General features: G+C 38.8%; 9 protein-coding genes and 1 long non-coding RNA gene across 29 annotated transcripts; 3 read left to right on the forward strand and 7 right to left on the reverse strand.

The window, feature by feature from the left end:
- Positions 1-960: 960 nt before the first annotated feature.
- Positions 961-4,707, reverse strand: LOC132839060 (uncharacterized). Its single transcript, XR_009647695.1, has 2 exons — positions 4,399-4,707; positions 961-1,385 (listed from the first exon to the last, which is right to left on the reverse strand). It is a non-coding gene; the product is annotated as an uncharacterized LOC132839060 (long non-coding RNA).
- A 4,370-nt stretch (positions 4,708-9,077) lies between these two features.
- LOC132839052 (uncharacterized) lies at positions 9,078-23,524 on the forward strand. Of its 3 annotated transcripts, none has more exons than XM_060859799.1 (7): positions 9,078-9,225; positions 16,968-17,410; positions 21,453-21,634; positions 21,766-22,116; positions 22,235-22,375; positions 22,817-22,905; positions 23,206-23,524. In XM_060859799.1, exons 3-7 carry the CDS (start codon positions 21,610-21,612, stop codon positions 23,278-23,280), a joined length of 681 nt encoding a protein of 226 aa, XP_060715782.1. In that variant the 5' UTR covers positions 9,078-9,225; positions 16,968-17,410; positions 21,453-21,609; the 3' UTR covers positions 23,281-23,524. The 3 variants fall into 3 exon arrangements, with proteins under 3 accessions (XP_060715782.1, XP_060715784.1, XP_060715783.1); XM_060859801.1 differs by having other exon boundaries at positions 22,244-22,375; XM_060859800.1 differs by having other exon boundaries at positions 16,968-17,247.
- Positions 23,212-53,446, reverse strand: LOC132839053 (myelin-oligodendrocyte glycoprotein-like). Of its 11 annotated transcripts, none has more exons than XR_009647690.1 (12): positions 45,746-45,933; positions 39,921-39,961; positions 39,475-39,792; positions 38,325-38,366; positions 38,087-38,194; positions 32,595-37,633; positions 32,038-32,151; positions 30,678-30,769; positions 29,909-30,055; positions 28,359-28,454; positions 24,080-24,130; positions 23,212-23,330 (listed from the first exon to the last, which is right to left on the reverse strand). XR_009647690.1 is itself a non-coding variant. In XM_060859805.1 (6 exons), the coding sequence occupies exons 2-6, from the start codon at positions 46,216-46,218 to the stop codon at positions 38,112-38,114; spliced, it is 519 nt and encodes a 172-aa protein (XP_060715788.1). In that variant the 5' UTR covers positions 46,219-46,301; positions 53,290-53,446; the 3' UTR covers positions 38,087-38,111. The 11 variants fall into 11 exon arrangements, 8 of the variants coding, with proteins under 8 accessions (XP_060715788.1, XP_060715787.1, XP_060715785.1 ...); XR_009647691.1 differs by having other exon boundaries at positions 23,258-23,301; XR_009647689.1 differs by lacking the exons at positions 23,212-23,330; positions 24,080-24,130; positions 28,359-28,454 and having other exon boundaries at positions 29,558-30,055.
- Positions 53,447-58,470: 5,024 nt separating this feature from the next.
- Positions 58,471-61,798, reverse strand: LOC132839039 (uncharacterized). The gene is made up of 5 exons (XM_060859783.1): positions 61,227-61,798; positions 60,745-61,095; positions 60,105-60,236; positions 59,581-59,669; positions 58,471-59,184 (listed from the first exon to the last, which is right to left on the reverse strand). Exons 1-5 carry the CDS (start codon positions 61,249-61,251, stop codon positions 59,092-59,094), a joined length of 690 nt encoding a protein of 229 aa, XP_060715766.1. The 5' UTR covers positions 61,252-61,798; the 3' UTR covers positions 58,471-59,091.
- A 2,678-nt stretch (positions 61,799-64,476) lies between these two features.
- Positions 64,477-67,436, reverse strand: LOC132838761 (uncharacterized). The gene is made up of 5 exons (XM_060859330.1): positions 67,210-67,436; positions 66,728-67,078; positions 66,076-66,210; positions 65,575-65,663; positions 64,477-65,172 (listed from the first exon to the last, which is right to left on the reverse strand). The coding sequence occupies exons 1-5, from the start codon at positions 67,232-67,234 to the stop codon at positions 65,080-65,082; spliced, it is 693 nt and encodes a 230-aa protein (XP_060715313.1). The 5' UTR covers positions 67,235-67,436; the 3' UTR covers positions 64,477-65,079.
- Positions 67,437-68,157: 721 nt separating this feature from the next.
- LOC132839046 (uncharacterized) lies at positions 68,158-73,168 on the reverse strand. Of its 2 annotated transcripts, none has more exons than XM_060859793.1 (5): positions 73,065-73,168; positions 72,583-72,933; positions 72,039-72,173; positions 68,692-68,780; positions 68,158-68,391 (listed from the first exon to the last, which is right to left on the reverse strand). In XM_060859793.1, the coding sequence occupies exons 1-5, from the start codon at positions 73,087-73,089 to the stop codon at positions 68,317-68,319; spliced, it is 675 nt and encodes a 224-aa protein (XP_060715776.1). In that variant the 5' UTR covers positions 73,090-73,168; the 3' UTR covers positions 68,158-68,316. The 2 variants fall into 2 exon arrangements, with proteins under 2 accessions (XP_060715776.1, XP_060715775.1); XM_060859792.1 differs by lacking the exons at positions 68,158-68,391; positions 68,692-68,780 and adding exons at positions 70,442-71,137; positions 71,540-71,628.
- A 2,703-nt stretch (positions 73,169-75,871) lies between these two features.
- Positions 75,872-89,078, forward strand: LOC132838529 (uncharacterized). 5 transcript variants are annotated; one of them, XM_060858901.1, is made up of 5 exons: positions 77,691-77,819; positions 78,425-78,537; positions 78,674-78,887; positions 87,711-88,401; positions 88,577-89,078. In XM_060858901.1, exons 3-5 carry the CDS (start codon positions 78,873-78,875, stop codon positions 88,696-88,698), a joined length of 828 nt encoding a protein of 275 aa, XP_060714884.1. In that variant the 5' UTR covers positions 77,691-77,819; positions 78,425-78,537; positions 78,674-78,872; the 3' UTR covers positions 88,699-89,078. The 5 variants fall into 5 exon arrangements, with proteins under 5 accessions (XP_060714886.1, XP_060714884.1, XP_060714885.1 ...); XM_060858903.1 differs by lacking the exons at positions 78,425-78,537; positions 78,674-78,887 and adding an exon at positions 75,872-76,344; XM_060858902.1 differs by lacking the exon at positions 77,691-77,819 and having other exon boundaries at positions 78,433-78,572.
- LOC132838530 (butyrophilin-like protein 10) lies at positions 77,108-82,045 on the reverse strand. Of its 3 annotated transcripts, XM_060858907.1 has the most exons (5): positions 81,919-82,045; positions 80,401-80,441; positions 79,483-79,800; positions 78,499-78,637; positions 77,108-77,775 (listed from the first exon to the last, which is right to left on the reverse strand). In XM_060858907.1, the coding sequence occupies exons 1-4, from the start codon at positions 81,990-81,992 to the stop codon at positions 78,507-78,509; spliced, it is 564 nt and encodes a 187-aa protein (XP_060714890.1). In that variant the 5' UTR covers positions 81,993-82,045; the 3' UTR covers positions 77,108-77,775; positions 78,499-78,506. The 3 variants fall into 3 exon arrangements, with proteins under 3 accessions (XP_060714890.1, XP_060714891.1, XP_060714889.1); XM_060858908.1 differs by lacking the exon at positions 78,499-78,637; XM_060858906.1 differs by having other exon boundaries at positions 77,108-78,637.
- On the reverse strand, positions 83,831-90,255 carry LOC132838531 (CD276 antigen homolog). The gene is made up of 4 exons (XM_060858910.1): positions 90,219-90,255; positions 89,734-89,777; positions 85,857-86,171; positions 83,831-84,033 (listed from the first exon to the last, which is right to left on the reverse strand). The coding sequence occupies exons 1-4, from the start codon at positions 90,242-90,244 to the stop codon at positions 83,924-83,926; spliced, it is 495 nt and encodes a 164-aa protein (XP_060714893.1). The 5' UTR covers positions 90,245-90,255; the 3' UTR covers positions 83,831-83,923.
- Positions 90,256-106,810: 16,555 nt separating this feature from the next.
- On the forward strand, positions 106,811-111,223 carry LOC132838795 (uncharacterized protein K02A2.6-like). The gene has a single exon (XM_060859387.1). It carries the CDS (start codon positions 106,992-106,994, stop codon positions 111,015-111,017), a length of 4,026 nt encoding a protein of 1,341 aa, XP_060715370.1. The 5' UTR covers positions 106,811-106,991; the 3' UTR covers positions 111,018-111,223.
- The last annotated feature ends 14,939 nt before the right edge of the window (positions 111,224-126,162 follow it).

Raw genomic sequence — 126,162 nt, forward strand, 5'->3', positions numbered from 1 at the left:
GTGCGCTTATCCCTATTGCTTGTACACTTATTTCTATCACATCTTTTCTGTCTGTTCATCTGAACACTGTCACCTCCTCCAGTCTCACCATCAGCACTGGGGTCCCTCAGGGATGTGTATTGTCTCCTCTACTGTACTCCCTTTTCACCCATGACTGCATACCCGTCCATACCTCAAACAGCATTATAAAGTTTGCAGACGACACCACAGTGGTAGGCCTGATTGAAGGCACACACATAGTCTAAAACAAGTCTAATAGTCTAAAAACACTGGTCCTAGATACAAGTCTTGTTCCAGTTTACCCACACTAGAAGATGACAAATTATTGGTAACTTTATTTATATATAATCACCACTGCACTACTGAATAGTAAATTAAAAAGTGACTCCAGACATCAATCTGTGATGATTCTATTGGTCTGTTTTGTGGCTCCACCCACATTTCTCTGCTCAGCAGTGCGACCAATAAGTTTGCTTGGTGGAGACAGTTGGCACTGTCTCACACAGACTGTCTCACACTTTTTCTTTTACTATGCATGTTACTTAGTTCCTTGCCTTGAACAATCCTCTTCAAATCTGGCTTGTATTCCGTTGTTCATATGCATGCAAACTTGATGGTGTGGTTTGAGCTGGACATTGAGTCAGAAATGTGAACAGCAGTGGACTAGTCACACAGCCTTGAGGGGCTCCAGTGCTCAGAATGGTGGTGTTCCCGAGTTGGAAGAGTTGTTCAAACCCAGCTTTTCATACGGGTGCTGAGGGATGCTTTTGAAGAATGCTGAGAGAATGCAGGGGGATACATGTGTAAACAAGATCCAACACGTTTGCTCCTCTCCTTGTAAAGTAAATAAATCACATGAAGATAGGAGAATCTCTGGTCATTTTGAAGATGAGAAAAGTGGAAGAATTAACAAAAGGCACTGCAAAAGTATTGGGCATGAACAATAAAACAATTAAAAGGAAAAGAAAGAAACCACTGATGTACTGAGCAACAGACACCAAACAGATCGGCTAAGAAAAACAACAGCAGCTGATGACAGAACGTACTTTGGCTCAACAAACCCAACAACAGTCAGTAACATCAACTTCTAGAGGACAGGGGTGACTGTCTGAACTTAAAGATCACAAATATAGAGGTCATATTGCAAGGAACAACAGTCACTAACATCCTATCAGTCCACATTGTTGGTAACGTGAAAGCTGGAAAACAGAAAAGGTTTGTATGAATGTTTGCCTAATAACCTCCTCACACAGCGTTTACATACATGTTGAGCTTCATGTTGTCTTCAAAAGTCCAAACTGTACAGCAGACTGAACCCCAGCAGGAACAAGCTGCTTGCTCTTATTGTGATGTCACCATTTCTTGTAGTGATTGTTTTTCTGCTTCTGTATGTGTAAGTGAAAGAGAAAAGCAGAAGTAAGTAAAGGTTTTATTAACATACTTGTCTATTGACCCTGCAGTGTGAGAGACTGGGTTATTAAACCTGGTGGGAAAAACTTTTGTAAAACATTCATCCTGAACACGAAGAAATATTTGACAGGAGATTAGACTGAATGGAATGTGGCACTGAGACAAGGGCAAGAGACGACAAGTCAAACAAGGAAGTAAGAGAGTCTTATTTACAGCAGTTAAAGGAGTCGTGACTTTAGCTTTAACTGAACAGGTCATTTATTTATTCTGTAACTGATGACCAGGTAAATGGTATAATATACATCTTTGTTGTGGGACATGATGCCCATATTTAAATTAGATTAGCATGTTTTGTGCGTTCATTAGTATTTTTTATACTTCAAACTCTGTACTATCAGATGACAGTGAGATGAGTTCATTGTGCAAGTGATTTTAACTTTAAGGTGAATTGTTAAACCAAATACAAGGATTTACTCTTACACACCACTTTTATTTGTTTAAACAGAAATGTCTCCATCTTTCTGAGACTCGAAGATGGAGACATTTCTGGTTAAACAAATAAAAGCAGTGTGGAGACAATGTGTCTTGTCACTAACTGAAATCTGGACTAGCTAAATTAAGTTTTTTTAAACGTTTAATCATCTGTCCATTCGCTGATCTTCAGTATGGGATATTTTGTATCTGTATGACAATTAAGACACATAGGCTGGTTAATACATAAATAAATGAATAACTAAATAAATAAATAAAAATAAACAAACTATTGCTGTTCCAAACTATTGCCATCTTCATTTTCATTAATTTTGTACACACTTGCATACAGTCTGTTTACCTTCTCTGCCTTAAAGGCGAGGTGCATGTTGTTTGAGAAATACTTCAGAAAAGTGAGTTGGGCCGGCAAACAAAACAAACCTGTAGCCAATGAGCAGAAAGGGGCGTGTCTTGTCAATATGGGTGGAGAGTGTTCAGTGCACATGTGTGACATTAGCAACTGAAACATTGACATGGTGGATAAAAACATTAAGTGAAGAAAGGCTTACGATAAGGCAAGAAGTAGGACCCGTGTTAATATAGGATCAGCTTTCCAGCGCTGGAGAGAACTGAAGGAGCAGGAAGGAATGGCATATATTCACAGATTGAAGTTTCCTGAGTCAATAACTCCTGAGCTAAACGCTGTTACTACACAAATAACACCTCTTTTCTATCGTAGTAATGTAGAGAGGCAGCTAATATGGTTATGCAAAATGTGCACCTGTGAGGGCGGTCTAAACCTCACGCACGTTTCCATAGCTACGTGCCTAAGTGTTCTTTAGGAAACAGGAACAAAATGAACTAGGCGAATATTTCTGATTCTGGTTCTGATTTTAATACAGACTACGTCAAGGTCGGAAGACTGGTTGTGTTTAACGCGCATGCGCAGAACCGCACACGCAAGAGGACGCATAAAGAGAAAGTTCACTAACAATTTTAATTGTTAACGAAATATGTTTATTTTCGCTCGTGGATTTCTAATGATTGTTTCTAATTACTTAAACGAAGGCGGAGAGCGACAGACCTAAAGACATGACCTCATATATGTCGTACAATCGAACCCATGTTAACCTGGTGAGGGCGCTACTGCTCAGGGTTCACTGCCCTCCTACCCCTCAGCCCACTGCCCTCCTGCCCTTCTGACTCCTTCCCCCCTGCTTTCCTACCCCACTGCCCCTGCACAAAAACATTCTTCCGTCAGCAGCTACTTTGGTGGCTGTCAGAAAACAGGAAATTCATAGCATAGACAAATTTACGTACAATCACAGGTCAAATTTAAGTACTTTTTAACATTTATTCCCCTGTTGACACCATGATTTTATTCCATCTCTGAATTCACAAAGCCTGTGCATTTTTCCCATTTTTGTAAATGAGTAAAATCACTCGGAGGCATGGTGGCTTAGTGGTTAGCACGTTCGCCTCACACCTCCACGGTTGGGGGTTCAATTCCCACCTCCATCTTGTGTGTGTGGAGTTTGCATGTTCTCCCCATCCCTCGGGGGTTTCCTCCAGGTACTCCGGTTTCCTCCCCCGGTCCAAAGACATGCATGGTAGGCTGATTGGCATCTCTGGAAAAATTGTCCGTAGTGTGTGATTGCGAGAGTGAATGAGAGAGTGTGTGTGCCCTGTGATGGGTTGGCACTCCGTACAGGGTGTATCCTGCCTTGATGCCCGATGACGGATGCAAAAATTGTGGGATGACAGATGCAAAAATTTCCTCCTTGCTTTACTTTGCCTGGATGGTTGATCAATACTTACTATGATTGTTAGAAATAACAAATTGTTTATAAAATATAAATTAAACAAAAGTGAAAGAGGATGTTTTACATGACTTTCCCACGTCCATGTCAGTTTAGCTTCTCATTGACCTTCTCAAATCCTGTATAATGGTTTAAGGTGCTGCCTCTTAAACACAAAAATCCTGGTTTTATAATACTTTATTTTATTTCTGGTTCTAACACAATGACTTGTTGATTAACCTATTTCAACTCACACCAGTCTGTCCTCTCTGATCAACAGGGAAATGTACGGAAGCGTATTGCATTCACTTGAGGAAAAAAATTCTACTCTGTTTTTCTGAATTAACGCTCTGTTTTTCTGAATTAACGACTTAATTATCTCAGAATTATGAGATAATTTTTCATGAATAAACATTTTTTTGTAAAGTTTTTTATTTAAAGTAAAATAAAACCGGATTAAACTTGAAAGGCGGGACATGTTTACTTCCATGCAATCCACATTAAGTCGCTAATTCAGAAAAACAGAGCAAAAATTTTTTTCCTGAAAAATTATCTCATAATTTTGAGATAATTAAGTCGTTAATTCAGAGAAAGAGTAGATTTTTTTCCTCAAGTGAACGCAATAAGTAGAAATGTCTGGATTTCAGCAGTCTGAAAAACTCAAACCAGCCAATCTGCCTAAAAATCAGTATTTTGTCATAAAAAAAAAATTTCTTACCTTAATTCACCATTTGAATGGATTTCTCCTATTTCTACTATTTAGAGTTGAATGCAGGATTTTTACATCTATAAGCCCATTTCTGTCTTACATGCAATTTTCCTGTCCAATGCAGAACTAATCATGTTCCCCTCGGCATTCACTAAATTCCAGGGGTTTCGTTACCACGACGTAAAGTGGGCGTGTTTCCGGGGGTCCAATAAAAGGGCCGGCCGGCCAATTTGCTGCCCTAGGCAAGATTTCACCTGGTGCCCCTGGAATCACAGACAATTGTGTTCCGATCATTTTGTTCATAAACGTACACAGAAACAAACTGCACAGCTTTGTCCTGTTTTTCTTTATTTTGAAAATATTTTGGAAACACACTAACTATATAAAAACATTATATTACGGAGACCTTGCTTTCCATGCCTTTCTTACAGCAATAAAATATATATAATAAATATATAAATAAAATACTTCTCAGGTAATAAAATATATATACATATATATTAATAAAATAGGTGAGGACACGGTGAGGACACGGTGACTGAGGTGAGACATCTAGTGTCGGCATGCGGTACTGCAACAACAACACTTTACCCTGTTTATTACTGTTAATAGTTTTCCACTTTCATCAACTAAAAGAAAAAAAAACATGATTTATTGCAGTATATATAATATAATATTATAAACTGTATTGTATAGATCAAGCTACACAAATCTATATGAATGATTAAAGCACAACACTATACAAACTTTTCTCATTTATTATATGGAAACAGATTCAAAAATAATGCTTTACTGAATCAGAAGATTTTCTAGAAATATTCCCTATTACACTACAAATTTTAGTCATTCACAACATATTTAAAACAGACAAAGGGCCCTTTATGTTTTATTTAAGATGTACTTTGAGAATGTATTGAGATCTGTTATTCTGATCTCTCTAATAGTCTACTGACATGATTACTGACTGTCTCAGAAATGTTCTCAGTGTCTGTGGAGCTGCATTCAGTATGAGGATTATACAACTTCAGCTTTCAGTTTTTACTCTTATGTTTTTACACATTTTGTTCCTGTCTGCGCAGATGATTATCTGATTATCAGCAATACACACGTGTGTGTTTGTGTGGGGTTTTATTTTATTTTATTTTCTATTTTTCTAGATCTACTTGTGTGCTGTGGAGCTGCTGAATGTTTCACAGAGAAGTCTGTAAATTTGGGACAAAATGTGACTCTAGAGCATAGGTCACTAACAGGCGGACCGCGGTCCGGGTCCGGACCCAGAAGCTGTCCAATCCAGACCCGGACCTACAGCCAAAACAAAAGGTTCTGATATAAAACTTGACGAAGCGCTTCTATTTTAACCGGCGCAGCTGTTGCAGTCTTTACGGTAAAGGTAATGGAAACGCACATACCAATCAAGTCTGTGCATTCCTGAAGTAAACAGTGCGACTCAACAGTGCAAGACACTCACTCTCACTCACTCATTTTCTACCACTTATCCGAACTATCTCGGGTCACGGGGAGCCTGTGCCGATCTCAGGCGTCATCGAGCATCAAGGCAGGATACACCCTGGACGGAGTGCCAACCCATCACAGGGCACACACACACACTCTCATTCACTCACACAATCACACACTACGGACAATTTTCCAGAGATGCCAATCAACCTACCATGCATGTCTTTGGACCGGGAGAGGAAACCGGAGTACCCGGAGGAAACCCCAGAGGCACGGGGAGAACATGCAAACTCCACACACACAAGGCGGAGGCGGGAATCAAACCCCCAACCCTGGAGGTGTGAGGCGAACGTGCTAACCACTAAGCCACCGTGCTCCCCAGTGCAAGACAGATGAGAAAGAATTAGAGTAAAGTTACACGTGAAAGAAAGATAGTGATACATGTAGAAAGCAAAAGGAGAGAAACAGACGAGTGAGACGGAGAAAGGGAGAGAAACAGACGAGTGAGAAGGAGAAAGGGAGAGAAACAGACGAGTGAGACGGAGAAAGGGAGAGAAACAGACGAGTGAGACGGAGAAAGGGAGAGAAACAGACGAGTGAAACGGAGAAAGGGAGAGAAACAGATGAGTGAAACGGAGAAAGGGAGAGAAACACATGAGTGAGACGGAGAAAGGGAGAGAAACAGACGAGTGAGACGGAGAAAGGGAGAGAAACAGACGAGTGAGACGGAGAAAGGGAGAGAAACAGACGAGTAGGACGGAGAAAGGGAGAGAAACAGACGAGTGAGACGGAGACTGAACTCTGTTCACACTTCCCACTTCACACTAAACCAGTGTGTCTCATATGTACAGAAACTGTGGCACTTATTAAAAGTGACAATGTGAAACGCCATTATGAGACAAAATATAAAGGTTTTGAACAAACATATCCACTCTAATCTGAAGACAGCGTCCCTGAGACAGCTTTCCCAGGTCTGAGGGAAGTCGCCCTATACATCCTGACCATGTTTGGCTCTACATACAATTGCGAGGCAGCTTTCTCTACAATGTACATAATCCAAACTAAATATGGTTCCAGGGTCACTAATGAGCACCTCCACATGTGTATGAGAGCGGCCCTGAGTCCATTCAAGCCCAGGTTTAAAGTCCTGCCAAGCTAGAGCTCAGTTCTCTCACTGAGATATAAAAGGGAAAGTTAAGCACTTTATTTAAACATACACAATTTTCACATTTTATTTATTTTCTCTTATTTTGAAATGTAGCCTTACTTTTATTTATTTAATGAGAGAACGTTATACATATATACAATCATACATATGTTCAGTTCTATGTTACGTGACAATAAATATTATCAAAAAGTTTTTGAATTGTACTGAATTTATTTGATTTGACAGTCAGGTATTGATTGCTTGCAGATGTTGATACAAATACTAGGCTACTTAAATATATATCACACTAACTACTAGAGATGAGCCGGATACTCGGCTGAAACGAGTATCCGGTACGGATAAAGCATTTCTGCCGAGTACGAGTGTTATACGAGTAATACGAGTCAATATCTGTGCTCGGATTGAATGAAAATCATCATTGTGTATCTGATTGTGTCAGCGTTCTGTGATAGGCTAGTCAAAGCGCCCCTCCCCTACACACATACAGATGTATTGTGTTGCTGTGTCTCGCTCTGCTCACTCACAGTCACACACAGAACAGCTCTCTGTCTCTCCCTCAGTCACTCGGGTTCGCGGGTCTTTTCTGTTAACGTTTAGGGTTTCTTCAGCTTTTTACTTCGGGTTGTAACGTTAATAATATCTACTTACTAACCAGTAGAGTTTAGTGTGAAGTGGGAAATGTGAACAGAGTTCAGTCTCCGTCTCACTCGTCTGTTTCTCTCCCTTTCTCCGTCTCACTCGTCTGTTTCTCTCCCTTTCTCCGTCTCACTCGTCTGTTTCTCTCCCTTTCTCCGTCTCACTCGTCTGTTTCTCTCCCTTTCTCCGTCTCACTCGTCTGTTTCTCTCCCTTTCTCCGTTTCACTCATCTGTTTCTCTCGCTTTCTCCGTCTCACTCGTCTGTTTCTCTCCCTTTCTCCGTCTCACTCGTCTGTTTCTCTCCCTTTCTCCTTCTCACTCGTCTGTTTCTCTCTCTTTCTCCGTCTCACTCGTCTGTTTCTCTCCTTTTGCTTTCTACATGTATCACTATCTTTCTTTCACGTGTAACTTTACTCTAATTCTTTATATATATATATGTGTGTGTGTGTGTGTGTGTGTGTGTGTGTGTGTGTGTGTGGCTTTGGTTTCAGGAATTATTTATTGATCAGTTTATAAGGTTTTTCCAAAATAATCAACACCTCTTGACCAATCAGAATCCAAAATCCGGACACACACACACACACACACATATATATACACATATATATATATATATATATATATATATATATATATACATATATATATATATGTATACATATATATATATATGTATATATATATATATATATATATATATATATATATATATATATATATATATATATATATATGTATATATATGTGTGTGTGTGTGTGTGTGTGTGTGTGTGTGTGTGTGTGTGTTTGTGTATCCGGATTTTGGATTCTGATTGGTCAAGAGGTGTTGATTATTTTACATAACAGCAACTCTAACAACAATAAATTTGAAATTTGAATTTTTTTACATTTTTATTTTAACAGAAGGGGGCGCCAATGCAATCGTTTGTGTGATTTATAGTTTAATAAACATTATTTATGTAATTTTCATTCATTTTTCCCATTTATTTAATTTATTAAATTATTATTTATTTTATTCGTTTAATTTATTCGTTAATTTATGAGTGTTGATTTTCCTTTGTTTCCACTGGGAAGGAATTAAATGGCGCACTTTGATGAACTTTTTTTTTTATCACAATTTAACTAAGAACACGTGAAGTCGAAGGATTTTAGTTTATTAACATATTATTAAGAATTTTTGAAAAGTTTTTGGACCAATCAGATTGCAGAATCCCTACATGTCCAAATAAAGTTTTTTTTTTGTTTGTTTGTTTTTTATAAAGGATTTTTCTTTTAGTTTCCTCAAGTGGACTCATTTCACTTTCCACAGTTTTGTTTGTTTACGTTTATATTCCATTTATTATATCATATTTAATACGTAGATCATGTCTTCTACATTGCACGTGTTTATTTTGTACTTTGTCTGCATGAGAACAGAGCAGTGAATGAGGTGAGGTGTGACACAGAACACGTGATACACGTCACACTAGTTCTGCATTGGAAAGGAAAAATGCATGTAAGACAGAAATGGGCTTATAGATGTAAAAATCCTGCATTCAACTCTAAATAGGAGAAATCCATTCAAATGGTGAATTAAGGTAAGAAAGTAAAATGTTTTTTAATGACAAAATACTGATTTTTAGGCAGATGAGATTTTTAGGCTGGTTTGAGTATTTCAGACACTGACATTTCCCTGTTGATGAGAGAGGACAGACTGGTGTGAGCTGGAAAGAAGTTAATCAACAAGTCATGAAGTGTTAGAACCAGAAATAAAATAAAGTAAAATTAAAGCAGGATTTTTGTGTTTAAGAGGCAGGAGACTGCGATTCAGCACATTTTTATTTATTGGAAATTCTCTCTGCACACCACAGAAACCATTATACAGGATTTGAGAAGGTCAATGAGAAGCAAAACTGACATGGACGTGGGAAAATCATGTAAAACATCCTCTTTAACTTCTGTTTAAATTATATTTTATAAACAATTTATTAGTTCTAACAATCATAGCAGGTATTGATCAACCATCCAAAAAAAAGTAAAGCAAGGAGGAAATGTTTGGATCTGACATAACGAGAATTAAAGTTACATTCACAAGGACATTTCCTTTTCATTAGATGCTCCTCTTATATCCATTCCATAACTGCACAAAAGGCAAACTTTAAATACGGTGTTTAAGCTGTGGGACATTCTGAAGTAATCATACGCAAACTTTCTGTGAAGGCAAGTTGGAATGATTCCTCATTGAAGTAACATTCAGCTGGAATTCATGTCAGCAAAGTTTCAGCAGAATCTAGAGTGATTTTACTCATTTACAAAAATAGGACAAATGCACAGGTTTGTGAATTCACTCACTCACTCATTTTCTACCGCTTATCCGAACTACCTCGGGTCACGGGGAGCCTGTGCCTATCTCAGGCGTCATCGGGCATCAAGGCAGGATACACCCTGGACGGAGTGGGCTTTGTGAATTCAGAGATGGAATAAAATCATAGTGTCAACAGGGGAATAAATGCTAAAAGTACTTAAATTTGACCTGTGATTGTACGTAAATTTGTGTATGCTATGTATTTCCTGTTTTCTGACAGCTACCAAAATGTCCTTGTGAATAAAAAACTTCCTTTTTAATACAATTTAATTAAATGAGAGATTTTAATCATTTTATTGGCTAAAGTGACTAAACTGAGTTCAGGTGGATCCTGTTTGCTTTAACGAACCTGCGAAGACTTTAGAACTTAACTGGTGTTCACCTGTAAAATTCAACTCACTGAACATCACCTGGTTGAGAGACTCTAACAGGTAGATTAGGAGAAACTGATAGAATTCACATGTGCAAAGCTTGTAGAGAAATACACAAGAGCACTTGAAGCTCTCACTGCTGCTGTCATGAATGATGCACCTGCCGCATCCCCCGAGCGGCACCAGAGGGAACGTTTGCCTGAATACTAACTACTTCCGCACTACACTTCCCATAACCACCCGGGACTGATGCCGCCACCTGGTTCCAATCACTCACTTACTCACTATTTAAAGGAACTTGAACTTGACCTCGGCGCGAAGTCTCGACTTGCTCCAGACTGTCATTCTGAGCGTTTTCTGTCCATTTATGATTCCCTGTGTTTTGATCTGTTTCTGTACCTTTGTTTCCAATTGTTTGCTGCCTGCCTTGACCTTCTGCCTGTTATTCTCGACCCTGTCTTTGCTTTGCCTACGTTATTGTCTCTGCCATTGTTTGACCCTGCCTGTTGTGATTACGAGAGTGTATAATAAAACTGCAAATGGTCCTCAGCCTCACAACCCAGCCCAGCGGCACGCGAGACAACACCCCCGGCGTCTGCACTTGCTCCCCCGTGCGCTGCTCTCCCGGACGCTAATCCGTGGCTGGCTTTCCTGGAGGAGTTCAACGGTGACCCAGCGAAATGTCGTGGCTTCCTGATGCAGTGCTCACTCTTCATGATGCAACAATCTTTCCTCTACCCCTCTGACGCCAGCCAAATAGCGTTTGTCTGCACCCTTCTCACAGGGAGAGCGCTAGAGTGGGCTACTGCGATATGGGGAGAGGATGGCACCACGCTCCCCTCCTTCCAGCACTTCCTGACTCAATTCCGCAGCGTGTTCGAGCATCCCGCCGGAAGAGAGAGCGCAGAGGAGCGCCTCTTGAGCATGGCTCAAGGAGACCGTACTGCCTCGGATTACGCTCTCGAGTTTCGTACCCTCGTGGCACAAGCGGGCTGGGAGGAGAGACCACTCAAGCTTCTCTACCGCAGGGGATTGAACCATGAGCTGCAGGCTGAACTCGCCTGCCGCAATGAGGGGAGAGATTTGTCGGCTTTTGTGGAGCTGTCAATCCAGGTGGACAACCTGATGAGAACCCGACGGCCGCCCTCGCGCATCCCGTCATGTGAGAATGCCGCATCCATGCAGCTCGGAGATACGCACCTCACACCCAAGGAGAGAGCGCACTGCGTCCGTCAGCAGCTCTGACTGTACTGTGGGAGGCCCGGACACCTGCTACCATCCTGTCCCACCAGACCACGCAGTAGACGAGACACCCTGGTGATTTTGAAAGTGTTCACTCCCTGATCGCAGAACTGTGCTCAATTTGATGTACAATTAAAGGTTCAGGGAGAGGAGTTGAGTCTGGTGGCACTCATCAACTCCGGCGCTTCAGGAAATTTCATCTCGGAGGAGTTCGCGAAAGCTAATGCCATCCCACTGACTAGGTGCACCTCACCCTTGGCAGTGGAGGCGATAGACGGGCGACCGCTTGGAAAGGGACGAATTCAGTTCACCACTGAGGAGATAGAGCTGCGAGTGGGCCTGTCTCATAGTGAAACCATTCGCTTTCTCGTGCTCACCTCTCCACATCACCCACTGATTTTGGGTCTGCCGTGGCTGCAGCTCCACAACCCTGGAATCTCCTGGAGGGATCATCAGATTATCTCCTGGGACAAAACCTGCACTCAGCATCTCCAACCCTCCAAGGCACCGTTCCAGATTAACTCTGCCATCGCCACGCCTGACTCTCCGGCCATTTCCGGCCTGCCAGCCAAGTATAACGATCTCGCAGAGGCCTTTAACAAGGTCAAAGCCACAGAGTTACCGCCTCATCGACCCAGTGATTGTTGCATTGAGCTCCTGCCCAAAGCCACTCCACCCAAGGGCAGGATCTTCCCGCTATCACAACCCGAAACCGAAGCCATGAATAAATTCATTGAGGAGTTAAAGAAGGGATTTATTCGGCACTCAGTATCACCTGCATCGTCAGGCTTCTTCTTTGTGAAGAAAAAGGACGTAGGGCTCCATCCTTGCATTGATTATCGGGCTCTTAATGAACTGACCGTTACGTTTCGTTATCCACTCCCACTCATTCCGTCAGCTCTCAAACAACTGCACAAGGCCTGATACTTTACTAAACTGGACCTGTGCAACGCTTACAACCTTATTCGCATTAGAGAGGGAGACGAGTGGAAAACTGCTTTCTCCACCCAGTCAGGCCACTACGAATATTTGGTCATGCCGTTCGGCCTTGCGAACAATCCATCAGTATTCCAATCATTCATCAACGATGTGTTCCGGGACATGATGGATCGCTGGGTGATCGTGTATATTGACGTTGGAAGAACACATACAGCACGTATGAGCTGTACTTAAGTGGCTGATCCAACATCGACTCTATGCTAAAGCAGAGAAGTGCGAGTTCCACAAGACATCCACGTCTTTCCTGGGCTACATTATCTCCGCGGGAGGTGTCGCCATGGACGATGCCAAGGTGCAAGCGGTGCTAAAATGGTCATGACCCCAGACCATCAAAGAGCTACAGCGGTTCCTCGGGTTCGTGAACTTCTACGCAACGGGCAATGTTCATTACGCGCTTTTGCTTCACAGTAACCTACAGACTTGGGTCTTAGAACACTAAGGCCGACACACTCTCCCGCCTAAACAATGAGCCCGACCAAGATCCACCTGCTGGACCCATCATCCCCGGGACTCAGATAGTTGCTCCCATTCAATGGGATATTATGACTGAGATCTCTCAAGACAATGCGGTGGCCCCGCCTCCTGTCGACTGTCTGCCCACCGAGATCTATGTGCCCGAGAACTTCCGCTCTGCTCTCGTAGACCTCATGCACGCCTCTCGAAGCTCCGGCCACCCGGCATCTCAGCCACAACTCGGCTCGCGCAAAATAAGTTCTGGTGGCCCTCACTATTCGATAAAGTAAGGGATTTCGTGAGAAACTGCGCTGTGTGTAACACCTCCAAAGCTTAGCGTCAGCTCCCAGACGGTTTTCTACAGCCTTTACCTGTCCCATTACATCCCTGGTCCCACATAGTGATTGATTTCATCACCGATCTGCAGAAGTCCAATAACTACACCGTAATCCTCACTGTAGTGGACCGATTTTCAAAGGCATGTCGCCTAATACCTCTGCCCAAACTGCCCACCGCGTTCGAAATGGCGGAGACTCTTTGTAACTACGTGTTCCGCTTCAACGGCCTCCCTGAAGACATCGTCTCCGACAGAAGCCCACAGTTCACACCCCGAGTTTGGGCCGTCTTCTTTAAGCAACTAAACGTCAACGTTAGTCTCACTTCCGGATAGCACCCACAAGCCAAAGGCCAGACCGAATGCATGAATCGGAGCTCATCCTCTTCCTCCGCGCATATTGTTCAAACAATCAAGCTGACTGGAGCAGGTACCTCATGTGGGCGGAATACACGCAGAACTCCCTCACTAAGCCTGCCACCGGCATTACGCCGTTTCAATGCGTCCTAGGGTATCAACCACCTCTCTTCCTGTGGCCCGCAAGCCCTCGGATCTGCCAGCCGTGGATGATTGGTTCCGCAGGAGCGAGGAGATCTGGAGCGATGCTCATCACCAGCTTCGGAGGGCCATCAGAAAGCAAAAGCTCCAGGCCGACAAGCACCGCAGACCACATCCAGATTATCAGCTGGGGCAGTGGGTGTGGCTCTCGACTCGTGACATCCGTTTGCGCCTGCCCTGCAGAAAACTCAGCTCCAGGTACATGGGCCCGTTCAGGATCATAAAATGGATAAACCCGGTGTCCTACCACTTGGCATTGCCCGCGTCGTACTGCATCTCTCCGACGTTCCATGTCTCGCTCCGTAAACCCGCCAGTGGTCCGAGAGGAGAACGAGAGGGGCCTGCCAAACCATCTGTGCCACCGCCCCTGTTGGCCCTCCTGGGTAGGGGCGAGGGACATCCTGGATCCGTCGCTCACCGCCGAGTTCCCCCAACAGCATCCGGATAAACCGGCCCCCCTCCCTCGGGGAAGACCCTGGCGCCGTTCGCATCCTCGCTTCGGGAGCCGCTCCCGGAGGGGCTCTGTCATGAATGACACACACTACTTCCGCACTACACTTCTCATAACCACCCGGGACTGATTACGCCACCACCTGGTTCCAATCACTCACTTCCTATTTAAAGGAACTTGAACTTGACCTTGGCGTGAAGTCTTGACTTGCACCGGCCTGTCATTCTGAGCGTTTTCTGTCCGTTTATGATTCCCTGTGTTTGGATCTGTTTCTGTACCTTTGTTTCCGATTGTTTGCCACCTGCCCTGACCTTCTGCCTGTTATTCTCGACCCTGTCTTTGCTTTGCCTACGTTATTGTCTCTGCCGTTGTTTGACCCGGCCTGTTGTGATTACGAGAGTGTGTAATAAAACTGCAAATGGATCCTCAGCCTCACAACGCCTCATTATAGCTACTGAAAGTGTTTCTGTACAGCAGGGGTGGTTCTAGGCCTTTTTTAGGGTGTCTCCAGCCCCACTGTCTGTGAGCTCAGCCACCCTAAAACTAAAAGAATAATTTTTACTTTCATAAATAAACAATAAAAATTACGTTAAATGTAGGACATGTCGTCGATAGGAAAGAAAATTATTTATTAGGCAGGGTCAATCCAAGAGCGATTTTTTTTTACTTTGCTTTTACGCGTGTGCGTTGTAGTCTTTCAAAAGTGCATCATCAGCTGTCTGCTTTATTTGAACGGAGAAGCTCAGGCACGCACAGCCAGAGCTGGAGACGTTTATCTATAACGTTAATCGGCTGAAAGCTGCAAAGACGGCAACCAAAAGCAGTGAAATTTCACTATTCTTATTTCGAGTTGATAGCACAAACGAAATATTAATGCAAACAATCCATTCAATACATTTATTGATTATCTTCGTCTTGTGAATATTTTTTTTATTAATGACTGCATTCATTGGACACACTGTTTGTAGAAAATGCACACATGCATGAACTGATTTGATTCAAGACTGCCATCATTACATCATGCATAAAATTTTGGTGTCCCCTTTTGCCATTATAAATAATACCATAACTTTTTGGCTTACATATAATATATAATATAAAACTCTTCTTGTTTTAAATTCTCACTGAGGGCTAAAACCCCCTAAAGATGAAATCCTAGAACCGCCCCTGCTATACAGTATTACATAAAGTGTGTGAACAGTAAAGGAGACACTCTAGGGCACCCCCACTGCTCCCCGGGCGCCGCAGCATAAGTGGCTGCCCACTGCTCCAGGTGTGTGTTCACTGCTGTGTGTGTGTTCACTGCTGTGTGTGTGCACTTTGGATAGGTTAAATGCAGAGAATGAAGTCTGAGTATGGGTCACCGTACTTAGCTGTATGTCACGTCACTTCTAGCCCTTGTCTCAGTGCCATATTCCATTCAGTCTATAGTAATGTATGCTGTGTGTCGTATGTGTACAAATCTGTTAATCCTTCTTCATGTTCAGGATCACTGTTTTTCCCACCATATATATATATATACAGTATAGTGATGGTACAAGATGCTGAGAAAATTGTCCTGTCTCATCCCCCGATCTTATATTCACCACATCAGGTAAAACAGGTCCTTCAGAACTTACAAACTCAACACATGATGGCACAAAGGAGGTCAGGTTATGAAACTATCTTATGTTCAACCAGTAATCTAGAAATCAAAGCCACCTCCTCATTAGATACGTTAGGTCACGCTCTTGCACATCTACATAGAACTCAGGATGCCACACTGCATGACACTCCGCAATTTTATGTCTGCACAGGCAGCTGAACCTTTCACTCTAACTCGTGTGCGAGTTTCACGGTGTTACACATTGTGCCCGAAGAGGGGTATGGGAAGATATGAATAAACTGAATAAACTGATAATTAGCGTAGCTAATTTAAATGGTACAATAGACTCAATCTTATCTAGATGTCTGACCTGCGCTCAAAATAATCCTACTAAAAGCGCAGCTAAACATGAAAATCTTCCAATACCAACAGCACCATTTTCTGAATGGCAAATTGATTTTACACACATGCCACCACAAGGGCCTTTCAAATATCTCCTGGTAATGGTAAATAAGTTCTCAAGGTGGGTAGGGGCTTTCCCCTGCCAGCTAGAAAATTCCAAAATCCATTTATCGCCACACAAAATTTTTTTTTGGTTGCCCGTTTCCCACGCCTTGGAAGAAGGGTAAGCCAGCTATAGGTACAACTAATCTGGATGTGCACATCGCTGAGTATTCTGCTGCCCTGACAGACACATTGTCAAAACATTATGAACAAATTTCAGCAGCTATATAGTACCTGTCATTTCTAAGGCACCGACCCACCCCTTGTAAGTGGGAGATACGGTAAACCTAAACCACTGGGTGAATGTAAATATGATGGGCCAGTGGAAATAGTCGCGATTACGCGCACAGGTTTATTAAGTGATCTTTTTCCACAGTGGATCCATGCTATCAGAATTAAGAGATGTCCTCCTGGAGTTGATTCTGCTGTGAATGTATAAAAGTGTACTCTGTGTGTCATCATTTTCTTTGTGTTACAGAGATACAGCCCTCTAAATTCCCCATGGGTTTTCTAGAAGGTGCCTTCAAACTCTCGGCTCTTCGGACATCATCCACGCTGTAGAAGGTGCCAGGAAAGGCTAAAGAGAACTGAACAACAACCTCTCATTGAGCACAGGACACAGAACCAGTGACCAGTATGGTTGTCATCGTCCTCATCTTGATCATCTGCCTTGGGACAGGGTTACCCATCCAAGCGCATCCTCATGACAACACCTTCTGGCAATTCGCCAACTGGACGGCCAGGCAACATACTAATGGGTCCCGTCTATCTCTATGCTGATTCCTGTACTCTGTATTTTGGTTTTACTGTGTCTCTGTGGCCCTTGTATTCTTCAGTGTCTTCAATCAATGTTACATCGTATGATTTCTGGGTATCAACCTGCCCCCAGAGCACCAGATTATTATCCTATTCCTACGCAAGGTAGATAAGCGATGTATGTATTTAGTATCTGAGAAGTGACTGAGGGCCAATAAGACTTTTATCTTATATCTCAAAGTTCATAAGACCGCTGCTTATGACTATGGGCAGACATTTGTAACCATTCCGGGACAATTTGTGTTTTCGTCGTAGAGGGACGTGTACACCAAGTACTCACTTTTATCACTGCTACATCAAAGTGTGCAACTCAGTTTATCATGGATAAAAGAGGGGAATACACACACACTCTCTCTCTCTTTCATACACACATACACATACAGATACCTTGACCTTAGCATAACCTCCTCTCCCTGGTACTGGATCTGCTACAATACACTTTGTATGAAAGCAGTTATGGAAAAAAATGATACTGAGGGAAATAATAACACCTCCTGCACTGCTTGCTCATCCGGACATCTTATATCTGCCAAGACGGAAATACATTCATCGTGGCTCTCGGCGGAACTTCTGGTATAATAAATCCAGTGAAATAAAGTCGCTATGGTCAGCTGTTCGACGCCCACGAAGGAACGCCGGTCGCCGCGCCGGTCAGCGTGTGCTGGCAAACCCGGCTAACTCGGCTAACTGCAGACCAAGCAACAACAACACTGTGAGTTTCGGTCTTCTTAACATCCGCTCACTTACGAGTAAGGGGCATCTTGTGCAGGATCTCCTTGCAAATCGCAAGATTGATTTTCTCTTTTTAACCGAAACATGGCAGCAACAAAATGACTTTATTGCACTCAATGACGCCATTCCGCCAGGGTTTGTTTACATCTCTCAACCACGTGACTCTGGTCGAGGAGGCGGTCTGGCGATAATCTACCGTGAGAAGTGGAGACTGATGTCTTTGAATGTTTCTGCCTCCCACTCATTTGAGGCTGCTGTTTGTCAGCTCTCTGGATCTACTCCAACTATTATCAGTACTGTATATCGACCACCAAAGTTCAACAAGGATTTTATCCCTGACTTTGCTGCTTTTTTGAATCAAATAACTACACTCTCACCAAATATAATTCTTGTGGGGGATTTCAATATTCACATGGATGATGTTCACAACAATCTTACTAAAGAATTTACATCTTGTCTGGATAGCTTCGGACTGCAGCAGCATGTGAATTTTCCCACGCATTCTAAAGGACATACTTTGGATTTAATCTGTTGTTCAGGTGTCTCTCCAGACAACCTTAATGCAGACTTTTTTCCATGTACTGATCATCTGTTACTGTCTTTTAATGTTAATCTTCCACTTTTCAAATCGAAATCTGTATGCATGATATCATTTCGAAAAATCAAGGACATTAATTTGGACAGCTTGTCTTTAAGCATTGCAAGTCTTCCTAAGGCTGACAGCTGTTCCACTCCAGATAACTTGGTCTCTCATTATAATGATAGTCTCCATAATTTGCTTAATATTTTTGCCCCACTTAAGACTAGGACTGTTTCATTTGCTGTTACTGCACCCTGGTTCACTCCTTTTCTCAGGCAATTAAAAGCAAAAGGACGACGGCTTGAGAGACTTTTTAGAAGAACTGGCCTTACTGTGCACAAGGAAATGTATTCAGAACATATGTCTTACTATAAAGAAACTATTGCCAAAGCTAAATCTACATACTATTCTGGCTTAATTGGTTCTAATGAAGGGAATTCAAGGGTTCTTTTTTCTTTATTGAAAAATTTTACAACACCCCCCGATTCACTTCCCTCTCATTTGTATTCATCTGATTTTTGCAATACTTTAGCTTCATTCTTTACTTCAAAAATTGAAGACATTCATCATCAACTTATGGCCACTCCTGTTTCTACTCCATGTGTCTCAGTTTTACCTGTTCCTACACAACTGTTCTCTGAGTTTATTCTACCCTCAATTGATGACATCTTAAAACTTATTCATCAATCTAAATCTTCAACTTGTGTTCTTGATCCTATACCAACTGTCCTTGTTAAGGCTACTGCTTCCTCTCTGTCCCCTTTTATCATGGGTATTATTTATTCTTCCCTTACCACTGGAGTTGTTCCTTCTATTTTCAAAACAGCTGCTGTAACTCCAATTCTAAAGAAACCAGGATTGGATACCAACAACCTTAATAATTTTCGTCCTATTTCTAATCTTCCTTTTATTTCTAAAATTTTGGAAAAAGTTGTTGCTGCTCAACTTCATATTCATTTGTCTGGCAACAATCTATATGAACAATTTCAATCTGGTTTTCGCCCATTTCATAGCACTGAAACGGCTCTATTGAAAATTACAAATGATTTGCTTATAGCAGCTGATTCTGGCTTACTATCCATCCTCCTACTCCTTGATCTGAGTGCAGCTTTTGATACAATTTCCCACAATATTCTTTTAGACAGGCTTTCCACTATTGGCATCACCAACACACCTCTGAAATGGTTTCATTCATATCTCTCTGATCGCACACAGTTAGTTCAACTAAAATCATTCACCTCTTCGACAGTTTCCGTTACCTCTGGTGTACCCCAGGGCTCCGTCCTGGGCCCTTTGCTATTTATTACTTACCTTTTACCCCTTGGACATATTTTTCATAAGCATCAGGTCAAGTTTCATTGCTATGCCGATGACACCCAGCTCTACCTTTCCACAAAACCACATTCCAAACTCCCTCCATCTGCTCTTACTGATTGTCTCATTGACATAAAATATGGTTTTCAGCAAATTTTCTTAAACTAAATAGTAATAAAACAGAATTTCTCATTATAGGCACAAAATCTGTGCTTAACAAATTCTCAAATTTTCTTATTTCCATTGATGAATCTCTCATAGCTCCCTCATCTCAGGTTAAGAGTCTTGGTGTCATCTTTGATAGTACCCTTTCTTTCACCTCTCATGTAAATAATGTTACTCGGGCTGCATACTTTCACCTTCGAAATATCAATAGGCTCCGCTCCTTTCTCACGATCCAATCAACCACCACTCTTGTTCACAGTCTAGTAACCTCCCGGCTTGACTACTGTAATTCCCTTCTTATTGGGCTTCCTCACAAAACCCTTCATAAGCTGCAAAATTCTTCTGCCCGCATTATCACTCGTACTTCCTCTATCCATCATATTACACCTGTTCTGGAACAGCTTCATTGGCTTCCCATTATTTTTCGTATTAAGTATAAAATTCTTCTTCTAACATTTAAAGCTATCCACAATCTTGCACCTTCATATCTTCTTGATCTTCTTCATACTCCAAAACAAACTCGTACTCTTAGATCTTCTTCTTCCACTCATTTCATTGTTCCCTCTGTCCGTCTTGTAACTATGGGGAATAGAGCTTTCAGTTACTCTGCACCTCAGCTCTGGAACTCACTTCCATCTGAACTCCGTAATATTGTTTCTCTTTCATTATTCAAATCTCAGCTTAAAACTCATCTGCTTACAGTTTTGAATCCTGTCCAGGCGGCAGACGGTAGAGAAATAATTCCTTACAATAATGATGATTTAAGACGCACAGGAAATGGAGTGAATTTAAAAAGAATACTCACAATAATCATTGAGATTCATGAGACGATATAAATAAAGGGGTTTTCTGTGGTCTTGAACATCATCTATTGTTATAACACTGGGTTACCACTAGAGGAGCTGAGGGATTATTAGTGTGTGAGTGTGTGTGTGTGTGTGTGTGTGTGTGTGTGTGTGTGTGTGTGTGATAAACCTGCTTCCATTTCCAAAATGATAAAGCCACAGATTAGATAGAATCAGCTCTGATTACTGACTGTCTCTCAGAGATGTTCTCAGTGTCTGTGGAGCTCCACATGTTCTATTCATTTCCACATGGACTTCCCTTGGATTCCTCTCACCTAATAAAACATAACAGTGTGTGGACTGTTGTCATAAAAATAACCCCTATTATGAATGTATGTGCAAATGATGCACTGATAGGGACATGTCCACAAATGGAAGGTCAATTCCAGTTTATACTTCATACTGGATCCATTATAGTCCCTTCAGATCCCTGACCAGATAAGACATGTTTTACAAATGACTGAAAAATGTAACAAATAACTTCTGTAAAATCTCCTATTTTTGTACACAGATTAAATAAACATTCTTTCTAAAGTGTGGAGGAGATTTTAGAAAAAAACAAAGAATGCGGTCTGAGGACGTCCTCTCTCTCTGTCCTGTCCTAACAAAAAGCGTTTCCTGACGAAGCAGAGCGACAGAGTGTCGAGAGATTGTGTCGAGCGTTCAGCATGAGGATCATACAACTTCTGCTCTGTAAGCTAAGTTTTTACTCTATGTTTTTCCACATTTTGTTCCTGTCTGCGCAGATGATTGTCTGATTATCAGCAATACACAGGTGTGTGTTTGTGTGGGGGTTTATTTTATTTTATTTTTTATTTTTACAGATCTACTTGTGTGCTGTGGAGCTGCTGAATGTTTCACAGAGAAGTTTATAGATTTGGGACAAAATGTGACTCTAAAGTGTGAAGTGGCTGTGAAAGACGTGAACTGGTTCCTGATGAAGGCGTCAGAACCTCCAGTGTTTATATTACGCTCTTTCTCCAGTTTTTGCCTGACAGCACAATGCATTAACACAACCGTCAACAAGAGATTCTCACTGCAGTATAACAACAGTTTATTTATACACAATATCAGTACTAAGGAATTAGGAGTCTATCGTTGTATTCATACTCCTACTGATTCACCTCCAAACATCAGCCGTGGAATCAGACTTTACATCCAGAGTCACTCAGCTGGTGAGTTTATTAAAAAATAATTTACTGCAATTTCATTAAAGTGACTTTAATCAGACAATGTCCAATGTTACACAATATGTTGTAGATAAACAGTTTGTTTAATCTGTTATTTTAAAAGTGATTCCAGGAAATCAGACCACGATCAGAGAAGATGAACAGATGCAGAATCAGATGGACAAGGAACCTAAAGTGATCTGTTTCTCACAACCTCTCTTTGTATCAGTAATAATGAACTGCGCTCTGGCTCTTGTGGTTACAGGTGGGTTTTATTTACAGTATATTCTGCTAATAACTGAGAATGTATTGAGATCTGTTATTCTGATCCCTCTAATAGTCTACTGACCTTAACTGAGACGACTAAAATGTACATACTCTAATAGACTCCATTATGGATGAAGCCATATTTTATTAATTGCAATTTTGTGATGTTTTTATTTAGTTATAACACAGTTACAGTGTTAGTTAAAATAAACCTTTTAGATGGAGTAATATTTGATTACTTTTGTGCCTAAATAAAGTTAAAAACAAGGTTATATTATTCTGTTAAATAAGTTTTAAACTACAGACTACATACACTGTACATGACATTCAAAACTAGTCATGCATTACGTCATCGATGATATCATCTATATCATTCATTTTTAATAGTTATTGACACACAGACTTCATTTAATGTGTTAATTCTGTATTTTTCTGTTAGTTTTTACGGTTGTGTGCTGCAGAAGATCTCCAAAAACCCAAACACAACCTCCTGGTTTACATCAGCAACAGGACAACATCAACCCTGTGGTATGTGTCTTTGTTTGTTTTTTAAAACAACACACAAAATATCTCAAAATTTGATTCTCAAAACTTAATAATCCTTGATCAGAAGCCAGTGTAAAAGAACAAATTCACGGCAGCTCAGTGATTCACAGGTAAAGTTCTACTACTGTCTCTGATCTCTCTGTTCTTCCTCTTTAAACTTCTCCCATTTAGTGTCGTGTTTATGAGGATAAATACATATAAAGTGCAGGTTTTTTCCCTGAGCTCTTGATGCATTTACGATTTAAATGATGACATCCTGATGTCTTTTGTGTGCTTCTGTAGAAAAGTTTCACACAGGTGCTGAAGGACGACATTTTCACTGTGGTAGAGTTTACACAGTTTCCTCTTAAGGCCTAAACACAGGGCTGTGGTCAAGACCTGCACACACACCATCAGCATCAGGCAGCCTGTGAGAGATACACGTTCTGCTTACGTGCTTGTCTTCTGCGGTGAAATTGCCTCTGATGTGCTTTTTTTAGACAAACTGAACTCAAAGTTAATATTCAGTTATTCAGGCTGATTTAACACATTGTGAACCATTAGTATGGAAGATTGATTTAATGTCTAAAGCTGTAATAAAATACTCTTGTCTCCCCATGAATTGTATTCCTTCTGCTCAAAGATGATGATGATGATTTAAGAATCACAATAATCATTGAGATTCATGAGACGATATAAACAAAGGGGTTTTCTGTGGTCTTGAACATCATCTATTGTTATAACACTGGGATACCACTAGAGGAGCTGAGGGATTATTAGTGTGTGTGTGTGTGTGTGTGTGTGTGTGTGTGTGTGTGTGTGTGTGTGTGTGAGATAAACCTGCTTCCATTTCCAAAATAATAAAGCCACAGATTAGAATCAGCTCTGATTACTGACTGTCTCTCAGAGATGTTCTTAGTGTCTGTTGAGCTGCACATGTTCTCCTCATGTCCACATTCAAGATTCAAAGCGTTTTTTTGTCATATACCCAGTGAGGAAAACAGGTTTCCCTGAGCAATGAAATTCTTACTTTGCCGTCCACAAAGAATGCCAGGATTGTACATACATACACAAACTGTACATGCATACATACATACAATGTATGAAACATAATAGAAGAAAAAAGAATACATATATATATATATAGGGTTTAGATTATCAAATAGGCCACGCCTACCTGATGACGCAATATCTGTTACGCTGTTATGAAATCCCTGGAAATAAGTGCCTGCCAAAAATATAGTTCATCAAAGTGCTGCATTTAATTCCTTCCCAGTGGAAACAAAGGAAAATCAATACTCAGAAATTAACGAATATATTAAACAATATATCCGGGCAAAATAAATTAAAATGACATAAATCATTTTTCAAAAATTTAAATCAATTTGTTAAACTATTAATCACACACGTTTGCATTTGCGCCCCCTTCTGTTAAAATAAAATTATAAAACAAATCAAATTTCAAATTTATTGTTGTTAGAGCTTCTGTTATGGAAAATAATCAACACCTTTTGACCAATCAGAATCTATCTATCTATCTATCTATCTATCTATCTATCTATCTATCTATCTATCTATCTATCTATCTATACATACATACATACACATACACATACTTATATAAGTATATAGGTGTTGATTATTTTCCATAACAGCAACTCTAACAACAATAATTTTGAAATTTGAATTTTTTTTACATATTTATTTTAACAGAAGGGGGCGTGAGTGTATATATATTATTTATTTCACTAATTCCATTCAAAAAGTGAAACTTTTTGTATTTTATATTATATTCATTCATTACACACATACTGATATATTTCAAATGTTTATTTCTTTTAATTTTGATGATTATAACTGACAACTAAGGAAAATCAGAATTGGAATATTACTTAAGACCAATACAAAGAAAGGATTTTTAGAAATCTGGGCCAACTGAAAAGTATGAAGATGAAAAGTATGAGCATGTCCAGCACTCAATACTTAGTTGGGGCTCCTTTCGCCTGAATTACTGCAGCAATGCTGCGTGGCATGGAGTCGATCAGTCTGTGGCACTGATCAGGTGTTATGAGAGCCCAGGTTGCTCTGATGGTGGCCTTCAGCTCTTCTGCATTGTTCTGCCAATTAAGAACAGGGATCCCATGGTCCTTAAACCAGGTACTGGTAGCTTTGGCACTGTGTGCAGGTGCCAAGTCCTGTTGGTAAATTAAATCTGCATCTCAAAGTTGGTCAGCAGCAGGAAGCATGAAGTGCTCTAAAACATCCTGGTAAATACGGCTGCGTTGACTTTGGACCTCAGAAAACACAGTGGACCAACACCAGCAGGTGACATGGCACCCCAAACCATCATTGACTGTGGAAACTTTACACTGGACCTCAAACAACGTGGATTGTCTGCCTCTCCTCTGGGACCCTGATTTCCAAAGGAAATGCAAAATTTACTTTCATCAGAGAACATAACTTTGGACCACTCAGCAGCAGTCCAGTCCTTTTTGTCTTTAGCCCAGGTGAGACGCTTCTGATGCGGTCTGTTATTCAAGAGTGGCTTGACACAAGGAATGCGACAGCTGAAACCCATGTCTTGTTTGTGAAACCCATGTTTGTGTCTTGTCCTCCTTGTGCAAGGTGTCAATGGGTGTCTTTTGGACAACTATCAAGTCAGCAGTCTTCCCCATGATCGTGTAGCCTACAGAACTAGACTGAGAAACCATTTAAAGGCCTTTGCAGGTGTTTTGAGTCAATTAGCTGATTAGAGTTTGGCACCAGGTGTCTTCAGTATTGAACCTTTTCACAATATTCTAATTTTCTGAGATACTGAATTTGGGATTTTTCTTAGTTGTCAGTTATAATCATCAAAATGTAAAGAAATAAACATTTGAAATACATCAGTCTGTGTGTAATGAATGAATATAATATACAAGTTTCACTTTTTGAATGGAATTAGTGAAATAAATCAACTTTTTGATGATATTCTAATTATATGACCAGCACCTGTAGTTAAAAAATAACAAACCTGTTTAAAAAAAACCTAAAACGAACATTTAAATCAGGGGTCACCAACCTTTTTAAGACTGAGGGCTACTTCAAGGGAACGGAGTAGTACGAAGGGCTACCTGTTTGATGCAAACTACCTCAAGAGCAAAATTGCACAGATCACTTTTTAATAATAATAATAATAATAATAATAATAATATGGTGAAGAGACTGCTCACATGTCAATGTTAATTATTCTCCACAATTATTAACAATGATTTATACAACAATGATGGAAGGAATATTCACAAGTAATTTAGTCTTTTTCAAAAAATGTTCACATTTCTGTGCACCATTTTTAGTTTAATGTTATGGTGTTTTCAATGAACACGTTATCTCTTCTTTGTCTGTAAATGTCTGTTAGTGGGAAGCCTGGCACTGCATTCTGCACACCAGTGTACTGTAATCTGGTGAATAATTTGACACTGCAAGTCTGAGTGAGTCTTGTAAATGTGCATCAGTAAGGCGTGTTCTGTTTGTTCTTGATAAAGTTCATGTTAGAAAAGGCTGATTCACAGAGATAGGTTGAACCAAAAAGGCATGCAAATTTCATAGCTGCTGTGCACCACTACTGTACACCACTGTACTTTTGTGTGTCCACAAGGCACCAAAAGTTTGATGCAGACTGATGGGCTTTGAGGTGGAGGTCATTTTGCAACGTTAGGATTTCTATCTCTACCTGTCCAGCATCCAATTTGAACAGAGCACTTAGTTGCTCAGCAGTGCATGTCATGTCCACTTGCATGAAAGGATTTGTAACGGCTTTTTCTGTCCTTAATGCGCTGCCGGGTGGGTAGTTAGCATTGAAACTTTCGTGACGCAGACTGAAGTGTCTCGCCACATTGTGCCGCTTTGCCGTCGCAACAGTCGTCCCGCAAATGAGACACACACACTTTTCTTTGACTGACTTCAGAAAAGGCCAGAGTTCGTTATATACATTAAACATTTTTGTTTTAATTTTTTTTAATTAAATAAAATGAAATTAAATATCGTCATTTTAAAATCTATGTTAATGCAAGCGGTTTTTATTCAAAAACTACAGCAAGAAATTTTTTTTAGGTGGAGCTATATTTTGACCAGTGCTATTTTAGAACGTGCCTCGCGGGCACCTTAAGTGCTCCTTGCGGGCGACCAGGTGCCTGTGGGCACCGCGTTGGTGACCCCTGATTTAAATTGTTATCAAAAATTTAATTATAGAATTAATCTCGCTTTAGATTTGAAAAGTACAAATCAAAACCACAAAACACCTCGGTAATCTTTTCTGTTATGAACAATAACCAATGTGACTCATTTGTATAGCAAATTTCTTTTTGCTCCACTCTGTCGAGACCAGTCAGACTCATACGCACACACACACACAGTCTAAAACAAGTCTAATAGTCTAAAAACACTGGTTCTAGATACAGGTCTTGTTCCAGTTTATATCTAAACTGCAGCTCTACACAGTTCTGTTGAACAATACAGAAATCTGTGTGAACTCTACAGTCATTTTTATCCCTGTGTAAGTCATCTGTGCAAGTGTTTGTAAATCTTTGCTTCTTAGGCCTTTAATTTCTTAGCTTGCTTATATGAACCGGGGGTTTGTGCTTAAATGCACCAGATACAAAGACTTTAAACTCAAACTCACTCTGATTGTCACGTGACTAGTGTTTGTGACTCGCCAGACTTTTAGCTTATGTCTGAAAGTTCATAAGACCGCCGCTCACCACTATGGGCAGACTTTTGTAACCATTTCGGAACCGTTTGTGTTTCCGTCGTAGAGGGACGTGTACACCAAGTACTCACTTTTATCACTGCTACAGTACATCAAAGTGTGCAACTTTATCATGGATAAAAGAGGGGAATTGTGAGAATAATTGTATAAGATACTTTTATGATAATGTTGCAGACTTTCTGTACAGAGCACAATGTTCTATCACTTCTATCGCTGCTACACTAACTGTGCACCTCAATGACAAACCCGACCCCAGGACGTTGAAATTAAGCAGGTCAAGTAAACCTACATGTATCGAGGGTTCTCAAACCGTGTAGAGCGTGCCAATACTTTTTACTCCACATTGAAAATATGGTTTGATACAAATACACACGGGTGTTGCTGTGGCTGAATCACACATATCTTTGTACAAGGCACAAGGTCACTATGTAGGGTGTTCATGTTTTGTACCTTATGTACAGTGCAGATGAACTTAACTGGAAGATATCTAGGATTTACCCACACTAGAAGATGACAAAGTATATATATATATATACAAACAATCACCACTGCACTACTGAATAGTAAATTAAAAAAAGTGACTCTAGACATCAATCTGTGATGATTCTATTGGTCTGCTTTGTGGCTCCGCCCACATTTCCCTGCTCAGCAGTGCGACCAATAAGTTTGGTGGATTTTCAGACACATGGTGTTAGTGTTGGTGATTTACCCGGTCAAGGTGCGTGCGGAGAAACGCAGGTGACATCTCAGGTGGTTCAGGGCTTGGAAACGGTTACAGGTTTCAGACAGTTAAGTAGATGGTTAGCTGTAAAAAGAAACACATGGTCAGCGCTTGCTAACCCACAGCGTGTGGTTCACATCATGTACAAACAAGTGTGCTGAAGGTCCTTTTTGTTTCTCTAAACTTTCCCCACATTAAAGTTGACCTCATTTCCGTTTTATGTTAAGTTGCAGAAGCTTGCATGCTGAGACGGATCTTCTGATTCGTGTGTGTGCGCGTGTGTGTGTGCGCAGGTTTCTCAATTCCATACATTCAGAGTTTGTGTATATAGCTCAAAAATGTTGCTTTGTGAATATGTAGCAAGGATGATGAATATTTATTGATGCTTGTTGTTTTGTCGGAAAATCTAAACTAATATATATGTATATAAACTGTGGGTGAACGAACGAACGAAAGGGAACCTGTGTGTTTATCGGCGAGCGAGTGCGAAATCGTCACGTCAGCGTTGTGATCACGTGCGGTGCTGTGTGTCATGATCCTGATTGAGCTTCATGTTGAATCTTCTGTATTTATTGTTGTGTTGTTTTTAGTTTATAAAGAATAACTTTATATGAGACTCTATGTGTTTTACCCACAAAAACATAGACGAAAAGCTCTTGCTGCTGTTTCCTGTGTACCTTTGTGTCACTCGGTTCTCACCTAATGCTCGAGGTGCAAAACCACAGACAAGAAAAACTGTGTGTGTTTTTTTCTTTCATGACAGCACTAACATCTGTATCACAAACTCCTGATGACTCAGGGACGATGAACAGTCTTGTATTTATCCAGGTGCTTCTATTAGGTACTATGGTACATTAGGTAGTTTGAAATACTAATACGTTATCTATATCACAGTTTTCTGCTGCAGTTCACTGTTCAGACTTCAGGGGATCGGAAGCGTGTTATAAAACTCCGCCTCTTCAGTTGCTTGGAACGAAAACAGTCTGACTTCCAAGATGGCCGCTCATATAACGTTGCACTCTTCAGACACTGAATGTCTGAATATCTGTATGTAGCTCCATCAAACACCAAAGGAAAAGTTTTTTGAGGAACTTTAGTCAGATTTTTAAAGCATGTGTTTTTTGATCAATAATGATAAGAGGGTGATGTTTGTAAAAACTGAACACAAACAGCTCAGCTGAGCTATATATATTTATAACAGTTTATTGCACTTAAAGTTACATAAATGTGGCATTGAACTAAAGGTCATAACGTGTCATTTCTAATATCTCACTATGAAAAAAAAAACAAAGAGCCTCAGGATTTCGTCTCCGTCTCCTCGAGACAGAGATCAGCTCAGAACTTCACCAGTTAATGCAACAAAAAAAAAATCATATGTTTAAATGAGTTCCACTACATTTACTTGTTAAATCTATGACACTGACTCTGCAGGTTGTAGATAGATGCACAGGGCTCATGGTGGTTAGATGGTATAGAGAAGTTTCCAACCACTTGGTAGCTCGAGTGCACCGATGTCAGAAATGATAAGAACATCTCACTTCCTACAGTGTGATGAAACGTGTAGTCTGTGGGGTCACGCCGGGTCACTCCAGGTCATGTGTTCGGGGTTTTACAAGAGCGTACGTGCAGTTCTGGTCAGACGTCCTGGTAGGTCTGGTTGTCGTAAGGAACTGCACCTCAGAGTACTGCACAGTGTAAAAAAAAGAAAACATAAAAGTGAGGTATTATGTACACATTGGTACAGTCACCCTGCTCTGTACACAACCGCACAACAATACTACATCCATATTGATCATTCAGCAGACATTTTTATCCAAAATTGCTTATAAACACAATAAGCATAGTGACAGGTCAAGCAGAGGACATTATATGTGGTGTTTATGGCACAGTGTAAAATGTTTCATTTGTCTAGAAAGAGCTAGAGGGTCAAAGTGCAGAACAGATCAGTTTGTTTAGCCTGTTTATTGAAAATAATTGTATTTTAAATCACAAATACACTTTATTGTGTGTTTTGCCTAAAATGTATACAGTATAAAGATACATTTGCTTTTTGAGTGAAAATTCCTCGGGGTTATTGAAGAGCCGTGGTGTTGAAGATCTGTGGCGTTTAACACGTTTTAACTTTAACACACTCACACATATGAACAGGTCTGTGGCACGATGCAACTTTGGCATGTGGGACTTTCCAACGGCAACTGACATCATGCCTCACATCCACACTGACTCAAATACTACATTTATCTGTGAATAAACACCACCAGTGTGATGAAACGTGTAGTCTGTGGAGTTAAAAAGCAATAATCCTACCACGAGGTTGCCGTTGTTTTGTTGCTGCTGTGATGAACCAGGAGGTTGTGTCTGAGTTTTTGGAGATCTTCTGCAGCGCTGAACTGTAAAAACTAACACAGAAAAATACAGAATGAACCCAGAGACAATCGGCACCTCATTAACGAGGCCTGTGTTTCAATAACAATAATAAAAGATAGAAAATATAACACTGATTAAACAGTGTACCACGCTTCATTTTATACTGGTCCCCACACAGATGTTGCTGCTGGAAAGCGCGCGTGTCATTTCGTGCACGATTGCACGCGCATATGAACGCATGTTCACGTGCGGCACGGTTATCGAGCTGCCGTTTATAAACACCATTGCCCTTGGGCGTTTATTCATGTGAATGTTCACGCAATAAATTGTTGTGTGACAGACAGGCCAAGAGATGCACTGTCAGCACTGCACAGCTAATTTAATGTAGCTAGTCACATAGAGACTAGAGACAGAATCACATCAACTTAACTTTACTGTTATTTGCTCTTGCTGACATCAAACTTGAAGAGAACACAAGTTTACCTGATTCCTGTTCTCGCATTGCACTCTCATTTTGTTTCTTTTTTCTCTTTTCATGGCCAGATGTATAGCTCCGCTTCATATTGTCATCTACACAGTAAACATTAACACGCGCTGTTAAATGAGGCAGGGGGAGGCGGGGCCTTGGGTAATTTGTGGGACCATAATTCGTAGTGAGCGTATATAGGGCCGATCGGCTCTGAGTGTGTGTTAGTGCTGCTTGTGCGGTGTTGCAGCTACAGATGTTGTTGGTTGAATACGGCTGTGCCAAAGGGTGAGCGCAGCTAAGGTGGTAAAACAAGTTTGTGGTATTACCAGGTCTTGGCAGACGACATTGTGACTACGGTCAGACTTATAATATCCAAAAAAACATATTAGCGTGCCGACTTTTCCTCTTTTATTTACAATTTCCTCGCTCGCTGCGGCTCATTTTCTGCTTATCAGTCGCCGGTTACTGAAGAGAAATCCAGCAGACCGGCACGAGACAACGATATGGCGCAACCAAACGTGATACTGTAACATGATTGCCTGTTAGCGTGTCACTCCCTACTTTGCTAGGTTACCAGAGACTGAGTGCCTTTGTTAATGTAACCAGACTTGCTTCGCAACCTTGGTTTTCTTCCGATGAAGAATAAAAAATATTGAACGTTTTATCGAACACATTTTTTATTGATATCGATCACGTGTCTATCGCGATACATATCGTTATCGTTTTATTGCCCAGCCCTAGATCAGAATAACAGATCTGGTATTTTCGGATTAAACTCATAATATATTGTCAGTTAGTATGTCACCAGAACACACTGTAAATAAAACCCACCTGTGACACCTGTAATGACCAGAACACAGTTCATTATTACTGAGATGATGAGACTCGTCTGGAACCCGGTTCCTGTCTGATCCTGCAGAAGCTCAGTGTTACGTGTCTGATTCTCTGAAAAGGACAGAGTTTAATAATTAAACAAACGACTCACTTTATTATCCACAACATGTTTTATATCAGACATGGTTGAAGGTTTAGGCTTTTTACACACACATCTACCACTTTAGAAGTAAATGTTTAGATTGAAGGAAACAGCTGATTCAAGTGAGCAGTAATAATCAATATAACAACTTAGAGAATACGGAGTTATTTACAGTGTAAAGAAAGAAAAATCACATTTTGAGTGCCATTGATCTAAAAATATATACTAGCATTTTAGATCTACATGGTGATAGAATAAATTCAAGTTCTTGGCAGGTCTCAAAAGAAATGTGTAACACAAACGGACCATTTATACATTAGAATTAAAATAAAACAACAGTCACTTCAAACCAAATCCTGTTCAACATAGTTATTAGAGAATATTCAGAGAATTTTACTTTAAATAAACTCACCAGCTGAGTGACTGTGGATGTAAAGTCTGATTCCACGGCTGATGTTTGGAGGTGAATCAGTATGAGTTTGAATACAACAATAGACTCCTAATTCATTAGTACTGATATTGTGTATAAATAAACTGCTGTTATACTGCAGTGAGAATCTCTTGTTGAAGGTTGTGTTACTGTAATCTGCCCTCACGGATTTGCTGTTGAAAGAGCGTAATATTAACACTGGAGGTTCTGACGCCTTCATCAGGAACCAGTACACATTACTTAAAGACACATCACACTTTAAAGTCACATTTTGTCCCAAATCTACAAACTTCTGTGTGAAACATTCAGCAGCTCCACAGAACACAAGTAGATCTGATCAGGAAACACAAACACACAAGAAGTTAGATTAGAATAATTTACAGAAAATCAGTAGGACAAAGTTATGCAGTGAAAAGTTACACAATTTAATCACAAACTTGTGAATCTACTCACAAAACTGAAGCACTAAGATCCTCATGCTGACAGTCAAATGCTGTCCAGACGCTCGAGACACACTGCAGTAAGTGTGTTTAAGTCAGGAAACACTTCTGTTCAAGTTCAGATGCAGAAGTGTGCGGAAGTCTACAATGTAGTTATAACCACAGCTGCTCTTTTCCTCCCTCATCCCCACTTCAAAACTCACTCTAACATCAGTCACATTAATGTCAGATTAATTCATGTATGACATCACAGTTAGATTCCCAGACCAGAAGGTGTACAGTCATGTTCTCTAACAGCAGCAGATCAGACAGAAGTCCTCACTGTAATATAAATCACTCCTACAGTAACGGCTCATTCACAGGGACTAGTATAGTAAACGCTTCACACTAATAATAGTAGAAGGATCCGGGTACTGAAGTGGCCAGCCTGCAGTCCAGATCTTTCACCCATAGAAAACATTTGATGCATCATAAAGAGGAAGATGCGACAAAGAAGACCTAAGGCAGTTGAGCAACTAGAAGCCTGTATTAGACATGAATGGGACAACATTCCTATTCCTAAACTTGAGCAGCTTGTCTCCTCAGTCCCCAGACGTTTGCAGACTGTTATAAAAAGAAGACGGGATGCCACCCAGTGGTAAACATGGCCTTGTCCCAACTTTTTTGAGATGAGTTGATGCCAAATCAACTTAGTTTTCATAAGTTGATACATTTTCTTAGTTTAAACATTTGATATGTCATCTATATTGTGTTCTGAATAAAATATTGAAATTTGAAACTTCCACATCATTGCATTCTGTTTTTATTCACAATTAATTTGTACAGTGTTCCAACTTTTTTGGAAACGGGTTTGGTGTGTGTGTATATAAATAAATGATTCCTGTTATAATAAAGACCGCTTTTACCAACTACTTTTATCAATATTCCCAATACGTTGCACTAAACTTGCATATCACTACAATTTGCAAATGGCAGTAGTGTTAATTTCGTCACCTATTTTTAATTTAGTCTTAGTCTTGTGCCAAATGTCCTTGTTAGTTTTAGTCATATTTAGTCATTCACATATCTTTTTTGTTAGTCTTAGTTTTAGTCGACTAAAAGTCTCGTCATTTTAGTCTAGTTTTAGTCAAAAGAAAACTCAAGGTATCTTAGTCAAGTTTTAGTCGACTAAAAGTCTTTTAATTTTAGTCTAGTTTTAGTCAAAAATTGTAGCTTGACCACATCTGGAATCTATTGTAAGAATAAATACAACGAGGCCTCATTAAATGCAATAATATCAGGAACACAAGTGTTAAAGTGGAAATAAATAACTTAATGAAAAGCCTAAGATCAAAACTGTAGGGGTGTGTATATATAAACACTCTAAAAACTGCTGGGTTAAAAACAACCCAAAAACACCTCTTTTCTATCGTAGTAATGTAGAGACGCAGCTACAACCGTGTTTTGTGTAGTAACAGTGTTTAGCTCAGGAGTTATTGACTCGGGAAACTCCAATCTGTGAATGTGACCAACTTTACTTAAGTCTAACAAAATACGTTACCATCAAGTAAACGCCGTATCAAAACCGTATCTAACACAAAATCATTTATAATAAAGTAGATTTAACACGTACACAAGTAATATATAAAAGCATTTACCCTATTTCCTTCCAAGCTCCGATGAAGATGCCACGCACGCTCTCCTGTTCACTGTTCTGGGATCTGTCATGAGTTGGAGCACGGCTGTCACGGCCGCGAGATAGTCTCACTGAAAGCCTGACTGAAAGCCTAAATTGTGCTTATAACATTAGTGTATACAGTAAAGCAGATTTTTTTTATGGCTATGAACATCGTTAAATACATATTGAATAACATACGTTTCAGACAGAATTTCACTCGCTTTTATCTGAAGACGCAAAGAAGATGGCGGCTTCGCGCACTGGTGTCGTCCGATTTTAACGTTGACGTGCATGCTCTCTTTAACGTCTGTGTTCCCGACCCAAACCCACAATTTTCAACCCAAACTTGGTTTAAAACAGCCCAAAGTCCTACCAAACGGCCTGTGTTGTATGTATGTATGTATGTATGTATGTATGTATTGCACACACCATTATTGATGATATTTGGAGCAATATTACATGTAATCGTTAAACTTGATTCCCTTACATATACATTTGCTTTTAAGCCTAATTATTCATTTTGATTATGATGTGATTGTGACAGGGGCTTGGGAAGAGGTTTCAGGTTGGGGGGTGCTGAGTTTTTTCTGTCACCACTTTTGAATAAGAAACAATATCGAGGCTATAAAACTTGTCAAAACTCCGCGAATCACAAAAGAATCAGTGAGAAGTTGAGAACACGTTTAAACAGTGCACACACTCGAACTTGACCACACATCACATTTTTTACTTTATTCATACTGCTTTTAATCGTAATGCAAAGACCGGTCATCGGGACATAAGCTGTCATGTACAATAAAAGAGCCTGCGCAGCGACAGGAAATATAATTTAACACAAAAAGCTGCCTAGACCAGGGGTGGAGTTGTGCTCAGTTTTTATTTTTATTTTATTTATTTATTTTGAGCGGCATGTGGACGAATTCTTTTCATTCTATTTTATTTCTTGATAACAGACCGCTGCGAACTATAACACACCGTTGCCATGAAAAACGGAGCGTTGCCATGGACACCCAGCATTCTAACCGTAGAGACGGAGCGCACTATTTTCTTTAGCGGAAACAATACAGTTGTTTTTAAATCAATAAACTCCTTTTTAAATCATTCTTTAACATTTTTGGCTATATATTTTTAACTATTATATTCTATTATTTTTTAATATACTTATAATATATACACTGTATATTCTCACCTGTACTCAACCTCTCAGAATGTCACTATGCATTGTACCCTGTATAACTGTGCATGACAAATTAAACGTTCCATAGTAAATCAGCAATAATTTTCCCACTAGATGGCAGTACACATCACTATGTAGTTTTTTCAGTACACTCCAATAGTGTTATTACTGCAAAATAAACAAATGTTCTAATATAAAATGTACAGGCAATTCTTATGACCAAAAAAATGTATCTGTAAAGGTCACAAATCATGTGTGACTTGGCCACAAAATAAATGTCTCTTGCTATAAATGAGAGCAAAGAAAAACGTATACCTGCTAAATGACTAAACTAGTTTTTTTTTTATGTATAGTTTATAAACGTAATGTATAACTCACGTAAAAACAGTCCTGGTTTCTAGAAACAGAAAATAGTTACTCCAGCAGTGTTAACATCATTGGGGTACATCACATGGCGGCCAATACATTACTCATGAACTTGCGAAAATGAAGGCTTGTCAGCTGAAGATAAAAATTGACAAGAGAAATCAGTTTCAGCAGATGCACATTTAATGGACACGCACAAAACTCTCTGAGACTGCTATCCAGCTAGTCCAATGGGCTGTCAGTGAGTGTGGCTTCTTTGTGACCCAATTCTGTTCAAGTATGAGATGCTGCTCAGTCACATAGCAACATTTTCAAGATTGTTGGTGACTTTATGAAGGTTAAAATTTGTTGTATATTGTTTAAATATACACTAAATATGGGTAATGGTGTTATATGCTAAAGCATTTAACCTAAGTTTGTTTCATTTCAGCATGCACTAGGTACCTTTTTACACAAGGAAGGCAAAAAGCATGTTTAATGAATAGTGAAGGTGAAGCAGGAATGCATTATAGTATTGTATCAGGAGGTATGGTTCGCATTTTTCGCAGCGTTGATGACACAGCGTACCAGTGTCTTGGTTGTGAAAGTACAAGGGCTGGGCGATATGGCCTAAAATAAAAATCCCTGCTTTTTTCACAAAAAATTCAATTTTACGATTTAAATCAAATTTTCCTGTATATTTATATAAACATACACCTGAGACAGATTCCAAGGGACCGTCTGCAAAGTGCAAAACCCGAAAAGCGAATACTATAAAAACAGTCAATAACTTCACTGTAATACACTGTACTGTCACCAGCTCACACACATCACTGTAATACACTGTACTGTCACCAGTTCACACACGTCACTGTAATACACTGTACTGTCACCAGCTCACACACATCACTGTAATACACTGTACTGTCACCAGCTCACACATCACTGTAATACACTGTACTGTCACCAGCTCACACATCACTGTAATACACTGTACTGTCACCAGCTCACACACACCACTGTAATACACTGTACTGTCACCAGCTCACACATCACTGTAATACACTGTACTGTCACCAGCTCACACACACATCACTGTAATACACTGTACTGTCACCAGCTCACACACACATCACTGTAATACACTGTACTGTCACCAGCTCACACACATCACTGTAATACACTGTACTGTCACCAGCTCACACACCACTGTAATACACTGTGTACTGTGTACTAGGCCAATCTCATATTGTGGCTGAAGCTGAGCATTGCTGAGCTGTTGTAAATCAGCAAAGTGAACAGCAGTGGACTGAGCACACAGCCATGAATGTGGGGTTGTTGGTGATGCTATTCCTGAGCCGGACTGACGGTCTTCTCCCTCCTCCTGCAATATTTTTTATTTCTGTAAAAAGAAACAAATGTCCTAATAAACAAAGGTATCAGTAATTCTCATAAAAACTGGTAAAGACTACATTTGTTGTTAAAAGATAAAAACCAACATGAAGATCAGAGAGATGACTGAACAAGCATTGGCATTGAGCAAGCATTGGTTATAGACAATATTTAAAAAATAAAAGCGAAACCACTGTTTTATTGAGCAACAGACACCAAACAATAGCAGCTGGTAAAGATTTTTTCTGTGAAGAAAACCCAACAACAATCAGTGACCTCACCAACAAATCATAGAAGGCAGGGGTGACTGTCTCAAAATCTACCTTTTGAAGAAGCCTTAAAGAGCAAAAGGTACAACAGCCTGTCTATTTAGATTGTTGTTTGGAAAGCTGGAAATCAGGTAAGTAAAGGTTTGTATAAAGGTTTGCCTCATATCCTCCCGTTTTTCTGACACAGCACTTACATACATCTTGAACTTCATGTTGTCTTCAAAGGTCCAAACTGTACAGCAGACTGAACCCCAGAAGGAACATGCTGCTTGCTCTTATTGTCATGTCACCACTTTGTTGGTCTGGATGTAAAAACAAACAAGGAAAGAAACCAATTACTTTGTTTGACTGAAGCACACACACAATACTCTTACTTTTGAATGTGTAAGTGAAAGAGAAAATCAGAAGTGAGTAAAGGTTTTAGTAACATACTTGTATACTGACCCTGCAGTGTGAGAGACTGGGTTATTAAACCTGGTGGGAAAAACTTTTGTAAAACATTCATCCTGAACATGAAGAGGGATTAACAGGAGATTTGTACACACACGACACACAGCATACACTACTATAGACTGGAGGGAACGTGGCACTGAAACAAGGGCAAGAGACGACAAGTCAAACAAGGAAGTAACAGAGTCTTATTTAAAGCAGTTAAAGGAGCCATGACTTTAGCTGTAACTGAACAGGTCATTTATTTATTCTGTAACTGACAATCTAGACAATCTTACATAGTATATTATACAGCTTTGTGGAATATGTAGCCATTTCTGTCATTTTAGGTGACAGAGTTGAAAATACACTGCTTGTTTGGTGTGTGTATATTTCACAGTGTACATTAGTAGAACAGTTAAATTAATGTTTATACATATGTGCAGTTATATGGCAAGAATACAGGATTCTTGGTGCAAATGATTTTGAACTTTTAGGTGGATTGTTAAACCAATTAGTTACACTGTTCTTTTCACTTTTTGAGCTGGAAGACATTTCTAGTTGTCCATTTCTAACGTGCCTTGGCAGTGTTCTGTCTTACTAAAAGAAATGCTGGATAGCTAAAATAAAAGATACTTGCTCTTTCTATTTGAGGAAACTGAACAGAGGAGCTTTAGTGCACTACTCTACTGTTTGAGCAACAATAATGCTATGCTATGATGCTAATGATGGTGTAATGATGCACTTGTCCTGTTCATTAAAATAGTGCTTAGCGAACTAACAGGAAGTTTGACATAATACTACTATAGACATACATACAAGAATTTCTAAGCATATCAATTAAATTTCTATAATTCCTAGTATTTTGTCTTTTTATTTTTTAACTTTTTTGTTATTTTTTAAATTTTGTATTTAATTCTATGTTTCACAAATATTTTCTTACAACCACTATAAAAAATTATGGCATGAAATTGACAATAAAGCCTCTGCCTCAAACAGATTCACATGTTTTTACACTTACAATAGACTTAATATAGAACCAAATTAATCATAATAATCATTAACTTTAAAAGGTCTGGTTAAATTAACACCACCATCTATAAGAAACAAAACACTGTACATATCTGTGTGCTTTTAAAAACATGATACTAACCTTTAACACTTAACTGTACTTTCTGAATAGATGTTGGGGTGTTGCAGGTGTAATTTCTCGAGTCAGAGAGCGTCACATTACTCAGCTTGATGGAGAAGTTTCCGTTTGTAATATCAGTTTGAAAAGTTTGAACTCTGTCTCTGTATTCTGGGCTCTGCTCAGAAAAATCTTCTTTACTCTTGATGATATCAACCAAAACTTTTTCTTCATTATCTCGCCAAAATACATCCACACTAACTACAGTGCGGTTGATGGAACATGGTAAGATGACTGTATCACCTACGAAGGCTTCACGAGTCTCAATGCTCTGCACCAACACTGAAAGTACAACACAAACACACAAGAAATCAAATGTAGGTGAAATCTACCAGTTCCCTCCACTTCCTGCTGGATTGTGTATCATCAATGAAGTCAGACAGATTTTCAGAGGTGTGTTAATCTCTCACCATTGTGTATCAGCAGATGGACCATGAAGAATAATAAACATCTGTGGAAAAGGAAAAGACCTACTGTTAAAGCTGTTTCCATACAGTGGTTCATATTATTCAGTTTGAGAAACTAATATGAAAATCACCAATTTTCAAAGAGACAAAGAATGCAAATAAAGTTTCTAAAGACCCAATGAAATGTGCTCAAACATTTGCATACCCTGAAGGAAATTGTTAAACATTGCCATTTATCTGAAAAATAAGACGGGTTAAAATAATGATTTCTTATTTAAGGATTGTGGTCACGTGAAGTCATTAATGATCACATAGTTGTTTGACTCCTTTTTAAACCCTAAAGATAAAAATCCCTGAAATCACCTAAACAACCCTGATGAAAAGTTTGCATAGGCTTGAAGGTTTGGCTACATTATAAACACACAGGTCGACACACAGAGGTTTAAATGGCTATTAAAGGGAAGTTTCCACACCAGTGACTCATTGTAATTAGTGTCTGTACATTTTAAGAAGAAATAAATGTTATATTTAAGCAATGTCTTATAATTTAAATTATACTACTTAAATGAGACTTTATAGATTAATTTAATAAGAAATTAAACAATAACACCATTTCATTTTTTTATTGTTGACAAAAAACAGGTAACACTACAATATACTCAAGTTCACAATGTTAACAATACAGTGTTTAGAGGAAAATACATTATTCAACAATAAAGCATTAAACTGGATAAAAATAAAGGAAAAAGGAGCACATGAACACACTCCTTTTGAGTTGATAACTGTTAACTCATATCAGTAGAGCAACAATAATGCAGTTTTAACATACAGTACACTATAAGCGCAGAACACTGGTAAATGTTAAGAGCACTTACTGCACTGACTGGACAATCAGAACAAGAATCTGTTCAAAGATTCACACTGTGCATCTTGAGAACATACAGGCATGGCTTCTGAAGCTAGCTTAGCCCTGATGGTAGTTAACTATAATGTTTTAATAGGTAACCTCGTTTGTCACATATAAATTCACAAAACTTCAACTGCATCTTCAAAAGAACCTGTGAAAACAGAGCATAAGAAAACGTTTAGATTAGCAAATCACTTTCTCTGTAAAACGTTAATGAACATCTGCTAATGAATACATCTTTTAAACAGTTTAAGTTGCTACTAGAAACAAACAAAAAATAATAAGTTTCAAAAGAAACTTTAAGAAACACGTTTTTGAACGGTTATTTTAATACACCAGAGACATATGTTACCGTTAGCGACAAGCATGTGTACATGCATACACGCTTATATGAACCAAAGGAAAAAACTTATGCCAGCGAAATACAAACGTTGTAACTGGGAACATATAACACTGGCTAACATTATTAAATGTGACCTGACAGAAATAGCTCGTTACTATGAACGGACAGAAAATGAGAAAAAAAAACTAGCATCAATCGTCGCATTTACATTAAGTTAACTTATTAACGTTTAACTAACATCAGTTTTAGGGTAATCATTTATTGTCAGAAAGATTTCTATATATTAGACTATTTACACTCACCGTTTCAAAGTGCTTTCAAAAAACCACGGTTTGAGTGCCGAGGACCAGACAGCGCATTGTCACATTGACCTGTTTCAGGCCCCGTCCCTCCCCTCCCTTACAGAAGCGTAACATACCAAGTTGTCTCTGCTTAACATGATCACTGCACTCAATATTTCATCTGAATAGTGCAAACAACTAATTTAAATTAGTAGTGACAACGTTTTTTAAAAAAACAACAAAGAATAAGTACGGACCACTTAAAATGTTTCATTAACACAAAATCTGGGTTTAGAGTGTAAAAGGTCAGAGAGTTTCTCAGCTCATGAGGTGATGCACTGACTTGGCTCAATACTGCACCATGGGGAAGACAAATGAACTGCAAATGAACCTGCATAATAAGGTAGAGGAACTTTATAAAGCAGGAAATGGATTTAAAAACGTCTCAACACTTGAAAATGCCATTGAAAATGCTGTTCAGACTCTGATAAAGAGATGTAAAATAAGAGGTTCTGTTGATAGTATGCTATGGTCAGATAGCGCAAGAAGGTTGGTAGAATTGTTCAGGAAAAAACAAAGAAAAACTGATGTTTTGAGGCTATGTGTGCTCCAGAGGCACAGGGAAGTGAGATGAATTGAAGGTAAGATGAAAGCAGCATGTAATCAGAAATTACTGGCAGACAATTTGCATTCTACAGCACGAAAGCTGCACATGGTACCAGCTTAGATGTTCCAACATGACAGTGATCCAAAGACAAGGTTGTCCCTCCAATGGCTACAGCAGACAAAGGTGAAGGTTCTGGAGGCCATCACAGTCTCCTGACCTCAATATCATTCAGCCACTTTGGGGAGATCTCAAAAGTGCAGTTGTGCAAGACGACCAAAAAATGTACAGGAACCGGAGGCATTTTGCCAAGATTTTGCAGCTCAACCACCTGATAGAATTTAGGAGCTCACGCACAATTATTACAAAATATTGCATGCTATCATTGATGCTAAAGGGGGAAATACACCATATTAAAAACTAAAGGCATGCAACTTTTGAACAGGGATCATTTCCTTTTTATTTTTTGCTTGATTCTATCATTCTGTTATGCCTTACATATTAACTTGAGTCCTATAAGAAATAAAATACATTTTTGTCTTCTCCCAAAGTAGACAAACCTTTGAGCACAATTTATTCACACAATAGCCAAGAGCATGTGAGACAACACTACTCCACCCACACTAAACAAATCTGACAGAGCTAACTATATACAGAACTGTGACTAATTTATAACAAGATTTTTTTTTCTTTTTTTTCTTCCCCAGCTGTGGAGGATTCTCACCACTGCCTTCCAGTGGTCACACAGAGCCATCAAATCGTCACTGGGAATCGTCTCTGGGTAGGCATTTGGAGAAACATTACAAACATTTATCTACACCATCATTTATGTTCTTATACAGCTTTAGATCAGACCATAACTCGGCACATTGTTCCAGGTGTTTCTTTTATTGTATTGGGTTAATGACTACAACACAAATTTCAAAATCTTTTGTGAAACTTACCACAAAATTAATTGTATTTCTATTAAATAAATGTTACACATATGATAAAGTTTAATTAATTGGTCAAGGACAAAACTAGTCGAGGGAACATTTCACTTTCTTAGAAGCGAGAAATCCTGAAATTTAATAACAAGAACATCTCCAAAAATCTGTACAACATTAATAGTGATTTCAGGCACACATTAAAGGTGGGGTGCACGATGTTTGAAAAATGCTTCAGAAAACTGAGTCGGGCCGACAAACAAAACAAACGTGTAGCCAATGAGCAGAAAGGGGCGTGTCTTATCGATATCTGGTGGAGAGAATGTTCAGTGCGCGTGTGTGACATTAGCATAAAGAGACTGAAATATTGACATGGTGGATACCTGCCATTACCTCTGCCTCGAGTCCTAGGTGTCGAACGTTGTGCTCCGTGTGAAATGGAGCTAAACCTTTCACGGTACAACACACAGTACTACAAAAACACATTTGTATTACCATAGCATTACTCATTGAGTTCATTTATTAATAAAATAAGCTTCCCCAGCAGGTTCCGCAATAATAGTTGCCTGGGTTATGTGTGTATGTGTGGGGCGGAGCTATCAAAACAGGGGTGACACCCATTTGGGTTAGGAGCGTGTTTGTTTTGGTGATTTCAAATGTCAACATTGGCTTTCAAACATCGTGCACCCCACCTTTAAACTCTGTGCACTTCATAACATGTTCTTCCTTACAGACTGTTAATATTTTAGCCTCTCAGTTAGCTTTCCCATGTGACAATAGCACAATGTGCCACACCTTAAACAACTTTAAGTCGTTTTTTATTAACTGAGCTCCTGGAAACTGCTCCATGATAATGATAACATGCTGCCTTTCCCATAGTCCATGAAAGAAAAAAGAAAAGTTGAAGGATCTGTTTGGACTCGTTCTGCAGATAAGGTTTTTGTTTTATGTGGGCGGTTCGATGTTGAGGTTGAATAAAAACCGGAACCTGAGTAACTCCACCTGTGAGGCAGGGGCCTGTTTCAGAAAGGAGGTTCAACCAACTCTGAGTTTAAACTTGAACACTGAGTTGACAAACCCTGAGATGGGAAACTGAGTTTTTGGTTACAGAACAGCTGAAGAGAGTTTTATCAACTCTAAATTGACTGACAGATATAGCAAGTCACCATCGCAACAGAGTCAGACAAAAAATAAAAGTCTGCATATTTCTCACCAGCAGAACTGAAAGTGCTTATGCAAGCATATGGAGAATTTGAACATGTATTAATAAACAACACTGCTGTATAAAACAATAGTGGATTTAGTGGATCAAATATTAATGTGGTGCATTTAAAAAAAAAAAAAAATACATACATACATACATACACACACACACACACACACACACACACACATATATATATATATATATACACATACACCTTTAAAAGGTATATTTTTCAATTCAAGGATAATTCATGCAATTGTATATTGTTTATGTTTAAGTGCAGTTTTTTGTCTCTCCTTATTGTTCAAGTGGTTGATGTTGATTTACGATTTAGAAAGTAATTAATAAGTAAATAGACCAAATTAGTAAGTAGACCAATACTTTTTAGAGATAGTAATTATTACATTAATCTAATTAGTCTAAAATTACTAATTAATCTAAAATGACTTGTTTAAGATGTAATTTGTAGTTAGTAATTAAGAACTATTTTAGAGTAAATTCCAAACTGTTATAATATCGGAGGTGAAACCGGAAGAACAGTATTTTATTTTATCAGGAAACACAAAAATTGTCAGAAAGCGGAAAGCACTTAAGAGCGAGGCACACTTTCCTGGCCTCTCTGCAAACAGTAGCCTTATTAATATGTTCTGCATCCCCCGATGTTGTACACAAAACTACCATTTGCAAAGAAACGTAAGGCAACGCAAAGCATCTGCTCGGTAAGAGCACGGCCGCGATGGCTGATGTTTCTGATGTAAGGATGGATGAGATTATGGATGTATCTTATTGACTGTAAAGAAAAACTGTACCGCTCAAATAAAAATGCATAGGGATGTGACACAAAATCCACTCTGGGCCTCAAAATCCTCTCCCGATGTAAATGTAACTCCCTATGAATACAGACTCTTCATCAACAGGATCGTCCATAAAAGGACATTTTATTCCCTTTGATGCTCTCTGTGTAACTGAAATGTGTGCAATGAATGAGATGTTTAAACATCGCTTCCTCTTTAAAAAAGGGGAGGAGACCGAAAGAAACTCTGGGTTTACTGAAGAAAACCTGCTCCCGACCAGGTTAGGTTCACAGAGTAAGTTACTATGGTAACTGACTCTGGGTATGTTACCTCTCTTTCAGAAACGGACTTAACCTGCTTTCTCGGGTTTAAACAGGCCCCAGGTCTAATCCTCCCACCTGTGAGGCAGGTCTAATCCTCCCGCACGTTTCCATAGCTACGTGCTTGACGCGGTGACTACTTATTTATTCCGTTTGTTTTGTGCAAGTCTGTAAAACACCACGGACTGAACCCCAGGACATCAGTTTCATTAATTTACTCTATTTTATACAACCAAGAAACGTTTAACAGACAGAACGCGTCAATTCGCTGACAGAAAAGGCCATTTTAAGGAGATAATTTTGATAATAAACGGCCACATCTTTTAGCTAGCATAAAACTAGCACTTAGCCAGCTGCTAGCTAGCTTCATTCCGGTTCCGAAAAAGGCCTTATAATTGTTTAACTAAATGAGCGCCTTAAATCGGTCACTTGTATTCTATACATACCTCCAGTTCATGATGTAGAACATTATTAAAAAGGTTCTTTAGGAAACAGGAACAAAATCAACTAGGCGAATATTTTAGATTACGTCACGGCGGAAGACTGGTTGTGTTTAACGCGCATGCGCAGAACCACATACGCAAGAGGATAATAATGGGAAATTTCACTAACAATTTTAATTGAATTTAGACGTGAATTGTTTATTTTCGATCGTGGATTTCTAATGATTGTTTCTAATTACTTAAACGAAGGCGGAGAACGACAGACCTAAAGACATGACCTCATATGTCGTACAATCGAACCCATGTTAACCTGGTGAGGGCGCTACTGCTCAGGGTTCACTGCCCTCCTGCTCCCCTGCCCCACTGCACAAAAACATTCTTCCGTTAACAGCTACTTTGGCTCAAACCGAGTATAAAAAGTACAATGGAAGCTCCGCCCACTTTACTTCTGCTGTTGAGACGAGAGCAAACGTCATCTCACACGACCATGTCGAATTCTTGATCCTGATTGGTCAGGAGGTGTTGATTAATTCTCCGTATTCCCCAGCATGGTTTACTTCTGGAAAAAGATGACAACCAGGTCAAAATGTGTGTGTTAAAGACTCGGGCAGCTAATAATAAAATGTATAAAAAAAGAAAACGGGTTGTATAAAAGGGAATAAAGCAAAATTGTTGACGTAGTGAAGTATTCTGTAAGATGACAGATAATTAACATTTATGGAAGGAGTCCCAGTGCATTGTGTTTCCTGACACAGAAAGTCTAAAGACGGTGGAATTCTTTCTTTCTCTCTCTCTCTCTCTCTCTCTCTCTCTCTCTCTCTCTCTCTCTCTCTCTCTCTGGTGGAGAGGGTGATGTGTGGACATTTCTAGCTATTATAACATAAAAACATTACTTTTTCTGCACATATCACAACATTAAATGTACCAGTAACCACTTAGAATGTGTGATGTCTCATTCATTAATAGATCATTACTCTCAGTCATTAGAAACTATTATATAAGTGGTATAAGAGTAATAAAAAATTCCAGACCACGCTGCTGACAAGTCAGAACAGACAGATATTTAACATTAAATGTTGTAAATGTAAACGGCTGTACAGCGTGTCGAAACACGTCCAGACACATCAGGAACGTGAAAACTGATGCTCGGTGTAAATACTGGTGCTCACAGATGGATAAGTAGATAAATTTTGGTAGTAACTACATGTGATCCTGATCAAACAAGTGAAAATGGAAGACTCAGGACTTCTGTCTTTCCCCCAATGGGTTTGTTTCACTTCCGCTAATCTCATATTCATTATTTAATTTCAAATCAGTCTGTCAGAGTCCCGATATTTATACACAAGTAACACGAGTGCAACTTTTAATTAAAGCTGCAAGCAGCATTTCCCGGGTTCAAGCGTTTAAGGCCTTTAGGGAGTTTAAGGCCTTAAAGGATTTTCACATACACAAAGTGACCCGCAAGTTACAGAGGGTGGCACCCGCTCCTAACCTAGTGTCTCTAATACAGAAAAGCTTACCAACGTGTTGCACAATATATGTCATGTGAAGTACTCACCTGTCCAGTTTTCCCTAAAATAAACAAAGTCATATCCATAAAGCGAAGAAACACAAGCATCCAGATGCAGAACGAGTGACCTGCAAGTCACATACACAAAGTGACCGGCAAGTCACATACACAAAGTGACCGGCAAGTCACATAAACAAAGTGACCGGCAAGTCACATACACAAAGTGACCGGCAAGTCACATACACAAAGTGACCGGCAAGTCACATAAACAAAGTGACCCGCAAGTCACATACACAAAGTGACCCTCAAGTCACATACACAAAGTGACCCTCAAGTCACATACACAAAGTGACCCTCAAGTCACATACACAAAGTGACCGGCAAGTCACATACACAAAGTGACCCGCAAGTAGTGTTAATTTCGTCACCTATTTTTAATTTAGTCTTAGTCTTAGTCTTGTGCCAAAGGTCCTTGTTAGTTTTAGTCATATTTAGTCATTCACATCTTTTTTGTTAGTCTTAGTTTTAGTCGACTAAAAGTCACATCATTTTAGTCTAGTTTTAGTCAAAAGAAAACTCAAGGTATCTTAGTCAAGTTTTAGTCAAAAAATTATACCTTGACCACATCTGGAAACTATTGTAAGAATAAATACAACGAGGCCTCATTAAATGCAATTATATCAGGAACACAAGTGTTATAGTGGAAATAAATAACTTAATGAAAAGCCTAAGATCAAAACTGTAGGTGTATACAGTATATATGGTATTGCACACACCATTATTGATGATATTTGGAGCAATATTACATGTAATTGTTAAACTTGATTCCCTTACATATACATTTGCTTTTAAGCCTAATTATTCATTTTGATTATGATGTGATTGTGACAGGGGGGTGGGAAGAGGTTTCAGGTTGGGGGTGCTGAGTTTTTTCTGTCACCACTTTTGAATAAGAAACAATATCAAGGCTATAAAACTTGTCAAAACTCCGCGAATCACAAAAGTATCAGTGAGAAGTTGAGAACACTCGTTTTAACAGTGCATACACTCGAGCTTGACCGCACATTACAATTTTACTTTATTGATACTGCTTTATTAAGCTTGACTAGACGGTGGACTTGCGCTCAGGAGTTTTTATTTATATATTTGAGCGGCGTGTGGACGAATTGTTTCTACACACACTATTTTATTACTTGATAAAGACCGCTGCGAACTATAACACACCGTTGCCATGAAAAACAGCGTTGCCATGGACACACAGGATTCTAACCGTAGAGACGGAACGCACTATTTTCTTTAGAGGAAACAATACAATTGTTTTTAAATCAATAAACTCCTTTTTAAATCATCATTTTGAGTCAAATTATCGATTTATTTGGTAGGTAACAATATAATAAGCGGGATCCGCTTCACGGACCTGTAACTTGAGCAACAGCGAAGCCGCGAACTCATTGTGAATATTTTAAAGGCGTAACAGCTGATGAAAAAGCAGAGACAATTGTAGACGAAAATGAAGAGAGATTTTATCTTATTTTTTATTTTATACAAAACATTTTCGTCTCGTCTTTTCTCGTCAACAATAATGCATGTTAATTTAGTCTTAGTCAGCGTTTTTGGACAGTGGTGCAGTCTCGTCATCGTCTCGTCTTAGTCATGAAAAAAAAGGTCGTTGACGAACATATTTCGTCTCGTCTCGTCTGACGAAATTAACACTACCCGCAAGTCATGTACACAAAGTGACCCGCAAGTCACATACACAAAATAACTAAGAAATTGGGATACATGAATAGTCTGACATACTAAAACTGAATGAACAACAATAGAGCCCTCTAATTGAAGCTGAATGTGCTTGGTGAGCTGAGCACTAACTCAGGGCTCAGAGATTCTAGAATCAGAAGAATCCGTGATTCTAGAACTGTGTTCGGACTGTGATGTCACACAGGATAATGAAGATTGACAGGAGATGTCCAATGGTAGGGATCTGAAAAGATAGATAGTGGAGCAAAGAGAGAGAGAGAACAAGAACAAACAATCGCCGCGGTTTTTGAACTGTGACCTCAGTTTGACCTCTTTCACATGTGTCCCAGGTTTGGTGTTGATAGCTCATTTAGTTCTTGAGTTATTGACATTTTAGTAAAACTGGCTCCTCACAGTCCAAACGTTTTGGGGCCCCTTAAGGACCCTGAATCAAAATTTCGACTTTTTTTCGAAGATTATTTACATTGAGACTCCAGAGAATATTACTGCATTGGATTGGTCTCGACCAGGCGAAAAACCTAGGACTAGCTTGCAAAAGTAGGTTTCGGACAAAATGCGCTATAGCGAAAAAATTTAATGGCGGAGATGAAATCGGAGATATACGTTTTTTAAGTCATGAGCCAAGTCTTTTAAGTCATGATATAAAGAACTTGAGATTTGGACATAGGGGTTTTAGGGGTTTAGGGGTTATGGGGACAAATGCGTTGAGGGGCGCAGAAGCGCCCCAAATTGTCCGATTCCGCTGAGACCTTGGCCCTGAGTAACTGTGACCAGTACTACCATCTGACCAAGTTTGAGCTCTCTAGGCCTTTCGGTTTGGGCTGCACGATCGTTTCTAGGGCGGAATAATAATAATAATAATAATAATAATAATAATAATAATAATAATAATAAAAATCCTAACAAAAACAATAGGTTTCCAGCACTTCGCGCTTGAACCCTAATAATAAGAATAATTAAAGCTGCAAGCAGCATTTCCCGGGTTCAAGCGTTTAAGGCCTTTGAATTGACATGACAATATATGTCATGTCATGCTACATATGTCATGCTACAGAGGGTGCCACAATATATGTCATGTGAAGTACTCACCCGTCCGGTTTTCCCTAAAATAAACAAAGTCATATCCATTATAGATGAGCCGGATACTCGGCTGAAACGAGTATCCGGTACGGATAAAGCACTTCTGCCGAGTACGAGTATTATACGAGTAATACGAGTCAATATCTGTGCTCGGATTGAATGAAAATCATCATTGGGTATCTGGTTGTGTCAGCGTTCTGTGATAGGCTAGTCACAGCTCACCTCCCCTACACACATACAGATGTATGTGTTGCTGTGTCTCGCTCTGCTCACTCACAGTCACACACAGAACAGCTCTCTGTCTCTCCCTCAGTCACTCGGGGTCGCGGGTCTTTTCCGTTAACGTTTAGGGTTTCTTCAGCTTTTTACTTCGGGTTGTAACGTTAATAATACGTACTTACTAACCAGTAGAGTTCTGGTAAACGTGGGTTCGTTCAGACGTGGTGCTTGCTTGGTAGAATGCGACTCGCATTGCGTCTCTGCCTGTCAGAGAATTTTTTCTTTTTTAAACCTTCAGCTGTCTCTAACCAGTAACCAGACACCGAGTGTCTGACACGTTTTTGCTGTATTTCATAAAAACATAAAGGTAGTAAGCTAGTGTTATAAATATTACAAATTAATTCTTACCGGTTAAAGCCCCGCCCATTTCAATACAATAACCACGCCTACTTCCGGGTTAGGCCCCACCCACTCCGAGAATCAGAATCTTTGCCTTACGAGTAAGCACAAAATTGGGTTTTTGGACTGTTTTTTTTTTTTTTAAAAATGGCTGTTTTTAGTGATTTTTCTGTTATAGCACCACCAAATGGCCAATCGCCGCGGTTTTTGAACTGTGACCTCAGTTTGACCTCTTTCACATGTCTCCCAGGTTTGGTGTTGATAGCTCATTTAGTTTTTGAGTTATTGACATTTTAGTAAAACTGGCTCCTCACAGTCCAAACGTTTTGGGGCCCCTTAAGGACCCTGAATCAAAATTACGACTTTTTTTAAAAATTATTGTCATTGAGACTCCAGAGAATATTACTGCACTGGAGTGGTCTTGATCAGGCAAAAAACCTAGGACTAGTTAGCAAAAGTATGTTTCGGGTTAAAATGCGCTATAGCAAAAAAATTTAATGGCGTAGATGAAATCGGAGATATAAGTTTTTTAAGTCATGAGCCAAGGATTCCAATGATATAAAGCACTTGAGATTTGGACATAGGGGTTTTAGGGGTTTAGGGGTTATGGGGACAAACGCGTTTTGGGGCGCTGAAGCGTAATAATAATAATCCTAACAAAAACAATAGGTTTCCAGCGCTTCGCGCTTGAACCCTAATAATAATAATTAACGCTGCAAGCAGCATTTCCCGGGTTCAAGCGTTTAAGGCCTTTAGGGAGTTTAAGGCCTTAAAGGATTTTCACATACACAAAGTGACCCGCAAGTTACAGAGGGTGCCACAATATATGTAATGTCATGCTACATATGTCATGCTACAGATGGTGCCACAATGTATGTCATGTGAAGTACTCATCTGTCCAGTTTTCCCTAAAATAAACAAAGTCATATCCATAAAGCGAAGAAAAACAAGCACCCAGCTGCAGAACGAGTGACCCGCAAGTCATTTCCTGAAGAAAATGGGAATGTGCTTGCACGTGGCAAATTCCCCTCATCGTGCTGAGTGTTTTGATATGTCACATGTCCATGTTGTGCTAACTTTTTGATTTCACTAATTTTGGGGGCAATGATGACGTCATTGAACCCTAATAATAATAAAAATCCTAACGAAAACAATAGATTTCCAGCGCTTCGCGCTTGAACCCTAATAACAGGAAAGAAACTGCTAGCTATTTAGTCCAAAAATATGGACAGTAGCTAACGACAGAACCGACTGTTCAAGTGTCGTTATGTGCAGTTTTGTACTACTAAAGGTCTTGTGTTCTGTCACAAGTTTCTCATAAAAAAAATTTTTTAGCCAAATTTATAAAAAAAAAAATCTAAACCTAGAGTGTCTCGAGTACTGTTCACACACTTTATGTAATACTGTGTAGAAACACTTTTGGCAGCTGTGAGAGCGTCAAGTTTCTCCTATTCTTCCTGTTAGAGTCTCTCAGCCAGGTGATGTTCAGTGAGTTCGATTTTACAGGTGAACACCAGTTAAGTTCCAAAGATATCGCAGGATCGTTAAAGCAAACAGGATCCACCTGAACTCAGTTTAGTCACTTTAGCCAATAAAAGGATTAAAATCTCTCTTTTTATTAAATTGTATTAATAATGCTATTTATTAATAATAATAATTAATTTTGTTAAAAACTAAGTATCTTTGTTTCACAATGACATTTTGGTGGCTGTCAGAAAACAGGAAATACATAGCATACACGAATTTACTTACAATTACAGATCAAATTTAAGTACTTTTAGCATTTCTTCCCCTGTTGACACCATGATTTTATTCCATCTCTGAATTCACAAACCTGTGCATTTGTCCTATTTTTGTAAATGAGTAAAATCACTCTAGATTCTGCTGAAACTTTGCTGACATGAATTCCAGCTAAATGTTACTTAAATGAGGAATTATTCCAACTTGCCTTCACAGAAAGTTTGTGTATGATTACTTCAGAATGTCCCACAGCTTAAACACCGTATTTAAAGTTTACCTTTTGTGCAGTTATGAAATGGATATAAGAGGAGCATCTAATGAAAAGAAAATGTCCTTGTGAATGTAACTTTATTTCTCTTTACGTCACACAAACATTTCCTCCTTGCTTTACTTTGCTTGGATGGTTGATCTTACTATGATTGTTAGAAATAACAAATTGTTTATAAAATATAAATTAAACAGAAATGAAAGAGGATGTTTTACATGACTTTCCATATCAGATCCATATTAGTTTTGCTTCTCATTGACCTTCTCAAATCCTGTATAATGGTTTCTGTGGTGCGCAGAGAGAATTTCCAATGAAGAAAAATGTGCTGAATCGCCGTCTCCTGCCTCTTAAACACAAAAATCCTAGTTTTATTTTACTTTATTTTATTTCTGGTTCTAACACAATGACTTGTTGATTAACTTATTTCCAGATCACACCAGTCTGTCTGTCCTCTCTCATCAACAGGGAAATGTCAGGAGGTCAGCAGTGTCTGAAAAAGTCAAACCAGCCCATCTGCCTAAAAATCAGTATTTTGTCATTAAAAAAACAAACAAACAAAAAGAAAATTCTTACCTTAATTCACCATTTGAATGAATTTCTCCTATTTAGAGTTGAATGCAGGAATTTTACATCTATAAGCCCATTTCTGTCTTATATGCACTTTTCCTGTCCAATGCAGAACTAATCATGTTCACCACAACATGACCAGCAGTAAACCGGGACGTGTATCACGTGTTCTGTGTCACACCTCACCTCATTCACTGCTCTGTTCACATGCAGACAAAGTACAAAATAAACACGTGCAATGTAGAAGACATGATCTACATATTAAATATGATATAATAAACTGAATATAAACGTAAACAAACAAAACTGTGGAAAGTGAAATGAGTCCACTTGAGGAAACTAAAAGAAAAAAACTTTATTAAAAAAACAAAACTTTATTTTTGGATATATATGGATTCTGCATTCTGATTGGTCCAAACATTCTTAATAATATGTTAATAAACTATAATCCTTTGACTTCACGTGTTCTTAGTTAAAATACGATAAAAAAAAATCATCAAAGTGCGGCATTTAATTCCTTCCCAGTGGAAACAAAGGGAACTACTAAGTAAGGAAAACTAAAGGTAAACTATTAATCACACACGTTTGCATTTGCGCCCCCTTCTGTTAAAAAAGTAAATAAAATTCTTCAAATGTATTATATTATATATATTCATTCATTCATCCATCTTCTACCGCTTATCCGAACTACCTCGGGTCACGGGGAGCCTGTGCCTATCTCAGGCGTCATCGGGCATCAAGGCAGGATACACCCTGGACGGAGTGCCAACCCATCGCAGGGCACACACACACACACACACACACACTCATTCACTCACGCAATCACACACTAGGGACATTTTTTTCCTTATTATATATATATATATATATATATATATATATATATATATATATATATATATATATATATATATATATATATATATATATATACGTATATATATATATATATATATATATATATATATATATATATATATATATATATACACACACACATACATACATATATATGTATATACATATTTTTGTATGTATGTATATATATATATATATATATATATATATATATATATATATATATATATATATATATATATATATACATATATATATATGGAGTCTGCATTGTGATCGGTCAAAAGAACATGACCTGTGTGTGTGTATATATAAATTATTTATATATTATGAATTTATATATAAATTCTTAATAATATGTTAATAAACTATAATCCTTTGACTTCACGTGTTATTAGTTAAAATACGATAAAAAAAAAAAAATCATCAAAGTGCGGCATTTAATCCCTTCCCAGTGGAAACAAAGGGAACTACTAAGTAAGGAAAACTAAAGGTAAACTATTAATCACACACGTTTGCATTTGCGCCCCCTTCTGTTAAAAAAGTAAATAAAATTCTTCAAATTTATTATATTTTATATATATATGGAGTCTGCATTATGATCGGTCAAAAGAACATGACCTGTGTGTGTGTGTGTATATATATATATCCTAACGTTAACTAAATAAAAAATTGGCTGCTGGTTGATCATTTGTTAGAAGGATTCAAAAAGTCGCTGTTGAATTGATCCCACATCTTTTGAAATAGCTAAAGAATCTGCTATAAAGTTAGTGAATAATGTTGTAGTGAATAATGTTCACCGCTGGAGGGCAGTATTTAGCGCCATTGTAAATCCAAACCTATGACTATAAAAGATTGGACCAAATATCTCAAGCCGTGTGTTAGCTGGTTTTTAGTACACTTTACTCCGCTCATTCCCATAATAAAATTTCCCACAAATAAATTTTTGGGATTATTTTTCTGTTATTAAAAATATAAAGTTCAGTTCCTATTGATAATTCTAACAGTTTTTCCTTGCAGTGTTCCCTTAGGGTGTTTGCTACTGTAATCTCTAGAGCTTTAAGTACGTGTTGGAAAATACAGAACAATAAGAAGAACGTTATGTGTAACTTAAAATGGATTTTTGGTTTGTTCCATTCTGTAACATGGGAATGAGTTTAGATGTTGTACTGCAGCCATCCACTAGAGGGCCTCAGTGAAATGTTATAGTCTCTAAACGCCAGACGTTTCATCCCAAACATTAGAATTTCATTCCTTGACCCAAACCCAAACCCTTAACCACTGAGCTCACATACCTGCTAATTCTCCTGATAGTTTGTATGACCCCGATTATTATCTCATATAGAAAGAGATTGAATATTTATTTATGCTTCAATCAAATATAACACTTTGCAAAATCCAACACCCTAAAAAGTATTGAAAGCAATCAGATTCATCTGGATGACAAACGACAGATTTCAGCCAGAAGTTTACAATATTTCTAAAATTAAAAGACATCAGTGCACTTCCCTGAATTTTGAATACAGTACATTTTCCTATTAGAGATTGTTTATTAATGATTCTGTGTTTTGCAGATGTATATCCAGGAGCAATTGGACTCTTACTGGACTCTGAAATGCCCCTGTCTTGTCACTTGACACTTCAGAGCATTTCACTGGTTAAATTTTGACACATCAATCCCACAGGGCTGTGCGCTTCATCCACTGATGTTTTCCTCTGCTGACTCATGACTATGTTGCAATACATACCTCGAGCCACCACACCATCAAGTTCGCCGATGACACGACTGTTTTCTGTCTCATTGTCAAGAAAGATACAGAGAGGAGGTGCAGCAGCTGACAGCCTGGTCTCTAGCTAGCACCCTGCCTCTGAATACTACAAAACAAATGAGATGATTGTCATCCAGAGAGAACAGAGCGACCACTTTATGCTGAACATCTGTGGAGATCATCAAGAGCATCAAATTAATTGCTTTCTCAATTAATTAAGAGAACCTCACCTGGTCCCTCAACACCAAGTCTCTAATTTCTGCAGGAGTAAAAACCCTGCTTCAAAGACAGCGAGAACAGATAATATGGTCCTCAGAGTCTCTCTTCCCTCAATCACAGATATTTACTCCGAGTCCACAGAAAAAACTGGGCACTAACTGCATGCCTTAGCATATTAACAAGAAGCTTGAGGTTTACAGCATCAGTTACAAAACCAGATGAGTTTCAGGTTGAACTGTACTTTGATAAACTGGCACGAAAGACTTGAGTCGACTGAAGCAGGGGAATTAGATGTGTTGTTCCTGTAGACTTTACTGAAGAGTGGAAAAAAACCTTTCTGTTGTGGTTAAAAGTTCATAAGTCTAACCACCAAGGGGCTGTTTGTAACCATCATAAAAACCTTTTTTTTTGTGGTTTTGTCACAGTGGAACATTTACACCTAGCTGGCTTAGGACTGCTTCAACATCCCGTATCCCAGAAATAATGCTTCTTTCTTTCCCATCCTAGCTTTAGGAAGGATATTTTTATCACGGGTAATTTGTAAAGTGGAGTTGGACCATCATATGAAACATGCTTTCTAAGCAGGTGAAAGTTCAGACAGCTTCACTTACAGTAGGAGCTCAGAACATTCACATTTCTTAGTAACCCCCAGAGACAGGAAGTGTTTACATAAACACAGAAGCAGACCATGATAACCCACAGTGAGAAAATCAATCTACAGACAAACACTCTCTTGCACTCATGTTTCTGTATATCGTATTCTTCTATAAATGTAAACGGACAAAACTCACAGCAAAGCTGACCTCATTTTGGTTTTAAATTAAGAAGCGAAAGCTTGCATGCTCTCAGAGAAGAAGCCGCTTTCACACGCTCAGTGCAGCTTATGAGACCTTCAGTCTTCACTTTTATCACTTAACATATTTGTCAGTAACATTATTTATTATTATTAATAGGTTCCACCCAGTACAAAGACCTTTAAGATGAACGCTCATAAATCAATGCATCTATTTGATATAATTTCAGGTGATAAAAGCACTCGAGACCTCAAGAGCTTTGTAATGTATCACACGTCTCGATGTCCTTGTCACCACGTATTTATTCCTTATACGCTGGACCATAACGGACGTGGAGCGACGTAAAACCTTAGGCATGTTTTTTCTACCCTTCACCCAGAATTTGATTTGAGAAATATGTTTAACTGTGAAAGTGCGTCAGAGCAAAGGTCAGTTGTTGCTGTCACACAGAGTTTATTGTAAAAAAAAAGGAACTTGGGTGTATGAATACTGCGTGACTCTGCATGCAGCCAAACAGATCATATGGTTTTTCCCACACTGCTGGTGTTGAAATGAAGACCAGAGGGCAACACTTTCCAGCCAGTCGTCACTTCTAAGGATTTGATCTTTGTCCGTTAGTGAAAATGGAGAATTCTTCCTGAGATCTGAGACGTACTGAGCCATGTCTTCTTACTGACTAAGCTCTGAAACACACACAACCACACACACACCCACAACCACACACACACACACACTGTATGGTTGAATCACATGACTGTGATGTTTTTCACAAGTGTCACAAAGCTCCTTTCTGGGTTCTAGGTCATGGTAGACATGAAACAGTAATAAAATGAACTAGAAAGATTATTCAGATCTTTGCAAAAAAAATAAAATAAAAGTAAACTTCATGCAGTTCAGCCACAAATCACACATAACAAAGCGTTTCCTGCCGCTTGTACTGAGACCAACAGGCCTTCATTTTATAATCAAACCCAATGCTAAAGGTGCAAAACCACAGAGAAGGAAACAAAGTTGTGCATGTTGCAATGTGTGACATTTTTTTCACAACGCTCATATCACAGACTTGTTATACAGGAGAGAAAGGTCATTGGTGTTTATTTATTTGTAAAGGTTATACTATGTGGGGCTTGATGTATATTTTGTTAGCAGAACATTTGACATCATAACTGCTTCTTTGTTTTAATCTAAAAATTAAAGCTCTATATTGTCACTTTTAAACAAAAGGTCTTGTAAACTAAGAACATTCTGCTGCTGAAGTGACAGTATAGGTGACATTCAGCACCAGTCTGTATATCATAAACTACTGTAAGTGTGTAAACACATCATCAATTAATCATTGATTCTGTCTGAACCATCACAAATTGTATGGACAGGAAGTCCCAATGTCTGTCTGTAGCTACATTTGACTCACAGCATTGTTTTTTTTGCCACACAGTTGCATTAAATGTTCGTGCATCTTGTGATAGATGACGAAAGTCGAGCACGATCACTTTAAACATCTTGTCAAAACTCTTGTTAATGTGTTAATCAGTGTAACAATGAGAACATTCAGGCTAAAGATACTTTATTTCATTGCACATCGTCATATTTAAGACACACAAACCAACTGTAAACACTGAATCTGAAACCCGTTCAGCACATTATGGGAATCTCTCGACCAGCGAGACGGCAAATAACGACAAAAAGTCTTGTCAGTACAAACTGAATGTTTTTTTTCTTATTATTTTTAAATGCTTGTTAAAGTGGCTGACTTTCTAGCCAGAACACTGACTAGACATGACTCACTTCAGCCCACTGAGTCACCTCAGTGATTTGATTCTTTCACATAATCTCTTTACACAACTCTAACACTGTCAAGGTTTCATTTGTAACTAGATCCATATAAAAAATCACATTTTAAATATAAATATATACATTTATATTATAAAGATTAAGCTTTAAAAAATGAAGAAGATGAAGATTTGTTTGTGCTTGTGAGTTGATTCATCTGATTGCACAAATGAATCTTTAGTGAATTGTCCATCACAAATCAGTAGCTTAAAAAAAGTGGAATATGAAGAAATAAAAAAATTCTTGAATATGAAGAAATAGCATATACAGTCCATGTGATGTGGACCAGCTGTGGGAGGTCTGGGTGAGGTCACTGTTCTGGGTGAGATCTTGCCGGGTCACGGGTTTGGTGCCTGCAGTAGAGCGTATGTGCTGTTGGGGCCAGTCGTGGTGACACATCTGTTTCTCGCGTTGTACTGCACCTCAGCATACTGAAAGAATAATGTGATGTGACCGGATTAATAAACACAACTTTAACACCTTGACTCTTTAGTCTAAGACGCAGCACAGTGGTGAAATTGTTGTAAATGTATGAACATTTCTACAACTAACAATGTTTCTCTTTTTATGTTATACACTGAAGACATTTCCTGATATTTACATCTGAAGGTGTTAAACATGACACGGACTGACTGATATTTCTTGTTGCACAGATTGATTGCTTAAACAATTAACAGCTTAGATCCAGATCTTTCCTCTTAACACTGTTTTTTTTTGTTTAAAATGTCTATGGAAGAATCATAGACAATCTCAGCAGAATGTCTGCAGTATGATGTTTAAAAAGTGATATTTTGAGATATTTTGTGTGTTGTTTTAAAAAAACGTACCACAGGGTTGATGTTGTCCTGTTGCTGATGTAAACCAGGAGGTTGTGTTTGGGTTTTTGGAGATCTTCTGCAGCGCTCAACCGTAAAAACTAACAGAAAAATACAGAATTAACACATTAAACGAAGCCTGTGTGTCAATAACTATTAAAAATTAATGATATAGATTATATCATCGATGACGTAATGCATGACTAGTTTTGAATGTCATGTACAGTGTATGTAGTCTGTAGTTTAAAACTTATTTAACAGAATAATATAACCTTGTTTTTAACTTTAGGCACAAAAGTAATCAAATATTACTCCATCTAAAAGGTTTATTTTAACTAACACTGTAACTGTGTTATAACTAAATAAAAACACCACAAAACTGCAAGTACAAATATGGCTTCATCCGTAATGGAGTCTATTAGAGTATGTACATTTTAGTCGTCTCAGTTAAGGTCAGTAGACTATTAGAGGGATCAGAATAACAGATCTCAATACATTCTCAGTTATTAGCAGAATATACTGTAAATAAAACCCACCTGAAACCACAAGAGCCAGAGCGCAGTTCATTATTACTGATACAAAGAGAGGTTGTGAGGAATAGATCACTTTAGGTTCCTTGTCCGTCTGATTCTGCATCTGTTCATCTTCTCTGATCGTGGTCTGATTTCCTGGAAACATTTTTAAAAAGAACAGATTACACAAACTGTTTATCTACAACATATTGTGTAACATTGGACATTTGTCACGGACCAAAAATACATTTCCGCAGAGCCCTTTAAAATAGTTCAGCTTTATTTAATGCTATAGTCTGTCTTTATAGACCAGCGGTTGTTAAAGTGGTGTCCTGGTCACTTGCATCAAACCTCAACAACACAATAATGCCGCAATAAATCTAAAATATTCTCCACTATAATTCCATATAATGGAAAATATCCAATTATTTCAACTATTTTAAACTGTTGTTTATTCATTTTTAGAGCTTTGTCTTCTAAAAGAATAAATTCTAGATTTGATGCAACATTATTGTGTTGTTGAGGTTTGATACAAGTGAACAGGACACCACTTTAACAACCGCTGGTCTATAAAGACAGACTATAGCATTAAATAAAGTTTTCAGAGAGTCTGATTAAAGTCACTTTAATGAAATTGCAGTAAATAATTTTTTAATAAACTCACCAGCTGAGTGACTCTGGATGTAAAGTCTGATTCCACGGCTGATGATTGGAGGTGAAACAGTAGGAGTATGAATACAACAATAGACTCCTAATTCATTAGTACTGATATTGTGTATAAATAAACTGTTGTTATACTGCAGTGAGAAGCTCTTGTTGAAGGTTGTGTTACTGTAATGTGCATCCAAAGATTTTCTTGAAAATGAGCGTAATATAAACACTGGAGGTTCTGACGCCTTCATCAGGAACCAGTACACGTCTTTCACAGCCACTTCACACTTTAGAGTCACATTTTGTCCCAAATCTACAGACTTCTCTGTGAAACATTCAGCAGCTCCACAGCACACAAGCAGATCTAGAAAAATAAAAAATAAAATAAAATAAACCCCCACACAAACACACACGTGTGTATTGCTGATAATCAGACAATCATCTGCGCAGACAGGAACACAATGTGGAAAAACATAGAGTAAAAACTTAGCTTACAGAGCAGAAGTTGTATGATCCTCATGCTGAACGCTCGACACAATCTCTCGACACTCGGTCGCTCTGCTTCAAGTCAGGAAACGCTTTTTGTTAGGCGTGAAACACAGGACAGCGAGAGGAAGTGCTCAGACCGCATTCTTTGTTTTTTTCTAAAATCTCCTCCACACTTTAGAAAGAATGTTTATTTAATCTGTGTACAAAAATAGGAGATTTTACAGAAGTTATTTGTTACATTTTTCAGTTATTTGTAAAACATGTCTTATCTGGTCAGGGATCTGAAGGGACTATAATGGATCCAGTATGAAGTATAAACTGGACTTGACCTTCCATTTGTGGACATGTCCCTATCAGTGCATAATTTGCACATACATTCATAATAGAGGTTATTTTGAGACACCAGTCCACACACTGGTATGTTTTATTAGGTGAGAGGAATCCAAGGGAAGTCCATGTGGACATGAGGAGAACATGTGGAGCTCCACAGACACTGAGAACATCTCTGAGAGACAGTCAGTAATCAGAGCTGATTCTATCTAATCTGTGGCTTTATTATTTCGGAAATGGAAGCAGGTTTATCACACACACACACACACACACACACACACACACACACACACACACACACACACACACACACACACACACACAAATAATCCCTCAGCTCCTCTAGTGGTAACCCAGTGTTATAACAATAGATGATGTTCAAGACCACAGAAAACCCCTTTGTTTATATCGTCTCATGAATCTCAATGATTATTGTGAGTATTCTTTTTAAATTCACTCCATTTCCTGTGCGTCTTAAATCATCATCATCTTCGAGCAGAAGGAAGACAATTCAAGCTGAGACCCATGTTTTTTTAAATAAAGGTTTTATTTACAAGAGTATTTTATTACAGCTTTAGACATTAAATCAATCTTCTATACTAATGGTTCACAATGTGTTAAGTCGGCCTGAATAACTGAATATTAACTTTGAGTTCAGTTTGTCTAAAAAAAGCACATCAGAGGCAATTTCACCGCAGAAGACAAGCACGTAAGCAGAACGTGTTTATCTCACAGGCTGCCTGATGCTGATGGTGTGTGTGCAGGTCTTGACCACAGCCCTGTGTTTAGGCCTTAAGAGGAAACTGTGTAAACTCTACCACAGTGAAAACGTCATCCTTCTGCACCTGTGTGAAACTTTTCTACAGAAGCACACAAAAGACATCAGGATGTCGTCATTTGGATCGTAAATGCATCAAGAGCTCAGGGAAAAAACCTGCACTTTATATGTATTTATCTTCATAAACACGACACTAAATGGGAGACGTTTAAAGAGGAAGAACAGAGAGATCAGAGACAGTAGTAGAACTTTACCTGTGAATCACTGAGCTGCCGTGAATTTGTTCTTTTACACTGGCTTCTGATCAAGGATTATTAAGTTTTGAGAATCAAATTTTGAGATATTTTGTGTGTTGTTTTAAAAAACAAACAAAGACACATACCACAGGGTTGATGTTGTCCTGTTGCTGATGTAAACCAGGAGGTTGTGTTTGGGTTTTTGGAGATCTTCTGCAGCACACAACCGTAAAAACTAACAGAAAAATACAGAATTAACACATTAAACGAAGTCTGTGTGTCAATAATTATTAAAAATGAATGATATAGATGATATCATCGATGATGTAATGCATGACTAGTTTTGAATATCATGTACAGTGTATGTAGTCTGTAGTTTACGGTCATTAGACTATTAGAGGGATCAGAATAACAGATCTCAATACATTCTCAAAATACATCTTAAATAAAACATAAAGGGCCTGTTTGTGTTTGTTTTAAATATTTTGTGAATGACTAAAAGTTGTAGTGTAAAAGGGAATATTTCTAGAAAATCTTCTGTTTCTGTAAAACATTATTTTTGATTCTGTTTCCATATAATAAATGACAAAAGTTTGTATAGTGTTGTGCTTTACTCATTCATCAAGATATGTGTAGCTTGATCTATACAATACAGTTTATTATATTATATTATATTATATTATAGATACTGCAATAATTAATGGCTTTTTTTTTTCTATTAGTTGATCAAAGTGGAAAACTATAACAGGAATAAACAGGGTAAAGTGTTGCTGTTGCAGTACCGCATGCCGACACTAGATGTCTCTCCTCAGTCACCGTGTTCTCGCCTGCGGCAGGTACCGCAGCGCTAGGCTCAAGGCTAATCAAGTCATACCGGCCATAATACCCAATACTTTATCCAGTCTTTACTCCATCGACAACCAACTGAACTGCATTTCTTTACAACGGAACACACATGAAGAAATGAGGAATTGTGGCTCAACAACAGCACACCTGAGTCTGCTATCCTGGGAGAAACCAGAGGACCTGTCAGATGATCTCTAAAGCAGGAGAAGCATTGTAAAGACATTCTGGACATATTAGTATAAAGAAAGTTAGTCCAATGGTTGAATCATATGACTGTGATGTTTTTCACAAGTGTCACAAAAATCCTTTCTGGGTTCTTGGTCACGGTAGAAATGAAACAGTAATAAAATGAACTAGAGAGATTATTTAGATCTTTGCAAAAAAATAAATAAATAAAAAATAAACTTCATGCAGTTCAGCCACAAATCACACATAATAAAGTGTTTCCTGCCGCTTGTACTGAGACCAACAGGCTTTCACTTTATAATCAAACCCAATGCTAAAGGTGCAAAACCACAGAGAAGGAAATGAAGTTGTGCATGTTGCAATGTGTGATTTTTTTTTCCACAACGCTCATATCACAGACTTGTTATATAGGAGAGAAAGGTCATAAAGTTTTTATTTATTAGTAAAGGTTACAGTATACTATGTGGCAATTGACTGCTTCTTTGTTATAACAAGCTAATGTATTTAATCTAAAAATTAAAGCTCTATACTGTCACTTTTAAACAAAAGGTCTTGTAAACTATGAACATTCTGCTGCTGAAGTGACAGTATAGGTGACATTCAGCACCAGTCTGTATATCATAAACTACTGTAAATGTGTAAACACATCATCAATTAATCACTGATTCTGTCTGAACAATCACAAATTGTATGGACAGGAAGTCCCAATATCTGTCTGTAGCTACATTTGACTCACAGCATTGTTTTTTTTTTTTTTTTGCCACACAGCTACATTAAATGTTCATGCATCTTGTGATAGATGACGAAAGTCGAGCACGATCACTTTAAACATCTTGTCAAAACTCTTGGTAATGTGTTAATCAGCATAACAATGAGAAAATTCAGGCTAAAGATACTGTATTTAATTGCACGGTCATATTTAAGACACATAAACCGAATGTAAACACTGAATCTGAAACCCGTTCAGCACATTATGGGAATCTCTCGACCAGCGAGAGGGCAAATAACGACAAAAAGTCTTGTCAGTACAAACTGAATGTTTTTTTTCTTATTATTTTTAAATGCTTGTTAAAGTGGCTGACTTTCTAGCCAGAACACTGACTAGACATGACTCACTTCAGCCCACTGAGTCACCTCAGTGATTTGATTCTTTCACATAATCTCTTTACACAACTCTAACACTGTCAAGGTTTCATTTGTAACTACTACATCCATATAAAAAAATCCCATTTCAAATATAAATATATAGATTTATATTATAAAGATTAAGCTTTAAAAATTAAGAAGATGAAGATTTGTTTGTGCTTGTGAGTTGATTCATCTGACTGCACAAATGAATCTTTAGTGAATTGTCCATCACAAATCAGTAGCTTAAAAAAAGGGAATTCTTGAATAAGAAGAAATAGCATATAAAGTCCATGTGATGTGGACCAGCTGTGGGAGGTCTGGGTGAGGTCACTGTTCTGGGTGAGATCTTGCCGGGTCACGGGTTTGGTGCCTGCAGTAGAGCGTATGTGCTGTTGGGGCCAGTCGTGGTGACACATCTGTTTCTCGCGTTGTACTGCACCTCAGCATACTGAAAGAATAATGTGATGTGACCGGATTAATAAACACAACTTTAACACCTTGACTCTTTAGTCTAAGACGCAGCACAGTGGTGAAATTGTTGTAAATGTATGAACATTTCTACAACTAACAATGTTTCTCTTTTTATGTTATACACTGAAGACATTTCCTGATATTTACATCTGAAGGTGTTAAACATGACACGGACTGACTGATATTTCTTGTTGCACAGATTGATTGCTTAAACAATTAACAGCTTAGATCCAGATCCAGATTTTTCCTCTTAACACTGCTTTTTTTTGTTTAAAATGTCTATGGAAGCATCATAGACAATCTCGGAAGAATGTCTGCAGTATGATGTTTAAAAAGTGATATTTTGAGATATTTTGTGTGTTGTTCTAAAACAAGGTACCACAGGGTTGATGTTGTCCTGTTGCTGATGTAAACCAGGAGGTTGTGTTTGGGTTTTTGGAGATCTTCTGCAGCGCTCAACCGTAAAAACTAACAGAAAAATACAGAATTAACACATTAAACGAAGGCTGTGTGTCAATAATCATCGATGATGTAATGCATGACTAGTTTTGAATGTCATGTACAGTGTGTGTAGTCTGTAGTTTAAAACTTATTTAACAGAATAATATAACCTTGTTTTTAACTTTATTTAGGCACAAAAGTAATCAAATATTACTCCATCTAAAAGGTTTATTTTAACTAACACTGTAACTGTGTTATAACTAAATAAAAACACCACAAAACTGCAATTAATAAAAATGGCTTCATCCGTAATGGAGTCTATTAGAGTATGTACATTTTAGTCGTCATAGTTAAGGTCAGTAGACTATTAGAGGGATCAGAATAACAGATCTCAATACATTCTCAGTTATTAGCAGAATATACTGTAAATAAAACCCACCTGAAACCACAAGAGCCAGAGTGCAGTTCATTATTACTGATACAATGAAAGGTTGAAGTAAGGAATAGATCACTTTAGGTTCCTTGTCCGTCTGATTCTGCATCTGTTCATCTTCTCTAATCGTGGTCTGATTTCCTGGAAACATTTTTAAAAATAACAGATTAAACAAACTGTTTATCTACAACATATTGTGTAACATTGGACATTTGTCACGGACCAAAAATACATTTCCGCAGAGCCCTTTAAAATAGTTCAGCTTTATTTAATGCTATAGTCTGTCTTTATAGACCAGCGGTTGTTAAAGTGGTGTCCTGGTCACTTGCATCAAACCTCAACAACACAATAATGTCGCAATAAATCTAAAATATTCTCCACTATAATTCCATATAATGGAAAATATCCAATTATTTCAACTATTTTAAACTGTTGTTTATTCATTTTTAGAGCTTTGTCTTCTAAAAGATTAAATTCTAGATTTAATGTGATATTATTGTGTTGTTGAGGTTTGATACAAGTGACCAGGACACCACTTTAACAACCGCTGGTCTATAAAGACAGACTATAGCATAAAATAAAGTTTTCAGAGGGTCTGATTAAAGTCACTTTAATGAAATTAAAATTAATTAATAAAATAATTTTTTAATAAACTCACCAGCTGAGTGACTCTGGATGTAAAGTCTGATTCCACGGCTGATGATTAGAGGTGAACTACTAGGAGTATGAATACAACAATATACTCCTAATTCATTAGTACTGATATTGTGTATAAATAAACTGCTGTTATACAAAAGTGAGAATGTCTTGTTGAAGGTTGTGTTACTGTATTGTGCATCCAAAGGTTTTATTTTAAAAGAGCGTAATATAAACACTGGAGGTTCTGACGCCTTCATCAGGAACCAGTACACGTCTTTCACAGCCACTTCACACTTTAGAGTCACATTTTGTCCCAAATCTACAGACTTCTCTGTGAAACATTCAGCAGCTCCACAGCACACAAGTAGATCTAGAAAAATAAAAAATAAAATAAAATAAACCCCCACACAAACACACACGTGTGTATTGCTGATAATCAGACAATCATCTGCGCAGACAGGAACACAATGTGGAAAAACATAGAGTAAAAACTTAGCTTACAGAGCAGAAGTTGTATGATCCTCATGCTGAACGCTCGACACAATCTCTCGACACTCGGTCGCTCTGCTTCAAGTCAGGAAACACTTTTTGTTAGGCGTGAAACACAGGACAGCGAGAGGAAGTGCTCAGACCGCATTCTTTGTTTTTTTCTAAAATCTCCTCCACACTTTAGAAAGAATGTTTATTTAATCTGTGTACAAAAATAGGAGATTTTACAGAAGTTATGCATTACATTTTTCAGTTATTTCTTAAACATGTCTTATCTGGTCAGGGATCTGAAGGGACTATAATGGATCCAGTATGAAATATAAACTGGACTTGACCTTCCATTTGTGGACATGTCCCTATCAGTGCATAATTTGCACATACATTCATAATAGGGGTTATTTTGAGACACCAGTCCACAAACTGGTATGTTTTATTAGGTGAGAGGAATCCAAGGGAAGTCCATGTGGACATGAGGAGAACATGTGCAGCTCCACAGACACTGAGAACATCTCTGAGAGACAGTCAGTAATCAGAGCTGATTCTATCTAATCTGTGGCTTTATTATTTCGGAAATGGAAGCAGGTTTATCACACACACACACACACACACACACACACACACACACACACACACACACACACACACACACACACACACAAATAATCCCTCAGCTCCTCTAGTGGTAACCCAGTGTTATAACAATAGATGATGTTCAAGACCACAGAAAACCCCTTTGTTTATATCGTCTCATGAATCTCAATGATTATTGTGAGTATTCTTTTTAAATTCACTCCATTTCCTGTGCGTCTTAAATCATCATCATCTTCGAGCAGAAGGAAGACAATTCAAGCTGAGACCCATGTTTTTTTAAATAAAGGTTTTATTTACAAGAGTATTTTATTACAGCTTTAGACATTAAATCAATCTTCTATACTAATGGTTCACAATGTGTTAAGTCGGCCTGAATAACTGAATCTTCACTTTGAGTTCAGTTTGTCTAAAAAAAGCACATCAGAGGCAATTTCACCACAGAAGACAAGCACGTAAGCAGAACGTGTTTATCTCACAGGCTGCCTGATGCTGATGGTGTGTGTGCAGGTCTTGACCACAGCCCTGTGTTTAGGCCTTAAGAGGAAACTGTGTAAACTCTACCACAGTGAAAACGTCGTCCTTCTGCACCTGTGTGAAACTTTTCTACAGAAGCACACAAAAAACATCAGGATGTCGTCATTTGGATCATAAATGCATCAAGAGCTCAGGGAAAAAACCTGCACTTTATATGTATTTATCTTCATAAACACGACACTAAATGGGAGAAGTTTAAAGAGGAAGAACAGAGAGATCAGAGACAGTAGTAGAACTTTGCCTGTGAACCACTGAGCTGCTGTGAATTTGTTCTTTTACACTGGCTTCTGATCAAGGATTATTAAGTTTTGAGAATCAAATTTTGAGATATTTTGTGTGTTGTTTTAAAAAACAAACAAAGACACATACCACAGGGTTGATGTTGTCCTGTTGCTGATGTAAACCAGGAGGTTGTGTTTGGGTTTTTGGAGATCTTCTGCAGCACACAACCGTAAAAACTAACAGAAAAATACAGAATTAACACATTAAACGAAGGCTGTGTGTCAATAACTATTAAAAATGAATGATATAGATGATATCATCGATGATGTAATGCATGACTAGTTTTGAATGTCATGTACAGTGTATGTAGTCTGTAGTTTACGGTCATTAGACTATTAGAGGGATCAGAATAACAGATCTCAATACATTCTCAAAATACATCTTAAATAAAACATAAAGGGCCTGTTTGTGTTTGTTTTAAATATTTTGTGAATGACTAAAAGTTGTAGTGTAAAAGGGAATATTTCTAGAAAATCTTCTGTTTCTGTAAAACATTATTTTTGATTCTGTTTCCATATAATAAATGACAAAAGTTTGTATAGTGTTGTGCTTTACTCATTCATCAAGATATGTGTAGCTTGATCTATACAATACAGTTTATTATATTATATTATATTATATTATATTATATTATATTATATTATATTATATTATATTATATTATATTATATTATATTATATTATATTATAGATACTGCAATAATTAATGGGTTTTTTTTTCATTAGTTGATCAAAGGTGAAAACTATAACAGGAATAAACAGTGTAAAGTGTTGTTGTTGCAGTACCGCATGCCGACACTAGATGTCTCTCCTCAGTCACCGTGTTCTCGCCTGCGGCAGGTACCGCAGCGCTAGGCTCAAGGCTAATCAAGTCATACCGGCCATAATACCCAATACTTTATCCAGTCTTTACTCCATCGACAACCAACTGAACTGCATTTCTTTACAACGGAACACACATGAAGAAATGAGGAATTGTGGCTCAACAACAGCACACCTGAGTCTGCTATCCTGGGAGAAACCAGAGGACCTGTCAGATGATCTCTAAAGCAGGAGAAGCATTGTAAAGACATTCTGGACATATTAGTATAAAGAAAGTTAGTCCAGTGGTTGAATCATATGACTGTGATGTTTTTCACAAGTGTCACAAAAATCCTTTCTGGGTTCTTGGTCACGGTAGAAATGAAACAGTAATAAAATGAACTAGAGAGATTATTTAGATCTTTGCAAAAAAAAAATAAAAATAAAAAATAAACTTCATGCAGTTCAGCCACAAATCACACATAATAAAGTGTTTCCTTCCGCTTGTACTGAGACCAACAGGCTTTCACTTTATAATCAAACCCAATGCTAAAGGTGCAAAACCACAGAGAAGGAAATGAAGTTTTATTAATTAGTAAAGGTTACAGTATACTATGTGGCACTTGACTGCTTCTTTGTTATAACAAGCTAATGTATTTAATCTAAAAATTAAAGCTCTATACTGTCACTTTTAAACAAAAGGTCTTGTAAACTATGAACATTCTGCTGCTGAAGTGACAGTATAGGTGACATTCAGCACCAGTCTGTATATCATAAACTACTGTAAATGTGTAAACACATCATCAATTAATCACTGATTCTGTCTGAACAATCACAAATTGTATGGACAGGAAGTCCCAATATCTGTCTGTAGCTACATTTGACTCACAGCATTGTTTTTTTTTTTTTTTTTTTGCCACACAGCTACATTAAATGTTCATGCATCTTGTGATAGATGACGAAAGTCGAGCACGATCACTTTAAACATCTTGTCAAAACTCTTGGTAATGTGTTAATCAGCATAACAATGAGAAAATTCAGGCTAAAGATACTGTATTTAATTGCACGGTCATATTTAAGACACATAAACCGAATGTAAACACTGAATCTGAAACCCGTTCAGCACATTATGGGAATCTCTCGACCAGCGAGAGGGCAAATAACGACAAAAAGTCTTGTCAGTACAAACTGAATGTTTTTTTTCTTATTATTTTTAAATGCTTGTTAAAGTGGCTGACTTTCTAGCCAGAACACTGACTAGACATGACTCACTTCAGCCCACTGAGTCACCTCAGTGATTTGATTCTTTCACATAATCTCTTTACACAACTCTAACACTGTCAAGGTTTCATTTGTAACTACTACATCCATATAAAAAAATCCCATTTCAAATATAAATATATAGATTTATATTATAAAGATTAAGCTTTAAAAATTAAGAAGATGAAGATTTGTTTGTGCTTGTGAGTTGATTCATCTGACTGCACAAATGAATCTTTAGTGAATTGTCCATCACAAATCAGTAGCTTAAAAAAAGGGAATTCTTGAATAAGAAGAAATAGCATATAAAGTCCATGTGATGTGGACCAGCTGTGGGAGGTCTGGGTGAGGTCACTGTTCTGGGTGAGATCTTGCCGGGTCACGGGTTTGGTGCCTGCAGTAGAGCGTATGTGCTGTTGGGGCCAGTCGTGGTGACACATCTGTTTCTCGCGTTGTACTGCACCTCAGCATACTGAAAGAATAATGTGATGTGACCGGATTAATAAACACAACTTTAACACCTTGACTCTTTAGTCTAAGACGCAGCACAGTGGTGAAATTGTTGTAAATGTATGAACATTTCTACAACTAACAATGTTTCTCTTTTTATGTTATACACTGAAGACATTTCCTGATATTTACATCTGAAGGTGTTAAACATGACATGGACTGACTGATATTTCTTGTTGCACAGATTGATTGCTTAAACAATTAACAGCTTAGATCCAGATCCAGATTTTTCCTCTTAACACTGCTTTTTTTTGTTTAAAATGTCTATGGAAGCATCATAGACAATCTCGGAAGAATGTCTGCAGTATGATGTTTAAAAAGTGATATTTTGAGATATTTTGTGTGTTGTTCTAAAAAAAGGTACCACAGGGTTGATGTTGTCCTGTTGCTGATGTAAACCAGGAGGTTGTGTTTGGGTTTTTGGAGATCTTCTGCAGCGCTCAACCGTAAAAACTAACAGAAAAATACAGAATTAACACATTAAACGAAGGCTGTGTGTCAATAATCATCGATGATGTAATGCATGACGTTTTGAATGTCATGTACAGTGTATGTAGTCTGTAGTTTAAAACTTATTTAACAGAATAATATAACCTTGTTTTTAACTTTATTTAGGCACAAAAGTAATCAAATATTACTCCATCTAAAAGGTTTATTTTAACTAACACTGTAACTGTGTTATAACTAAATAAAAACACCACAAAACTGCAATTAATAAAAATGGCTTCATCCGTAATGGAGTCTATTAGAGTATGTACATTTTAGTCGTCATAGTTAAGGTCAGTAGACTATTAGAGGGATCAGAATAACAGATCTCAATACATTCTCAGTTATTAGCAGAATATACTGTAAATAAAACCCACCTGAAACCACAAGAGCCAGAGCGCAGTTCATTAATACTGATACAATGAAAGGTTGAAGTAAGGAATAGATCACTTTAGGTTCCTTGTCCGTCTGATTCTGCATCTGTTCATCTTCTCTGATCGTGGTCTGATTTCCTGGAAACATTTTTAAAAATAACAGATTAAACAAACTGTTTATCTACAACATATTGTGTAACATTGGACATTTGTCACGGACCAAAAATACATTTCCGCAGAGCCCTTTAAAATAGTTCAGCTTTATTTAATGCTATAGTCTGTCTTTATAGACCAGCGGTTGTTAAAGTGGTGTCCTGGTCACTTGCATCAAACCTCAACAACACAATAATGTCGCAATAAATCTAAAATATTCTCCACTATAATTCCATATAATGGAAAATATCCAATAATTTCAACTATTTTAAACTGTTGTTTATTCATTTTTAGAGTCTATAAAGACAGACTATAGCATTAAATAAAGTTTTCAGAGAGTCTGATTAAAGTCACTTTAATGAAATTGCAGTAAATAATTTTTTAATAAACTCACCAGCTGAGTGACTCTGGATGTAAAGTCTGATTCCACGGCTGATGATTAGAGGTGAAACAGTAGGAGTATGAATACAACAATAGACTCCTAATTCATTAGTTCTGATATTGTGTATAAATAAACTGCTGTTATACAAAAGTGAGAATCTCTTGTTGAAGGTTGTGTTACTGTAATGTGCATCCAAAGATTTTCTTCTAAAAGAGCGTAATATAAACACTGGAGGTTCTGACGCCTTCATCAGGAACCAGTACACGTCTTTCACAGCCACTTCACACTTTAGAGTCACATTTTGTCCCAAATCTACAGACTTCTCTGTGAAACATTCAGCAGCTCCACAGCACACAAGCAGATCTAGAAAAATAAAAAATAAAATAAAATAAACCCCCACACAAACACACACCTGTGTATTGCTGATAATCAGACAATCATCTGCGCAGACAGGAACACAATGTGGAAAAACATAGAGTAAAAACTTAGCTTACAGAGCAGAAGTTGTATGATCCTCATGCTGAACGCTCGACACGATCTCTCGACACTCTGTCGCTCTGCTTCGTCAGGAAACGCTTTTTATTAGGCGTGAAACACAGGACAGAGAGAGAGGACGTCCTCAGACCGCATTCTTTTTTCTAAAATCTCCACCACACTTTAGAAAGAATGTTTATTTAATCTGTGTACAAAAATAGGAGATTTTACAGAAGTTATATGTTATATTTTTCAGTTATTTGTAAAACATGTCTTATCTGGTCAGGGATCTGAAGGGACTATAATGGATCCAGTATGAAGAATAAACTGGAATTGACCTTCCATTTGTGGACATGTCCCTATCAGCGCATCATTTGCACATACATTCATAATAGGGGTTATTTTGAGACACCAGTCCACAAACTGGTATGTTTTATTAGGTGAGAGGAATCCAAGGGAAGTCCATGTGGACATGAGGAGAACATGTGGAGCTCCACAGACACTGAGAACATGTCTGAGAGACAGTCAGTAATCAGAGCTGATTCTATCTAATCTGTGGCTTTATCATTTTTGGAAATTTAAGCAGGTTTATCACACACACACACACACACACAAACACACACACACACACACACACACACACACACACACACACACACACAAATAATCCCTCAGCTCCTCTAGTGGTAACCCAGTGTTATAACAATAGATGATGTTCAAGACCACAGAAAACCCCTTTGTTTATATCGTCTCATGAATATTAAAGATTATTGTGAGTATTCTTTTTAAATTCACTCCATTTCCTGTGCGTCTTAAATCATCATCATCTTCGAGCAGAAGGGAGACAATTCAAGCTGAGACCCATGTTTTTTTAAATAAAGGTTTTATTTACAAGAGTATTTATTACAGCTTTAGACATTAAATCAATCTTCTATACTAATGGTTCACAATGTGTTAAATCGGCCTGAATAACTGAATCTTCACTTTGAGTTCAGTTTGTGTAAAAAAAGCACATCAGAGGCAATTTCACCGCAGAAGACAAGCACGTAAGCAGAACATGTATCTCTCACAGGCTGCCTGATGCTGATGGTGTGTGTGCAGGTCTTGACCACAGCCCTGTGTTTAGGCCTTAAGAGGAAACTGTGTAAACTCTACCACAGTGAAAACGTCGTCCTTCTGCACCTGTGTGAAACTTTTCTACAGAAGCACACAAAAGACATCAGGATGTCGTCATTTGGATCGTAAATGCATCAAGAGCTCAGGGAAAAAAACCTGCACTTTATATGTATTTATCCTCATAAACACGAGGAGAGTGAGCGGAACTGTGGCCTAACCGCACTTTTGTATTTTTTTTTTCCTTTTCTTCCGCTCATGCATCAACCAGAGGTTTACTATTGAAACTAAAAAAAAAAAGCATCTTTGCTTTGAGCTTTGAATCGTGTCTGACTTTAGCTACCGCTTACTGACCCCATCTGTAATGGGACTCATGGTATCCTTAGTCTGATACCTTAACGAACGGGTACTGATATATTTATCTGCTCTGTATATGGTCATCTGACTAATACCTGAAATGTAAATAATGATGTTAGCTTTAATGATGTTTCTTTTGTCACTGAGGCTTTGACACTGACTAGTGAGTTTCTACTGATCCACCGTGCCATGGGACTGTTGTTTGAATCAGTTGGTGCTTCAAAAGCGTATTGTAGCATTGTATAGTGCAGTATTATGGATTATTTATTGATGAAACCAATCAAAATGTATAGCTAAATGTGTAACACTTTCACATGATCATTGATAACACAAATGCATGTTGATGTATAATAAAAGACCATCTGAACTGAGATCGGTGATAGAACCAAGCACAGGTCAAAATATTTTATTTATTAATTTCCACACACAATATGACAAACAGCTTCAGTGAATTCTTTAGTCAGTATTTTCTTTTTCTAAGGAAGCATAGAAACGAATATTACAGTGTCTGAGCTGTCAGCTGAAACAAATCACATCAACTTGACTGGCAATTTCAGAAAATCAGCGTGTACGTCACATGCAAGATCCATTAATGACGTCATGGCTGCCTGCACATCATCATCATTGCCAGTAGATGTCACCCACGTACACTAAGAATAAAGCCAGTTTTCAGCACCATGCTTTAAAAAGACACAAAAGGCCTAGTTTGCCATAACTAATTCTCCATTACATTAATTAAATGCGTTAGGACTCAGCATCCACTCCGGATCTCAACAATTTGTAGGAAAAGTAACCGATCAGGTGTTTGGGGGAATTAATTTTTTTTTTGATACACCTGTAGTCTATGTATAATGTATAGTTATTAGCATATTAATAAAAGTTCACACAGTCTTATAGTTGTTTTATTCATATATAGTCACAAATGTTCAAAAGACTAAGTACATCCTAAATAAAACATAAAGGGCCTGTTTGTGTTTGTTTTAAATGTTGTGAATGACTAAAATTTGTAGTGTAGTATGGAATATTTCTAGAACATTTTCTGTTTCAGTAAAACATTATTTTTGATTGATTCCATATAATAAATGAGAAAAGTTTGTACAGTGTTGTGCTTTACTTGTTCATCTAGATTTGTGTAGCTTGATCTATACAATACAGTTTATAATATTATATTATCTAGCTATACTGCAATAAATCATGTCTTTTTTCTATTAGTTGATCAAAGTGGAAAACTATAACAGGAATAAACAGGGTAGTGTTGTTGCTGCAGTACCGAATGCCGACACTAGATGTCACCTCAGTCACCGTGTCCTCACCTGCGGCAGGTACCTGCGCGAGGAGACGCCGCAAACGCGGCGCTAGGCTCAAGGCTAATCAAGTCATATTATGGCTCGACAACAGCACACCTGAGTCTGCTATCCTGGGAGAAACCAGAGGACCTGTCAGCTGATCAGTAAAGCAGGAGAAGCATTGTAGACATTCTGGACATATTAGTATAAAGTTAGTCAGTCCAATACAAGCCAGTATATACAGTCTATTATTCAGTGCATTAAAATGCTTGGAAATGGAATCCAGTGCTTTTAAAAGCAGTTCAGAAAGTGATTCAGATAAAATTCAGCATCACAACGTTGATTCTACATATACAAATAGATAGACTGTAAGGCTGAATCAAAACATCACGACTCAGATGTGAGGTTGAGAAACAAACAGGAAGTAAGAAACAAGCTTTGATGTGCATGAGACTTACAAAACCTGCTGTGATGATAAACGGAAACCACACAATTCTAACAAGCAGAACATTGTGTTTCTGAACTGGATGAACAATAAAGCAGGGTAAGTACGAGATGGTCTGAGCTCTTGTATGCTTGTATCTGTGCATTTAGACTGGATAAAATGGGCAACATTTGCATTACACCTGACATAATGGTTTACAAGGTGTTATATATAATTTCAGTGTTCCTCTAATACATTTTTTAATGGGTTTGTACACAATTTAAAGATGTGAAAGCAAAACTATTTCTGTATATCTGTAATGTTTTGTAAAGCACTAAAGACTAAGGAGGATCTTAAGACAGCTGTATTTGAAAAGATCACTAAATAGTTTAAGACGTTTGCTATTGTGGCATGTGAGCAAAACACCTGCTCTCCTGACAGCTAATACTTATATACACCAGTCTGTTTAACATGAGTTGTTGTGACATGGATTATCTGTACGATTTACACTGAAATGTAGGTTGAAAAGCAACCTGAAAGCCGTTTTGTTTTTCTTAAAAGACTGAGGATGTGAAACACGCAAAGGAAGTACGCAGTAAGGGAGTAGGTCTTTTCTCTGTATGTTGTTTAAGTTATGGCGGAGGCAGGAAAATAGTCAGGTTTATGGATCTGGATAACTGGGTCAGTGCGGATCCAAAACAGCACATCTTAAAGGGTTTCTCCAGTATGCAGTGTTTAGTATCTACCGAACGTTGTCCAAGGAAGGACACCTAGTGACCTGGTGGCAGGGTCATGGACATCCAAAGCTCAGGAAACACAGACAAATAAAACTCGAAGTAACAAGCTACTATTATCAGTAAGATTATACACAAAAAAGATCAACTCAAGCATGACTATTTTTACTAAACTTCAGGAAAGACAGACAAACACTAGGCATCAGCAAATTCAGTCATGTGGTAAAAAAAAAAAAGGTTTACAAAGATGAACATTCTATAAAAAGAAATTCTATAAAAAAATGCTTGAAAAATGCTTGAAATGAGACTACACTTGTGTATTATGAAGGTGAGATTTGTGGGAATTAAATAAATAATAATATTAACAAAAGTAGTGTTAATTCACATATATATAGTCGTGTAAAGTCTGAAATGCTGCAATGTCTATTTTTTTTATGATTAACAAACACTAGCATCTATAAGATCACAAGGAGACAATATTCTGAGTGTTGTGTTGATGTTTCATACATATTTAACTGCAGTTTGTAACTAATGGTTTATAAAGTTTTTTAAAATATAAAAATAATCATAGTGCAAGAAAAATTCTTTTTAGCAATAAATACTGTGGTCACACGTGCCTGCCTTTTAAATGCTGTACTATGCAGAAATGAGAGCAAAAACTGCAGAAGAGATGCTGTAAGGACTATTTTAGGTGCAACCCAAATAACAGACTTGACTTTTTGTCCTCTTCAGGTAATTCAGTTGCTCAGCAGCATGTAACCCAGCAGGCAAATCAAAAGACTGTCTGATCTTCTCACGAGACTTTCACTTCCGTTCTCTGTGGAGCAAAAACACACAGTCGACAGAGTTATATCATAAACAGTAAGTGTTTCTATGGTACACAACATTTGATGGGTTTTAAGATCAAAGTTTTATCTATGATGATTTTTTTTTTTTAAATCAAGTTCATGTACCACAGCATAGCAGCATGCAGTTACACAATGCTGGGTTAAAAAATTTTCCATTAACAACAGTGAACAGAAACAGACCCCGAGGAGAATGAGGGCGGTTGATTAACATGCGGTCATTGGCATTTCTAAGCAGTACTTACCATAGGTTTCTTTGTTGTTATGCAAATTTCTTCTACTGTTAATATAATTGTAGAGAAAAATAACTGCAGATGATCAATCATGTAGCAATGAAGAAGTGTGGAAATGTTTTTATCAAAACACAAATCTCATGTGACTATGTTAATAATCCACATCCACAGGGCTGCATTCAAGCAAAATAAGAGCTTTAAAAATGTCAACAATGAGTTTCTAGCTTGTAGGAACTTGTTTCACTGGAGATTTGGAGATTCTGGATATTGCCATGATTTCATCATGCAGAATTTTTTTCAGAAAAAGAAAATAGAGAGATGGTGTCTGAGATGTTCACGTGATCAACAACGATACTCATGTTAACTAATTGGTCTAATGTGCATCAAGAAATCATTCCCCAGATCATTACACCACCGAGTCCCAGCACCATCTCCAGAATGTTGCACAGATTCTGATCCTACCATCTGCATCACAACACAAGTGAAGATTCAGCAGACCAGGTGATGTTTCCCCAGTCTTCAATTGTATACATTGGGTGAGAAAGACACCGTAGCCTCAGTGTTCTGTTCTTGACACTCTGATTTGTTTGGATTTCTGTTGCTGTAACACATTCATACAAACATGCTGTGTGTTCAGATAACCAGGGTTTCCCGCAGCACTTTGCAGTTCAGGTGGCCCGTCTAAGCTGGGAAACCCTACCGCCTTAACTAGGTTGTCTCGGAGAATAGCACGGACGTGCTTCACACCGCGAGCGGGCACGCGCGCCACACGGCCGAAATGAGAGAACGACGTGGTCCGTCACTGTCTGGAGGATAACTAGCCAGTTGATAATTGCATGTCCGTGAGAACTGTAAGTGGACTTATGTTTTGGGTTTATTTAACCCTGTTATTGTATTAGTCTATAGTTCTTGCAAATTTAATGTAAGTTAGCTGGTGATTTTGTTGTTTGAGTTCTTCACCTCCAAGTTAGGTTGCACGTGCCTGTTTTTAATAATTGTTAAATGTAGTACAGAATCTGTGGTCTCTCTCACAAAGAAGTGCCGCCCAACCCTAACACCTTAGCTAACAGATTTTCTGCGGGAAAACCCTGTGTAGGTCATGTAAATGTCAAATTCAGTTGCTGCTACACGCTTGTACTTTCCACAGCATTGTGGAAACCGCACTTCTTGATTTGTCTACACCAAAAAAATCTTTATATAGAAGCTCGGCTTCTCAAGCACAGGTACTCCTTTATAACAGTATGACGTGTCCAAAAAGAGCTGGGTAATGATAAGTAGAATTTTGCAAACCCAATTTACAAAAATGACATATGGAATTGTATCTCCATTAAAGCAAACCTGTAATTCAAGTCTCCTCCCCAACCAAGCCCAGAATCAGTCCTGTTAATAATAATAATAGTATATGATTATTTCAGGAAGAGAGTTTGAAAAACAAGTCCTACACACCTGTAACTTTCAGGTACGATGCCACCGGTATAAGTGTTCTAGGGAAGTTGCAGGTATACATTCCAGCATCAAACATCGTCAAGTTGTTCAGTTTGATGGAAAAGTTGCCTTTTGGAAACTCTGTCTGAAAAGTCTCCACCCTGCCCTTGTACTTTACGTGCTGCTCCTCAAAGTCCGCTTTGCCATTGATGATGTCGCACACCGTGGTGCTGTCATTGTATCGCCAATACACGTTCGTTTTAACATCACTGGTTGAGCACGGTAAGATGACGCTACGTCCTTGAGTTCCATTAACCACATGGACACTCTGCACCAACACTGAAAAACAAACAAACAGGACCTTAAACCAGGTGTACAAGACAATATGACTGCATGAGTCACATTTTTTTTAGTAAAGCTGTGTTTAATCATCACCTTTTCTAAGAACTACACTAAACTACACTAAATGGGCCATGTGACCCCTGACCATCAGACGTGAATTTGATGAACATCCTGTTCCATGTTTAATTCCCCTGTGCTGTTATAATTAACTAGATCTTGGAGCATGGCTGTGCGGATATTTGTTGATTCAGTGGCTAAATCATTAACGAGGCACTGATGTTGGGTCTGAAGGTGTTCAGTGGGCTTGTGTCAGAGTTAGGGCTTTGTGAAGAATTCTCGAGTTCTTTCACTCTGACCCTAACACACCCCAATGTGTTTATTTGGAGCTCAGTAGCATCGTCAAGCTGGAACAGCGTTTGGTCGTCTTATCTCCAGTGAAGGGAAATATCACACTGTGTACTTCCTGCTTAGTGTTACCAGTTGGGTCAAGATCGACATGTGTCTGTGAGGATTAGGTGTTCAATACTTGTGACGGTTCTAAGCACATTTTCTTCACGCTATAAACAATATATATTGTGGTCTGTGTTAAGTGCTCACCGTTGTTTATCAGCAGCAGGAAGGCAAATACATAAAAGTATCTGTGAGGGAAACAGCAGAATTACAGAATAAATACACAATACTGGTATTTGTTGATTATAGAGATTGAGGCTTTTTTTCATAATCACAACAAAGGCATAAGGGATTGTAACTTGTAACAGACTTAAGACAGTGTTTTGCCGTCACCATGAGACAATAACATGCATGCAATAGCCACCACTCATTTGCATATATATATATATATATATATATATATATATATATATATATATATATATATATATATATATATATATATATCTCAAAAGCTTCATATTAAATATATATGTCAAAAGCTTCATATTAAAACATTAGAATGATCTCTGTAACATTAATGTCACAGTTGCTGGTGCCAGATGAGCTTTTTTGAGTAGTTCACAAACTGCTGATTTCATGGGACTTTCATACACACCAGTCTCTAGTGTTTATACAGAATGTCGCAATCAAAATATCCTGAGTAAGCGACAGCTCTGTGGGTCACAGTTCACAGATATATTACTCACAACACATCATCTGTACGTTACACACACGCTGCTGTATATTGCACAAAAGCATAATATTACACAATATTGTTATTTACAGTACCACATACTTCTCACACTTTATGTACATATATATACATATATATGTATACATATATATGTATATATATGTATACATATATGTATCTGTCATATAATCTGTATTCATAATTAATACTCATTCTGTCTGTTGTATTACATCATCTGTATTGTTTTGTCTTGTATAGTCCGTTTTGTCTTGTATAGTCCAAACTAAATCTATAGTGTTATGTCTGTACTTTTGAGAGTCACAAACAGCTGGAACCAAATTCCTTGTGTGTGAACACACTTGGACAATAAACCTGATTCCGAGGGCCTTTAGAGATCACAATCTTGATGTTTATCTCATCCCACAACACGCTTCACAGAGTTCACACCTAATGTGTCTCAGACCGTATACTCTTTCTCAGAGGTGGGAGTAAGTCATGCTTGTGCAAGTCACAAGTAAGTCTCAAATCATGAATGCCAAGTCAAAGTCAAGTCTTTTCTAAATATTTGTCAAACAAGTCTCTTAACTTAAGTCTGTCTCGAGTGAAGTCATATGACTCGAGTCCCCACTTCTGCTTTTTATTGAAGGGCAGTTTTTAAAACGGTTGGTTTACAAATAAATAAATAAATAGATAGATAGATAAATAGCACGTGCAAACCATTTGGTGGTCCAAAACAGGTTATATACGTTAAAAACTGAGGTAAATTTAATCTGGGAGCCTGTAAGAGAGTTAAGTATATAGTCAGGGCCAAATAAACACATTTCCCTTCGCGCTACATGGAGCAGGTCCAGATTATTGGTACGTGACTAGTTGGTTATTCTGGGTCTTTTATCCAGCGTTAGCTTTAGCTGGGGGGTTCCCCATACATCCACCACAAAGCATATTTAATTCACCAATGCTTCATACTCGTAGTTTTAGACTATACATACCTCTCGTCCACGGTGACAAACATGATCAATACTGGCTTAAAATGATAGATAAAAATGTCAGAATTCAGTAACATATACCAATATACACAAAATACTTATAGCTGAATACAAATTATTAGGCGGAAACCCCCACGTCACATCCGCTCAACGTAACGTAATTAAAAGTATTATTTTTTCCCGTTACATTTTATTTTACATTTATTACACAGTATTGTTATCGTTAAACCTATTAATAATTTTCTTAATTCTACACTGACTTGTGAAATTATTTGAACAGAACCATCTGCACACGCATGACGTCACTGGCTGCTGGAATGAGTCCATTTCACTGATCTGGTTCTGGTTCTGGTTCCTGAATAAACCTCTGTTTTACACACACACTGCTCTAACACTATTACCTTAATAAGTAAGGTAAGTCACCTAATTGGCAAATTGACAAACTATCCTGTCAATTAGGTTGAAATTGGAGCGTTAGGGCAGGAAAAACAACAACAAAAAAATACAGGACAGGGGTTTCAACAGGAAAAGAGAATCTTTGCCCTTGGACCATCATGAAGATGTTTTTTATCTTTATTTTTTATTTTAACTTTCGTAATAATGAACTAACAATATTATATTTAGCTGTTTTTTTAGTTGCTTGTGACAATAATAATAATTAAAAACAAAAAAAAAAGCCAAAGTCTGAACGTGTCACCTCATAAAACTTTGGTTTTAGTGTCAGCTTCTGACAGCTGCAATACTGAAGAAGGTCAGCAAAATAAGGATAAAATGATGATGAAGATTTGTATTAATAGTATTAGGCAAGTAGAAGCCTTATCTGAGCTCTAACAGTGCTTATAGCCACAACCAGAGGAAGATGAATTAATAAAGTGTTGTTTCTTCCTCAGTTTTGCTTAGTTTCCAACACCTTAGCCAAACACCAGAACTTCAGGTTCTTCAGGACCAAGACTGGGAATCATATCAGTACAGTTTCTCTCATTATCCCACAAAAGGCTGAATCATTTACTGATCAGCTTAGTCTCGGTAAGGGGGGGGCTTTTGACTTCTCTCCCTTTGAGGCGGTGGTTTCTTCAGTGTGTGCTGGTTTAATCTGAGTGATCGTTATCTCTTTTGAGGACCTCAACCTGGTGTTTTGGTATTGTGTGTTAGTTTATTTTGTGTAACGCATATGCTTCACTCTTATTGTAAGTTGTTTGTGTTGTGTTTCTGTTCCCCTTTGGGATTATTAGCACATGCGTAACCGAGATCTAACAGTTTTAATATGGTTTTTATTAGATGACATGATGTGTATAAATCATTGTATGTAGAGAAAATTGTTTTGATGTATATTTGTACCAAACGCCCATTTCGCACCCTTGTGCACTCTTTCAACTCATCCCACGTCTCATCAATATGAATATAAATCCCTTATAAAGGCTGAAAGCTATAACAATCATGACTATTTGCAATTTCTTAATTATAATGATTATCTATAACATAAATCAGATAACCAAGATAATTATGTAAGTCTTCTGCTTTAACAAGTGTTTTGATTTATACAAATATTTCCAAATGATCAGAAACTGTTAACACGATATTTTATGCACATTGTACAATGTGCATTGTGTACAAGAATTGTGGTAATAAATCTAGACTGTTACTGAGGTCTACTGACTAATGATGCAAGAGTGTGCACTGGATATGAATTTAAAAATGAACCCTGTTAATGTAAAAAGTGAATTAGATCTATATAGAATTCTGAAATTATATTTCCATATTTAAATTTTCATTTAAAGTGTTCCATCATATTAAATCTTACACAACTTTTCGTGGTTGACCTTTTTTAAAAAGGCTTCAATTTGATCACAGGTGTGTTGTAAATCTTATTGGATGACCAAAGCACCTCAGTTTCAGTATAAATAAGATGACTTCATACAAGAATAAATATTTATTGTAAAAAATTCATTCAGTGTTAACTGCATCTTTGAGAGCCAAGGAAAATACGGCTACTTAAACCGACAGAATGTCATATGGAGTAAAGTCCCAACAGAACCCCAGAGAAAAGCAAGAAAATGTGGGCATGTAGCCTAGTGTCTCCGCTGTAAAAAACCGCTTTCTGCACTCTTGGTCGGACTTCTGTTGAGAAATAATGTGGCATTTACTTGTCATGCATTTGAGTCACAGTTATTCACAGTGGTTTACAGGAATGTGTAATGAGGAGCTTATTTTTCATGACTGACGGTTACTCCTACAATGCTATCACTATTACTGTATTAATACAGTACCATGGTAGCGAATTCATTCATTCAAAATCACACAAGTTCATTTTAACACAGCTAATTAAATATTTTTGAAAGATCAGTCGATAAAGTAGTTATTAGTATGTACATTTATATACCGATCACATTATTAAGAACACGTGTACAATGATCTTATCAATCTTGTCTTGTGACAGCGGCATCCAGCAGCCACTGCACACGACAAACGGACACGACTGTCGGATTTCGCCCCCTAGTGACAGTCGCACGTAATATGCAATATGATCGTGTAGACGTCAACATGGGAGAGAAGTTAATTCTCGTGGTCTCGGAAAACCCATTACTAGATGATCGTGACAAAAATCTTCTCCATTAAGGCGCAACTCTTGCACTAAACGGTGATACTCACCGAGACTTTTTCTCCGAGTCAGGTAGTGTTTTATACACACTGATTTGCAATGTTTTCTTTGGCGTCTCCAGTAAAGGAGAGAAAATGCAAGAGCCTGTATTCTCCCTCCATTTATCATGGTGAATACAAATAAAGAAATACAATCAATGCAAAAATAAATCCAGAAAGACCGTGAATAATTTTTGAGGAAACATGGACGCAACATTAAAAATAATACAATATAAATATTAATAATTTTACTTTTTTTAATCATTAACAATGTACTTAAAACAAAAAGATTGTTTTTGGTAAAGTTTAAAAATTACTAAAGTTAATATTAATACTTTTTAATAATTCTATCACCTCGCGCACACGAACCTGATAGGACAACATTAGAATACATCACATCCGGTCGGCACATCGCCGCCGCCGCCTTCAAACTGCACACGACAAACGACCGCAGATAAACCGGAAGTCATTCATTTCCTATGGAGAGTTGCAAGGTCGCTGCGTGAGGTACCGACCACCTGCGGATCCGTTTTTTTCGGATCCGTTTTGAGCGTTGGATCCGTTAAAAAAATTGAACTTGTGCGACTACACCGCATCCGATATGCCGATATATCCGATATATCAGGTTCGTGTGCGCGAGATGATAAGAATTATTGAAAAGTATTAATATTAACTTTAGTAATTTTTAAACTTTACCAAAAACAATCTTTTTGTTTTAAATACATTGTTATTGATAAAAAGTAATAAATTATTAATATTTATATTGTATTATTTTTAATGTTGTGTCCATGTTTCCTCAAAAATTATTCACGGTCTTTCTGGATTTATTGTTGTATTGATTGTTTGTATTTACTCCTTCATTAATTAATTCCTTCATTCACCATGATAAATGGAGGGAGAATACAGGCTCTTGCTTTTACTCTCTTTTACTGGAGACGCAAAGAAAACATTGCAAATCAGTGTGTATAAAACACCACCTGACTCGGAGAAAAAGTCTCGGTGAGTATCACCGTTTAGTGCAAGAGTTGCGCCTTAATGGAGAACATTTTTTTCACGATCATCTAGTAATGGGTTTTCCGAGACCGCGAGAATTAACTTCTCTCCCATGTTGACGTCTACACGATTATATTGCATATTCCGTGCGACTGTCACTAGGGGGCGAAATCCGACAGTCGTGTCCGTTTGTCGTAAACCCAAATTGGACAAGAAAAAAAAACTCTTCTGGTCTTTTTACAGTACAGGTGTTCCTAATAATGATGTCGATTGTATATGTGATCTATAACCATATAAATGCCCGTACAAACCTTTAACGATGAGGTATGTTATCTCTGGAATAAGCGTGTTAGGAAAGTTGCAGGTGTATATTCCTTGATGGGCCGAGTTCACGTCCAACAGTTTAATTGAGAAATTTCCTTTTCGTAACTCTTCTGGAAAATAATCAACTTTATCCTTGTACACCGAGTGCTGCTCATCAAAATACACTTTGCCTTTGACTATGTCACAAACCGTCCGGCTGTCATTGTATCGCCAATACGCGCTCGATATAGCCTGTGTATAACATGGCAAGATCACGGTTTGTCCTGCAACAGCATGAACCATATGGACGCACTGCACCAAGGCTGAAAAAGAAATAAATAAATTAAAAAAAAACATATATATATATTCTCATTCATTCATTCATCCATCTTCTACCGCTTATCCGAACTACCTCGGGTCACGGGGAGCCTGTGCCTATCTCAGGCGTCATTGGGCATCAAGGCAGGATACACCCTGGACGGAGTGCCAACCCATCGCAGGGCGCACACACACACTCTCATTCACTCACGCAATCACACACTAGGGACAATTTTCCAGAGATGCCAATGCATGTCTACCATGCATGTCTTTGGACCGGGGGGAGGAAACCGGAGTACCCGGAGGAAACCCCAGAGGCACGGGGAGAACATGCAAACTCCACACACGCGCGCGGAGGCCGTGAATTGTTTAGCTAAAACTCCCTAAACCGTTTCCCATTCATTTTCTATGGTAGTGCTAAACCACTACGGCTGCGATATATTTTCGGCCGCTGACGCTTTTGTGGCGCTGTTTAACCCATCTGCGCATGCGCCGTGAAATAAAAAAATTCCCTAAACCGTTTCCCATTCATTTTCAATGGTAGTCCTAAACCACTACGGCTGCGGTATATTTTCGGCCGCTGACCCTCTTGTGGCGCTGTTTCCGCGCATGCGCCGTGAGATAAAGCGCGCTGCTCGACTCCCGTTCGTTTCATTCAACAGTATCGGCTCGTCGATCACAGGTAAGTTACCTTAAAATGACTCGTTTGTGTTTTACAGTTAATGCTAAGCTCCTATTAGCTTCTCTGCGAACAGTTTTTTTTTCTTGTGATTGTTCTTGGACACATCGTCTGTGGTTTATTCAGTAGTCATTTTAAGTTAATATTAATTATAAATCCATATTCCAGGGTAATTACATACTAAACGATGAATTATCGTGTCTATTCTTTTTTTCTGGGGTTTTTTGTAGTGTCTATATGTTTTACATGTATTACACTAATTTTAAATGAGTTTATTTTTGTCCTGTTGAGGATAATTACATACTAAACGATGAATGAACGTGTCCATTATGTCTATATGTTTACTTTATGTCTATATGAACGTGTCTATATGTTTACATGTGTTACACTAATTTTATATGACTTTATTTGTGTCCTGTTGGAGTGTTTGTTTAATGATTGTGTGATTTATTAGTTAAATTATTAATGAGCATGACTTTATTTCTGATTTTATGTATTTAATGACTTACAGAACAGTTGTTTTAAAAACTTTCAAGCACATTGAATGCTTTTAGTGTTAGTTATACTCTATATGTTAATGAGTGTGTGAAACTCTTTGTCTGTGATGGCTCCTATGTCCCATTGCCTTTTTCCATACATCAGTCAAAGTCACTCCTAGGTGTTAAACCACTAGGTGTGAAAGACTTGTCTGGGAACAGTTGTTAAGTGTTGCCTGATAATTAAATCATATGGTTGTTAAGTTTTGGGCCAGGGTGGGTAGGGATTATAAACAAACAGTGTATAATGTTTTATAGAGATTATTGTAAGGTTTTGTTTTAAACAGACATGCTAACATCTAACATTTACTACTCTTTCTGTATTACAGGTCACCATGCTCAAAAAATCTGTGTTTTGCCCAGGGTGCATTAAGGTCGTGTTCCGTAAGGGACCACTCGGATATCTCCTTCAGGACCCGACTGAGGAGGCCAGGGTGATCAAAGATAACCCAGCTCTTCAGGACAAGTCGGCACCAAAGAAGGAGGAGCTCGTCAGGCAAGATGCTCTTGCTGTGGTCCGTCAGAGAGGAGGCGACGCCTCTGACAAAAGAGAAGTTCTTGGTGAATACATCCTGCAGTTTGGAAAGTACAAGGGGAAATCTTTCCGGTGGCTTCTTGAAAATGACATGGGTTACACCATCTACCTAATAAAGAACCTTCAGCAGGAAGAGGCCATGGGAGTATTTACATCAGAAGGACCCAGCAAGAGCAGTCTGTTATCCTTTTATAATTATGCCTGCAGTTTTAACGAAATTCAGTCCCTGTTCAGTTATGTGTCCAAAAATCCAGGTGCACCAGCAGCCTCGTCGGAGGGTGACCAGCTGGTTGGTTTTGGTGCTCATGCGAAGAGTACGTGGCAGGAGATTTGGAACAACAGGGCTGATGGTTACGCATCCTTTATATTGGGGGAAACTTGTGTCCCGGGGACACGGATGTACAAGCTGCAGCAATACCTGCGTAATCAGATGCAGTCTGCCCGTCCGCCCGTGGTTGCCTCAAGTGCAGCTTCTAAGCCAACGGGTCAGTTGTTTATTTTTTGCTTCTGTGAAGGAATTGTTTGCCGTTGTGTCCAGTAAGTATTTCTTTCTGTACTGATTGCATGTAATGAATTGATTGTGTTCCAAATGGATTTTCATTTTGTCAAACGTCTTAAAAATATGCTGTATATGTTAATGTGTTGTGTGCTTATCACTAGCTTCACGACCACTGTCATCAACATCATCATCCTCAGCTGCTGAACTGAGACGGTCTGCGGGACCAGGAAAAGGTTTTTACACATCAGGCTCAGCACTGGAGCACAGTTCTGTTGAATTGTGATATGAAATGCTCTCCAAGTCTGAATAAAAAGCCTTTCTTATTTTGTCACTGTTTTGGCCATGTTCTGGCCTTGTTCCACTAACAAATGTCTGTGCCGTTGGAATGGATGGAATGAGATGGAAAGACAGAGATGGGTGGCAGAAAGGAGAAAATAAAAATAAGTGTTGTAAATTTTCTTAAAAACTAAACTTTTACTTTAAAAAGTAAACTTTTGTAAATATATTTTCTCTTTATTTAAATGTGTATTAATTTAATTAGTCTTTAATGTTGCATTAATATGTATATATGTTACGTGTGTTTTTCTTACGTGTGTTATTTCTATTGTGTTTTACTCCTTTAAAGTATTTAGAATGCCAAATAAACATAATGTTTTACACTTATTTCTTTGATGTAGTGTGTCTCACTTTACAGAATTCGTTATATATTATTCAGAAATGTGTTAAATATATGTATTTGTATTTATAGTTCACAAATTAGTGTGCAGAATATTTTTTTAAAGTTGCACTGAGTGGGATTCGAACCGATGTCTAGACAAACATTTTAATTCATAAAAATTGACCGTGACGTACATTTAGCATCTGGGAGAGCAGCAAAAATGCTTCAATTTGATTGGCTGGCACTCTGTTCCAAGTATACACTTCTTGCCCGCGCGGGTGGAGGCGGGAATCGAACCCCGACCCTGGAGGTGTGAGGCGAACGTGCTAACCACTAAGCCACCGTCTCAGGTATGTTGTGGAAATTTGGTACACTGACAGGTATGGGCAAGGGTAAAAAGGGTCACAATTTACAGCACAGCAGGACCCAATGCTCCTTATGTAGCATGAGAGAAGATTTTCAAACACAGAAACTGAAGAAAGGAAAACATCATCTATCATTGGCTACATTACAATGCCTTGCATTACAATTGTCCGCTGATCAGGATAATTTTAGGTCTGCCCAAGTCGTTTATGAGCCAGAGTCTCACCAACTCGTCTCCAGCTCATTCTGTAACTCAACTAAAACAAACAGCTTCCTAGTAAAATCACTAGTACTTACCTTCATTTATAAGAAGTGCAATGCACAGGGGAAAGAACCAGTGTCTGTGAGTGAAAATGACACATAAAATAAGTAGGATGTTTTCTAAAAGTTTAAACCAATATTTTAAAAAACTGATTTGCATGCTGAAGACACAGATTTGGCTTACATTTACATCCCTAAGAAATAAATGAGTGAAGATAATTCATAAAAAAATAACCTGCCAAATTGCCTAGTGATTATTATACAGATAACCCTGTATAAATAGATATAAAATAATTGTAAAGATCATTTACAATACTGTTAGAGTCATGATTATTATATAACAAAAGAAATAAAAGAAAGTCTTTGTGATCTCTGAATATTCTGTTAATTACAATAATATTTAAATGATAATTGTTCTGTATCTCGGTGAGTAAAGTCATGAACACTAAATACACAGATTTATTATTTGTATTAATATATATGCTATAAGAAGGTTTTTATAGTTTCACTCCTGTTCTTACCTATAGATGATGGTGAGACCTCTCATGGTTCTCGCAGTCAAACACACAACTGAAACTCATGCTTTCTTAATCAACCGCTTTTTTTTCAAACTTTTCCTGTTGCTAACTAACCTATAATATTGTGTTATTATTCAGACGAACCAATCAGGTACGTTAGTGGGCGGAGTCAGACACTTCCTGCAGTTATATTGTATCTGTTAGTTGATATTAATATATTAATTTTCTAATCCAAACGTGATTTCTTTGTTTATAGTAAAATAACGTAATAACTCGTTTTTAATCTCTACGTTGAAGTGTAAAAGTCTCTTCTCTGGCTCTCAACGAAGGCGGTCGCATTTTCTCTCCCTCTCCTCCCCTCTACTTTCCCTGCTTTGCTTCTTTCGTCTCGTCTACTGTCTTATACTTTGAGAGACTCTCTCCGCACTGCTCTCCAAACTAAAATATCATGGATTTGATAAACTGGTCTCTCAATGCAATTGACACCATCTTCTCGACGAGAAGCTTGGGTTCGGGGGAACCTGACTGCCCTGCCGGAAAGTTTGCAGCTGGCTATACGATGGACGCGTGGGAGAGGTGGCGGGTCGTGTGTCTGGCGGCTCTTTCTGTGGAGGACATTGAAGATATCTACCTATTCGGAACCATGATAACAGGAGTTCTGCTGATTGGATTAAGCATTGCCCTGGTTTATCGAGAGAATCAGAAAACGGTAACAGCTGTTCAAAATCTCCCAAAGCTGTCCGTCATGATCGATGCAGTGGGCAGAGCGGTCAGCACTGAGGCTGGGACTAATAACCGCATTATGGGTAACATCACGATGAAGCTCACTGCTTTGGATACTGTTTTGGTTAACATCATGGAGAAGCTCACTGCTTTGGAAAGAAAATCGGATCGATATGGAGACCAGAATGGACTAAGAGTGTAGTCGTGTAAATTGGAATGCGTCTACTCGCCCCAAGACTAAACAATTCCAATCTTATCTGCTTTCGGCTCCTCTCAACCAGCACTGGCCTCGGCCAAGGCCGCTGTTGGAACAACAATTCCCCCGGCAGAGCACTGCAGCGAGACGCTCTTGCGTTCCTTCCCCCACTTCTACAGACACCTGCTGATTGTTGACTCTCTTTGGGACTAATCAAGGTTGTCTCCATGGCAATTTGCTGTGTATCGCTATGACAATCTTGCGGACTGAGGCACACCAAGATTTGATGCCGGGAGCAACGACTCTCCAGGCCTACACTTACATACATACACACACACACACACATACATATATAAAGATATGCACTCACCCCCCACCCCCCATCCCACGCCTTCGCCGCTTTGTACCGCCAGTCTGACAAGCGGGTCTGTGACCAGCGCCGAAAGGCTGCAGGACCTGATGGCTGCTTGCCTGTGCTGGATTACCTCCACCCCCCACTCCCCTCCCCTGTTGCAAGTCATGTGTTTATGGCGTACTGTTTATGTGCTTATGTTGCTGAGGTGTTTTTTTCTTGTTCCCACACTGTACTCCCCACCGGAGGATAGTCTGGGGGTTGTTGTTTTTTTTCTCCTCCCTTCCCTCATGTTATGCTGTATCTCTTCTCAATCCCCTGTCTTCCTGTCCTGTCCTCCCCTTGTATTGTATGTATTGTATGTATGGGCAGGTTGATGGCTAATTTCGCTGGTACCTGTGACCAGTGACAATAAAGGCTACTACTACTACTACTACTACTACTACTAAAAGTTTCAGAATAAACAATAAAAATCTACACGATACATTCTCTTTTGTCTTTTATTTATTTGGTGGTTATTTAGTCTCTCCAACAGCACACGGTCAGACCAATGGCAGAAGTTATGAACACCACGGCAGCTTTTATTGGCCAAGAGGACGTGTGACTGACATATAAAACAACCAATCACAGTTCGTTATGTTTAGCGTTAAATAAACAGCTCTGTGTCACGCCTTCTTTTGGTGGCGGAGGGTAAACAAATTTAAAGGTGGACTTGGGTTGACATTCATTCATTCATTCATTCATTCATTCATTCATTCATTCATTCATTCATTCATTCATCTTCTACCGCTTATCCGAACTACCTCAGGTCACGGGGAGCCTGTGCCTATCTCAGGCGTCATCGGGCATCAAGGCAGGATTCACCCTGGACGGAGTGCCAACCCATTTTATAAAATATTATTAACTGATAAATATTTATTGTTTCTTTTTGTAAGGAAATGTATTCTATTTAAGACATTAAAATATTCAAAAGGTAAAATAACTCTTGTTTTTATTTTAATTATTTATTTGATCAATTTCTATATTCCTTTATTTATTTATTTTTAATCTGCTTATTATTATTAATATCTATAAATTATATGGTGTATCTGCTGTACAAACCCCTGTGAAGTGTAAAGTTTTAACACATGTACATTAACACCTGCACTATTGTTAAAGCTGCTGTTATAGAAAATTAATGATCACCTTCTGACCAGAATCCAGAATCTTTGGCTTCATGTTTGATTTCAAAAGCTTTTGATTAATCAGTTAGAGATTGCTTTAATTATTATAAATCTTGGATCTCATTCAAGTCATGATTTATAATCTTCTACAGAGATGAATCTCATTAGCTTGACTTACTAGTTTTATCCCCATTGTTTTTTTTTTTGTTTTTTTTTAAGCCCAGCCACCACACACACACACACACACACACACACACACACACACACACACACACACACACCCCGACTTCGGAGGACAGCTTTATTTTTATTCATATGAAGATTTAACCAAAAAAAAAAAAAAAAAAAAAAAAAAAAGGGGGATTTCAGGGAGGGTTCACACCAGCTGGGTACGCATATACAGACAGACAGACAGGCAGACATAGACAGACATAAACAGACAGATAGACAAACAGACAGATAGATAGAGACAGAAAAACAGAGAGACAGACAAACAAACAGACAGAGACAGACAGACAAACACACAGACAAAAACAGACAGACAGACAGACAGGCGAGAATTTATGAGTGTAGGGTTGGTATATCTGTACGTGTGTCTATTAGTTATTATGGGGGGTAAGGATAGGGGTGGTTGAAGTGAGGTGGAAAAGAGGGTAATGGGAATGCACTTGGTTCACATTAACTGTTGAATTTGTAGAGAGACTAGGAATGGTTTCCAGGTTTCTTTAAAGGCAGATATATTATTATTTTTATGCGCAATGGTTTCTTCTGTCAAAGTGAATTCTGTGATTAGGTTAGTCCAATGGTTGATATGACAAGATGATTTCGATTTCCAGTTTTGAAAGACTATTTTCTTAGCGACAGCTAGAGAGACAAGGACTGAGGTTTTATATTTGAGAGGGATGGGGGTATCTGAAATAACTTCTAGAAGACAGAGTTTAGGAGACAGTGGAACTCTGCAGTCCAGGATTGAAGACAGTGTGTTAGTTACTGTAGTCCAGAGAGAGTGAACGGGCTGGCAGAGCCAGGTAGCATGGAGATAGGTGTCTGTGTTCTCAGAGGTGCACTGTGAGCAGATATCTGTGTCAGATAGTCCCATTTTAAATAGTTTACTCTGAGTGATGTGGGTTCTATGGATGGTTTTATATTGTATGAGTTGTAAATTGGTGTTGGTAGTCATTTTGAAGGTGTTTCTACAGATCTGTGTCCATAAATCTGGGTCTGAAGGTAGCGTGAGGTCAATATCCCATTTTTCCTTGGGCAGGGTAATTGTGGGGTTAGATGAAGTGATGAGTCTGTAAAGTTTAGATATGAGTTTTCTTGGGTGGTTGGATATTTCCATTAACTGTTCACTGGTTTTAGAAGGCTGTAAGGTATTAGTTAAAGTTATTTTACTTTTGAGTAAAGATTTAAGCTGTTGATAGTGAAGAAATTGGTCTTTCTCGATCTCAAATTTCTGGATAATTGAGGTGAATGGCATAAATTTGTGATTTTCAAATATGTGGTGGAGGTGGGTGATGCCCTTTTGCTGCCATTTAGGAAAATGGATCGATTCATTGTGAAGACGAAAGTCAGGGTTGTGCCAAATTGGGGTGTATCTACATGGTGCTAAAAGTGATTTTGTAATTTTATTGGTTTTCCACCAGGCTGCCAGAGTTGTTGATATTGTAATATTATTATAGAAATCTAGTTTTTTGATTGACTGTGGTAAAAAGGGAAGGTCTGTGATTGAATTCGGGGAGCACAAATATTGCTCAAGATCAAGCCATGAGTTGGAATATGTATGTTGTTGAGTCTATTTATATAAGTGCTGTAGTTGGTTTGCCAGGTAATAGTGCAAGAAATTTGGTGCTTCAAGTCCGCCTAACTGTTTTGAGTTTTGGAGTGTTGTAAGTGCTATCCTCGGTTTTTTATCTTTCCAGTAGAATTGAGTGGTGAGAGAGTCCAGTTTTTTGAACCAATAGTCTGTCGGAGTAGTCGGAATCATTGAGAATAGGTAATTAATCTGTGGGAGAGTCTTCATTTTAACTGTTGCGATACGGCCTATGAGTGTAAGTGGGAGCTTGTTCCATTCCACTCGAGAAGTGGGGCATAATTGAGATTGTATAGTTCTGACATCTTAGGGGAGATTGAAATACCTAAGTACTTGATGTTGCCTATGTTAAAGGGGAAGGAGAGATCATGAATTGCAGAGTCCACACCGTCTCCTGATAGCGGAAGTATAGTTGATTTGTTCCAATTAATTGTATAATGAGAGACTTTAGAGAATTCATTAATGACGTTGAATGTTTCACGGAGTGATTGGGATGGAGTTTGTAAATATAATAATAAATCATCTGCATAAAGACTAATTTTGTGTTGAGATTTGTTGACTTGAATTCCTTTAATTTTTTGGTTTTGGCGTATTGCTACAGCAAGTGGTTCTATGAATATGGCAAAAAGGGATGGAGAGAGTGGACAACCTTGTCTAGTTCCTTGGTGCAAGGTGAAACTTGGTGAAGTGATCCCATTTGTGACAACTGTTGCCTTTGGGGAAGTGTATATTGTTGTAATCCATTGGATGAATGAGTTTCCAAAACCAAATTTACGGAGGGTGGTGAATAAAAATGTCCAATTGACCTTGTCGAATGCTTTTTCTGCGTCTAATGATGCAATTATGGTTTCCTGTGGCTGTCTTTGTGCGATATTGATAAGGTTGAAGAGTCTGCGAACATTATCTGTTGCGTTTCTGTTCTTGATGAAGCCTGTCTGGTCTGGATGAATTAGTGAATGCATAACTGTTTCAATCCTGGTTGCTAGAGTCTTTGTGTTTATCCCCATTGTAAATCAAACCCAATGACAACAGGGCTTCAAACTGTGTCTGAAACTGACTGAAGAACTGTTTTTATCATATTCAGTACCATGTTAGTCAGTGGGACAGATGGCAAATATATATATAATTCATCTGCATGTTCTGTCAGTAGTTGAGGTTTATAGCCCTGAGATTATTGCTCCATTTTGCAACCTAGTGGAATAACAGAGACTCAGTCTTTAAAAGAACTTGTTGATTGTCACAAACAGAAGACAGAGGAGTCACTACACTGTGTTTTATACACACACTCCTTACAGATGAATATAATAATACACAGTGACACAGGTCCAGGTTTGAAAGTAGGCCTTTGATTGAGAGAAAACATGCTTTATTCAGTAAACATTTGTGATGGCCTTGTGTTAAACAGCACAAAGACAGCAAGAGAAGATGTGCATTGAAGCTCCAGCTATCTTTGATCCTGAACCATGACACTCAGCTTTAGGAGCGAATTATGAGAAACATAGACAAACAATTTTAATGTAAAGAAAACTGGTGGGAAAATGACTGCAGAAGATCAGTCACAGAGAACTTTTTTTTTTCAGGAAAACTTTTGGTGTAAAAATAAGAAGTCAAGAAACAAATCAAACAATACATTTATTCTTGTAACCAATTTAGATGAAATTATAGAAGAAATGTGATCATTATTATATATACTGTAAATATGTTCAAGGTTATTAAACAACCTGTGAAAATATCATAGAAAGTTTCCACAGAGATGTCAAAGGAAATATCTGTTTAATCTGTTTACTTTCATTCAACACACTAACACACACTAATAAACTCTAACACACACTGTACACACTAACACACACACACACACGCTAATACACACTAACACACAATAATACACTCTAACACACACTGTACACACTAACGCACACTAACACACTAATACACTCTAACACACACTGTACACACTAACACACACACACACGCTAATACACACTAACACACAATAATACACTCTAACACACACTGTACACACTAACGCACACTAACACACTAATACACTCTAACACACACTGTACACACTAATACACTCTAACATACAATGTACACACTAACGCACACTAACACACACTAATACACTAACACACAACGTACACACTAATACACAATAATACACTAACAGAAACTAATACTCTAACACATACTGTACACAGTAAAAACAATAATACACTAACACACAAAGTACATACTGACACACACTAACACACACACTAACATACATTGTACACACTAACGCACACTAATACTCTAACACACACTGTACACACATTAACACACACTTTACACACTAACACACACTGTACACACTAACACACACATTAACACACACTGTACACATTAACACACACACACATTAACACACACACACATTAACACACACTGTACACTAACACACACTAACACACACAGTACACTAACACAGACACACACACCAACACACTGTATTTACTTTCCTTTAAAACATGTAAACACTGAACTGATAATAATGGATGTGACCATACAGTAAGGTTGAGAGGTTGGTAATAAGTCTGTAAACACTTCTGTGAATCACTGTAATCGTGCAAAAATAAGTAAAAAAAACATATCCGTGTTGAATTGTTTTAGATATTACAGAATTTAAACAGAATTTATAACATATTTATCACTATATTTATCACTAGATAAACACTGCAAAAACACATCGGATTGTGCGTTTCCGTTATAACAGTCCTGTTATACGCTTTAATAAATATAAATAACATTGAAGCACATGTAATTAAACGTTGAACATATGTAACACAATTTTAAAAAGATATACTAAATTATTGTGTTTATATATTTTTCTTTTCAAATTGCAAATGGGGGGGGCACGGTGGCTTAGTGGTTAGCACGTTCGCCTCACACCTCCAGGGTCGGGGTTCGATTCCCGCCTCCACCTTGTGTGTGTGGAGTTTGCATGTTCTCCCCGTGCCTCGGGGGTTTCCTCCGGGTACTCCGGTTTCCTCCCCCGGTCCAAAGACATGCATGGTAGGTTGACTGGCATCTCTGGAAAATTGTCCCTAGTGTGTGAGTGCGTGAGTGAATGAGAGTGTGTGTGTGCCCTGTGATGGGTTGGCACTCCGTCCAGGGTGTATCCTGCCTTGATGCCCGATGACACCTGAGATAGGCACAGGCTCCCCGTGACCCGAGGAAGTTCGGATAAGCGGTAGAAGATGAATGAATGAATGAAATTGCAAATGTCATTTGAGTTGCATGTTTTTGATCATACCGTAAGTGCACAGCAGGGGGCAGCACAGTGCAACAGAACGAAAGGCGCATCTGACGTTCAAAACGCAGGTCACTGGATCTGTACAGGGTTTAAAAAGTTTTTATGTGGCACACAAACGCCACTTTAACGCCATTTGCAAGTTTTTTTTTTATATACTTTCGATTGCAGACTTTTAATTTGCGATCTGAGTTCTTGAAATAACGTCAAATTCTGACTTATAAAGCGGTAATGCATTTTAATTTCACTTCAGCCCTGTTTCTAACATATTCTCTATACTATATGCTCACAACACTTACAATTGTTGAAGTGAACATAATTAAAGCTATGTAAGCTAAATATATTTTCACTAACTACTGTGTGTCATGTGCAGGAGTGAACAAAAAGAAAGAAAGTTTACTCAGAAAACAGAGTTTTGTTTATTTACCCACGCTGGGATTATGTAATCCAACAAGTTTTGTTCAATCCAACAAGGATTGTTCATTAAACCCAATACAAAGACAGAAACATGTAAAAGTGTTCAGATGGTCAAAAAGCTTTATGTAATGAGCTGCATGTTAACATACAAAGAATTAGTGTCGATTCACATACATTTGTATTTAAGAAAACAGAAGAAATATTGTATAAACATTTTAAATTCATTATTTTTCAGGTGAAAAATAAATGTACTTCATTAGCAGCATAAAACTTTAAAATAACAGTTGATTTTTTAATTTACAGAGAATGTTTATAATTTTACAGCATTTTGTGAACAAATGCAAAAAACAAAACATAAATCTAGTGTCAAAGATTATTTTCCATCCATCCATCCATCTTCTACCGCTTATCCGGGGCCGGGTCGCGGGGGCAGCAGTCTAAGCAGGGACACCCAGACTTCCCTCTCCCCAGACACTTCCTCCAGCTCCTCCGGGGGAATACCAAGGCGTTCCCAGGCCAGCCGAGAGACATAGTCCCTCCAGCGTGTCCTAGGTCTTCCCCGGGGCCTCCTCCCGGTTGGACATGCCCGGAACACCTCCCCAGGGAGGCGTCCAGGAGGCATCCGGAACAGATGCCTGAGTCACCTCAGCTGACCCCTCTCGATGTGGAGGAGCAGCGGCTCTACTCTGAGCTCCTCCCGAGTGACCGAGCTCCTCACCCTATCTCTAAGGGAGCGCCCAGCCACCCTGCGGAGGAAACTCATTTCGGCCGCCTGTATCCGGGATCTTGTCCTTTCGGTCATGAACCAAAGCTCATGACCATAGGTGAGGGTAGGAACGTAGATCGACTGGTAAATAGAGAGCTTTGCCTTGCGGCTCAGCTCTTTCTTCACCACAACAGACCGGTATATCGACCGCATCACTGCAGAAGATACACCGATCCGCCTGTCGATCTCCCGCTCCATCCTTCCCTCACTCGTGAACAAGACCCCAAGATACTTAAACTCTTCCACTTGAGGCAGGGGCTTTCCACCAACCTGAAGGGGGCAAGCCACCCTTTTCCGGCTGAGAACCATGGCCTCGGACTTGGAGGTACTGATACTCATCCCCGCCGCTTCACACTCAGCTGCAAACCGTCCCAGTGCACTCTGAAGGTCCTGATTTGAAGAAGCCAACAGGACAACATCATCTGCAAAAAGCAGAGACGAAATCCCGTGGTCCCCAAACTGGACTCCCTCCGGCCCCCGGCTGCGCCTAGAAATCCTGTCCATATAAATAATGAACAGAACCGGTGACAAAGGGCAGCCCTGTCGGAGTCCATCATGCACCGGGAACAAGTCTGACTTACTGCCGGCAATGCGAACCAAACTCCTGCTCCGGTCATATAGGGACCGGACAGCCCTTAGCAAAGGGCCCCGGACCCCATACTCCCAGAGCACCCCCCACAGATCACCACGAGGGACACGGTCGAATGCCTTCTCCAGATCCACAAAGCACATGTGGACTGGTTGGGCAAACTCCCATGAACCCTCCAGCAACCTGGTGAGGGTATAGAGATGGTCCAGTGTTCCACGACCGGGACGAAACCCGCATTGTTCCTCCTGAATCCGAGGTTCGACTATCGGCCGGATTCTCCTCTCCAGTACCCTGGCATAGACTTTTCCGGGGAGGCTGAGGAGTGTGATCCCCCTATAGTTGGAGCACACCCTCCGGTCCCCCTTCTTAAACAGAGGGACCACCACCCCAGTCTGCCAGTCCAGAGGAACTGTCCCCAGACGCCACGTGATGTTGCAGAGGCGTGTCAACCAAGACAGCCCCACAACATCCAGAGACTTGAGGTACTCAAAGCGGATCTCATCCACCCCCGGTGCCTTGCCACTGAGGAGCTTCTCAACCACCTCAGTGACCTCAGCTTGGGGGATCGATGAGTCCTCAACTGAGCCCTCTGCCTCTGCTTCCTCAGTGGAAGACATGTCGGTGGGGTTGAGGAGATCCTCGAAGTACTCCTTCCACCGTCCGGGAATGTCCCCAGTCGAAGTCAGCAGATTCCCACTCCCACTATAAACAGTGTGAGCAGGGCACTGCTTCCCCCTCCTGAGGCACCGGACGGTTTGCCAGAATTTCTTCGAGGCCAACCGATAGTCCTTTTCCATGGTCTCACCGAACTCCTCCCAGACCCGAGTTTTTGCCTCTGCAACCACCCGGGCTGAAGCTTGACCCTCCAGTACCTATCAGCTGCCTCCGGAGTCCCCCGAGCCAACCAGGCTCGATAGGACTCCTTCTTCAGCTTGACGGCATCCCTTACTTCCGGGGTCCACCACCGGGTTCGGGGATTGCCGCCACGACAGGCACCGGAGACCTTACGGCCACAGCTCCGCGCGGCCGCGTCGACAATGGAGGTGGAGAACATGGTCCACTCAGACTCAATGTCTCCAACCTCCCTCGGGATCTGGTTGAAGCTCTGCCGGAGGTGGGAGTTGAAGATCTCTCTGACCGGAGACTCTGCCAAACGTTCCCAGCGGACCCTCACAGTACGTTTGGGTCTGCCAAGTCTGTCCAACTTCCTCCCCGGCCATCGGATCCAACTCACCACCAGGTGGTGATCAGTTGACAGCTCCGCCCCTCTCTTTACCCGAGTGTCCAAGACATATGGCCGGAGGTCAGATGAAACAACCACAAAGTCGATCATCGACTTCCGACCTAGGGTGTCCTGATGCCATGTATACTGATGAACACCCTTATGCTTGAACATGGTGTTCGTTATGGACAAACTGTGACTAGCACAGAAGTCCAATAACAGAACACCACTCGGGTTCAGGTCAAGGGGGCCGTTCCTCCCAATCACACCCCTCCAGGTGTCACTGTCACTGCCCACGTGAGCGTTGAAGTCCCCCAGTAGAACGATGGAGTCCCCGGTCAGAGATTATTTTCCATGAAGTTTTATTTTCTTTCCCAGATTGTTGGTAATGTGAAAGCTGGTATGGTTTGTATGTATATAATATATTTGTATATAAGTTTTGCATCATAATTTCTTGTTTTTCTGTCACAGCACTTACAGTATTTGACAGAAGTGAGTACACCTTATGTGACAACACTGAAGAAATGACACTGTGCTACAATGTAAAGTAGTGAGTGTTCAGCTTGTATAACAGTGTTAATTTGCTGTCCCCTCAAAATAACTCAACACACAGCCATTAGTGTCTAAACCGATGGACACAAAAGTGAGTACACGAGTAAGTGAACATGTCCAAATTGGACAATTAGCCATTTTCTCTCCCCAGTGTCATGTGACTTCTTAGTGTTACAAGGTCTCAGGTGTGAATGGGGAGCAGGTGTGTTACATTTGGTGTTATCGCTCTCACTCTCTCGTACTGGACACTGGAAGTTCAACATGACACCTCATGGCAAAGAACTCTCTGAGGATCTGAAAAAAAGAATTGTTGCTCTACATAAATATGGTGTAGGTTATAAGTAGATCGCCAAGACCCTGAAACTGAGCTGCAGCACGGAGCCCAAGACCAATATTAAAATAAAATATTTACAAAACTCGGAGGTGTGTACTGACTTCTGTGAGATACTGTACATACATGTTGAGCTTCATGTTGTCTTCAAAAGTCCAAACTGTACAGCAGACTGAACCCCAGCAGGAACAAGCTGCTTGCTCTTATTGTGATGTCACCATTTTTTGGTGCTTCTGTATGTGTAAGTGAAAGAGAAAAGCAGAAGTGAGTAAAGGTTTTAGTAACATTGTACAGTATACTGACCCTGCACTGTGGGAGACTGGGTTATTAAACCTGGTGGGAAAAACATTTGTAAAACAGTGATCCTGAACATGAGGAAGGATTAACAGGAGATTTGTACACACACAACACACAGCATATACTACTATAGGCTGAATGGAATGTGGCACTGAGACAAGGGCAAGAGACGACAAGTCAAACATTTAAGTAAGAGATTCTTATTTAAAGCAGTTAAAGGAGTCGTGACTTTAGCTTTAACTGAACAGGTCATTTATTTATTCTGTAACTGATGACCAGGCAAATGGTATAATATACATCTTTGTTGTGGGACATGTAGTTATTAAATGTTGGCTAATCTTTTAAGATCTCTGTAAAAATTGTCCGTAGTGTGTGAGTGAATGAGAGTGTGTGTGTGTGCCCTGTGATGGGTTGGCACTCCGTCCAGGGTGTATCCTGCCTTGATGCCCGATGACGCCTGAGATAGGCACAGGCTCCAGTGACCCGAGGTAGTTCAGATAAGCGGTAGAAAATGAATGAATTAATGAACGAATGATTGAATGAATGATCTTTTAATGAGATTAGCATGTTACATGTGTGTGTTATTTTCCAGATGACACTGAGTTGACTGATTACAATAAATGATTTTGTATATTTCAGCGTGTACGTTATTAGGAAAGTTAATTTGATGTGTTTCGCTGTGCTTATTTACTGCAAGATACGGTGTAACTCAATATTGTTATGTGAGAGCAGAATAAGAAATCTGTTCTGCACACACACCTCTGCTATGGGGTACGACATGTCATGTACAAACAAATCTTAAATTCATTTCAAGACAAAATTGTACACTGTGTGTTTACTGGACATGGAATAAATTCCTCAAACCAAATCACACAGACCACAGTTTCAGAATTCATCATAATAATCATTATCATTAAAAGGTCTGGTTAGATTAACATAGTCTTTAAGAATCAAAACACTACATGTCTGTGTGCTATTAAAAAATGATACTAACCTTTAACACTTAACTGTACTTTCTGAATAGATGTTGGGGTGTTGCAGGTGTAATCTCCCGAGTCAGAGAGCGTCACATTACTCAGCTTGATGGAGAAGTTTCCGTTTGCAATCTCAGTTTGAAAAGTTTGAACTCTGTCTCTGTATTCTGAGTTCTGCTCAGAAAAATCTTCTTTACCCTTGATGATATCAACCAAAACTTTTTCTTCATCATCTCGCCAAAATACATCCACACCCGCTACAGTGCGGTTGATGGAACATGGTAAGATGACTGTATGACCTACGAAGGCTTCACGAGTCTCAATGCTCTGCACCAACACTGAAAGTACAACACAAATACACAAGAAATCAAATGTAGGTGAAATCTACTAGTAACCAGTTCCCTCCACTTCCTGCTGGATTGTGTATCATCAATGAAGTCAGACAGTTTTTCAGAGGTGTGTTAAATCTCTCACCATTGTGTATCAGCAGATGGACCATGAAGAATAATAAACATCTGTGGAAAAAGAAAAGAGGAATAGCAGGATTCATTTATCTTGTGTTAACATCACAAGCCACTGTTACAGTTTTCAGGACAACAAACTGACAAAACCAATGTAGTGTCTGAACTGAAAGGTTCTGTCTATAAAAATCTCCTGTTTATAAAATACAATTTGAGCTTATTCAACTTAATAAATAAGGTATTAATGAAATTTAGTTCAGAATAAACTATTAATAAAAAGTTGGCTAAGAAAATAACTACAGAAAATAATAATACAGTCAAATTGTACTTATAAAGACATGTCCCCACAGTGAAAAACGTTGCTTTTATCATTATTATTGTAGCATGGAGACGCGTCATTATGGTTATTTTCAAAGTTTTTCTCAGGTTAAAATTTTCCTTTTCTCCGTCATTTTATCTAATCTATGACACTGCAAGGCAAGTTTATTTATACTGTAGCACATTTCATACACAATGGTAACTAAAAGTGCTTTACATAAAGAAATCAAAACTATCATAAAAAAATAATCACAACAAGAAAAACAAGGAATTAAAAAAGGTTAAAAAATTTATTTAAAATTAATTAAGACACTTAAGAACAGAATAGAAATTGATTATACAAAAAAAACAGTGAGGTCAGTTCGGACGTAGCACAGAGCTCATTTAGTAAATGCACAGCTAAACAATATGCTAATTGTGGCCGTTAATGTTAAGTTAACATCATGCCAAGTCAAAACAACGCATGGGAGGGGGAACTCATTCATTCATTCATTCATTCATTCATTTTCTACCGCTTATCCGAACTTCTCGGGTCACGAAATGAACTGTTTCTAAATACATTTTTTGCGGTTTTTTTTCCTACTTACACAATTATTTAGGTATACATGCATATATTTTTCACAATAGAGAGTGCGATATTTTTAAAATAATTTTTTTTCTTGGGAGGAGAAATCCTCGGATGGGAGGGGTGGCATGTCCCCCCCGTCCCCCCCGGGATTTACGCCTATGGGCATAAGGTGTGTATGTTAATATATTTAAACTGTTGATTTTAGTAAATAATGTGTTATATTTGTTACGATTATGCACTCAAGTGCCTCTTTTCCACCAAAAAGAACCGGGTGCTGGTTCAGAGCTAGTCCTGGTGCTGGTTCAAAGTTGGTTCCACTGGCGAACCTTCTAAGAACCGGTTTGTCTTTCCACCGGCTAAAGAGACATCACAGAGCCGAGTCTGACGTCACAGTATACGTGTAACGTGTCCCAGCAACTTTAGCGCAGCAGCGGCAAACACAAACACAACAACAATGGCGGACGTTGCTTTACTGTTAATGCTCATGGCTTTGTGAACCTACATTAACACCCAAACGCGGCGAATCCAACGTGTACGTGCAGCTCCATGTAATCTGTATAAACGGAGGTTGTTATCGAGAAAGTACATAACGTTATGTACAAAGTACATAACATTAACACAGAAAAAAGTTAGCCTTAGCATGTAGCTACCTACTATCATGTGTGCTGATAATGTATCATATCGCAGTAAAGTAAAAGTGTATTAAACATTAGTATACTTAAGGTATATTATCAATGCGCTAACAGTAGCTCCGCCCACAGCCCCGCCCACAGCCCCTGACACAAGCGGTTCTTAAGTCTAGACCAGCGGCGTTTTGGTGCTACTTAAGAACCACTTTTCCTGGTTCAGAGCCGGTGCTTTGGCTGTCGAAAAAGAAAGAACTGGTTCTAAATTAGGCTCAGAACCAGCACTCAAACTGCCTCGGTGGAAAAGGGGCTTGGTGTTTATGGATATATAGGCTAATAGTGATCTATTGGAGTTATCATTCATTCATTCATCTTCTACCGCTTATCCGAACTACCTCGGGTCACGGGGAGCCTGTGCCTATCTCAGGCGTCATCGGGCATCAAGGCAGGATACACCCTGGACGGAGTGCCAACCCATCGCAGGGCACACACACACACTCTCATTCACTCACGCATTGGAGTTATCAAGGCTCAGTAATACTTCATTAAGACCATCAGTAAAGTTTTGGCCGTTATTAGGATGGAGATCGCTACAACTCCATTAGCATAACAGTAAAGCCAACATAATAATCATTACGAGCTGACTACATCCTTGTGGACCTGCAGGAATCATTTACAATACTGTTAGAGTCATGATTATTATATAACAAAAGAAATAAATAAAAGTCTTTATGACCTCTGAATATTCTGTTAATTACAATAATATCGAAATGAGTAATTGTTCTGTATCTCGGTGTGTGTAAAGTCATGAACACTATATACACAGATTTATTATTTATATTAATATACATGCTACAAGAACGTTTTAATAGTTTTACATCTACCCCTTCACTCCTGTTCTTACCTATAGATGATGGTGAGACCTCTCATGGTTCTCGCAGTCAAACACACAACTGAAACTCATGCTTTCTTCATCAACCGGCTTTTTCAAACGTTTCCTGTTGCTAACTAACCTATAATAGTGTTCTTATTCAGACGAACCAATCAGGTACGTTAGTGGGCGGAGTCAGACACTTCCTGCAGTTATATTGTATCTGTTAGTTGACATTAAAATATTAATTTTCTAATCCAAACGTGATTTCTTTGTTTATAGTAAAATAACGTAAAAACTCGTTTTTAATCTCTACGTTGACGTGTAAAAGTTTCAGAATAAACAATAAAAATCTACACGATACATTCTCTTTTGTCTTTTATTTATTTGTGGTTATTAGTGATGGCCAGTTTGTGAACGAATCGTTCTTTTGAACCGGTTCTTTTTAGTGTACTGGATGAACCTAATCGGACTGTTCGTTCTAAACAGTTCGCGTCTTCAGTCAGCGCTGATCCACAAGTTACTAAAGTTACTCACTTTCGGTCATGCCTGACAGCCCCTCCGACTCTAAATACACTAATATCCCGGAGTATATGTAACTCCTGTACACTGAACTGAGACATGTTGTGCTGAGAGAACTGTGAGCTCGAGCTGTTGATACTGCGCATGCGTGAATCACTGAACCGATACAGCGAATCATCAGTACACTGAACTCTTTCGGACGCGTCCGACATACTGAGAACCGATGAGCTGTTGTTACTGCGCATGCGTAAATCACTGAACCGATACAGCAACAAATGCAAATGGTTATGATTTAATGTCTTATCAACGTATGAGTGTTTAACTCAGTTGCATTAGTTTTTGAAACAACTGATGGAGAGAAAGAAACAATTCAAAATTATGCTTTTTTTGTCAGTTTATTAACTTTATATCTTTAAGACACGTAAAACACCCACGTTTGCACATGTTATGTTTTGAGCTATAGTTGATTGACCTGTAGGGGGCAATCTATTGCCGTATTACCAGGGTTAAATTCAGCAAAGAAGACGATGCTAATAGCAGATATAATCCACCTGTGATTCTGTGAAATGCATGTATGGTTTGCTGCTGGTTACCTTTTGAGTAAACATTTTTCCTCTAGACCAGACCTGCCTCTGTCAAGTTATTACATTTTGGCGACGAGGATGAAAGCGAGGAGGATTAGGTGAAAAAGCTGGATCTGTACAAGTGGGAGCTTTGGATAAGATGGCCAACATGGTAGGGACAGTGACACCTTTTGATTGTCAGTCGCAATCTTGGGAGGAATATTGTGAAATTTTGCAACATTTCTTCGAGGCAAATGGGATTGCGGATGCACCTAAGCAAAGAGCTATACTGTTGAGTACTGTAGGAATTCAAACGTACAGTCTGCTTAGGAGTTTATTGAGTCCAGTTAAGCCGGGAACAAGGACTTTTGGAGAATTGGTGGATTTATTGAAGGAACATTTCAATCCAAAGCCCAGTGAGATTGTACAAAGGTTTAAATTTAATTCACGGTCGAGAGCTGAGGGAGAAAGTGTTCTTGAGTATGTGGCAGTCTTGAGGAAACTGGCTCATGATTGTAATTATGGAGATAAATTAACAGAGATGCTGCGGGACAGACTAGTCTGTGGAATATGTGATGACCGTATTCAACGTAGATTGTTGGCGGAATCAGAGTTGACGTTTGAGAGAGCGTTGAAATTAGCTCAAGCATTGGAAACAGCCAATAATGACGTGAAGGATTTGCAAGCTCAATGTTCAGAATCTTCCATTTCCATGAGACTGCATAGAATGTCAGTGAAGCAAGATGGTAAAGGTAGAGCATGTTACCGATGTGGAAGTTTGCACCATTTGGCAAATGAGTGTGGATTTCTTTCAGAGAAATGTCACAGGTGTGGGAAACAAGGACATATAATGAAAGTATGTAGATCAACCCTTTCCATCAAGGACCCAAGTTTTCAAGGGGAAGAACGACGCAAGCAAGTTGGGGCCAGGAGAGGACGGAGATCACATTATGTCAGCAGAGATGAAAAATATGAATCTGATGAAGAAGGTATTTTTACAGTGTACAGTTTAGAGGAGATTCCGAGGGTTGCTCCTCTGACTATCACATTGGCTGTAAATGATTCGAACATACCTTTTGAAGTGGATACTGGTTGTGGCGTGACGGTAATGAATGGGTCAAACTTTTCAGAGTTATGGGAAGAACATAAAAATCCTGAATTAAAGACTTGTTCTTTGAAGTTAAAAACTTATACTGGTCAATCCCTACCAGTGTTGGGGTCTGCGCAAGTGGTCGTCAGACACAAGGGAACAGTGAAGGAATTGCCAGTAGTGGTAGTGCCTGGAACAGGACCTAATTTATTGGGCAGAGGTTGGATCAAGGAGCTGGGCATGAAATGGGAGGCTATACACAAGATTCAAGGGACTGAAAATTTAACCTTGCCTGACGTACTTCGTAGACATACAGAAGTGTTCAAAGAGGAGTTGGGTGAATGGAACGGTCCACCAGCAAAGATTTATGTGGATAAAGAAGCCATTCCCAGATTTTTCAAAGCCAGACCGGTCCCTTATGCAATGAAAGCAAAGGTAGAGGTTGAAATAGAACGCCTGTTAAAGGAAAACATCATAGAACCTGTTAAACATTCTGAATGGGCTGCACCTGTAGTGCCCGTTTTAAAGCCTGATAAAACAGTGCGACTATGTGGTGATTACAAGCTAACAGTGAATCGAGTTTCAAAGTTGGAACAGTACCCCATTCCTCGATTAGATGATCTGTTTGCAACATTGTCAGGAGGGCAGAAGTTCACCAAATTGGATATGAGTCACGCTTACCATCAGATTGCATTAGATGCAGAGTCCAAGAAATATGTCACAGTAAATACCCATAAGGGGTTGTTCACTTATCGTGTTTTACCCTTTGGAGTTTCTTCTAGTCCTGCTATCTTCCAAAGGACCATGGAGGGAGTGCTACAAGGTATTCCTTGTGTGGCAGTTTTTCTTGATGACATCTTGGTGACCGGTCGTAATGATGGGGAGCATCTCCAAACGCTGGCCAGGGTATTGAGAAGGTTGCAGGAAGCGGGACTGCGCTTGAAACGGAGTAAATGTACTTTCATGGAAAAAGAGGTAATGTTCTTGGGTCATAAAGTAGATGGAACTGGCCTACATCCAGTACCTGAAAAAGTGACTGCTATTCAGAATGCTCCCTCACCAAAGACTGTGACTGAGTTGAAGGCCTATTTAGGATTGTTAAACTACTATAACAAATTTTTGCCCAATTTGTCTACTGTTTTGGCCCCAGTGCATAAGCTGCTACGAAAAGATTCAAAGTGGCACTGGGGTTGCGAACAAGAAGCTGCCTTTGTTCAGTCGAAGAACTTGATCCAGTCAGTACAAGTTCTGGTCCATTATGACCCCCAGAAGGATGTGATTTTATCGTGTGATGCTTCTTCTTATGGCTTAGGTGCCGTTCTTTCGCATAAGATGCCGGATGGTAGGGAAAGGCCCATTGGATTTATGTCACGGACATTGAATCAAGCTGAGCGGAATTATTCACAGTTGGACAAGGAAGGATTAGCTATAATGTTTGGCTTACAACGCTTTCATAAGTATTTGTATGGTCGGAAATTTACCATCGTGACAGATCATAAACCCTTGTTGTCTTTGTTTAACGAGTTAAAATCTGTTCCTCAGATGTCATCTCCTAGGGGCCAGCGATGGGCAGTGACGTTAAGAGCATATGAATACAACATCATCTACAGGCCTGGCAAAGATCATGCGAATGCAGATGCTCTAAGTCGGTTACCTCTGCCGATAGAATCTGTCCTGGAACAGGAGGAAAGAGTGTTAATGCTGGAGAATGCCGACATAACCTTGATTACAGCAGAACAGGTGAGAAGTTGGACACAAAAAGATCCAGTATTATCTAGAGTGAGAGAAATGGTGCACCGAGGATTCCTGCAGGATTTAATAGGAACAGAGTTTGACCCATTCACATCAAGGAAAGATGAATTAAGTGTACAGGATGGTTGTGTGCTTTGGGGGGCTTGTGTAATCATTCCCAGTGTGGGTAGATCAGAAGTCCTGAAACAACTGCATCAGTGTCACCCTGGAGTGGCTAGGATGAAAGCGTTAGCCCGAAGTTATGTATGGTGGCCTAAATTGGACCAGGATGTGGAAAGGTTAGTTAAAACCTGTCGTGTCTGTCAAGAACATAGAAACGTTCCAGCTGTAGCTCCACTGCATCCCTGGAATTGGCCCGAAAAACCATGGCAAAGGTTGCATGTAGATTATGCCGGACCCTTCATGGGAAAAATGTTTTTGGTCTTGATTGATGCACATTCAAAATGGATGGATGTGTATCCGGTAAATTCTGCTACATCTGCCGTAACTATTGAATGTTTGCGTACTAGCTTTAGTAACCATGGACTACCTGAACTGGTGGTATCAGATAATGCCACTTGTTTTGTGAGTATGGAATTCAAAGAGTTCCTAAAGAAAAATGGAGTACGACATGTTACTTCTGCACCTTATCATGCTTCCAGTAATGGGTTAGTAGAACGGGCCGTGCAAATTGTTAAAGGCATGTTAAAAAAATGCGTTGAAGGAACAATGGCAACTAAATTGGCACGAGTTTTGTTCAGTTACAGAATTACTCCTCAGACCACCACAGGACTTTCTCCAGCTGAACTGTTGCATGGACGGAAATTGCGATGTTCCTTGGATTTTATACATCCTGATTTAACAAGGAAGATTCAGGAACGACAACAAAAGCAAAAAGTTCATCATGACAAAAAGGCCCATGAACGTAGCTTTGGTGTTGGAGATCCAGTACTTGTTCGGAATTTTACTTATGGACCAAAATGGATTCCGGGGCATATTGACACTATGACTGGACCTTTGTCTTGTAAAGTGATGCTGGGTGATGGAAGAGTGGTCCGAAGACACGTGGATCAGGTTCTGGCCCGACAGAAATTGCTTGTGAACCTTTCTGAGGAGGTTATGGACTACAAATATCCGGATTTGGACTTTTCTGATAACTCTGCTCCTGCAGTGATTAAAGAGACTGATGGAACAGAGGCTGAGGACATTTCTAGTGAGACTAATCCCCTTGATTTAATTGGGGATATTGCTCAACCTGGTGAGATAACCACTGAATCATTGACAAAATCCTTTAGTCCTGTTGTGAGACGGTCACAGAGGACCAGGAAATTGCCTGGTCATTTAAAAGATTATGACCTGATGTAAAAAAAAAAAAAAAAAAAAAAAATTGTTGTAATATGATTGTTGAATGATGTTTATTGTATTGTGATTTATGAGGGAATATTGTAAACTTGGGGGGGGAGAGATGTTATGTTTTGAGCTATAGTTGATTGACCTGTAGGGGGCAATCTATTGCCGTATTACCAGGGTTAAATTCAGCAAAGAAGACGATGCTAATAGCAGATATAATCCACCTGTGATTCTGTGAAATGCATGTATGGTTTGCTGCTGGTTACCTTTTGAGTAAACATTTTTCCTCTAGACCAGACCTGCCTCTGTCAAGTTATTACAGCACATTAATGCCTGTACTGGTTGTTTTAGTTGCAAAACTTAAATGTAAGAAAAGCATTCAACTAAAGATATGATTACAAAGAACTTTTCAAATGTGTGAAATTGATTGTATTAATATCTGCCGGCAGCGGCGGGATGAAGGAATTTACGTCATTACGTCAGGACGTAAAAGAACTGGTGAACTGGATTATTGAGCTGGTTCATTAAAACGAACTGTCCGAAAGAACCGGTTTGCGGAAAAGAACCGAACTTCCCATCACTAGTGGTTATTAGTCTCTCCACGGCACACAGTCACACGCAGAAGTTATGAACACCACGGCAGATTTTATTGGCCAAGAGGACGTGTGACTGACATATGAAACAACCAATCACAGTTCGTTATGTTCAGCGTCCTGCTTAGAGTTAATAAACAGCTCTGTGTCACGCCCTCTTTTGGTGGCGGAGGATAAACAAACTTAAAGGTGGACTGGGGTTGGAATTTATAAAATATTATTAACTAATAAATATTTGTTTCTTTTTGTAGGGAAAAGTATTCTATTAAAGACATTAAACATATTTAACAGGTAAAATAAATCTTTTTTATTTTATTTATTTATTTATTTATTTATTAATCAATCTGCTTATTATTGTCTATAAATTCTATGGTGTATCTGCTGTACAAGTCCCTGTGAAGTGTAAAGTTTTAACACATGTACATTAACACCTGTACTATTGTTAGAGCTGCTGTTATAGAAAATTAATGATCATCTTCTGACCAGAATCCAGAATCTGACCTTCTGTGTTAAAAATACAACCACAATACAAATGTTATGGTCTTTGTATATCTTTGGCTTCATGTTTGAGGTTAAAAGCTTTTGATGAATCAGTTAGAGATTGCTCTAATTATTACAGATCTTAGTGCAGGATCACATTCAAGTCATGATTTATCATCTTCTACAGAATGGTCCTCTCTGTTTTTGTCACTAGTCTCTATTTGTTTGTTGGAATCCTGCAGAAGTAGGATGTGACTCGATAACTAACATGTTATCTAAATAAACAAGGAAACCCTTTGTGTTTCTGGAAGAAGCTTTTGATAATTAATTCCAAAAAGGACCATTTTCTTTTCTGTCTGCATTCTATAGTCATGTTCACTTAATCCCACATCTAATAATCTGATTAAATAAACTGGAATAAAGTTAACAAGTAAGTAAATAAAGAGATTAGTTTACATGTAGAGAAGAATCTCATTTGCTTAACATTACTAGTTTTATCCCCATTCTAAATCAAACCCAATGACAACAGGGCTTCAAACTGGGTCTAATGCCCTCTAGTGGCTGACTGCAGAACTGTTCATAATCATATTCATTACCATGTTAGTCAGTGGGACAGTTGGCAAATATATATAATTCATCTGCATGTTCTGTCCGTAGCTGAGTTTATAGCCCTAAGATTATTGCTCCATTTTGCCCCTAGTGGAATAACAGAGACTCAGTCTTTAAAAAAACTTGTTGATTATCACAGTCCACAAACAGCAGACGGAGGAGTCACTACACTGTGTTTTATACACACACTCCTTACAGATGAATATAATAAGACACAGTGAGACAAGTCCAGGTTTAAAAGTAGGCCTTTGATTGAGAGAAAACATGCTTTATTCAGTAAACATTAGATTTGTGATGACACTATGGCCTGGTGTTAAACAGCACAAAGACAGGAAGAGAAGATATGCAGTGAAGCTCCAGCCATCTTCGATCCTGAACCATGACACTCAGCTTTAGGAGCGAATTTTGAGAAACATTGACAAACAATTTTAATGTAGAGAAAACTAGTGAGAAAACGACTGCAGAAGATCAGTCACAGAGAACAAGAAGCGGAAGATGGAGCTGACACATCAGGTGTGTGTGTGTGAGAGAGAGAGAGATGTGTTAGGATGCAAAGTAGAACCGCAGTGTGGCTTATAAAAAAAGCATTGACCAATATATGTGTGTGTGTTTGAGTGTGTGTGTGTGTGTGTTTGTGTGTGTGTTTGAGTGTGTATGTGTTTGTGTATGTTTGTGCGTGTGTGTGAGTGTGAGTATTTGTGTGCGTGTGTATTTGTGTGTGTGTGTATTTGTGTGTGTGTTACTTCAAAGGGTGAAATGGAATAAACCCCACCACAGTGTAGCTGCTGTCATTACTTGCATTTGATGACCAGCTCTGTAAAAGGGAACAAAAGTCATGAGGTCTGTGTGTAGATTTGTCTCTTAAATGCATTTAAAATGTCATTTTACTGCAAAACAGAATCTGAATCCATGTGTGTATTTACGTATGTGAAAGAAAAAAAACTTGTATTTGTGAATTTAAGAGAAAAAACAAAGAACATTTTAAAATAGCAAAATTTATACAGAAACCCAAGAATTAGATTCAACTAATAACAACTTCCTTTGTGTCCCTGTGTAACAAAACTGTGTAACTGACACAATAACACATAACACACACTTTACACACATAACACACACTAACACACAATGTACACACCTGCAGCTGGATTCAGTCAGTGTAGATTATATCATCAGTTCTACACACTGGACAGAGGAAATGATTTCAAACTCACCTGTGACTGCAACCATCACAACACCGATCACAAGTCCTGAAAGGATGAAGAGATTTCTCCAGAGTCTGATCTTTCCATCTTCATCAGGTGTCTGATTCTGACACACTTCAGTCTGATTCTCTGGAAAAATGATAAAGATCAGAGAGTCTGAACTTCATCATTAAATAAACCACTCAGTTAAAAGAGAATTTAAATAAGTTTTGATTTAACACAAACATTTGCTGTAAATGTAATAAATAAACTCACCAGCTGAGTGACTCTGGATGTAAAGTCTGATTCCACGGCTGATGTTTGGAGGTGAACCTTTTTGAGTATGAATACAATAATAGACTCCTAATTCATTAGTACTGATGTTGTGTATAAATAAACTGTTGTTATACTGCAGTGAGAATCTCTTGTTGAAGGTTGTGTTACTGTAATCTGCTGCCAGGGAAATACGGGAGTAAGAGCGTAATATAAACACTGGAGGTTCTGACGCCTTCATCAGGAACCAGTACATGTCTTTCACAGACACTTCACACTTTAGAGTCACATTTTGTCCCAAATCTACAGAATTCTCTGTGAAACATTCAGCAGCTCCACAGAACACAAGTAGATCTAGGAAACAAAAAACAACACATGATAAAAACCTGACTTGTGATTCGCTGCTCAAATAAAAATACAGAAATGTTTTAATCCAGAAACACGTTCATTAAATATCATCAGTGATTTAACTAAAGGAAATAAACTTACAGAAGTGAATGTGGAGGATCTTCATGATGAGGCTTGATCTCTGTTCACAAGGAGGAAATTATCAGTGAGCTTCAGATTCATTTATAGCTACAGGAGTGAGGGGAAGTGGCAGTGCAACTCGCTCTGACCGCAAGCTTTTTTCATCTCTTTCTGATGTAAAGACCAGAAGTCTTTAGAGGAGGAGCAGAAAAATGATCTGTCTGTGAAGAGGCCGAAAGAAACGTAGATCCTTGTCCTTCTCGACATTAATAACTGGCCACTCGCCACATCTCATGTGTTTCTACATAGTTTTTAGATGAAGGTGCAGCAGATTGGTGTTGATTTAAACCTCAGATTAAATGTGTTTCATGGAGGAGGAAAACTTTTAGTGTAAAAATAAGAAGTCAAGCAACAAATCAAACAATATATTTATTCTTGTAAACAATTTAGATGAAATTAGAGAAGAAATGTGATCATTATTATATATAAATATGTTGAAGCTTATTCAACAACCTGTGAAAATATCATAGAAAGTTTCCATAGAAATGTCAAAGGAAATATCTGTTTAATCTGTTTACTTTCATTCAACATCTACACACTAACACACACTAATACACTGTAACACACACTGTACACACTAACACACACTAATACATTGTAACACACACTGTACACACTAACACACTAATACACACTAATACATTGTAACACACACTGTACACACTAACACACTAATACACTCTAAGACACTCTGTACACACTAACGCACACTAACACACACTAATACACTAACACACACTGTACACACTAATACACACTAACACATACTAATAAACTCTAACACACACTGTATACACTAACACACACTGTACACACTAACGCACACTGTACACACTAACACACACTAATACACACTAACACACACTAATACACACTAATACACTCTAACACACACTGTACACACTAACACACACTAATACACTCTAAGACACTCTGTACACACTAACGCACACTAACACACACTAATACACTCTAACACACACTGTACACACTGTACACACTAACACAATAATACACACTAATACACACTAATACACTCTGTACACACTAACGCACACTAACACACTAATAAACTCTAACACACACTGCACACATTAACACACACTAACACACACTAATACACTCTAACACACGCTGTACACACTAACACACACTAATACACTAATGCACACTAACACACACTAATAAACTCTAACACACACTGTACACACTAACGCACACTAACACACTAATACACTCTAACACACACTATACACACTAACGCACACTAACACACACTAATACACTGTAACACACAATAATACTCTAATACACACTAATACACTCTAACACACAATGTACACACTAAGACACAATAATACACTAACACTCACTAACATACACACATTAAAATACACTGTACACACTAATGCACACTAATACTCTAACACACACTGTACACACATTAACACACACTTTACACACTAACACACACTGTACACACTAACACACATATTAACACACACTGTACACACTAACACACACACTGTACATACTAACACACACATTAACATACACTGTACACATTAACACACACACACTGTACACACTACCACACACACACATTAACACACAATGTACACTAACACACACTGTACACTAACACAGACACACACACAGTACACACTAACACAGACACACACACTAATACACTGTATTTACTTTGCTTTAAAACATGTAGGGAGCACAAGTGATCCCTACACCAATACAACATTTGTCTGATTGTAAATCTGGAATCACACCATCTAGTGTCACCCATATGAGGATGAGGTTCCCCTTTGAGTCTGGTTCCTCTCAAGGTTTCTTCCTTTACCAATCTAAGGGAGTTTTTCCTTGCCACTGCTGCCTGAGTCACCTCAGACTTGCTGATTGGGGATAAATACATATACATATACATGTACACTGTGAACTATATATATTTTGAATTTTGAATTTTTATTATATTAATTCTCTATATTACTCCTTATGTTTATCTTCTGTTCTATGTTTACGTTCTGTAAAGCTGCTTTGAGACAATGTCCATTGTAAAAAGCGCTATACAAATAAACTTGAATTGAAAAAAAATTGAATTAAAACTTGTAAACACTGAACTGATAATAATGGATGTGACCATACAGTAAGGTTGAGAGGTTGGTGAGAAGTCTGTAAACACTTCTGTGAATCATTGTAATTGTGCACAAATAGGTAAAAAAAAATATCCGTATTGAAGTGCTTTAGATATCACACATGACCTTAAACAGAATTTATAACAGATTTATCACTATATTTATAACTGGATAAACACTGCAAAAACACACGGAGGGGAAAAGCATGTTAAAGCGCAGAACAGCTCCCCTAGTGGTGGCCATGCTTTATGACATGGCATTGTGCGGTTCCGTTATAATAGTCCAGTTTATACGCTTTAATAAATATAAATAACATAGAAGCACATGTAATTAAACTTTGAACATATGTAACACTATTTTAAAAAGATATACTAAATTATTGTGTTTATATATTTTTCTTTTCAAATTTCAAATGTCATTTGAGTTGCATGTTTTTGATCATACCGTAAGTGCACAGCAGGGGGCAGCACAGTGCAGCATAACGAAAGGCGCAGCTGACGTTCAAAACGCAGGTCACTGGATCTGTACAGGGTTTAATAAGTTTTTATGTGGCACACAAACACCCCTTTAACGCCATTTGCAAGTTTTTTTTATATACTTTCAATTGCAGACTTTAAATGTGCGATCTGAGTTCTTGAAATAACGTCAAATTCTGACTTATAGAGCAGTAATGCATTTTAATTTCACTTCAGCCCTGTTTCTAACATTCTCTATACTATATGCTCACAACACTTACAATTGTTGAAGTGAACATAATTAAAGTATGTAAGCTAAATATATTTTCACAAACTAATGTGTGTCATGTGCAGGAGTGAACAAAAAGAAAGAAAGTTTACTCGGAAAACAGAGTTTTGTTTATTTACCCACGCTGGGATTATGTAATCCAACAAGTTGGATTGTTCATTAAACCCAATAGAAAGACAGAAACATGTAAAAGCTGCATGTTTACATACAGAGAATTAGTGTCGATTCACATACATTTGTATTAAAGAAAACAGAAGAAATATTGCATAAAAATATTTAAATTAATTATTTTTGATGTGAAAAATCTAGCCATGGGGGTCACAGTCCAGTGACTTCTGTGCCGGTCCCAAGCCCGGATAAACAGAGAGGGTTGCGTCAGGAAGGGCATCCGGCATAAAACATTGCCAAATCTAATCATGCGAGTTGTCAGTAAGAATTTCATACCGGATCGGTCGAGGCCCGGGTTAACAACGACTGCCATCGGCGCCGTTGACCTACAGGGCGCCGGTGGAAATTGGGCTACTGTTGGTCGAAGGAGTAGAGGAGGGAGGAGAGTGCACAGACAGAGAGAGAAGAGGAAAGGTAAGAGTGTAGGACTGAGAATAGGGACTCTGAATGTTGGTACTATGGCAGTGAAACGTAGAGAGCTGGCTGATATGATGGAGAGAAGGAAGGTGGATATACTGTGTGTACAGGAGACCAAGTGGAAGGGTAGCAAGGCTCGTAGTATAGGAGCAGGATTCAAGCTGTTTTATTATGGTGTGGATAGTAAGAGAAATGGGGTAGGTGTGGTCCTGAAGGAGGAGTTTGTGAGGAATGTTCTGGAGGTGAAGAGTGTCAGACAGGGTGATGAGTCTGAAGTTAGAGATTGAAGGGGTGATGTTGAATGTTGTTAGTGGTTATGCCCCACAGGTAGGTTGTGAGTTAGAGGAGAAAGAGAGATTCTGGTGTGAATTCGATGAGGTGATTGAGAGTATTCACACGGGTGAGAGAGTGGTGATAGGAGCAGATTTTAATGGACATGTTGGTGAGGGGAACACAGGTGATGAGGAGGTGATGGGCAAGTTTGGAGTTAAGGAAAGGAACCTTGAAGGACAGATGGTAGTAGACTTTGCTAAGAGGATGGACATGGCTGTGGTTAACACGTATTTTCAGAAGAGGGAGGAACATAGAGTGACTTACAAGAGTGGAGGTAGGAGAACACAGGTAGACTACATCCTTTGTAGAAGAGGCAATCTGAAAGAGATTAGTGACTGTAAAGTGGTAGTGGGAGAGAGTGTAGCCAGACAGCATAGGATGGTGGTGTGTAGGATGACTCTGATGGTCTGTAAGAGGAAGAGGTCAAAGATAGAGAAGAAAACTAAGTGGTGGAAGCTGAAAAAGGAGGAATGTTGTGAGGAATTTAGACAGAAGTTGAGGCAGGCTCTGGGTGGTCAGGTAGTGCTGCCGGATGACTGGGAAACTACAGCAGAAGTGATCAGGGAGACAGGGAGAAAGGTGCTGGGTGTGTCATCTGGAAGGAGGAAAGAAGATAAGGAGACTTGGTGGTGGAATGAGGAAGTTCAGGATAGTATACAGAGGAAGAGATTAGCCAAGAAGAAGTGGGATATGGACAGGACTGAAGAGAATAGACAGGAATACAAGGAGTTACAGCGCAGAGTGAAGAGGGAGGTGTCTAAGGCCAAGCAGAAGGCATATGATGAGTTGTACACTAGGTTAGACACTAGAGAAGGAGAGAAGGACTTGTACAGGTTAGCTAGACAGAGGGATCGAGATGGGAAGGATGTGCAGCAAGTTAGAATTATTAAGGATAGAGATGGAAGGGTGCTCACAAGTGAGGAGAGTGTACAGAGGAGATGGAAGGAATACTTTGAGGAGCTGATGAATGAGGAAAATCAGAGGGAAAAAAGAGTAGAAGGGGTGAACTCTGTGGAACAGGAAGTAGATAAGATTAGAAAGGATGAAGTCAGGAAGGCTTTGAAGAGGATGAAAAGTGGAAAGGCAGTTGGTCCTGACGACATCCCGGTAGAGGTCTGGAAGTGTTTATGAGAGGCATCAGTGGAATTTTTAACTAGTTTGTTCAACAGGGTTTTAGAAAGTGAGAGGATGCCTGAGGAATGGAGAAGGAGTGTGTTGGTGCCGATCTTTAAGAATAAGGGTGACGTGCAGAGTTGCAGCAACTATAGGGGGATAAAGTTGATGAGCCATACAATGAAGTTGTGGGAAAGAGTAGTGGAAGCTAGGTTAAGGAAGGTGGTGGAAATTTGTGAGCAGCAGTATGGCTTCATGCCGAGAAAGAGCACAACAGATGCAATTTTTGCTCTGAGAATGTTGATGGAGAAGTATAGGGATGGTCAGAGGGAGTTGCACTGTGTGTTTGTAGACTTAGAGAAAGCGTATGACAGGGTGCCAAGAGAAGAGCTGTGGTACTGTATGAGGAAGTCAGGAGTAGCAGAGAAGTATGTCAGAGTGGTGCAGGACATGTATGAGAGGAGCAGGACAGTGGTGAGGTGTGCTGTAGGTCAGACAGAGGAGTTTACAGTGGAGGTGGGACTGCATCAGGGATCGGCTCTGAGCCCCTTCCTGTTTGCTATAGTGATGGACCAGTTGTCAGAGGAGGTCAGACAGGAGTCTCCTTGGACGATGATGTTTGCAGATGACATTGTGATCTGTAGTGAGAGCAGGGAGCAGGTGGAGGAAAACCTGGAGAGGTGGAGGTTTGCGCTGGAGAGAAGAGGAATGAAAGTCAGTCGTAGTAAGACTGAGTACATGTGTGTGAATGAAAGGGAGGGAAGTGGAATAGTAAGGTTACAGGGTGAAGAGGTGAAGAAGGTACAGGAGTTTAAGTACTTGGGGTCAACAGTCCAGAGTAATGGAGAGAGTGGGAAAGAAGTAAAGAAGCGAGTGCAGGCAGGTTGGAGTGGGTGGAGAAAGGTGTCAGGAGTTCTGTGTGATAGGAAAATATCAGCAAGAATCAAGGGGAAGGTGTACAGGACAGTGGTGAGACCGGCCGTGCTGTATGGTTTAGAGACAGTGTCACTGAAGAAGAGACAGGAGTCAGAGCTTGAGGTAGCCGAACTGAAGATGTTGAGGTTCTCTTTGGGTGTGACAAGATTGGACAGGATTAGGAACGAGTACATCAGAGGGACAGCCCATGTTGGACGTTTGGGGGACAAAGTTAGGGAGGCGAGATTAAGATGGTTTGGACATGTTCAGAGGAGGGAGAGTGAGTATATTGGTAGGAGAATGTTGGACATGGAGCTGCCAGGCAGGAGGCAAAGAGGAAGGCCAAAGAGGAGGTATATGGATGTAATTAATGAGGATTTGAAGCTAGTGGGTGCAAGTGTTGAGGATGCAGAAGATAGGATTAGGTGGAGAGAGATGATTCGCTGTGGCGACCCCTGAAGGGAAAAGCCGAAAGAAGAAGAAGAAGATTTTTGATGTGAAAAATAAATGTACTTCATTAGCAGCATAAAACTTTAAAATAACAGTTGCTTTTTTTAATTAACAGAGAACGTTTATAATTTTACAGCATTTTGTGAACAGTTCCACTTCCTGCTGGACTGTGTATCATCAATGAAGTCAGACAGTTTTTCAGAGGTGTGTTAATCTCTCACCATTGTGTATCAGCAGATGGACCATGAAGAATAATAAACATCTGTGGAAAAGGAAAAGAGAAATAGCAGGATTTATTTATCTTGTGTTAACATCACAAGCCACTGTTACAGTTTTCAGGACAACAAATTGACAAAACCAATGTAGTGTCTGAACTGAAGGGTTCTGTCTATAAAAATTTCCCATTTATAAAATATAATTCAAGCCTATTCAAGATAATAAATAAGGTCTTAATGGACTTTGATCCAGTATCTTGGTGTATTTACACAACAGTCAATAGTCATGTGAGATACACCACAACTCGGCCCAACATAAACAAACCTGTCAGTAGCTTAATGAGCTAAATGTATATAGAGAACAATGACAAATTTCTAACAAGATATCACTTGTTGAAGAGGAGGTCACATGGCCAGGATCAAGACAGCAGCTTACCCTTGCACAATTCAACCCAAAAAACCTTAACACACACTGTTAACATTAAGGAATCTGCATGTTTAATATATCTAAACCTTCTGCAAATAAACTGTGATACTGATGCCACCTTGAGCCATGTGGAAAATTCAATGCTGTCAGATGTGACATGTATCGAGGTAGCTGATGGCCAAATAAACATTACAGAAAAAACACTTGAAGAACAAAAGCATATAATTGTTATTTATTTTATCATAATTACGATAAATTAACAACCGACAAAGCAGCTGAAAGTCTAATGTAGACTAAACAAACATATTATGACCAGGAGCATCTCATTTTACGGACTGATGTTTGAAACCTGTTACTTTTTTTAAATCATCATTGGTTGTTGTATTAATAAATTATAATATGTTATTATTTAATGGTGTTTTATTTGAATTTTTTTTGTAACCGTATTGCTAAATGAATTTCCTCGGGTTCCTCAGGATAACATCTGAAAGTGTGGATAAATTTACTAGCTCTACTCTCTTTGTACGACATTAGAACACGCCGATGATGAATTTGGACAGGATTTAATCAGGTCCTCTTACTGAAATGTGATTTACTGAAGCCTCGATTCAGATGTAACAAGCAGGAAAAATACTGTTCTAAATATTTCATTAAGAACGAGAGGAAAGACATCAATCCTGAATTATCTTTCATGTCATTAAGATCAGTTTTCCTACATCATTGAGGACCTGCAGGAATCATTTACAATACTGTTAGTCATGATTATTATATAACAAAAGAAATAAAAGAAAGTCTTTATGATCTCTGAATATTCTGTTAATTACAATAATATTTAAATGAGTAATTGTTCTGTATCTCGGTGTGTGTAAAGTCATGAACACTATATACACAGATTTATTATTTATATTAATATTCATGCTATAAGAAGGTTTTTATAGTTTCACTTCTTCCCCTTCACTCCTGTTCTTACCTATAGATGATGGTGAGAGCTCTCATGGTTCTGGCAGTCAAACACACTTCTTCTTATTATTTTCCTGTTGTTTAAATTGTGCTTGTCACACCAACTATAAGCTGCATTATCGCCACCTACTGGGTTGGAGTATGGAGCACGTCACGGTTTAAGACATTGGGAGCAAAAAACTCCAATTCTACAATTATTTTCTCCTAATATTTCTTTAGGTGAATAAATATTTACACTCATTGTTTTAGTGACTTATTTACACTCATTGTTTTAGTGACTGAACACATTTTGTACGTTCTCTATAAGCTGTACAAGATATTTTTTATACAGTTCCTGATCCACACATATCACAATTGTCTGTTTCATATTTCTCTGTAACATATAAACTCTACGTTTAAAGGCCCTATACATATTCTTTCATAATCACATCCCTTTTCCTGTTATCCTTTTATCACGCTCTCCCGCCACATGTTGTATTTCTCACATAGGAAAACTTTTTTATTATATATTTAATACGTCGCAGCTCCCAAAATGTATCAGTCCGCACCGCTGTCTCTATGGAAAACGGGCAGGAATCAAGCGCGTCTCCCCTGGAGTGCTTAGTCGAGCCTGACACTTATCAGCCAATCAAAAAAAGAGGCTACACAATAGCGAACGTGCTAACCACTAAGCCACCGTGCCCCCGCATTCTATAGTCATGTTCACTTAATCCCACATCTAATAAACTGATTAAATAAACTGGAATAAAGTTAACAAGGAATTAAATTAAGAGATTAGATTACATGTACCTGTAGGCGGGGACACGGTGGCTTAGTGGTTAGCACGTTCGCCTCACACCTCCAGGGTTGGGGGTTCGATTCCTGCCTCCGCCTTGTGTGTGTGGAGTTTGCATGTTCTCCCCGTGCCTCGGGGGTTTCCTCCGGGTACTCCGGTTTCCTTCCCCAGTCCAAAGACATGCATGGTAGGTTGATTGGCATCTCTGGAAAATTGTCCGTAGTGTATGAGAGTGTGTGTGTGTGTGTGTGCCCTGCGATGGGTTGGCACTCTGTCCAGGGTGTATCCTGCCTTGATGCCCGATGATGCCTGAGATAGGCAGAGGCTCCCCGTGACCCGAGGTAGTTCAGATAAGCGGTAGAAAATGAGTGAGTGAGAGAGAGATTACATGTAGAGAAGAGTCTCATTCGTCAAACTGGGTCTGATGCCCTCTAGTGGCTGAATGAACTGTTTTTAAGCATATTCATTACCATGTTAGTCAGTGCGACAGATGGCACATATATATATATATATATATATATATATATATATATATATATATATATATATGTATATATATATACGTATATATATACGTGTATATATATATATATATCTCAGAAAATGGTCCTTTTATATATAATTCATCTGCATGTTCTGTCAGTAGCTGAGTTAATAGCCCTGAGATTATTGCTCCATTTTGCCCCCTAGTGGAATAACAGAGACTCAGTCTATAAAAAATCTTGTTGATTATCACAGTTCACAAACAGCAGACAGTGGAGTCACTACACTGCGTTTTATACACACACTCCTTACAGATGAATATAATAAGACACAGTGACACAAGTCCAGGTTTAAAGTAAGCCTTTGATTGAGAGAAAACACACTTTATTCAGTAAACATTAGATTTGTGATGACACTATGGCCTGGTGTTAAACAGCACAAAGACAGGAAGAGAAGATGTGCAGTGAAGCTCCAGCCATCTTTGGTGTGTGAGAGCAAGTGTGAGATGTGTTAGTTTTCAGACTAGAACCGCAACCCCGCAGTACAGCTTATAAAAAAAGCAAAAACCGGTGTGTGTGTGTGTGTGTGTGTGTGTGTGTGTGTGTGTGTTACTTCAAAGGGTGAAATGGAATAAACCCCACCACAGTGTAGCTGCTGTCATTAGTTGCATTTGATGACCAGCTCTGTAAAAGGGAACAAAAGTCATGAGGTCTGTGTGTAGATTTGTCTCTTAAATGCATTTAAAATGTTATTTTACTGCGAAACAGAATCTGAGTCCATGTGTGTATTTATGTGAAAGAAAAAAAAACTTGTATTTGTGAATTTAAGAGAAAAAACAAAGAACATTTTAAAATAGCAAAATTTATACAGAAACCCAAGGATTAGATTCAACTAATAACAACTTCCTTTGTGTCCCTGTGTAACAAAACTGTGTAACTGACACAATAACACACATAACGCTGACACACACTGGGCAACCTTAAAAAAAATGGGGACACACTGTACACACATAACACACACTGTACAAACACTGTACACACATAACACACACTGTACACACATAACACACACTGTACAAACACTGTACACACAAAACACACACTCACACACTGTACACACATAACACACACTGTACACACTGACACACTAATACACTAACACACACTGTACACACAAAACACACACTGTACACACATAACACACACTGTACACACATAACACACACTGTACAAACACTGTACACACAAAACACACACTAACACACATAACACACACTAACACACGTAACACACACTGATCCACACTTATACACTAACACACAATGTACACACTGACACACACACAAACACACTGATACACTAACACATGCTGTACACATACTAGCACACAACACACACTGTACACAGTGACACAACCTGTACACACAAAACACATGCTAATACACTAACACACATAACACAAACTAACACACACTGTACAAACACACACTAACACACACTGTACACACACTAACACACATACACACTGTACACACTGACACGCACTGTACACACACTAACAAACACTAACACACATACACACTGTACGCACTGACACACACTGTACACACACTGACATACACACTGATACACACTGTACACACATAACACACACTGTACACACTAACACACACTGAACACACTAAGACACGCGCTACACACTAACACACATTGTACACACATAACACACACTGTACACACTAACACACACTGAACACACTAGCATTGTGTATTAAAAGTGTTAAGTGTGTATATCTATCCAGTGAATGTATCTGTGTTCCAGTGACTTCCAGAAGCTTCACATCACAGTCTGGAGATCTGGATTTTCCACAGCAGATTATGATGGAGACTAAAAGATCAGGACACATTGGGAATAAAACAAGCTGAGTGGAAGACTGATGGTGGGATTTTAGATGGAGTGATAAAGTGATGAAACCTGGGCTGGATTCAGTCAGTGTAGATTATATCATCAGTTCTACACACTGGACAGAGGAAATGATTTCAAACTCACCTGTGACTGCAACCATCACAACACCGATCACAAGTCCTGAAAGGATGAAGAGATTTCTCCAGAGTCTGATCTTTCCATCTTTATCAGGTGTCTGATTCTGACACACTTCAGTCTGATTCTCTGGAAAAACAGAGAGTCTGAACTTCATTATTAAATAAACCACTCAGTTAAAAGAGAATTTAAATAAGTTTTGATTTAACACAAACATTTGCTGTAAATATAATAAATAAACTCACCAGCTGAGTGACTCTGGATGTAAAGTCTGATTCCACGGCTGATGTTTGGAGGTGAACCTTTTTGAGT

Source organism: Tachysurus vachellii, chromosome 23 (genome assembly GCF_030014155.1).
Source record: "Tachysurus vachellii isolate PV-2020 chromosome 23, HZAU_Pvac_v1, whole genome shotgun sequence".
NCBI classification, from domain to species: Eukaryota; Metazoa; Chordata; class Actinopteri; order Siluriformes; family Bagridae; genus Tachysurus; species Tachysurus vachellii.

Excerpts from the sequence above, each read along its gene's own strand:
- LOC132838529 (XM_060858901.1), top strand. Across the intron at positions 88,402-88,576 it reads TGCAGCTTCTAAGCCAACGG|CTTCACGACCACTGTCATCA; the intron begins GTCAGTTGTTTA and ends GCTTATCACTAG.
- LOC132839052 (XM_060859799.1), top strand. The coding sequence starts at position 21,610 with ATGAGGATCATACAACTTCTGCTCT. Across the intron at positions 21,635-21,765 it reads GATCATACAACTTCTGCTCT|ATCTACTTGTGTGCTGTGGA; the intron begins GTAAGCTAAGTT and ends TTATTTTTACAG. Across the intron at positions 22,906-23,205 it reads AGGACAACATCAACCCTGTG|AAAAGTTTCACACAGGTGCT; the intron begins GTATGTGTCTTT and ends GTGCTTCTGTAG.
- LOC132839046 (XM_060859792.1), bottom strand. The coding sequence starts at position 73,089 with ATGAGGATCATACAACTTCTGCTCT. Across the intron at positions 72,174-72,582 it reads CATCCAGAGTCACTCAGCTG|GAAATCAGACCACGATCAGA; the intron begins GTGAGTTTATTA and ends AAATGTTTCCAG. Across the intron at positions 71,138-71,539 it reads AGGACAACATCAACCCTGTG|TATGCTGAGGTGCAGTACAA; the intron begins GTACCTTTTTTT and ends TTATTCTTTCAG.
- LOC132838531 (XM_060858910.1), bottom strand. The coding sequence starts at position 90,244 with ATGAGAGGTCTCACCATCATCTATAG. Across the intron at positions 86,172-89,733 it reads TGCACTTCTTATAAATGAAG|CCTTGGTGCAGTGCGTCCAT; the intron begins GTAAGTACTAGT and ends TTTCTTTTTCAG. Across the intron at positions 84,034-85,856 it reads AACATACCTCATCGTTAAAG|AAGTCCGACCAAGAGTGCAG; the intron begins GTTTGTACGGGC and ends ATTTCTCAACAG.
- LOC132838795 (XM_060859387.1), top strand. The coding sequence starts at position 106,992 with ATGGCCAACATGGTAGGGACAGTGACACCTTTTGATTGTCAGTCGCAA.
- LOC132839053 (XM_060859802.1), bottom strand. The coding sequence starts at position 46,218 with ATGACGTTTGCTCTCGTCTCAACAGCAGAAGTAAA. Across the intron at positions 39,793-39,920 it reads CCATCTGCTGATACACAATG|TGTTGGTGCAGAGCATTGAG; the intron begins GTGAGAGATTAA and ends TTGTACTTTCAG. Across the intron at positions 38,482-39,474 it reads AGTACAGTTAAGTGTTAAAG|TGCCACGTTCCCTCCAGTCT; the intron begins GTTAGTATCATG and ends CCCTTGTTTCAG.
- LOC132839039 (XM_060859783.1), bottom strand. The coding sequence starts at position 61,251 with ATGAGGATCATACAACTTCTGCTCT. Across the intron at positions 59,670-60,104 it reads TCTGGCTCTTGTGGTTTCAG|TTTTTACGGTTGAGCGCTGC; the intron begins GTGGGTTTTATT and ends TTTTTCTGTTAG. Across the intron at positions 59,185-59,580 it reads AGGACAACATCAACCCTGTG|TATGCTGAGGTGCAGTACAA; the intron begins GTACGTTTTTTT and ends TTATTCTTTCAG.
- LOC132838761 (XM_060859330.1), bottom strand. The coding sequence starts at position 67,234 with ATGAGGATCATACAACTTCTGCTCT. Across the intron at positions 67,079-67,209 it reads GATCATACAACTTCTGCTCT|ATCTACTTGTGTGCTGTGGA; the intron begins GTAAGCTAAGTT and ends TTATTTTTCTAG. Across the intron at positions 65,173-65,574 it reads AGGACAACATCAACCCTGTG|TATGCTGAGGTGCAGTACAA; the intron begins GTACCTTGTTTT and ends TTATTCTTTCAG.
- LOC132838530 (XM_060858907.1), bottom strand. The coding sequence starts at position 81,992 with ATGTTACTGAATTCTGACATTTTTATCTATCATTTTAAGCCAGTATTG. Across the intron at positions 80,442-81,918 it reads TTTGTCACCGTGGACGAGAG|ATACTTTTATGTATTTGCCT; the intron begins GTATGTATAGTC and ends TTTCCCTCACAG. Across the intron at positions 79,801-80,400 it reads CCTGCTGCTGATAAACAACG|TGTTGGTGCAGAGTGTCCAT; the intron begins GTGAGCACTTAA and ends TTTGTTTTTCAG.